This window comes from Mobula birostris, chromosome 20 (genome assembly GCF_030028105.1).
Source record: "Mobula birostris isolate sMobBir1 chromosome 20, sMobBir1.hap1, whole genome shotgun sequence".
In the NCBI taxonomy this organism is placed as follows: Eukaryota; Metazoa; Chordata; class Chondrichthyes; order Myliobatiformes; family Myliobatidae; genus Mobula; species Mobula birostris.
This window is the reverse complement of record NC_092389.1, coordinates 7436765-7580943: the sequence shown is the minus strand read 5'-3', so window position 1 is coordinate 7580943 and position 144179 is coordinate 7436765. Positions and strand designations below refer to the sequence as shown.

Below are 144179 nucleotides of genomic sequence, written 5' to 3'. Positions count from 1 at the left end.
CAGGAAAGATACAAGCATGGATAGAGGATTGGCTGACTGACAGGGGATAAAGAGTGGGAATAAAGGGAACCTTTTCTGGTTGGCTGCTGGTGACTATTGGTGTTCCACAGGGATCTGTATGGGACCGATTCGTTTTACATTATACGTTAATGATTTGGATAAAGGAATTGATGGCTTTGTGACCAAGTTTGCAGACGATATGAAAATAGAAGAATGGGCAGGTAGTTTTGAGGAAGTAGAGAGACTATAGGACTTAGACAGATTAGGAGAACAGTCAAAGAGGTGGCAGATGGAATATAGAGTTGGGAAGTGTATGGTCATGCACTTTGGTAGAAGGAATAAAGGTGTAGACTACGTTCTAAATGTTGAGAAAATTCAAAAATCAGAGATGCAAAGGGACTTTTGGAGAAGATCCAGAGGAGGCTTATGAAAATTATCTCAGCAATGAACGGGTTAACATATGAGGAGTGTTTGATGCCTCTGGGCCTGTACATGCTGGAATTTAGAAGAATGGGGAGGGGGAATCTCATTGAAAGCTATTGAATATTGAAAGGCCAAGATGGAGTGGATGTGGAGAGGAAATTTTCTGCAGTGGGAGGGGGGAGTCTAGGACCAGAAGGCACAGCCTCAGAATAGAGGGACATCCATTTAGAACAGAGATCAGGAACAAATTCTTTAGCCAGAGGGTGGTAAATCTGTGGAATTCATTGCTGCAGACAGCCGTGGAGGCCAAGTTATTGTGTATATTTAAGGCATAGGTTGATAGGTTCTTAATTAATCAGGGCATCAAAGGTTATGGGACAAAGACAAGAGAATGGGGTTGAGAGGGATAATAAAACAGCCATGATGAAATGGCGGAGCAGACTCCATGGGCTGAATGGCCTAATTCTGCTCCTATTTCTTATGGTCCAAGATTAGCATTACATTATGAGCTGAACAGCCTATTCAGTGATGTACTGTTCCATGTTCTAGTACTCTGGAAGACAAAAAAGCTAAAATGACTCAGAAAGCAAAGCACTCTTAATACTGGAATGTGAAATAAAAAAAGAGAATTCTAAAAATACCAGGAGAATACTTCCTGTTGATAATCTCCCATAGACCTGAAATATTAACTCCTGTCCTCTTTCCACAGATGCTGTCTGACCTGCTAAGTATTTCCAATATTTTCTATTTTGTCAGATGATATCCCTTATGTATATATCTAAAATATTTTCAAAACACATATGCAGGATATTTATGTCACCTCTAATATTGAGTTACTAATGCTTACAATCCAACATTATTTATTTTGAACCAGGGTCACTTGAAATGTGTGCACTTTGAATAGTTGCAACTTGTGGCTCACCTCTGCCCTCAGCTGGGCAATGACGAAACAGCAGTGTGATTTACATTTTATGTTCTTGAAATTAATTTTAAAAGCACTATTTTCCCGAAGAGCTACTCGGGAGTGGGGGGCAGTGGTGCAGGCAGGGGTTTGGTTTAAAAGCAAAACTCTGCAGAAGCTTGGCATCTAGCAAAAAAAGCAGGAGATGCTGGAATAAAGTCTGTCAATGGCTGTCAGGGTGGCAACGTAGCATAGCAGTTAGTGCAATGCTTTGCAGTGCCAACAATTGGATTCACTTCCAGCAGCTGTCTGTAAGAAGTTTGTATGTTTTCCCCGTGGCCACATGGGCTTCCTCCGGGTGCTCTGATTTCCTCAAACAGTTAGGGTTAGTAATCTTTCTAATGCTATGTTGGCACCAGGAGCATAGCAACACTTGCAAGCTGCCACCAGCACATTCTTGGACTGTGTTGGCCATCGAGGCAAACAACACATTTCACTGAATATTTCATGCATATATGACAAATAAAGCTGATCTTTGCAGTATCTAATCTTCATAGGGAGAAGCTATTAGTTAGTTATTTGGTTGCAAACCTGTCCAAACTTAGAGAGGAAAGGACAAAGAAATTAAATCAAGAAAATGATGAGGAAAAATTAGATAAGGCTTGGGATCTTTTACTGCAATGTTCTAAATGATTATATTATGATAGGTGGTGCAAATCAAATTACACACACCACTGTACAACCATGAAGTCCAGTAAGGGGAAATAGAATATTGTAGTGTCAATCAGAAGCCATTCAGTTCCTTAAGCTTGTTTTACTATTCAGTTAGATTGTGGCTGATCTAAATCTTAGTTCCATCTAGCTATCTTGTTGACAAAAATTCCAGCCAATAAAAAGTCTATCAATATAAGTTCTGAAATATTCAGTACACTTAAATCTACGGAGGAGATTGAGACGTGCAAGGATTTCCCCCTCCCCCCAACCATTCTAACAACTTTCTACAGGAACACCATGGAGAGTGTCTTGGCAGGCTGCATCATTGTGTGCTACGGAGGTTGCAATGCATTGGACTGCAAGACCCTGCAGAGGACAATAAAAACCGCCAGGAGGATTATCGGGGTCTCCGTCCCCCATTTGTGATATCTATTGGGAGCATTGTATACAAAGGACCCAAAGCATTGTTGAGGATTCCTACCTCCCACTCCCAACCCCCACTACTGTCAGGAAAGAAATACAGGAGCATTAGAACTAGGACTGCCAGACAGGGTGACGGCTTCTTCCCTCAGGCTGTGAGACTAACAAATACCCTGCCACCACAGAGGTCTCATCACTAGGCCAGCAAGCTGTTTACTGTAATGTTTACTGTTTACCCATGGTGCATACTACATCCACTTTGAACTATATTGTACTAACCAATTTGTGGGAATATTTTGCTTTATATGCTGTGATATACTGTATGTATTGTGGGTGCACCGTGATCCAGAGGAACATTGTTTCATTTGGTTGTATATATGTAAAGGCAAATGGCAGTAAACATGAACTTGAATAGCTTTTTGGAGAGAGAATGCCAAATATCAACTAACCTTTGGTCTAAAAGTCACACCTAAATGGCCTAGTGTTTATTTTATTATCCAAACCCTTTGTTCTGTTCACCTCAAAGAGGAAGCATCTACAAAGTTACAAATGATTAATCATACAAACTCACTGCTTTAACTTAGATAGTTCTCTCAATTTTCATTGTTACTCCATTGTGCGTGTACTTGGGGTGTCTTTAATCCAGGGTTTAAGGTGCCTAGGCTTCTGGTCACAGTTGAACAGAAGGAAAAGAGGATGCAGAAGACTACTACTAATTACTGTTGGGCTTGTGAATTGCTACGTTGGATAATAAAGTGGCCATTTCATTAGGTACACTCGGTGAACCTGGTGTGGTCTTCTCCTGCTGTAGTCCATCCACTTCAAGGTTCAATGTGTTGTGCATTCAGAGATGCTCTTCTACACACCACTGTTGTAATGGGTTATTTGAGTTACTGTCAGCTTGAACCAATCTGGCCAATCTCCTCTGATTTCTTTCATTAACAAAGCATTTTCACCCACAGAAGTGTCATTCACTAGCTGTTTCCCCCCCCCCCACACACACACACACACCATTCTCTGTAAACTCTAGAGACTGTTGTGTATGAAATTCCCAAGAGATCAACCGTTTCTGAGATACTTAAACTACCCTGCCTGGCACAAACAATCATTCCACAGTCAAAATCACTTAAGATCACATTTCTTCCCCATTCTGATGTTTGGTCTGAACAAGTGAACCTCCTGACCATGTCCACATATGCTTTTACATATTGAGTTGTTGCAACATGATTGGCTGATTAGATACTTGCATTAACAAGCAAGTGTTCAGTTATACGTAAAGTGGCCACTGAGTGTATGCATTAGTATATATACACACACACGTACTCTACATACAAAATTTGGACAAATACAAGGGTCACAGTTAATAGATTTGCTAGTGACATTAACATTGTCAGTGGGGAAGAACATTTTAGGTTTAGAATAGTGATGTGTTTTTTTGGGCACAAATACCAGCCGATCTTGAGAAGTGTGACAAAATATATTTGAGAATGAATAAGATAAATGGTAAGACACTAAGAAATGTAACAAAAAACAGAGGTCTTGGAATGCATGGAGATCATGTCTGCAAATCACTTAATGTGGAAAAAAAACTAGGCTAACTGGTTAAGGAGATAGTTTTATTGGCTAGGGCAGAGAACATTAGAGCAGGGGTAAAACACCATTTAGGTCCTATCAAGAGTAGCGCCAGTTCTGGTCACCACAATACGGGAAGTGTGATAGAATTAGTAAAGGTGCAGAGATTTACAAGGAGAGACTGACTGGAGTCATTTTCTTCAGAATAAATGAGATTGAGAGGAGATTTGAGGCCAGAGATTTATTTCCTTGATAGGATAGTAAATAAGGGAATGAATTTCAATCTGTAGTTTAGAGGATTAGAGGGACGTTGAGAAAATTCATCACCCTGCCACCCTATACTTATTATGACACAGTAAACACATCTTCTCTGAAACATCAGTGCTGGCTCATTGGTCTACGCCAGTAAAATCAATCCCACCAATCACACTTACTCCACGGTTGCTTTGTGATTTACTCTCACCACACATGCTCAAGTTCTCCTTTTCATTCTTAGGCCACTTACCTGCACTATGTGACAATTCACAGTAGCACGTTTTGTGGACTTTGAGGAAATCACTTCGTTGCTGGTAGATTCATTACTACCATCGAGGAGGTGGTACGGTATCCTGAAGACACACACTCACCATTTTAGAAACCGTTTCTTCCCCTCCACCGTCAGATTTTTGAACTGTCCATGAACCCTACCTCACTATTTTGCACCACTTATTTATTTTCTTCTGGTGGTTTCCTCCTTCCATTTCAGTCCTGAAGAAGGGTCTCAGTCCAAAATGTCAACTGTTTATTTATTTCCACAGATGCTGCCTGTTCTGTTGAGTTCCTCCAGCATTTTGTGAGAGTTGCTCCGGATTTCCAGTGTCTGCAGTCTTTCTGGTGTTAAGAATTTATTTTTTTTATATATATTTTATTACAACTCAATTTTTTTTAAATGTATTACACTGTACTGTCACTGCAAAACAACAGATTTCATGACATATATCAGTGATAATAAAGCTGATTATGTGCAAACTCCATGCAGACAGCACATGAGGTCAGATAGGAACCCATTCCCCTGGGGATGTGAAGCAACAGCACTAACTGCTGTAACACTGGTATCCAGTTTGAAAAGAGATACATTTCCATGTGAGGATGGGATGGTTTGTGGGGGAACATGAATGGTCATGTTTTAGTGCATCAACTGTCTTCTACAGAACTTACAAACTTGGGAAACATCTTCACAGCAGGTTCCTATTTGATGTATACACTACATCAGTGAAGGGAGTCAAATATTTAGAGTTGTGGATCCTGCATTAGCAATGGTGCCAATCAAACAAGTTACAGTAGCTTGGAGTTTGTAGGTTGAGTGTTGTTGAAGCTGCACTTCTCAGCATTCTACTATTCGCATTCCCTGGCAAGGCTGCAAGACACCCAACATTCTCTCGTAAACTGATTCCATGACCTATGACTCACTTCTATGGAATCTTTAAAACTCATGTTTCCATTTTTCTGCACATTGGTTTGTTTGTCAGTCTTTAAGTACATTTTTTGCAGATTATATTGTATTTCAATATTCTTGTAAATGCTTGCAAAAAAATTAATCTCAACATAGCATACAGTCACAGAGTCATGGAACACAACAAAGAAATAGGCCCTTTACCCCATCCAGTCTATACCACACTATTATTCCTCCTAGACCCATTGGCCAGCACCTCATTCATAATCTTACCTACCATTCCAATTCATGTACTTATCTCAACTTCACTTTAATGTTGAAACTAAACCCACATCCAACATTTCTGCTGGCAGCTCCTTCCGTACTCTCACCTCCCTCTGGAGCGAAGAAGTTTGCCCTCATGTCCTCCTTAAACATTTTACATATACATACTTTGATAATAAATTTACTTTGAACTCTAATCTCGCTATCAGCTTAGTTAAGATTCTGCTCTCTCTTGACTCACACTGTTAATGTCAGCTGATACAATATTCAATGCATTTATTAATGGCAACAGGGAGATGGCCATTTTGCTTCACTTTGCTTGTGATCAGAAGACCCTATTGGATATTTGTAACGTAGAATACTGCAAGTCCAGTTCACTGGTTCATTGGTGAAACTAACGGCAGGGTAGCCGCATGGCCTCGATTGTGTGGGGATCAGGCCCTCATGCCACAGGCTCGTATGTTGCAGCTGCCCAGGGAAGGAGACACTGGAGGCAGCGTGGTGTGGCAGGCATCTGTGCTGGGTTGGAGGTTGGCCGCTCTAATCAGTGCTGCCCTCCAGTGTTTGCTCAGGGGGTGGGGGGGGGGGGGAAAAAGAGAGAGACAAGCTGGATTATGCTGGTCTGCAGCTGCACTAGCAACTGATGAGGAACTGCTGCTCACTTGTTCTTGCAGAAACATGCCTTCAGGACAACATCAATCTTCACATCATGATAATCAGGGACTTGGGCTATTTTTTTTTGTGACTGTATGGTTTACTGCTATCATGTGTTTTGTGCTGTATGTGACTGCTGGTTCTGTTTTGCACCTTGACCGCAGAGGAACTGTTTCATTTAGCTGTATTCATGTGTATGGTTGAATAATAATTAAACTTGAACTATGCAAGCAGGCCTTGTCTCCTATGTTTACTGGTTGTACTAATTTCTAACAATTACAATAAGAGAATTGAGTGGTTAGGCTTAAAGTCAATCTACACATTATATTTAAAAAGATGAGATTTTTAAAAATTGGATAATTGGACAATGTTTCCTTCTGTTGCATTAACATGAGCAACAAGGAAAGGCATCACAATTTAATAAGGTTTCTGCAAAACACCAATAATAAGAATTTCAAATCATTATGGTATAGTCAAGTATGATTTAATTGTGTGAGACTGTTAAGTTGAGTAGAATTGGAGATTAAAGCAGATATTTCCTTCATATCAAGGCAAATGCAGCTTACCTAGGACCACATGTCACCATTTCCCACATGCTTTACTGTTTTCTTGCTAAATGAGAGTCACTTAAAGAACATTTAAGTGAAGAAAACCATTTTAATACTCCCCTAAAATTTTCAAACACAAGGTCAACAGGACTGTACACCTCAGATTCTACTGCATTTGAAAAGCTGGTAATGGAGATCATTCTGCATTGGATTTGAACCCAGATTTCACCATTAAAAGCAATGTAATAAAACACATTTACAATACCAAGATAGGTTGGGAAGTTAAGTTAAAAAATTCTAAGATTAATTACACTTCAACCTTAAAGTAGCAGAGCATTTTACTACATAATCCATCACAAGAACAGAACAATCAGACAAGATAAACTAAACATTAAACAAGACTAAGCAAGATGGTTTAAGCCCCAATAGTTAACAGTATTTCATTTCAGATGCAGTGTTATTTAATCACTGAAAATACACTGTACATTTCTATTTCTAAAACATTCAAAAATACATGGCGCAGAATTTTTGCCTAAATGCTTGTATAATCAGATTCATAATAATCCAGATCTTTCAACCATTCTATTCTCATTATGTAGTTCATAAAAGCAGACATCCAAGTATCACCTGTACCCTACTTGTGATGTGCAGTGATACTACAGCAACTGTTTCAATAGTACACCAAGGCCATGACACCGAAGATTTCCAAATATTCATAATTAAGGTACATTTAATATGTAGCCAGTGGCTTACTTTCCAAAGAACTACATCCAATCTGTAAAGAGGAATAGACGTGGGGTCTACACCACAATCTCACACAAAGCTACAAATTTATTCGGCTTGTTTCAAATTGGTCTCACTTGCAATAATGCAGGAAATAGGAGCAGATCATTAGGTATATCATGTGTCAGAATTGCTCTGGGTGAAGATAAGGAGCTCCACTGGGATTAAACACGAGCAACAAAGGAGAAAGGAAGCTGCTTATTCTCCTTTCTGGATTTTCCGCTCAGATGAATGAGCATTAGTGTAAAGCTTCTCCTTTTCCTTCAGGTTCCTCAGGTAGTCCTGTGGCCCTTTGCCTTCCAGGGCCGAGGGGTACTTATAGGAACCTCCAATTCGGTCCCACAATGTGAAATACTGGCCATAGTTATAGTCAAAGTACAGATGGTGATCTGTGTGATGAGCTGAGCCATTAATGACACCCTCAAGAACTCTGGGGACTCTGTAGTCCCCGTCGTGAATGGACACTGTCCAAATGTTGACAAAGATGTAGAGACCCAAGTAAACCACCTTGTGTAGCGGGAAGAGGAATGGGTAGATATGATATGGGATGCTCTGCAGGAAGCCGTCCACTGGATGAAAAGCATGACTTGCAAAAGGAGTCGGGATCTTCCAAGTATGATGAGGCTTATGCAAGTGCTGTAGACAACACCAGAAGTTACAATTCATACTAATATTAAGGTACATGGTCAAGACCGCACAATGTATCATTAATCAACTAACATTTAAAGCAGGGTCAGTTGAAAGGAAAAGACAATAGTGTTATATTTAAAAATTAATGTACAAGGGAAATAATGTCAACAACATCAATGCATTTCAAAACTTTAAGCATGCAAATAAGAATGTAGAGTCCATGAGGCAGCAGCACTAAGAGGAATAGAACTAATGAATAGCTCCTGCAAAGAGCTGAAACAATTAAAACAGGACAAATGTGCTGGAATATGCAATGAGATAGCAACTAGCCACATCTGAATATCTTTCTCCCACTTGTGCATTTCTGGAATGTGTATAATTGTTAAAATTAACTTGTCATTCTCAGATCTCTGCAAGCAAACAAACCCTGTAATCTAAACCCAAGCTTCTTACTTTGTAGAGGAGCCTGTGATGGAGAAACCGATGGATCCAGTAGATACACATGTCCGTGAAGAAGAGGAAGGAGATCATACTGAGCACTACTCCAAACCAACCTGAAAAGAAAGTCGGAAGCTCAGTATACAGATCCCTCAACTATTGAAGATTGTTTCATAACTTCACTCAGTATCATACCTACATTTCATAATTTGGTGCAACACACACAAAATGTTGGAGGAACTCAGGCAGCATCCATGGAAATGAAAAAAGTCAGATGTTTTGGGCATTTTGTGTGTTCTAGCTTTTCAGCATCTGCAGAATCTCGTGTTCATAATTTGGTGGTGGATGTGTGTAATGGACCACACACACTCACACACTCTACACGTATAAATAATACTACATATAGCTAAGTTATATTCCAATGCCTCACTGCCATTTTAATAATTTCCTTGGTCAGTTATGGTTACTGTGAATAGCAACACAAACATGCATTTGTAATAACACAGTTAGCATCTAAAACATTTAACGATGCTTCAGAAACAGAATTTGGCAGTGAAGCAAGTAGTAATAAGTTCTAACATCCAGGCAACAAATAAAGTTCTTTCAAAATCTCAAAAAAATGTGTGATTTAAAGTAAATCTAGATCTTAAGGCCAGCAGAATAAAATCTAGTTTAAAGTCAGACAAAAACAACAGCACATCAGGAGTAGATCGTCAGGTCTTTCAATATGATGATAGCTTACCTTTACATGGTCTCCATTCCTTTGCAGTTCATCTTTACCCTCAATTACTCAAGTTTTCAATAATTTCTTATTTGCTCGTTATGTGCTGAATCGTATGATGTGGGTGATCATGGTCTTTTCATGACCATGATTGTTCCTGGCAAATTTTACTACAGAAATGGTTTGCCATTGCCTTTTTCTGGGCAGTGTCTTTATCAGAAGGGTGACCCCAGCCATTACCAATACTCTTCAGAGATTGTCTGCCTGGCGTCAATGGTGACCTAACCAGGGCTTATGATCTGCACCGGCTGCTCATACGGCCATCCGCCACCTGCTCCCATAGCTTCATGTAACCCCGATCCTGAGGGGGAAGGGCACAAAGCAGGTGCTCCACCTTACCGAGGGGTGACCTGTAGGCTAGCGGAGGGAAGGAGTGCCTTACACCTCCCTTGATAGAGATGCATCTCTATCTTGCCACTCCAATAACTTATCTACATCCTCTGAAATTCTCTCCTCCAGCAGCTTGTGGAGGCTGGATTACTGGAAGAATTTAGAGATTTGCCATCCTCTATGGGGGTGGGGGCGGGAAACTCCTATACACCCAAGTTGTGAGTGATTGCTCCTGTGTCTTATAAATACATTCCCTCATTTGAAATTCTCCCACTGGTGGAAGCATAGCAACTAGCCCTTGTTATTCTCAACTGAACCTAACAAACAGGTTCAATATTGTGGCCGTCAATCTTTGGCTTGCCGTTTCAGGACTGATTTCTACAGATTAAATAAAAATGACAAATATCTTGCTCCCAGGTGGAAACACACCCAAAGGTTAGCCCATTTCCCACTTCTGTTGCACTTATTTTCGAACACTCACCATAAGGAGAATCCGCGATGTTATCATACAATTTGCTATAGCCTCGAATTTCTGCAAAGAACAGTCCGACGGTTGGAATACTTATCCATGGAAGTGACTGCATAGCATACTTTATTTCCCGCTGCACTTGATTCTACAGGAGGGAGATAATAAGCTCAGTACAGACAACACTTGTGTTACAGCTGCATGAGTAATGAACATTCACCTAAACAAAACTCAAATCACTATCTAAAACTTTAAGATATGGGATAAAACTTGCTCTTACAGAATTTAGGTGAAGAAAAAGAATAAAGAATTCCTTTTATGAATGTATCTTTCCAATGCATGCACAGATGCAGCAGAGTTACGGAAAAATTGCAATACCAAGAATGCAACTTCTCTGTAACTTATTGTTTCAATAATCCTGTAATGTTTACTTAAATTGACTTTGTTTCCAAAAATTCAGAAGAAATGAAGAACTCTTAAATATTTTCAAATGGTGGCGCAGGGGAAAATATTTAAAGCGGAGATTGATTGGTTCTTGATTATTCAGGGTGTCAAACATTACTGTGAGAAGGCAGGAGAATGGGGTTGAAAGGGATAATAAATCAGCTACAATGAAATGGTGAAGCAAACTCAATGGGCTGAATGGCTTAATTCTGCTCCTTTGTCTATGGGAAGGTACTTCAGCTCAGGATTTCTGTGCCATTTTCTCAGACTCCAGCTTGAGAAGTGAGATGTTTCATCCGGTTTCAATAAGGGAGAATTTCCACATTCTAACCTTTCTGTTAGAAAACCTTTCTAATCAAAATTAGTTCTTTCAGGTTTCCGTTATTCAGTGCCCATAGAAACCATTAAACACTTTACTCTGAAGGTGGATTCTGCAACATACTAATCTTCAAATAAAAATCATTACTTTTCAAGTCTCTATTTATGACACGTAGCACACTCACAATAAAGTCAGGCAAAAGATGAAGTAACACATTTAAAAAAAAGCAGAATTTACTATTTATAAAGGAGCTAAACAATTTTTTTTAAACCACATTGAATGATGACAGAGAGAAATAGCACTTAAAAAGTACAACTCAGTAAACACTTTAAACTGGACCAAGTAATTTAATTCCTTGTGAGTGCATGGGGGGGGGGGGGGGGGGTCTACATACCCAGTTGTGCCCAGTGGGTCTAAAATCAAATCAAAACAGGTAGAATCACAAAAATTCCATTGAGCACAACACTTACCGGCAAATATTGAGGGTGCTTCTTCAATGTATGGTCAAAAATAAGGTAATAGCTCAAAGTTCCAAAGCAGAAATATATGGCTGCAGCTCCCAGATTAGTTACAACTAGGAGGCTAATTAGCTGACGTAGAGTGCCATCCTCTGGCCAGGAGCTGGGGTAAACATATGGTGTGAAAAAGTAGTAGTCTGCATAATGTAGTACAATATCCATGGCATAACCTGGGAATCAAAAGAAAAGGGCTCAGTAAGTTATCCCTCTCTGAATCAATCCACAATGAAGAATCCAAGTCTACCACCTCTTTCAGAGCTCCATCCAGAATTTACCCACGTGGCCCAAACTGAAACAAACACTCAGCCTGTTAATCACTTGCAAGACTATATTCCTTATTTAAAAAGGTATTGAAATAATTTCACATGAAATAAGTTAATTGCAAGCAGTCTTAATTGTTCCAATACAAAAACAAATACAGTGGACTCTGGTTAATTGGGACCAGTACATTTAATTAGCTGAAGCTTCATGGAAATAGTTAAAAAGGCACAAAAAAGACAAACTACCATTTGACTGAGTAACAAAATTTGAATTTAAATGAAATGCTACCATACTACTACAAAACCATATTAGTTCCTAATAGAACTCAATGGTGAGATTCATCCTGTACACTCTGCCGTGTTTGACTGTAAAGGAACAAAATCAGTGCAGCCACCTAGTGCACATAGCAACTACCTTCATACAATGCTTTCAACAATTGCCTCCTCCAAATCTTCTTTTTCATTGCAACATTCAAGATGATTGTTCATACCTTCAAACTCATCGCAGTTCCTAATTTGAAGTAGCGGAATTATTTCATTTTCACTCCCAGCCATTTCTGGCATCTCCAAGCCGAACTGCATGAAACTACAGTGAGCAAAACAGCTCTGAATTGTCTTCCTGCTTATTTCTCATCAACTATCAGTGACAGAAATCACTGCTTTTTGAACACAAGCACAACTAATGCTATTTAAAAACTGCTTGCTCTAAGCATAGTGTAGTGTTTAACAGCCACAAAAGTGCACATGACTGATGCTAGTTAGGAACTGTTTGGCAGCACTCTTCTGTCCCAATTAAGCAGAATAGTGTCCCACATAAACAAAAGGAATCCAGGCTATTTCCTCAATTCGTCTTTGTTCTTTATGAGTTGTCCCAATTAAGCAGATGCCCTGATTAACTGGAATCCACTGTACATCATTTACATGTTACTGTAGGGAGGGTTTGTCCCTCTGGAAACTGTGCAATAAATCACTGCACAATGTAATGAAACAGGTTGGACACCTACACAATAGCTACCAATTGGTTTTCTCTGAAGGACTACACTTTAATAAGCTCACAATTTAAAAAGAATGGCAACTATGCATCAATTACAGCTGCCCTTGGCCTGTACAAGATTTTTCTCATAGTGAGCAAAGCTGACAATTCAGAACATTTAAACAAACAGACTTCTTTTTTTAAAAAATACAATAGGCTATATATATTGAACATTACACAACTTAACTGTTGTTTCTGTGAATGATAGATCTCAAACACTGACAAGATTGCAGCAGATTTATTAAATTGCCAGATTAGAAATCCAGAAATATTGATTCAAGTCCGTCAATTATCAATACAGTATTTAAATTCACTTTCATTAAAAAGTGAAAACTAATCTGAAGTTGACTATGCAACCATACCACCATTGTAGTACATTGTATTTAACTGATTTATAGAATCAAAATAAATTTCACTGTCTACCACAGAGTAGGATTACCTCTGACTGAGCTGGTCATTTCAGAGAACCAGACGGCCAGTGGCAAATGAGAGAATCCAACATGAGGATAAACCATCTTGACGACATCTTTACCAATACACCTACTGTAGGACACATCCATCCACAACGACATTGGCTGGAGCAAAAACCACAACCTTCACAGAGTCAAATTCTATCTGCAACTCAAGTCGACCTCCATCATACATTCTGCTAAACAGAACTGAACACATTGCACAGGTCAAACTAGAATCTTTTAGATCCCAAAAGTCATCATCATGATCTGTAATGCCTATCATTACAATCTAGCCAAAAACCTCTTCCTAGAGATGCTGCCTGGCCTGCTGCGTTCACCAGTAACTTTGATGTGTGTAGCCAAAAACCAAACCCGGTTCCACCAGGAGGAGAGAAATACGTTTGATGAAACACCTAGTAAAGCCGCAATCTAGGACTAATTAATGTCCTCTGGTATCAAGGCCTCTGTAGGTTTCTCATACATAGCCTCAAAGTTCTCGATAGTATCCTGAATGTTTCCCAACTTCAGCACCCCTAGGCCAGAGATTCCTCAAGCATCAGTGTTGATCTTCAGGTGGTTTTAAGTACATCTCTGATTTGTGTAACTATTCCCGTGTCCAACTGGTACCTCTTTACTTGTCAGAGCTTGGAATGGAGCCCTGCCTACTTGTCAAAGTTATGGATAGTGTTGTTGACCATGAACAGATAATCAGCTCACTGATCATCAGTCTAAATTTTCCCAAATCCAATCAGGGCCTTTTTAAAATATGGACAAAAGAGACGAGTTCCGGAGATGGGAGTGATCGCCACTGATGTCACAGAAGCATTTGACTAAGTGTGGAATTAAGAAGCCCTGATAAAACTGAAGTTAACAGACATCAAGGTGAAAGGCATTGCACAAAAGGGAAATGGTTGATGTTAATGAAGACCAATCATCCCAATCTCAGCACATGTCTACAAAAGATTATCGTGACTAAATCCCAGGACCAACCACCTTCAGCTGCTTCAAAAGTCCCTTCCCATCTGAATGAAGCGTTTGATTATACGATACTTGGTTCCATTCATGGCCCTCGGGAAATGAATAATTCACAAAGACCTAGAAAGCAATCTGGCGTATCCCAAGAAACATTCATGACACATAATGATCACTTTTAATGAAAGTACAACTATTTATCCTCAACATTCAATGATATTAGCACCTAATTGAGTGAAAATATAATCTATCACCTCAATGCTGTACTAAGGAAAAAAATTAACTAAGGCTTCATTTCCAGTTTCCTTATGACACAATGGGAGGCAATATCCGCCCATCAAGTCAATGCTGGCTTGTAGAGGAATCCCATTTTCCACACAATATTCCCTGAGAGCTATTCTTCCCACATTCCAGGTATCTAAACCCCAGATCCTACCACACAATACAGGCAATTTACAATGACCAAATAATCCACTGATCTGCACATCTTTGGGATGTGGGAGGAAACTCCTTAGAGCAGCTGGGGAAAACAGAAAATATGTATACTGTACACAGATGTCAGAATTGAAGCCAAATTGCTAGAGCAGCAAGGAAGCAGTTCTACCAGCAAGGGATCCCAAGCCATCGTTTTGAAGAGAATTGTAGCTACCCCTTTCACCCTCCTATCATTTGATTATTATCTTTGCTGCTTCTGGGAGACACTGTCCATAAACTGTGTATTTTCTATAAGTGACTGCTTCGAAAGCACTTCAATGGGCATCTCAAATTGTCTCACAATCAAACAACAACAAAAAAAATCATTAAAAGCAATGAAAGGAAACCTTTCATTTGTAAAAAATTTTGTCCACGTCAGTGTTTGTGGGATTCCATTTACTAAACTTGAGTGGGTAAGACACATACCCACCACACTAGAATTCAGAATCAGGTTTATTATCCTGAAAGTATGTCATGAAATGTGTTGTTTTGTGACAGTAGTACAGTGCAATACATTAAACAATTACTATAAGTTGCAATAAAAAATAAACAAATAATGTAAAAAGGAATAGTGAGGTAGTCTTCACAGATCATTCAGAAATCTGATAGCAGAGGGGAAGAAGTTGTTCCTAAAAGATTGAGTGTGCATATTCAGGCTCCTGTACCTCCTCCCTGATGGCAGTAACAAGAAGAGTGCATGTCCCAAGTGGTGAAGGTCTTTAATAATGTATGCTGCCTTCTGAAGCACGCCTTTTGAAGATGTCCTCGATGGTGGGGAGGCTTGTAAAGTGGCTTGGAACATCCAGATATATCATGAATAACATAGCTACAAGACACTTCTGTCCAGCTCCATTCTGAAGCAAATGCTCTCCATTTCATGCACATCCTTACCATCCAGATGTTATGGAAATCTATTTCACCCTTGAATCACATATCTGATCTGAAGCACACCAATTCCTACGTTTATAGCATCCCCTTGGTACTTCAAAGTCAGCACCTAAAAGACTAACAACCAAGTAATACCATTAAGGAGTCAGGTAAAATGGATATAGTCAGTCGTACACCACAGAAAAGGTCCCTTCAGCTGAACACATCAATGACAACTGTGACATCTAAGCCAATCCCATTTACTCACATTAGACTGGCATTTCTCTGCTCCTTTCCTTTCCAAGTACCTGGCCAAATAACTTCTAACAGTGGAATTGTACCTGCCCCTCTCATTTCCACTGGCAGCTCAGTTCATATGCTCACTATCCTGTATGGAAAACCTACCAATCAGATTTCCATCAATAAATCCCCTTACACCTTGCACTCAAGCCCTTTAGTTTCAGGCACCCTATCCATATTATAAACCTTTATCAGATCATCCCTAAGCCTTCCCGTGAGAATAAGCCCAAACTGATAAAACTCACATTAGAACTACATCCATCCATTCCAGACAATGTCCTGTTGAAACTCTCTTGCAGTCTCTGTTACTATCATGTCTTTCCTGCAACCAGGATTCCATACAATACTCCAAGTGCAGTCTAGCCAACATTTACTTAAAAAAAAGTTGCAGCATGACATCCCAACTCTTATACTTAATGCCTCATCCTATGAGGGAAAGCTCTATTCACTACCCTGTCCATTGGTAATGCCCTTTTCAGAGATCAATAAACGTGTAGTCCACCCAAGGTCCCTCTGTACGTCTGTATTCCTGAGGTCTCACCATTTATTGTGCAGTAACAAAAACTACAGATGTTTGAAATCTGAAACAAATATGAAAAAGTAAAATGCAGGGTGAACAGCAATGGTGCACAGCAAAACTGAGTTTACACTTCGGACTGAAGACCTTTCATCAGAATTGGAAAAGCAAGAAGCCAACTCGTTTCCTCTTTGCCTAGTTCTGATGATGGGTCTTCGACCTGAAATGTTAACTTAGTTTTGCTTTGCACAGGTGCTGCTGAGGGGCATCTGTACAGATTCTCTTTCCACAATTGCTATTGTGCAAAAGGACTTGGGAGTGCTCGCTCATGAATTGCAAAAGAATGGTTTGCAGATACAACAGGTTATCGGGGGACATTGGAATGTTGACCTTCATTGCCAGAGGGATTGAATTTAAGAGCAGAGAGATTATGCTGCAACCAGAGTACTGGTGAAGCCTGCATTTCCAGTATCCTTACTTGAGAAAAGAATATGCTGAGATAAGGGGGTTAGCCTAGCACTGTACTCATTGGAATTCAGAAGAATGAGAGGGAATTTATAAAAAACATAATATTATGAAAGGAATATTTTAGAGGCAAAAAAGTTGTTTCCACTGGTGAGACTAGAACTAGGGGACATAGCCCCAAGACCTGGGGGGAGGTGGTTTAGGACAGAAATGAGGAAGAACTCATTTTTCCTGAGAGTAGTGAATCTGTGGAATTCTTTGCCCAGGAAAGTAGTAGAGACAACCTCATTAAGACACAGATTAAGGGCTATGGTTATGGCTGACTAAGGCAGTTAAGTGGCACCGAGTCCATGGCCAGATTAGCCATGATATTAATAAATGGCAGAACAGGTTTGACAGAACAGATGGTCTATTCTTGCTCCTATTGCTTATTACTTGCTGAGGGGTTGCAGTATTTTTCTGATCTAACCCAGAAGTGTAGTCACTGTTGTGAAGCAGCCAACATATTCAGGCAGAGCAAGCTCCCAAAAGCAGCAATGATAGTAACCACTTTTATCAATTGTGGCATTCACCAACACATGAATATTAACCAGAACTTTGTACACTGTACTTAAATAAACAGGTCAATGAATCCATCATAGCCAAGACAAAGAAAACCAAAAAGGAACTAATCCCACACCATACCCAGTCTGTTTCAAAAACTGAAAAAGCTGGAAAAGATAAGGCAGCATCTCTGGAAGGAGAATAATGTTCGGATTAGCTACCGTTCCTCAGAATTAGGAAAGAGAGAAAAAGTGAGATCGTTTTGAGTAGGAGAGAAGAGTGTCTGTCATCACCATTAGAATTGAAGACACCGTCAGGTTGAAATAGAGTGGGGGATAATCTGAACTCTGAATTGGGACACAAAACCTTGCACATTTCCCTTCGATTCAAATTAGTTTATAATCGCATTCACCACAGTGCAATTAAATGCCTTGCTCACATGAATCTTATGAAGTAAACAGTATATACGGTAATTATAAATACAGCGACATACAAAATAGCAGATGGTGAAAAGTCTGTTAGTGCAAATCTGAAGCAATGCCAAAGGAAATGCTCAAGCGACAAAATAACGAAGTAACCGAGCGAGGTAGAATTAAGAATGCGACAGAGGAAGAGGGCATTCAGCCCATCTAGTCGATGTCTGACCCGTAATTGATTCCCTCCATTCCCTTCCACGCTCCACAACTACCCACCTTCCCCACAGATAATACCGGACCTTCTGGCTCGAAGAGGTAGGAAGTTCTCACTGAGCCGACACTGAGAGCTCAATCACCCGATCCCCAATACACGAAAACCCAAGGTCTCATCAGCAATTCCAATACTGAAACGAACGACACGCCCGCCCTCATCCGTGATTGACAGTAGAAACCAGCCAATCCGATCATGCGATTCTTAGCCCCTGGTTGATTGCTCAATTAAACCACCCCGCCTTCTCTGGAGGGGCCGAGGTAGCCAATAATGGGAGGTGGGCGGGGCAATCCCTCGGGATATTCAGCTTTGAGAGGGTAGTATTGGGTGCCACTCACATTACGTCCTGTCAGCTCCGGCTGCGATTGGCTGAGCAGTCGCCTGACTCTTTACATCACTCATAGAACCACCATCCGCCCTCTCTGCTAGGGCAGTGGTTACAGCTTTAAAGAGACCAGCGTGATGATAACCCTGAGGATTACAGTAACCTGGGAAATTACAGATCCATGTGAATGAAGAAACATTCGGCCCATCGACTGTACTCTTTCATAGATGCTGACTGACCTGCTGAGTTCCTCCAACATTATGTGTGTGTTCTCTCCATAATATTTAGTGTCAGAATTAGGCCATTCGGCCCACTGAGTTTGCTCTGTCAATTGATCATGATTTATTTGATTTGTTTCCCTTCTCAAACCCATCCTCCTGGCTTCTTCCTATAACCGTTAACGCCCTAATCTAGAACCCATCAACCTCTGTTTGAAGTATACCTGTAACTCTGAAAATTCTTTCCAAGTTCAAAGCAAATTTATTAACAAAGTACATATATGTCACCATATACAACCCTGAGATCTGTCTTTTTGTAGGCATAATCAGTAAATCTAAGAAACATAATAGAATCAATGAAAGATGACACCCAACAGGATGGACTAATAACCACTGTGCAAAAGCCAACAAACTATGCAAATACAAAAGAAAAAAAAGATCCTCCTTGCTGATGATCAACACTGGTGCACCTCAGGGGTGTGTGCTTAGCCCACTGCTCTACTCTCTGTATATAACATGACTGTGTGGCTAGGCATTGCTCAAATACCATCTACAAATTTGCTGACGATACAACCATTGTTGGTAGAATCTCAGGAAGGAGAATAATGGTAGAATTGTTGGTAGAACGAGAGGGCATACAGGAGTGAGATATACCAACTAGTAGAGCGGTGTCTCAGAAAGGCAGCGTCCATTATTAAGGACCTCCAGCACCCAGGGCATGCCTTTTTCTCACTGTTACCAACAGGTAGGAGGTACAGAAGCCTGAAGGCACACACTCAGCGATTCAGGAACAGCTTCTTCCCCTCTGCCATCCGATTCCTAAATGGACATTGAACCCATGAATACAGCCTCACGACTTTAAAATTTTTTATTATTTTGCACTACTTATTTTAACGTAACTATTTAAATATTTATGAAAATATCTGGTTCATTGGGACTTGGGGACAGCAGGCGGCGGGCCCAGCACGTTGGGAACACCTACTCTGGAGCCTTCTGAGTTTCTCTGCACTGGAATTGCAGTACCATGCCATGATACAACCAGTCAGAATACTTCCAACAATGCAGGAACAGCTTCTTCCCCTCTGCCATCCGATTCCTAAAAGGACTTTGAAGCTTTGGACACTACCTCACTTTTTAAAATGTACAGTATTTCTGTTTTTGCACATTCTTTTAAATCTATTTGATATTTATTATTATGTTTTATTTTGTTTATTATTATTTTTTCTGTCACTGCTAGATTATGTATTGCATTGAACTGCTGCTGCTAAGTTAACAAATTTCACGTCTCATGCCGGTGATAATAAACCTGATTCTGATTCTGATTCTGAATAAATAAGCAATAAATAACGGGAAGATGAGATGAAGAGTCCTTGAAAGTGAGTCCATACGTTGTGGGAACATTTCAATGATGGGGCAAGTGAAGTTGAGTGAAGTCATCCCCACTGATTCAATAGCCTGATGGTTGTGGGGTAATAACTATTCTTGAACCTGGAGGTGTGGGTTCTGGGGCTCCCATACCTTCTCCCTGATGGCAGCAGTGAGAAGAGAGCATGGCCTGGATGGTGGGGGTCCTTCAAATACTTATCCAACTCTCTCTTGAATCTAACAATTGAGTCTATCTCCACGGATACCCCTGCCTTCAGGCACCTGTCCTGAATCTGTATATATTTGGAAGATTATGCCAGGGCCTCAGCAATTTTTCTTTGTTATTTCTCCAGTGGCTTGGGATGCATTCTAACTGGAACAGATTTAATGTAGCTTTCTAGTAAATACTCTTTATCAAAAGGTCCATAATATTAAATAGATAATTAGAATGTCTATAGCCATGAGAGATAACAATGCTAAGAATTATAGTGGGGTAGCAATTATGGGTCAGTATGGTAGCATGGCAGTTAGTGCATCATGTTATAGCGCTGGCAATCACTGATTAGGTTTCAGAGCCCACTGCTGTCTGTAAGGAGTTGGTACGTTCTCCCCATGAGCACTCAGGTCTCCTCCCAAATCGCAAAGCTAGTTAAGGTTAGTGAGTGACAGGAATTCTGCAGATGCTGGAAATTCAAGCAACACACATAAAAGTTGCTTCGTCGAAGGGTCTCGGCCTGAAACGTCGACTGCACCTCTTCCTAGAGATGCTGCCTAGCCTGCTGCGTTCACCAGCAACTTTTATGTGTGTTGCTTAAGGTTAATGAATTGTAGGCATGCTAAGTTGGTGCCAGATGTGCACCGGAATTATACAGATATAATTGCAAGAAAAGCACGACAGTGCCTCTACTTCCTCAGGAACTTCCAGAGGTTTGGTGTGTCATTAAAAACTTTGACAAACTTCGACAGATGTGTGGTGAAAAGTGAAAAGTGCATTACAGCCTGGTGTGGGAACACCATTGCCTTTGAGGAGAAAATCCTAGTGGATTCGGCCCAGTACATCACGGGTAAAACCCTCCCAACCATTGAGCACATCGATATGAAATGCTGCCATGGAAAAGCAGCATCCATCATCAAAGATCCTCACCGCCCAGGTCATGCTCTTTTCTCACTGCTGCCATCAGGTAGAAGGTACAGGCGCTTCAGGACTTGCACCACCAGGTTCAAGAACGGTTACTACCCCTCAACCATCAGGCTCTTGAACAAAAGGGGGATAACTACACTCATACAACTTCTGGTGTTCCCACAATCAATGGTCTCACTTTAAGAACTCTTTATCGTGTTATTTCGTGTTCTTGTTATTTATTGCTATTTATTTATATTTGCATTTGCACAGTTTGTTGTCTTCTGTATTCTGGTTAATCTTTCATTGATCCTGTTATAGTCACTACTCTATAGATTTGCTGAGTGTGCCTACAAGAAGAAGAATCTCAGGTTTGTATATGGTGATATATATGTACTTTGATATCAAAATTGACTTTGAACTTTAAGCTACCCAGCACAGTCTTTGCTGATTTGATTTGATGCAAATGGCACATTTCACTGTATGTTTCAATGTTTTGATGTACATGTGACAAATAATGCTAATTTTTATAGTGTCTGTAACTCTGGGGGTTACTGTAACCCCAAAATAAGGTCTGTAATCTACAGAATTCCTGTAAACACAGGTATAACTGCTACTCCTGAAACCTGGTATGTAACCCCCAAAGTAATCAGAGTGATTATAACCCTGGGAATTACCATGACTCGTGTAATTAAAGGGTCTATTATTTTGAAATTCAGTGCAATTAGAGGGTCTGTTACTTCAGGTAATTACTGTACACTCAAGAATTAGGGTAATCCTGGAAAAGTTAATATTAATAATAGTTCTGAACCAAATGATAGAGAAAAGTGTAAACTACATGACATAAATGGTGCTCCAGGCAAAAAAAGGGGTTCAGGTAATTGAACCAGGAGAGAGAGGGGGCATTTTATATACCCTAATCTCATAAAGAATTATAAATTTGGACTAAAACATGTTGCTGGTATGCAGTGGCATTCTGTATACCAGCTCATGCAGCCAGATGCTTCTAGCTGTGTGTCAAACATGGATATAAGCAGCACTGAGTCCCCACAGGGGATTGTATTGCCTCCCTTCTTGTTTACCCTGTATACCTTGGACTTTAGGTACAGCACTTAGTCATGTCATCTGCAGAAATTCTCTGAAGACTCAGCAATACTTGGGTGTATAAAGGAAGGACGGGAGGATGAACACAGGGGGAGGACTTTGTCAAATGGTGCAAGCTGAATCATCTAAAGCTCAACATCAGTAAGACAAAGGAGATGGTGATGGACTTTAGGAAGACTAATCCTGCACTGCTCCCTGTTACTATTGATGGCATGGATGTGGATGTGATGAGGACCTACAAGTACCTGGGGGTGCAACTGGATGACAGACTTAAGTGGAGCACCAACACAGAGACTATGTACTAGAAGGGCGAGAGTCACCTGTACTTCTTGAGAAGACTGAAGTCTTCCAGAATATGCAGGCCTCTCCTTCACCTGTTTTATCAGTCTTTTGTTGCTAGTACAACCTTCTATGCAGTGGTGTGCTGGGGGAAAGGCATCAACACAGGTGGTGCCAATAGGCTTAATAAACTGATTTATAAAGGCTGGCTCTGTTAAGGGAGTCAAACTGGACACACTGGAGAGTGTGGTAGAACAAACACCCTACAGAAAATCCTGACAATTCTGGACAATGTCTCTCTTTCTTTATCAATCTTTTTATTAATTTTAAAAAAGTACATATATACATCCAAAAAACGAAGGATAGATCTATATGGAAAACCATGGTCACCAAAGTCCGCATCGGATATGGTACCTAGACAGACAGACAGACATATATACAAACGAGGAGGATTATCTCAGATATCTATATTGATAGTAATACATATACCTGTAAAAGGTAAAATAAACATTATCAAGATCATACATAGCATTAATCTAATAGTATAGAATAAAAAATAAAATACTCAATTCTCCTCTTATCGTTTTATAAAAAGAAAAAAAAGACAAAGAAACTTCTATAATTTTATATATGGAAAATAAAACCACTATTCTCTATAAACAAAAGCAAAAAATAACCTTAAAAAATGATTTTAAAAAAGGAAAAAAAAAGGGGGGACTGGGCAGCCCATATTGAGAGTAAAGCAAGAAAAAAGAAAAACTTTCTGGTCAAATCCAAAGTTTTGAAAAAGTAATGGACAATGTCTCTCACCCTCTGCATGCCACATGCTGCCTAGGCTGAACAAAGGAACACTTTTAGTGATTGACTAAGGCAACTGCACTGCTCAAAAGAGGGCTATATGAGGTCACTCTTACCCTCGGCCATTAGGCTTTATAATTTGTCAACCTATAGCTGGGGCAGTGATGACCCCCTACTGTTAGACTGTTTAAGGTAACTTATTTTTTATTAGTTCTTACTTCTCTTCTAATAATTGTATATCTGTGCACTTGTAATGCTACTGTGACACTGTAATTTCATTTGGGATCAATAAAGTATCTCTATCTATTTAGAACAGGTGCTGCATCACTGCTGCATTGACAATTGGGAAGATACTCCCACTATCCTAGCCACAGACCAGCTGCAGGAAAGGTTACCATGGAGGTAAGGGCAAGTATAGGAAGAAGGGAAGCTGCAATCTCTACTGTGTCTGGCCACTTTCCCCTCCCCATCCAATTCACTGAACAAGTCCTGTGCTGCAAAAGTGTTCCCACACAGTGACTGATTAATCTGGCATTCTTCACAGTATCTCACACTGAGATGTACTGTATATTATAAGAAGGCTGTAATGATTGAGCAAACATGTGAACTCAATGTTAAAAATGGATCTGACAGAGGCTGTGAATGACATTAGGGCCCTTTGGTTTTGGTTCTTTGCCATATTTGTGTGGGGTTTAGTCTTTATTTTCTTATAGGTTCCACTTCAATGTACCAATTTAGATTTTTAATTGTGAAAAGGTCCATTATGCATGTAATGACATTATTAGGAGGCAAAATGTCAGTCATTCTAAGGGGAACTGTGCATGAAAGTTCCCAATACAGTAAGCAGTGTGTAACCTGTGGAAAACCTCTTCCATGCACATTTTTATATGAAAAATATCTGCAATTGGGTTCAATTTCGAAGCAAACATGGATAAAGCATTGTAGGACAGATTAGAGAGGGTAATTCAAGTGAAAGTTGCTTACAGTAATCTTCAAGTTGAAGATATATAGTATTTTAACTTAGAGTGTGTGACATGTTTGTCATTGCTTAAGTATTCCTACACTATGCCAATGAGTGGCAATGAAATATACGAGGTTACAAGTTCTACCAATAAGGAAGAAGGTGAAAAGGAAGCTGAGAGCTGTGTAGTTAAGGATGAAATCACATAGATGATGAAAGGGGAATAAAACGAGAGATTAGCTTGATTTGTCACATGTACATCAAAATATACAGTGAAATATGTCATTTGCATCAAATCAAATCACTGAGGAATATGGGGGCAGCCTACAGGTGTCACCATACTTCCGGTGCCAACATAGGATACCCACAACATACTAACCCTAACCAAACATTGCTGGAATGTAGAAGGAAACAGGAGCATCCGCAAGAAACCCACACAGCCACAGGAAGAATGCACAAAGTCCATACAGATGGTGGTGATAATTGAACCCAAATTGGTGACTGCTGCCACTAACCACTACATTACCGTGCCACCCCAAAGACTTGGTTCCATAATAGGAGTTGAACCTGGGCCATCTGGGTGAAAACCAGAAATTCTAACCACTAGACCATATGGGGAAAAGATTTCAAAAGTAGGATAACAAAATAGACAGTGATTTTAGACTGTGGTAGAGACAATGTTGACATCATTTGGCAGAAGCTGAGAGTTAGCACATTGCATTAATGCATAATGAATTGTTTTAATGCAGATACAAAATGCAGAATAGTTTAAATGTGATATTTAACGCTTCTGTCTGAAATGTAGCAATTGCGATTCAAAAATATTTGGGGAATCAACATACTGAGAACATTAAAAAGTCAGGGATAGGCATAGAAGAAAATATAAAATGAATAATTTTTTTTTCATATCTAAATAAATGGTCTGCAAAGCAACATATGTTATAATTTTACAAGCCTTTGCTTAGATGGTGCATCAACAATGTTGCGAGGAGATTAGTACACTTAGATTGGATGAGCATTTGAGACAATGCAACACAAATTTGCTTAATTTGCACCTGGCATCTTAAGGAGAGGTTTATGCACACCAGAATTAGCAAATCTGGAATTTAGAAAGGTGGGGGAATTTAATTTAAATTTTCAAGTTATTGACAGAGACTGATAAAGATGATTTTATTGGTTGGAAAGTGCAGAACAATAGGAGCAGTTCTAAATTTTAGACCAGGCCTTTCAGGAGTGAAGATAGGAAACAATTCTACAGGCATGTGGTGGTAGACATTTAGAACACACTTCTGCAAACAATATTGATGCTAGATGAAACCTTGATTCTAAATCTGTGATTGGTAGATTTTGGTTAACAAAATATATAAGAGCCAAGGAGAAAATGTGGATATATTATGGAGTCATCAGGGGCACCAGGGACTGTTGTGCACTTTGCTTCACAGAAAATTGGCTATCCCCCACCATTTTGGCTTTACTGGCAGAAGAGATGGAGTATGTTTTATAATTAACTCATCATAGCGCTCAGATGTAGCGGTTCTGTCTCAGTCCTGCTCACCCAACCTGGAACATCTAGCAGTCAAATATCATTCTTTTTATATGTTGACGGAGTTTTTCACCATCATCCTGGCTGTGGTGTACATTCCACCTCAGACCAGTGTCAGACGGGCACTGGAGGAGCTATACTCTGTAATCAGTAGGCACGAAAAAGTGTAGCCTGATGCCTTCCTTATCATTGTGGGCGATTTCAACCAAGCTAACTTGAAGAAGTCTCTGAATAACTACACCAACATATCACCTGTGGAACCAGAGGAGTCAACACACCTGACCACTGTTATACCACCATCAAGAACACTTACCATGCCATCCCACGCCCACACTTCGGAAATTGTGATCATCTGACTGTACTTCTACTCCCAGCATATAGGCAGAGACTAAAGACAGCAGCACCTGTTGTGAAGACCAAGAAGGTATGGACAAATGAAGCAGAGGAGCACTTACAGGATTGCTTTGAGTTGGTGGACCGGGCAATATTCAGGGATTCATCTTCAAATCTGAATGAATATGCCACAGTTGTCATTGACTTCATCAAGACCTGTGCGGCTGAATATGTGCCTTCGAGAACATATTGGACATATCCAAACCTAAAACTGTGGATGAACCAGGAACCAGGAGCCAGGAGATTCATAGTCTGCTGAGGGCTAGATCTGTGGAATTCAAGACTAGTGATCCAGAACTATACAAGAAACCCAGGTATGACCTACGGAAGGCTATCTTAAGAGTGAAAAAACAATTCTGATTGAGGTTAGAGATGGAATCGGATGCACATCAGCTCTGTCAGGGTTTGCAGACCATTTATTCCTAAAAAGCAAAACCTATCATCATGAATGACAGTGATGTTTTACTCCCAGATGAGCTCAAAGCCTTTTGTGCATGCTTTGAATGGGAGAATAAAACTACATCTGTGTGAATCCCTACAGCATCCGCCTGTGATCTCTGTCTCAGAGGCCGGTGTCAGAACAACTTTCAAGGGTGCGAACCCTCATAAGGTGCCAGGCCCTGATGGTGTACCTGGTAGGGCTCTGAAAACCTGTACCAACCGATTTGCGGAAATGTTTACGGGCATATTCAATCTCACACTGCTGCAGTCAAAGGTTCCCACCTGCTTCAAAAGGTTAACTGAACAACCACTGAGGTAAGACTCACTCAGCTTACCAACCGCTCACTAAATTTACCAACAATGCCCAGTGGCATTCACATCTACTGGTGATGAAGTGCTTTGAGAGGTTGGTCATGGCCAGAATCAACTCCTGCCTAAGCAAGGACCTGGACCCGCTGCAACTTGCCTATCAGCACAATAGGTCTACAGTAGATGCAATTTCACTGGCTCTTCACATGGTCTTGGATCATCCAGACAATAGTAATACTTAAATCAGGCTGCTGCTTATTGATTACAGCTCAGTGTTCAGCACAATTGTCCCCTCAGTTCTAATCAACAAGCTCCAAAACTTGGGTCTCTGTACCTCCTTTTGCAATTAATTGTGGACTTCAGAAAGGGGAAGTTGAGGGAACACACACCAGTCCTCATTGAGGGATCAGCAGTGGAAAGGGTGAGCAGTTTTAAATTCCTGGATGTCAACATCTCTGAGGATCTATCCTGGGCCCAACATATTGTTGCAATTACAGAGAAGGCACATCAGCCACTATGTTTCATAAGGAGTTTGAGGGGAATTGGTACGTCACCGAAGACACTCGCAACTTTCTTCAGATGTACTGGTTGCATCACAGTCTGGTACGGAGGGGCCACTGCACAGGATTGGAAAAAGCTACAGAAAGTTGTAAACTCAGCCAACTCCATCATGGGCACTAGCCTCATCAACATCCAGGACACTTTCAATAGGCGATGCCTCAAAAAAGTGGCATCTATCATTAAGGACCCCTGTAACCCAGGGCATGCCCTCTTCTCATTGCTACCAACATAGAGGGGGTACAGGAGCCCGAAGACACACACTCAACATTTCAGGACTAGTTTCTTCCCCTCCAGCATCAGACTTCTGAATGGACAATGAATCCATGAACACTACTTCCGTATTTCCCTCTCTTTCTGCACAAGTTATTTATTATATATATTTCTTATTGTAACTTATTGTTTTTATCACCATGCATTACATTGTACTGCTGCTGCAAAGCAATAAATTTCGTGACATATGCAGGTGATATTAAATCCTGATTCTGATTCTAATTCACTGATCTAAAATAAGGTCATAAACATGGAAGTAGGTCAGTCAACCCATCTCATCCATGCAGACCTACGGGTACCCATCCATCTTGATTCCATCTTCCAGCACTTGGCCTGCAGCTTTGATCAACAGGCTATTTGAAGACTTTTGCTGATGTCTATTTGTGTTTCCTCTTCAATCCAGGTGTTAGTTAGCTAGTAATTAAATACAGTCTCCATCAGAAATATTGATTCTGTGTATTTCTGTCACGGTAGATTTATGTCTATGAAGTCGAGTCCAGTGTGGAAGTTCTCAACAATTCCTACAAAAGAACTTTCAAATAAAGAGTTCGGCAATGGAATGCAGAACACAGTGGTGGACTACGTTGTACATATTTGAGAGACTAAACAACACATCTGGATAAGAAGTAATGTATGTGTAACAAGCAATGTACTCAAATAGCAGTGAAAGGGAAATCTTTGTAAGTTGCATGTATGCAAAAAATTAAATAATAAGGCTTTATAATAATAATAATAATAATAGCACCTGGACAATCAGTACCGGTGCACCCCAGGGAAGTGTGCTCTCCTCACTGCTCTTCTCCCTTTACACTAATGGCTGCACCTCACAGGATCCATCTGTTAAACTCCTGAAGTTTGCAGATGATGCAACTGTCCTTGGCCTTATCCGAGACAGTGATGAGTCTGCATACAGACGGGTGGTGGAACGGCTGGCCCTCTGGTGTGGTCAGAACAATCTGGAGCTAAATACGCTGAAGACTGTGGAGATGACAGTGGACTTCAGGAGGAGCCCCCCAATACTCCCCCCACTCACTATACTCAACAGTATTGTGTCTGCTGTGGAGACCTTCAGGTTTCTGGGTGTCACAATCTCCCAGGACCTGAAGTGGACACCCAACGCGGACACTCTTATCAAAAAGGCTCAGCAGAGCTTGTATTTCCTACGTCAACTCAGGAAGTACAACCTGCCTCAGGAGCTGCTGATTCAGTTCTATTCAGGAATAATCCAGTCTGTTCTCTGTTCATCCATCACTGTCTGGTTTGGATCAGCTCCCAAACAAGACAAGAATAGACTCCAAAGAACCGTCAGGGCTGCGGAAACGATTATTGGTGTGAAGCTGCCCTCGATCCAGGACTTATATGCATCTAGAGTCAGGAAGCGAGCAAGCAGCATCATTGTAGACCCATCACACCCTGGACATCACCTGTTCCAACTCCTTCCTTCTGGTAGGCACTTTAGATCACTGTATGCCAGGACAAATAGGTACAAGAACAGTTTCTTTCCGTATGCCATCAGTCTTATGAACACTTGAATTTTAGTCTATTGTAAACCAAGTCCACCTGTACATACACAGGTATACCTCATTGTATATAGTTCATTATTATTTGCACTATTGTTTTGTTTGCTTTTTGACTCTGTACAGTGAGAGCTCAGAGAAACCGGCATCAAATTCCCTGTATGTGTCCACATACTTGGTGATAATAAAGGATTCTGATTCAGATTCTTTCTGGTTAGTGGAACCCAGAGAGGTATTTGATATCGTTTGGAGCAATTGATCAAAGAGTTAATCAGTAAGCTGGAGAGGACAGGATCAGAACGAACAATGAAAGTCAACAGTTGCAAAGGAAGAGAGCACCAACTTCAGGTTATGGCTACGAGGGCATGTGGAGTGCTTCCAAGCTCATGGTCTTCAGAGTTGTGAAAATAAAAAACATTGTTAAAGAGCACCATGGAGTTAGTTTCCTCAGAGCTCCTTGTTTCTACTTGTGCTCATACTTTCAACATGGGCAAAAGCTGTAAAAGAGTTCCACAAAAGTTAAATTTAGTGGGTAGGAGCAGACCCTAGCAGCTGATCATTCTGTAGTTAATAATATAAAAACATAAATGCTGGAAATAATCAGCAGGTCAGGCCACAAAGTGGGAAGAGAAATAGCCAATGTTTCAGCTTCGAACTCTGGTTCTGTTCCCACAGATGCTGCTTAACCTGCTGAAATTTCCTGCAGTTTCCGAGTTTTAAAATGTTTAAACTTTCAGCATTTGTAGTTATCTCGGATCAAGTTCTTGGTATTCTCAGGAGAGAGGGTGAGCAGCCAGACGTTGTGGTCCACGTGGGGACCAATGACATAGACAGGATAAGGATGAGGTCGTGAAGGAGGAATATAGGGAGTTAGGAAAGAAGTTAAAAAGTAGGACCTCAAGGGTGGTAATCTCAGGATTGCTGCCTGTGCCACGAGACAGAGAGGGTCGGAACAGGAAGTTATGGCAGATGAATGTGTGGCTGAAGAGTTGGTGCACGGGCAGGGGTTCAGATTTCTGGATCATTGGGATCTCTTCTGGGGAAGGTCTGACCTGTACGAAAAGGACGGGCTGCACCTGAACTGGAAAGGGACCAATATCCTGGCGGGCAGGTTTGCTAGAGCTGTTGGGGAGGGTTTAAACTAGTTTGGCAGGGGGGTGGGAATCAGAATGTGAGTACAGAGATGAGGGTAGAAGGACAAGGGTATGATGCTATGTGTTCTGAGTTGGCGAGGAAGGACAGGCAGGGGACAAAACATACATGTAGCCAGTTAGAGGGGTTGAAATGTGTCTATTTCAACACTAGGAGTATTAGGAATAAGAGGATGAACTTAGGAGTAAAGGGATGAACTTAGATCAGTACGTGGAACTACGATGTTGTGGCCGTTACTGAAACTTGGCTGGAGGAAGGGCAGGATTGGCTGATGCAGGTACTGGGGTTTAGGTGTTTTAAAAGGAATAAGATGGGAGGTAGAAAAGGGTGGGGGGGGAGTAGCATTACTGGTCAGGAATAGTATCACGGCTATAGAAAGGGAGGACACTGCAGAGGGAGTGTCCACTGAGTCGGTGTGGGCGGAGGTCAGAAATAGGAAGGGATCAATCACTGTGCTGCGAGTAGTCTATAGGTCCCCAAATAGCCCTCAGGACACTGAGGAGCAAATAAGCAGGGAGATTTTAGAATGGTGCAGGAAATACAGGGTTGTAGTTATGGGTGATTTCAACTTCCCTCATATTGACTGGCACCTCCTGACTGCAAGGGGAATAGATGGGGCTGAATTTGTCAGGTGTGTTCAAGAACGACTCCTGACACAGTATGTGGACCAGCCGACAAGAGGAGAGGCCATACTGGAACTAGTCCTGGGTAATGAACCTGGTCAGATGGCAGACCTCTTGGTGGGGGAACATTTTGGTGAGAGTGACCACAACTCCCTTAGCTTCAGCATAGCTATGGAAAAGGATAAAAACAGACAAAATGGGAAAGTGCTTAACTGGGGAAGGGCTAACTATGAAGGGATGAGGCAGGAACTAGCAAGAGTAAATTGGAAACAGATGTTCAAGGGTGAAAGCACAGAAGTAATGTGGAGGAAGTTTAGGGACCACTTGTACTGGGTTCAGGATAGGTTTGTCCCACTAAGACAAGGAAAAAATGGTAGGAAAAGGGAACCGTGGCTGAAGAAATACGTGAGGCAACTCGTCAAGAGGAAGAAGGAAGCATATGTTAGATGTGAGAAGCAGGAAGCAGGAGGGGCTCATGAGAAATATAGGGTAGCCAGGAAGGAGCTTAAGAAAGGACTTAGAAGAGCTCAAAGGGGGCATGAGAAGGCCTTGGCATGTAGGATTAAGGAGAACCCAAAGGCGTTCTATGCATATGTGAAGAACAGAAGGATGACAAGAATGAAGGTGGGATCGCTGAAGGATGAAGAAGGCAACATGTGCCTGGAGGTGGAGGAGGTTGGGGAGATCCTAAATGAATACTTTGCTTCAGTATTCACAAGTGAAAAGGACCTTGATCAGGGTGAGGTCAAAATAGAACAGGCCTGTGTCCTGGACAATGTGGAGATTAAGGAAGAAAAAGTGTTGGTTCTTCTTAAAAACATCAAGATTGATAAGTCCCCAGGGCCAGACGTGATATACCCCAGGTTGCTGTGGGAAGTAAGAGAAATCGCTGGAGCAGTAGCTATGATCCTTGAATCCTCTTTGGCTGCAGGGGAGGTGCCGGAGGATTGGAGAATGGCAAATGTAGTTCCCTTGTTTAAAAAAGGTAATAGGGAGAATCCTGGGAACTATAGACCAGTGAGTCTTACGTCGGTGGTCTGCAAGCTATTAGAAAGGATTCTTAAGGATAGGATCTACGAGCATTTGGAGAAGTACAGTCTACTCAAGGATAGTCAACATGGCTTTGTGAAGGGAAGGTCGTGCCTCACGAGCCTAATTGAGTTTTTTGAAGGGGTAACAAAAGAAATTGATGAGGGTAGGGCAGTAGATGTGGTCTACATGGATTTTAGCACGGCATTTGACAAGGTCTCCTATGAGAAACTCATCCAGAAAGTCATGAGGCATGGGATCAGTGGAACCTTGGCTGTTTGGATAAGAAATTGGCTTACAGGAAGAAAGCAGAGGGTAGTAGTGGAAGGAAAGTATTCTGCCTGGAGGTCGGTGACTAGTGGAGTGCCGCAAGGATCTGTCCTGGGACCCCTGCTCTTTGTTATTTTTATAAATGACCTGGATAAAGAGGCGGAAGGATAGGTGAGTAAGTTTGCGGATGACATGAAGATTGGAGGAGTTGTGGATGGAGCTGTAGGTTGTCGCAGGTTACAAGAGGGTATAGACAGGATGCAGAGTTGGGCAGAAAAGTAGCAGATGGAGTTCAATCCGGGTAAGTGTGAGGTGATGCATTTTGGAAGGACAAACCAGAAGGCTGAGTACAGGGTTAACGGTCGGTTACTTAAGAGTGTGGATGAACAGAGGAACTTTGGGGTTCCAATCCATACATCCTTCAGGTCGCTGCACAGGTTCATAGGATAGTTAAGAAGGCCTATGGGATGCTAGGCTTCATTGATAGAGGGATTGAGTTCAAGAGTAGAGAGGTCATGTTGCAACTCTACAAATCTCTGGTGAGACCACACTTAGAGTATTGTGTTCAGTTCTGGTCACCTCATTATAGGTAGGATGTGAAAGCTATGGAGAGGGTGCACAGGAGATTTACCAGGATGTTGCCTGGATTGGAAAACAAGTCTTATGAGGCAAGGTTAGCAGAGCTGGAACTTTTATCTTTGGAGCGTAGAAGGATGAGAGGGGACTTGATAGGGGTCTACAAGATTATGAGAGGCATAGGTAGGGTGGATCGCCAGTACCTGTTTCCCAGGGCACGAATAACAAACACCAGAGGGCACATGTACAAAGTTAAGGGAGGGAAGTTTAAGGGAGACATCAGGGGTAAGTTTTTTTACACAGAAGGTTGTGGGTGCCTGGAATGACTTGCCAGGGATGGTGGTGGATGCTAAAACATTAGGGATATTTGAGAGCCTTTTGGGCAGGCACATGGATGAATGAAAAATACAGGGTTACGGGGTATTGTGGGTTTAGTATATCTTTTAGGAATATATGCGTCGGCACAACATCGAGAGCCGAAGGGCCTGTACTGTGCTGTAGTATTCTAGTGTCTAGTTTTTAAAAATCATTATTATAATATCTAGCATTTCTTACGTTCAGGAAAGAGGTAGAGTTCAAACTAACTCATTGCCCCGAGCTTGAGATACATAATGCAAACGGGAAGGCAATTACTTTTTCCTGCCGCTACCTTAGCCCCGCCTGTATGCCGTGATGTCAGGACGCAGTGCAATGAAAGGCGGCGATCGAATAGTGTGTGGATTTGTTTAAAAAGCTCTTTGCTGTGGATAATTTCATTGAATTGCCACGTAGCTGGTTGTTGGCGCCGCCGTAATGATCTGCGTACTTCTAGTTGCTGGACATGGGACATTGCTGGAGAGCGAGATCAAGGTGAATTAACTCGCTTTATGAACATTGCACTGGTTTTTGAAATTCACTAAAAGACTCATCTCAAGGTTTCCGGAGTAACCGCTCTACTTGTGCTGATCACTTTAGCTCGTTTTTGAGGGCTGTGTTAGACATAACGGCACGCTGGACTGGAGCAGTTGCTCTTGTCGCTCGTCCTGGACTGCGCTTCCTCGGCCTTTGTGCGGCATATTTATTAACCTCCCATGTTTAAGGTTGAGACACCACTTGCCCCGTACAGACTTCACCGAGAACATCGCCATTTACGGATTCTGGAATACTTTTTTCTAAAAGAAAACCCCTGTAAAATAAATGCATAACGTTGCTGCGAACGCAGACAGGTATTACGTGGCTGCGCTAATTTCGTGTGTAGGATTTGCGGCCAAGTCCAAAGTAACAGGGATTGAGTTTCCGCACCTAAAGATTTCTCAACAGAATGGCTGCAAAGTAAACAAAACAGTAAATGGTGAAACGATCATTCCTCACTTCTCCCCTTTGCCCGCACAAAGATTCTGTGTTGGGTGAAGGTTCAATAGCATCCAGTTTACGGTACGGTTTAGCAGCGTGTGTCTTTGGAAAGGCACTCTGCTTTTGTCCAGCACCTTTCAGGAGCTCAGGGCGCCTGGAAATATTTTGTTGCCAAATGGTACGATTAAAGTGTAGACCGTGTGTGGATTAGTCTTTACCAGTGTCCGTATCTCGTCCATTATTGATATGCAAGACTGTTATAACTTCCGTCCTTATAAGTGATAAGTAGCTGCTTGCGTTAGCTAAGACCCAGCGAAGCACTAAATGTGACCGGTAAAAGCCCTATAGGACAAAAGAAAAAATCTAGGTAGACTGGAACTCATTGCAATTAAGGTTCAACTAAGGCTTTTGCGCTCTATTTGTCCACCTGCACTGCACTTTCACTTTCGTTGCATTCTCTTGTTTTCCCCCTAATATACAGAATAATCTGTTTGGATGGCCTGCAACAAAGAAAACTTTTCTCTGTATCTTGTGACAATAATAAATAAATAAACTACCAATTGCCAATTCAAAGGGAACTGAATAGTGGCCTTGGAGGAGGGTGGAATGATTTGAGGGCTAAAGGGAAAGAGTTGCAGATAGGGCAAACAGTGAGTGTACAAAGAGAGCATGGACAATCCCCCAAAAGAGTCATTGTCTATGCCCTTCTTGTGTCTTTAACTCAGATGCTGCCTTCAGCCCTGAGGCCTTACTATTTATGATTTCCTTCCTATTTCTCTGCATCTCGATAAGGTAAGATCCATGACTCAGTTTCTGGCACCATTTTCTCTTTTGGAACCATATATTTTTGTAAAATTGGTTCAAATGCTATAATGCTATAATTACCATATTATTAGAGACATAGAGATGCTGCAGGTGCTGGAAAACCAGAATAACACTCACAAAATGCTGGAGGATCTCAGCAGGTCAAGCAACTTCTATAGAGAAGAATAAACAGTTGATGTATTGAGCCAAGATCTTTGAGGACTGCCAGTCCTAATGAAAGATCTCAGCCCAAAATGTTGACTATTTATTTCCCTCCATAGATGCTGCCTGACCTGCTGAGTTGTCCAGCATTTTGTGTGTATGTGTGTACATATATAAAACTAAATTGCTATTCCCTAGATAACTGATGTTGAAATGGTTGTATAGGAAACCTATGTGAATAATCTTTGTTCTAATTACTAAAATACTCACTGGACAGATAACAAGTGTAACACCCTGAGAAAGGTTTCACTGCAAAATTTAATGGTCTTTCTGTAGAAGCAGTGTTTGGGTTGTGGTTAGAGATCACAGGTACTTTGGAATGTGAGCTGTCCAATCAGGGGAGTGGTTTCTTTGTGTTATGTCCCGGATGCCAGTATGGGCTGTTGTCCTTTGTTCAGTGGGGGATGAAGGGAGAAGTATTAAGTCTAAAGCATAGTAGTGTTAAATATGGAAATACTAGAAATACTTAGTTGCTTTTGCACAAGTGGTTCAAAAACTGAAAATTGTCCTAAGATTTTGAATCTGCCCATGTGATGTGATTCAATCTCTTAAGTATTCCTCATTATCATATAGCAGACTGTCAGGAATTGTTCACATTACTACACTGGTTAGAGAACTAAAGTGGCAAGTGAGAGTTTTGTTAAGCTCTAAGGATATTAACTATACCCACGTTAAGGCTTGTCCCTGAAGTAGTTATATTTAGAAACGTCAGATCCAATATACCATACCATTTTAGTCCTCAAAATCATTTTGTAATCTCTCAAATTTAGCAGCTGTTGTATTGCCTTCAGTTATTCTGTTAGTCTCTAATATTAAAAACCTGTACTTCATCTTTAATGCTTAGCAATTAAATGCATCATTCCTTTTGAAAGTACTTTAACTGTTTGCTGCCATGCTTCCAAAACTTGCTACAGATTTGTGAAATGATTGGGAAAACTTGTGTTTATAGGCTCAAACACTCCGTGCTCCTGTTGTGATTGCTGGCAAACTGCAGGTTTTCTAATTCTGATGTAACTGCAAGAGGGTAAGAGGTTTGGAAACACAGACACAGTTTATGGTTATGTTATTGTGAAAGTTGTAATGTTGCAGCTACTCTTGTAATGGTTTTCCCCTCCTTTGAGACCAGTAAGAATGGTAGCAGAGAGACCTGATCTGCCAGGACTCATCATGAAGAATAATGCCAACTGATTGAGTTTATAGAAATCAGAAAGAATTTGGTAAAGGAGTCTAAAATCAGAATCAAATTTATTACTATAGACTTGGCTGACATGAGTCCTGATGAAGGGTCTTGGCCTGAAATGTCGACTATTTATTTCTCTCCAAAAATGCTGCCTGACCTATTGAGATCCTTCAGCATTTTTTTTGTGTTACTTGGGATTTCCAGCATCTGCAGAGTCTTTTGTGTTTATGACATGAAATTTGTTGTTTTGTGGCAGCAGTATAGTACAAAGACAGAAAATTACTATAAATTACAAAAATAAATAATGGACAAAAATGGAATAACAGTCTTGGGTTCATAAACCGTTCAGAAATCTGCTGGCGGAGGGTAGCAAACTGTTTCAGAATTGTGGAATGTGGGTCTTCAAGGTCCTGCACTTCCTCCCAGATGGTAGTAATGAGAAGAGGGCATGCTCTGGATAGTAGTGAATATGGAGGTGAACAAGAAGGAACAATGATCTGCTGAACAAAAGTAGAATCTGCTGGAATAGAACAGGAAAGAACTTTGAATAAGACAAGTGGTGAGATTATTGACTAGGAAAAATCCCTTGAATTTATACAGATTGATTTATGAAGTTTCATTTGGTGGTTCAACTGCAGTAAAAAATATTAGTTTTGTACTACTAGGTAGGACTGCGAACAAATCAGAGACATGTTGGTGTGTCTGATGCTACATGCCTGTAATGCTCCTTCAAGGGTTTCTCATTGCACATGTGCCTACATGTTCTTGTGCATATAACAATAAACTTAACCTTGACTGTGAGCTACAAATGGTTTGGTCCCAAATGTAAGTGGGAAGTGCTGGACATCCTCTGGTGTGTGGAGAGAAAATAACTAGCATTTCCATTGTGCCTTTTATACCCTCAGGGCATTCCCAAGTACTTTATAGCCATGTACCATGCTCTATGGTCTCTAAAATAATATAGGAAATGTAACAATCAATTTGTATCCCGCGAACTTCCTCAAAGAACCATGAGCTGCTGACTGGATAATCTGATACCTTTAGTGTTGTTAATTGTAGGATAAATATTGACAAGATTAAATAGAATAATTATCATGTTCTTAAAACTACATCATTAAGCAGGTTATCTAATCATTGATCATGTTTGTTATTTGTAGTAGAGACATTTCAAACTGTACTTGGTTGGTTCTAAGGTGCTTCTGGATTGAAAAGTGCTATATAAACTCAAGATTTTTCATTAAATATGGAAGTCTCATTCCCTGAATTTATTTTATTTTTATTTAGTGTTAAATCACAGAACAGTCCTTTCTGGGGCCGATGAGCCGCTCCGCCCAGCAACCCACCTATCTAATCCTAACCCAATTACAGGACAATTTACAATGACCAATCAACCTACTAATCTTTGGACTGTAGATGGAAACTGGAGCACCTGGAGGAAACCCACACGGTTCAAGGGGAGAATGTTCAAACTCCATGCAGTTGGTGCCAGAATTGAACTCTGAACTCCGGAAAGGTCCGAGCTATGATAACGTTGCGCTAACTGCTACCTACCATGGTGCCCTTGTTCTTGGACAACCAGAGGATCTCAGGGTCAAGAGTGACTTATTGTCGTGGGACTGCCTTAGAAGAAGATGGTGCATAGGGAACGAGAACTGTCATGAAGCCAGAGCTTCACAGCTCCAGAGACCATTGTTCAGTCTTGACCTTGAATGCTATGTGTGTGGAGTTTGCAATTTCTTCTTGTGACTACATATTTTTTCCAGGTGTTCTGGTTTCCTCCCATGTCTCAAAGACATGCCAGTTGATCGGTTGAGTGAGTGAGTAAAGCCTCTGTCAGTCAGGGTCGACCGTGGATGTTGCATTCCAACTGTGTATGTGATCCGCAAGCCTGGGCAGTACGATATGGAGGGCAAGCTATTGCCCATGTAGCAGGCTTCCCCTCTCCGTGCATCTGATGAACCCAAAGGAACGGCAGACCCCGATACAGTCTGGCACCAGCAGTGTCGCAGGAGATGCCAGTCAACATTGAACTCAATGTAAGACTGCCTTAGGGGCTCCAGCTCTGGATTTTTCTATCAGGGTTTACTCCCAAAGCCTTCCCTTTGAGTGGGTATAGCTGCAAGACAGTGGGGGGGTTGAGATCAGAGTTTTCCTTCTAGACGAGCTGCCCACCATAACTGACGAGCCCCATCTGCTTGAAGCAACTGTTTTTAAGGTGTCAGCAACTCTCCTTTGCCCCTTCTCTTGTCAGTAGAAACAATTCTGCTGGGCTTAGTAGTTAAGCCACACGTGAAGGCCGGGAGCTGGACGTGGTTGTCAGAGGCTATTTGAGATGCATGTCATTGGGAGCATTTAATAGGTAGTGGGAGCTTATCCTCACTACCACCCTCAGCTATAACAACCTCAAGGAACCATAGATTAACTGGTCAATGTAAAGTGCACCTACTGTGTAGATGAGCAGTTGAATCTGGCAGGAGATGATGAGAACGTGCAGAAGAAATACAAAAAAAGATTAATGTAGGATGAGTGTGTGGGTAGTTCATGGTTGGTGTGGACTCGGTGGCCTGAAGGTGCTTTTTCTATGCTGTAGCCTTCTATAACTATGATATATAAACTCATTCACAGATAGAACAGACAGTGACTGATAGGAAGATCAGATAGGAGGTTTGTGAGGTAGTCAGCTCCTTCCATTTATCCATGACCTGTATGTGTTCCTGATGTATGGACTGGAGGCTGTCAAAATCAGCTGTTCTCCACTTTGAACAGTCGTGGATCAGAGATTCCCTTTCAGAGGAAATACTCAAAGCCTTTCCTTGGTCAACCCAGTAATCTTTCCCACGACAGAGTTTAGAATAGTATGTCTATGTCAGGAGTCCAGTATCAATATAAGCGATGTAGCTTGTCTAATGTGTAATTCTGGCTGCAGCGCTGGAGGCTTGGGAGCTGACATCGGCCAGCTTGTTCTTCCAGTGACTTCAGAGGACTTTTCAGAGATGGTATTAGTGACATTTTTCCAGTGCCATGAGATGCCTGCTGTAGTTAGTCTAGGAGCGTACAGGAGGACAGGAATTACTGCTGCCTGGGAGACATTTCATTTTGCACAAGCTTTCAAGTCTTGTCTTTTAAATACTTTTTAAACTCATTTGATCAAAAGCGGTACTGGCTTGTTGAGGGCTATGATGTTTCATCACTGATGTCTGCACTGAAACGTGGCTCCCAAAATATCGTAAATGGGCTATGTTTTTCAGTGTCTCACCATACTCTTTATTTTCTGAGGTTACTGTAAGTTCAGGTTCTGCATTGTAAAGAGTTAATCTTTGTCCGGGTTGAATGTCTTCACCACCGTGGTCTTTGGCATGCATGACAGGGGCCTGCGCACGTGTAGAGTATTTTAATGCTTGTTCTGTTCCGTCCTAATAAACAAAGTTTTGAAAGAGATGAGGGGAATTTGCGTCTTTCTGCCTAACTGGCTGGATCCACTACCCTTTTGGCCTAACAGGCCTGATAGTCATATCCCCTGAGTTGGTGTGTGCTGAAGTCCTGATGTCTGCAAGTCCACTGAAGATTCTGAGGCATCTTGTCCTGTGGCTGGAGGCCTGTCTGTGTGTGAATGGATGGGTAGGAGGAAAAGGAGCTGTTTTGCTGCTGTTCTGCTGAACATTGTGGGCATGCTGTGCTGGCAGCAGAATGTGCGGCCTCACTTGCAGGCTGCCCCCAGCACATCTTGTGTAGTTTGTTAATGCAAATGACATATTTCACTATATGTTTTCAAGCACGTGCGGTAAATAAATCTGAATCCACAGCAAGGTGAGTTGGTGGAGGTCCCTTGTTTTGTGGATATTGGATTGATGGCCCGTCTTCTCATTTACTTAAATGAAAGTGTTGACAATATCTAGGCCCTCCCTTTCTGATGAACGCAAATTTAAGTGTCACCTGTATACCGCAGCTTGACCACATAAATTTGGGTAATCTGGGTTCTGAAAGTGTCATCGCTGTAAGACTAATTACTGATAGTTTGTTAGAGGGAAGAAACAACATTGCAGCAAGAAAGATTGTCCTGCCAATTTTCTTAACGATGCAACCTTGTTTTTATGCCGGTCTTCACCGAGAGTGGTTCTATTGTGGACTCGCTGGTTAATATCTCTGCTTTCATACATACCAGGAACAGAGATCACATGCTATTTAGGCTGCTGTGACGTTATTTGTATTTTCTTTCCAGAATGAAGCAACCGGCCTATATTCCCATTTGGAGGGAGTCCCAAAGGCTTTGTTACCTGGAGTCGGTGGGAAGAAGATCTTGGATTTCTGGTGGGAAGTTGTTAATATGTGAGTGGATTTTTGTTATTGTTCCTCTGCTTGGAAGAGCTACAGTTGTATTAACTTCAAATACGTTTCTGGTCAGAATAAGTTATTTGTGTAAGGATAATCAAATCTAGGAGATGGTTTGAAAGCAGTGGATGGTGAGGAGGTGAGGCATGACCACTGGATGTGCACTGAGGAGATGAGGTAAGCTCTTCTCATTAAATCATTCAATTACTGATTGAAATGAGTCCTGAGGAAAGGTCTCATCCCAAAACGTGAATTCCTTACTCTCTTCCATAGTTGCTGCCTGGCCTGCTGAGTTGCTCCAGCATTTTGTGTGAATTGCTGATTGAATATGCTTGTGTAGGAACTGAGTTCTGTAGAGTGTTTGACATCAGGGAAATTTGTAAGATTTTATTGAAGATGATGTGATGCGAGCCAGGGTTCATAGATTTAAAATTTTAGGTGAAAATTACAATGGAGGGAGGAAAGTACTGAGTGAAAATACTTAGTTATCCATTGCCTGTTGAGGTGGTGAAAACTGAATCCATCAGTTTCTTAAAAAGGGAAGGCACTTGACAAAAGAATAATTTCCTGAACTCTGAAATTAACTGAAGTCCACTACTGGAAGCCACTGGTCAGGAGGGGCTCCCTTTGTGCCACAGTAATGCTAGGATTCAGGTTGCAAGAGTGTTTAACTGGCTGCCTTTCATCTTTGTTCAGGCTGAATGGCCACCTCTTGCCTCTGACTTGAGTGTGGATTTTGACAGCCTGCCAGAGATTTGAGTGGAAAATTTGGGCAGGAACTCCAGTGCAGGACAAGAGAAATGCTGTGTTCTCTTTTTAAATCTTTTTATTGAATAAGTACACAAAGGGTAAACCATATAGGCACTAATACACTGTTAGAATATAATATATTACAGGAAGTATTAATACAGAAAAAAAATTAATACAAACAGTGCAATTTAAACCTAAGATAACAAGGTAATATAATAGTATACTAATTTTTATATATATCAATAGAGAAAAAAAAACCCAAAAAACCCCCCCCAAAAAAACCCACCGTGCAACTAAACTAAAAAGCAAAGCAAAGCAATGGGCTAACTAGGTAACAAGTAGAGTTAAAGAACTTAAAATCACGTCCTCAAACCCGACCTCCATTAAAAACAGTTAAAGAAAAACAAGGGTATATAAATATGGACCGAGAGAAAAAAAAATTACATTAAATGAAAATGTTGAATAAAAGGTCTCCAGGTCTGTTCGAATTTAACTGAAGAATCATAAAGATTACTTCTAATTTTCTCCAAATTTAAGCATAATATCATCTGTGAAAACCAAAAAAACGTAGTTGGAGCATTAATCTCTTTCCAATGTTGTAAAATACATCTTTTTGCCATTAAAGTAAGAAATGCAATCATTCTACGGGCTGAAGAAGAAAGATTACTGGAAATTTTAGGTAATCCAAAGATAGCAGTAATAGGATGGGGAGAAATATCTATATTCAATACCTTTGAGATAATATTAAAAATGTCTCTCCAAAAAGTTTCCAGAGTAGGACAGGACCAAAACGTAAGAGTTAAAGAGGCTATCTCCCCCTGACATCTGTCACAAAAAGGATTAATATGAGAATAGAAATGAGCTAATTTATCTTTGGACATATGTGCTCTATGGACAACTTTAAATTGAATTAGGGAATGTTTAGCACAGATAGAGGAAGTATTGACTAGTTGTAAAATCTGCACCCAGTCATCCGCCAAAATAATAAAACCCAATACCTGTTCCCAATCTGACCTAATCTTATCAAATGGAGCTTTCCTAAGTTTCATAATGATATTATAAATAATAGCCGTTGCACCTTTCTGACATGGATTTAGGTTAATTATAATATCTAAAATATATGTAGGAGAGAGCATTGGAAAGGAAGAAAGTATAGTACTTAGGAAATTTCGAACTTGGAGATATCTAAAAAAATGTATTCTTGGTAAGCTATATTTATTAGATAATTGTTCAAAAGACATAAGGGAATCATCTAAAAATAAATCCAAAAACCGTGAAATACCTTTAGTCTTCCAAATTTGAAAAGCACGATCCGTGGAAGAGGGAGGAAAAAATATGTTACCTAAAATGGGGATCGCTAGCCCAAATTGGTTAAGATCGAAAAATTTTCTGAATTGAAACCAAATACGTAAGGTATATTTAACTATCGGGTTACAGACCTGTTTGTGGCGTTTCAAATCAAAGGGAAGAGAAGAACCTAAAATGGAGCCAAGTGCATAACCTTGAGCAGATTGTAATTCCAATACTACCCATTTAGGAATGGATAGTGTATCTTGGTCAAGTAACCAGAATTTCATGTGTCGAATATTAATTGCCCAATAATAGAATCTAAAGTTAGGTAATGCTAAACCTCCATCTCTCTTAGCTTTCTGTAAATGTATTTTACCCAGTCTTGGGTTTTTATTTTGCCAAATAAATAAAGAAATTTTAGAGTCAACTTTATCAAAAAAAGATTTTGGAACAAAAATCGGTAATGCCTGAAATATATATAAAAATTTTGGCAGAATAAACATCTTAACTGCATTAATATGACCAATCAAAGTTAAATATAATGGAGACCATTTAAATGAAAGTTGAGTAATATGATCAATTAAGGGTAAAAAATTAGTCTTAAATAGATCTTTATGTTTACAAGTAATTTTAATCCCAAGATATGAAAAATAATTATTAATCAATTTGAACGGAAGGTTATGATACAAGGGAATTTGCTTATTAATCGGGAAAAGTTCACTCTTACTGAGATTTAACTTGTAACCGGAAAAGAGACTAAATTGTGCTAATAAATCTAAAGCAGCAGGGATAGATTTTTGAGGATTGGAAATATATAAAAGTAAGTCATCAGCATAGAGTGATATTTTATGGGACTTTAAGCCCCGAGTTATCCCAATAATATTTGGAGATTCTCGAATAGCAATTGCAAGAGGTTCTAATGCAATATCAAATAATAAAGGACTAAGAGGACAACCTTGTCTAGTACCTCGAGAAAGAGGGATAAAAGGGTGAACTTAGGGAGTTAGTACGAACTGAGGCCATAGGAGAATGATATAACAATTTAATCCAGGATATAAATTTCGAGCTAAAATTAAACATTTCAAGCACCTTAAATAAGTAAGGCCATTCTACTCTGTCAAAGGCTTTTTCAGCATCTAAAGAAATAACGCACTCAGGAACATTTTGTGAAGGAGTGTAAACAATATTTAACAGTGTGCGAATGTTATAGAAAGAGTAACGACCTTTAATAAAACCCATTTGGTCTTCCGAAATAATATAAGGAAGTGCTTTTTCTAATCTGTTTGCTAATAATTTAGAAAAAATTTTAGAATCAACATTTAATAAAGATATTGGTCTATAAGATGCACATTGAGCAGGATCTTTATCCTTCTTTAATATTAAAGAGATTGACGCTCTATAGAAGGATTCGGGAAGCTTACCAAGTTTTAATGAAGCCTCCAGAACCCTAAATAACCAAGGGATTAATGAAGGTGCAAAAAATTTATAAAATTCCGCAGTAAACCCATCAGGGCCAGGAGCTTTCCCCGGATTCATAGAAAAAATAACATTCTTAATCTCATCAGTGGTAATGGAAGTATCTAGCATAGAAGATATATCCTGTAAAATCTTAGGGAAATCTAGGTTATCTAAAAAGTTATTCATATATTCAGAGTCTCGTAAAGACTCTGATTGATATAAGGAAGGATAAAAATCAAAAAAGGCTTGATTAATCTCAGCATGATCAAGTATCAGTTGATCATTTTGATTATAAATCTGATTAATTTGAAATTTAGTATAATTAGTCTTCAGCTGATTAGCCAACAGTTTACCAACTTTGTCACTATGTACATAAAATTCACTTCTTGTTTTCCTTAACTGATTTACAATCGAGGACGAAAGTAATAAACTGTGTTCCATTTGAAGTTCAATTCTTTGTTTATACAACTCCTCAGAGGGAGCTGTAACATGTTTCTTATCAATTTCCTTAATCTTGTCCACAATTACCAGCTCCTCCTGCTTCAGCTTCTTCCTCAAAGCAGCAGAATACGAGATAATCTGACCACGAATATAAGCTTTAAAAGTATCCCAAAGGATGTTCATAGAAATATCTTCTGTATAGTTAATTGTAAAAAAAAGATCAATCTGTTCATTCATAAAGTTAACAAAATCCGAGTCCTGAAGCAACAGCGAATTAAAATGCCATTGTCTATTATTTTGTGTATCGGCCAAAATTTTAATAGAAAGCTTAAGTGGAGCATGATCCGAAATGGTTATAGAGTCATAATCACATTTAACCACTGAAGAAATAAGACGAGAGTCAATAAAAAAAATAATCAATTCTTGAATAGGAATAGTGAACATGTGGAAAAAAAAGAAAAATCTTTTTCCTGAGGATGCAAAAAATGCCAAATGTCCATCGACTCAGAATCAGAGAGGAATGAGTTAATCAAAGTTGCAGATTTATTGGGTAAGGTCCATAAAGGAGCCGAATGGTCCAAAACTGGAGATAAACAAGTATTAAGGTCTCCGCCCCAGATTAGTGAAAACCCATTCAAATTCGGGAACAGATTAAAGAGTGATTTATAAAATTCTGGACAGTCCATGTTGGGAGCATAAATGTTAACCAAAACCACCATTTTATTAAAGAGTAGTCCACTAACCAATAGAAATCTACCATTCGGATCAGAAATAATATCATGTTGTACAAAAGTAACTGAGGGGTCTATAAAAATAGAGACACCTCGAATCTTAGCGTTAGAGTTCGAATGGACCTATTGGTCCTTCCAAAATTTAAAAAAACGTAGTCTGTCCCCCCTCCGCACATGGGTCTCTTGTAAAAATAAAACATGTGCTTTACGTCTCCGGAATACTTTAAAAACTTTTTTCCTTTTAATTGGATGATTAAGACCGTTAGTATTCCAAGAGACAAAATTAATATTAGACTCCATAAACCCTAAGGTCAACCCGCAAAAAAAAGGATTGACAATAGGTCCGACCCACGAACCCGGAAAGGGAACAGAACAAACAAGAGATAACAGGAAGGAGAACGCAACCAATGCTTCGGTAATGTAAATAGCCCAAGAAGAAAAAAACTAAAAAGTGAAGCCCCTCCCACCACCCCCCACCCCATGACCTCAAAGCTAAATCTAAAACAGACCAGCCAGAAAGAAGCAAGCACTAAGACTACCCCCATGACTTCTGATAGATGCTCACTAAAAAAAAGTGTAAATATAAAAAAATCAGCTAAAATTATAAAACAGTAAAGGAATAAAAAAAAGACCAATTAAGACAAACACGATATAATACAAAGAAAAAGCCAGTAAATATAAAGAAAACCATAACGAACAACAGACCCTATGATTAAACAAAAAAAAAAGAAACGAGATAATTAACATAGCCTAGTTAGGAAAAACTACAAAAAGTATATTTGAAAACTACAAACTTTAAGGTCTCAAAGGAAATACGTGAAATGATGCTGAGGGAATAACCACCCAGAATCCCCAGGGAAAAAGGAAGGAATGACGCAGTTGAAAAAAAAGTTTGGCAACCATGTTAATTAAACCAAAAATAAACTTTTCTGCCCATATAAAGCAAAAAAAAATTAAACCCAACAGATTAACAGCCTCTGATCAAACAGAGATAATTAAAAATTACGATTAAGATGTTGAAGATGAAAATTGATCCAGGTAACTCTGGGCATCTGATGGAGAATCAAAAAAACGGGGAGCCCCATCAGGCGTGCAAATCCTTAAACGCGCTGGGTAAAGCAGCACTGGTTTTAAATCCATCTGGTAGAGTTCCGACATCCCAGATCTGTAACGAACCCGTTGATCCCGAATCTGTTTGCTGAAGTCTTCCACGAATCGAAAATAAAGATCCAAAAAATCAATGTAACCCTTAGGTCGAGCGAATCGAAGCAATTTCTCCTTGTCTTGAAAGTAATGAAATCGTAAAATAACATGCCGAGGTTTATCTGACTTAGACGAATATGATGGAACTCTGTGAGCCCGATCCAATAACGGTGGTTGGTCAGAAAATACGGTGGGAAATGCATCTTTTAGAAGTTGAGAAAAAAACTTTATAGGGTTGTCAGATTCAGCAGCTTCCCGAATACCAATAATTCGAATATTCTGCCGTCGCATTCTGGATTCTAAGTCAGAGTTTTTAAAAAGTCAGAAAGTCAAGTTTTTTCTTCATTGCAGTAATTGTTTCTTCGATTTTCCCCAGCTTGAGTTCATTTTGTTGCGTGGATTTTTGAAGATTAAATATAGCAGACTGATGTTCCGTGATAGGTGTTTGCATTTTATCGATTGCATCAGCAATTTTCTGGAGATTAATTGAAATTTCCGCATTAATCAGCTCTGTTATAGAGGTTGAAATTTCCATTTGAATTAGATCCGATATAGCTTTCAAAGTTAACGGTGGTTCAGTTGGAGGAAGATCGGTACCTTTCGGTCTAACCGGAGGTTTGCCGTCTTTCCCATTTTTCCCGTTCTTAGACATAGCAGACCGTAAAAGCATCCGAATATCAAAAAACACAATTTGTTTCAAAGTATTATAAAAGTCGATGCCTTAATGGTTAGCTTAAATTTAGCTGATCATAGGAAAAAAACTCAGAGGTAATGGAGCGAGTCAAGAACACGACTTCACTCCATGAGCTCTACCGGAAGTCTCCAGAAATGCTGTGTTCTTGAAGGCAATTTTCAGATGAGATGAGAGCAAAGAGAAACCCTATGACACTATTTTGGACAAGAATGCTCCCTGATGTCATGACCCATGCATATGCTTCAAATTACATCATTAAATCATGTACCCTGTTGTTTTAATTGGATCTTGATCTGTAGAAGCTAGCAGCCATGTTTTCCACACTACAGCACTTTTCAAAAAAGTATAATAAGCACTTCTGATGTTTGAGGCTGTGAAGGTTTCTAAGACCGTTCTTTTTTCTATATACCTTCATCATGGTTTTACTTTGCATATATACGTATTTCCTCTGTTCTGTCTGCAGGCGTAACCTCATCAGTGAAGTCTACCTCGTCACAAATGCAGACAAGTGAGTGTGTTTGTTCCGTTGCTCAGATCACGGGTGAAGTAAAGTCCAAGTCAAATGCTGTCTGCTGTAAATGCAAAAGAAAGAAGCTTTGGAAAGTATCAGAGCCAGGTAGCACCTACAGAGAGGAAAATAGGCTTGGCCATTAACAGGAAGATAAATAGTTTCAGCTAAATTTCAGCCGGGAAAGAGTGAGGGTGGGGCTCAAAAATGAATAAAATGTAAGTATCTGAGGCAGGACAAGTAAATTTGGCTGGGATCCATTTTGCATTTTTCAGACTATGTACTAGTTGAGCAAAAAAAAAAGTGAATTGCGTGCTGGAATCTAGTCAGAGGGAAGCTGTAGGTTGTCAGACATGGGAGTGAGTTACCAGCTAGAAGTCTAACTGAGGGTATTGTATAGTATTTCATGGAATGTTGCAGAATCACCCTTTCCAGTCCATTTCTACTTGCCATTAAGAGAGTGTTGATTTGCCTGCTGGAAGCTCTGCAGTCCCAGTGGTGAAGGGATTTTAAAAAAGCACTGTGAGGAGGGGAATTTCTGATTTTTAACCCGGGGAGAGTGAGGGAGTGTCAGTGAGAGAGGGTTGCGTTCTCATGCCACTTTTCCGTCTTCAAGTCATGGATTTGTAATGTGTGACTGACAAAAGTCAGCCCTGTTACCACAGTGCATTGTGCAGATGTGTAATCATAGTTACTTACCACGGTTACTTAACTTGTTCAGATCAGTGTCAAATTTCTTAACTGAATTCTTGAAGCTTCATCCACACAAGTGGGGCGATTGCATCACTTTTATGATTTGTAGATGGTGCCGGGGCAAGGGACAGAGACAGAGTTACTCACCATGAGACAGCCAGCCTGATTTATTGTGTAGGCAAAATAGACGTCAAATAAAAGACACAGAAATGTCTTACAAGCTGGAATCCAGTTAAGGCAGTGAGTAGATTTAACACAATAACTCAGAGTGGGTGAGTTTTTGGCAGATTAAATTAATGGGAAGGTTTGATATGATACATTGTAATGCAGAACTCTGCCATGTGCGGCCCCAAGCCCGGCTGTGAAAGGAGTAGGGGTGGCCATGGGGCTAGCAACCCCATCCTGTTAAAAATCCAGAGCTACAGAAACGGCAACAGACGCTCCAAAGACCTCACTCCTGGGAGAGGAAGGATCTGGCGAGCTGCTGTTGGCATCTAGTAGGGGTGATGGGCTGAAGTAAGTTTAAGTATTGAATGAAGCTGAAATATATCCACTCTGCAACTTTGGATTTAACTTGCACTTTTCACTTTCAGATACAAGTACTATGAGCGATGGGCAACTGCCAATGACTTCCCAACAGAAAACATTATTAATGATGGCTCAACTACCAATGAAACCCAGTTGGGTGCTGTGGCTGACTTTGAGTTGGTGGTCAGTAGCAAGAAGTTCAGTGATGATGTCATGGTGGTACGTATTCCTTAGATGATGACACTTTGAGGCTGTGCATGCATGCTTGAAATATTCTAATATCACAAGCTTTGTATTTCCAGATTGCTGGGGATATGCTGTGTGAAGATCTGAACTTTGATATCGCCGAGGTCCTCAAATTCTTCAAGTTTAAGGTCAGGTGGGAACTTCAGTTCCTTGTTTTCACATCATGTTTAATTGGTCCAAAAAGCCCTGTTTACATAAGGAATCTTAGGGAAAAGTGCTAGAAGTTTAGTCTTGCAAACCGTGAATTACGTACAACTCATATGTACAAGCAAGTGTTTGGGATAGATTTGCCACATGCTGCAGTGCTGTGGGCATCATGTACCGTATGAGAACTTAGCTTGCAGTCGCACTTCTGACTTGTGAATTGTTTGAGTTACAAAAGAGCTCACAAGAACGAAACCCATACACTGGGGAGAACCTGTAGTTGCCTGAAAGGACTTAGAAAAAAAACATATTTGGGACCTGTCAGTATGTATTGCTCATCGCTAATTGTCAGAATCAGGTTTAATCTCACCAGCATATGTCGTGAAGTGTGTTAAGTGTAGAGAACTGAGTTAAAATAAGTAGTGCAGAATAGCAAAAAATAAAAGTAGTGAGGTAGTGTTCATGAGTTCAGTGTCCATTTAGAAATCGGATGGCAGAGGGGAAGAAGCTGTTCCTGAATTGTTGAATATGTGCCTTCAGGCTTCTGTACCTCCTTCCTGACGGTAACAGTGAGAAAAGGGCATGTCCTGGGTGATGGGGATCCTTAATAATGGATGCTGGCTTTCTGAAGGCACCGCTCCTTGAAGATGTCTTGGATACTACAGGAGCTGGTACCCATGATAGAGTAGACTAATCTTACAAGTTTCTGCTACTTGAGAACTTGAACTTGTCCTTGAGAAGGTAGTGGAGAGCTGCCTTCAACCACTGCAGTCCTCCTGGCAAAGGTACTCCCACAGCGCTGTAGAGGAGAGAGTTCCCAGATTTGGAGCCAGCAACAATGAAGGACTCTGGCTGGATGTATTCACCAAGCAAATTGGAGGGAAATCAGAGGTGGTGGTGTTTCTGTTTGTGCTTCCTTTGGGGGTTGAGGTTTCAAGTTTTGGTGTAACTCTGGTGAGTAACTGCATTGTATTCTGTAAGTGATCTCCAGATTTAGATTCAGATTTGTTTATCACATGTACATCAAAACACAGTGAAATCCATCGATTGCATTAACAGCCAGCACACCCAAGGATGAGCCTGGAGATAGCGTGCAAGTGTCGCAACACATTCCAGCGCCAACATAGTGTGCAGGCAATGTTCAGCGGAGCAGCGCAAGCAACAACAAGAACAGCAAAATAAGCCCCTTTCCTGTCCTTCCCACCCTCTCAGGTATCCAGACAGGCCTCCAACCACAGGATAGGCCTGTTTACGGGTCTTCAGTCCTTCTCCCCAGATGCTCAGATTTGCAGGTATTGGGCCTCCAGTTTCAGGCTTCACCCCAGGACTCCGATCATAGGTTTGACCTTCGGGGTTTAGAATGGTGAGCAGGGTATTAAACCAGTGAGCTGCTTTCTCACAGACAGCAAGGCCTTCAGCCTCTGAGTCAGTCATTAAGCAGCCAATTTTGTATTATTGCTACCCCAATCCATTTTATTCTCCCCCTATTCCCATCAATTTCCCCCCCTCCATATCCTACTATTTATCTACACTCTAGGGACAATTTATGGAGGGAGAACAGGAACACTTGGAGGAAGCCCATTTGGTCCATGTGGTTGCGGGGAGGATGCACCCAACAGTGCAGGAGTTCAGACTTGAACCTGTGTTTCTTGACTGCTGAGGGAGCTGCTCCAGGAGACGCTGCCTCACCGCTCAAGTGACACCAGCTCAATTCTACTGCACTGCCCCTTAGTTCTGTATGGTGCTGAGCAGTTTGAGAATCGTTAGATAAAGATGAGAGATAAAGGTTGTCATTATTTGGCACTTGTTCATTGAAGCAAGCAGTAAAATGTGTCATTTGCACAGTCCAAATATGTGCTGGGGGCAGCACAAGTGTTTCCACACTTCTGGCGCCAACATTACAGGCCCCCAACTTACTAACCCTAACCCCCATGTCGATGAAATGTGGGAAGAGAGCAGAGCATCTGGAGAAAACCCACACGGTCACGGGAAGAACGTACAAGCTCCTTACAGACAGCAACAGGAACTGAATCACAATGGCTGTAATAGTGTTACGCTAGCCACTATACTAGCGTGCCACTCGCAGCTGCACTTTTCAAGGAAAATGGAAGCTATGGCATCGTACTGCTGATGTGCTTTGTAGATGATGGAAGGGGCTCTAGGGGTAGAATGAATTTGCAAGCAGTGTATCTAATCAGTTTGACTTGCCAATGGTGACTGCTATGCTTCTGTGTTGGCTGACAGAAAGGTGAGCTGGCCATTTACTACGAGATGGAAGAAGGCGAGAAGACTGAATCCAGGGGGATAGTTGAGGTGTGCCCCCATACACACAGGTACTGTAGGTCACTGATTGGAAAGGGCGAGTTATTTATTGTGAATCAAGTAATCATGAAAATGTGTAGAATCAAAGTATCCAATCTGCCCATCATGCGTTGTGTTTCGAAAGGCAGTAATGACGGCTTCCATCTGCCAGACCTGTTTTTCTCCTTCAAATCAATTTTGCACCTGCTGCCTCGGCCTTTGCAGGTAATGTTGCAGATCACAGCAATTCCTTGCATAATAGAAATGCCCCTCTCTGTCTTTGTGCTACACATGCCCTTACACTTCCTCCCTCACCACCATTCAGGGCCCCAGACAGTCCTTCCAGGTGAGGCGACACTTCACCTGTGAGTCGGCTGGGGTGATATACTGCATCCGGTGCTCCCGATGTGGCCTTCTATATATTGGCAAGACCAGACTCAGACTGGGAGACCGCTTTGCTGAACACCTACGCTCTGTCCGCCAGAGAAAGCAGGATCTCCCAATGGCCACATATTTTAATTCCACATCCCATTCCTATTCTCATATGTCTATCCACGGCCTCCTCTACTGTCAAGATGAAGCCACACTCAGGTTGGAGGAACAACACTTTGTATTCTGTCTGGGTGGCCTCCAACCTGATGGCATGAACATTGACTTCTCTAACTTCCGTTAATGCCCCTCCTCCCATTATTTATTTATATTTTTTATTTTTTTTTCCTTTGTCTCTTTTTTTTCCCCTCTCTGTCCCTCTCACAATTACTCCTTGCCTGCTCTCCATCTTCCTCTGGTGCTCCCCTCCCCCTTCTTTCTCCCCGGACCTCCTGTCCCATGATCCTCTCATATCCCTTTTGCCAATCACCTGTCCAGCTCTTGGCTCCATCCCTCCCCCTCCTGTCTTCTCCTGTCATTTTGGATCTCCCCCTCCCCCTCCCACTTTCAAATCCCTCACTCACTCTTCCTTCAGTTAGTCCTGATGAAGGGTCTTGGCCTGAAACGTCAACTGCACCTCTTCCTATAGATGCTGCCTGGCCTGCTATGTTCACCAGCAACTTTGATGTGTGTTGCTTGAAATTCCAGCATCTGCAGAATTCCTCGTGTTTACGAAAAGAAAGCAATTCTAGCTTTTCCAGTTTTTGTAGTAACAACACAATTCTTTTTATTCTGAAATATTGTACATTTATAAGAAAAATCATCAATGAGCCTTGAAAGGAGATAAGAGTTTGGATAATTGAATGCTTAGTGGAAGAGGTAGATTTGGAGAATAAAAGCAGAGAACTTGAGGGGTGAAATCTTGGGGAGAAAATGCCAGAGCCCAGGTTGAATGCTTGGTTATCAGTAACGGAGTGAATAGATTTGTTAGAAGAAAAGGAAGATTGCAAAATCTCAGAGGAGCTAAGATTATGGCGAATAGGAGAGGCAAGGGCAAATGGGATTATAAAGTAAGACTCTTTAAATGGATGATTACTGGCCCGAGGGCTAATGTAGCTCAGCAAACATGGGGATGTCAGTGAAAACAAGTGATTGAAGAATCACAGGGGACTTGGGTGTGTTTCAAGCACTAGATGTTCATTATCCATGTACTGTAGATATAACATCCAGTGGAAAGAGTCACAAAAAATTTTGCATAATATCTCCACAGGACAAAGAGAAGATTTCAGAATTGTGCACAGGCACAAGAGATACTGCAGATGCTGGAAATCTTGAGCAATACACACAAAGTGCTGAAGGAGCTCAGCACGTCAGGCAACATTGATGGAGGGGAATAAACAGTCAATGTTTCGAACCAAGACTCTTCATCACCTGATGAAGAGTCTTAGCCTGAAACGTCGACTGTTTATTCTCTCTCCCACCACCTCCCCCCTCCCCCCCCCCACCACCCCCAGCTGTAGTTGCTGTCTGACTTGGTGAGCTTCTCCAGCATTTTGTGTATTTTGCTCATGTTTTCAGTTCTTCTGCAAACCAATAATATTAACAATTGATTACATGCCTGATAAGGTACAAGGGGAATAGTTTAGCCATCTTATGAATGGATGATAGACAGCTCCGGATCATGATGTGATGCTAACCAGGCTCGCTGTTCACTGCCTCTGAGCCAGAACAATGGCTTTTGTATTCTGTGACCTTCTGAGTATCCAGCTCAAAGTGCCTCATTACTGATAAGCAGCCATACAATTTGCAAGGTTTCTCTATGAGACCACAGAAATGGAATGTTGTTAAGTCTCATTATCTAATTCTTCATTTTGTAACATTGTCTGTGACCATTCCATTTGTAGATTATCTTTATGCATGCTTGCTTTTGTGAAGCTGCCACTTCAAGTGGTATGAAAAGTATACTGCAAGTTGGAATGATTTCAGGTCATTTGGTTGAAGTCTCGCACATTGATATAATTCCTGTATATCTCTATCTTTAACATACTTTTTAATGTCTAGTGGGCAGGGCAGGATACAATCTGAAGAAGTACATGGAATTAATAATTGTCCATTTCAGTGTAGAGCCTGCAAGGTATAAATAGAGGAATTGGCTCCTTACGGACTGAGATTTCTTGAGAACGTTTCAATGCTTTGGTAAAGCAGATGTCCAACCATGATTGCTTCTGGATTTGGGCTTTCCAGAAATTTATGGGTCTAAATTCAAAGTATGTCCTAAAAAGACTTCGCAGCTTTTTTATCATTGGTTGAAATCCACTCTGAACTTATTGATACAAATGCAATTGATAATAAGTTCAAGTACAAGTGTAAGAAGGACAGGTGAGAGAAAATGGTGAACAATGGTCCAAGTTATCAGCAGTAGTGAAAATGCTTGAATTAATTAACAAGGAAACAGCTGAAGGATACTGGGAAAATAATAAAAGGCTTGGATAGAGACAGCATCGATTTATTAAAAAGAAAGTGTGTTTGACAAATTGAAGGTTCCAGTTATATAAGAGGGTATCAGTGGATATGGAGTATTTTACTTTCAGGTGGTGTTTGAAAAGGCACATATGAGGCTATTAACCAAGAACATGTGTTTGAGTATGATTTGATGGAGGAGGAATAAAAGGAATACATTTTAGTTGGGAGACTATGACTAGTGGGTGCCATAAGGATCAATACACAAAACCAGATGCCAGTGCTGGTTGTGAGGAGAATACAGAAATGCTTTAGGGATGTTGATAGACTTAAGTTAAATGAGTTAGGATATGGTGGATGGAAAATACTGAGGAGAAATGGAGGTTATCTAATTTAGTATGAGTACAATCAAAAGGTGAAGTATTTTGTAAATGGTGAGAGACTGAATGGCGTTGATGTGTATTGGGTAACTTCATATGTAAATTGTTAAAGTTGACTTGCAGGCCCATCAAGTAATTAAGGCAGCAATATACAGAAGGATTTGAATGCAAGAATGAACACTTGAAAGGTTACTGTCTGGATTGGGGGAGTGCAATGACATACTATATTGTGCACTCATCTCCATGGTAGTGGTTTGATTCAGTTGGGAGGAAATTCAGCAAATTGGGCCAATATCAATGGGATTTAAAATCAGTGAAAGATCAAAGAAATTCTCATGAATCTTGGCAGGCGAAAGGCAGGGATAATGTTTCTGACTAGGTTGTCTGGAAATGGGTGTTACAAACTCAAAGTTGAAAGTTAGCCATTCAGTTTTTGGAATTCTCTAGTGCTGTTGGAGCCTATTCACTGTACATATCCAAGACAGAAGTTGATAGATATTTTTGTAGTAAGAGAATCAAGACATATGGGATAAGTGCAGGAAAGTAGGCCTGATGTAAAATGTTTTACCTTGTGACATTATTGAGTGGTGGAATGGGCATCAGAGTCTGTAGCAATCTTCCCTCTAATTTGTAATGACCAGTGTGCACAAAAATCTTGTGCTGAGCATTTTTTTTTTTGCCCAATGACAACAACATGTGCACACTGAATTTTATATATAGAGGTATTCATTTTATCAGCTAGCAAAACACTGCCAATGAGAACTTTGATCTCCTCTAGGTTTGATCATTTTCGCTCTCATTCATCTGTACTCATAAAACGCAAGTAGCAGGTCTGTAGTGGGTAATGAGGATTTTCTCGTCAGAGCTTTTGCACACCGTCCATATGTGATTTACTTGCTAAATGATGCTTTAAAAAGTCAAGTTTCCAAAGATCACTTCACTTCTTCCCACTTGCAAATTCTCCAGCAACTTTTGCGTCATGACAATGCACGCAGGTCACACCAGCTTCTGTATTGACATAAATATTTCTCATAGCTGTACGTTCCAGACCTCATGAACTTTCAGAGTAGCAGTTTCTACTGTTTCATTAAGCCATTCCGCTTTGAATGAACTCACAGTTCTTTTGCGCTTCACGCCCTTTGCTTCTTTGGAATTTGACATAGTGAATCAATAATTTCTTCAATTTAAGAAGTTTCAATAAGCCAGTTGTAAAATCTGCAGACAAATCATCCTCTACCTTGTCAGCACTGTCCATATCAGAAACTAGAAAATGAAATATGATTGTGAAATATACTTAATATGCCAACGAGGTAAAGGGTGACAACCTTTTGTGCATAGTTTAAATTCCTTTGTGCACTAGTAGCAAAAGATGTGTGAGTATATATACACAGACACACACACACACACACACACACCACCCCCACCCCTTTAGAGGAAACACTGGTCAGTAGCTTATTCCTGCCTCTGTTTCATATGCAGGTTTCCCCCGCTATCCGAAGGTAGAGCGTTCCTATGAAACTGTTCGTAAGCCGACATGACATAAAGCGAAGAAGCAATTACCATGAACTTATATGGGAAAAATTTTTGGGTGTTCCCAGACCCAAAAAATAACCTACAAAATCATACCAAATAGCACATAAAACCTAAAATAACACTAACGTATAGTAAAAGCAGGAATGATATGAAAAATACACAGCCTGTATAAAGTAGAAATAATGTATGTACAGTGTATCAGAATCGGAAAGATTGAGCCAAAACCGATTTGTAGAAAAAAAATCGACACGTACACGCATGCACACACACCTGCCCGCGCAAGGCTTCACGGTCATGGTAGTCTTTCTCGGGGTAACCACAAGTTTAAAGCAGGCGTCTTTTTTTGTAAAAGCGAAAATCCTCTTTCGGTTAGTGAAAACAGGTACAAATGTAGGTCTTTTGTAAAAGTGAAGTGGCGTAAAGTGAACGTTCGTAAAGCAGGGGACACCTGTATGTACAGATTTAATGGCAAGTACATCTGTACTAAAACGCTTGGGGTTCTCTGCTTTCAGAATCACCAAGTTTTATGAGAAACCGTCCGCAGATACCACGACATCAAGGCTCGCCAGTGTGGTCTTTTATTGTTTCCAGAAACAGACACTGCCCAGTCTTGGAGAATATTTGATGCACTATCCACAGGTGAAGGATCGAGGTCTTGGGAAGTACATGGTGAGAAAACCTTTCTATTTTTAGACTCCAAAGTCTGTCAGTACAGCAAGAATTGTACATGCAATAAAGGAGTTGTTCTACTAACACTCAATGTTAAATTTTGAAAGTGTATTAAGCAGGACAATGAGACAAAACTCCCTGTAAGGAGGGTCAGAACATTTTTGAGTGCCGCTTGTATGAAGGTGAAAATACTGAACTTCAGGCTACGTCCACACTACGCCGGATGACTTTGAAAACGCCGGTTTTGAGTAAAAACAACAGGCGTACACACTAAGCGTTTTTCAAAATATCTCTGTCCACACTAACACGGATATTTGGGCGAATCTCCTCTGCTGGGCACGTGCAGGACACACAGAAAACAAATGAAGAGGAAACGGTATACTTAATGCGCGTTTGTCCAGTTACAGAATAGAAAAACTTAAAAGGAATTGCTGTTGGTTCTCGCGCAGGAGGACTTAAAACTTTTAAAAAAAACCACAAATACTGGGGCGTATGGAGGCAACCGACAGGGAGTTCATGGACAGTATGACCCGGTTGACAACGAACATTGAAAAACTGACTAACTCTGTTGCATTAATAAAGCACCTTGTTAAATGTATAAAACATGTCTACATCAGTGTTATCTTGTATTTCCATACAATGTTACATTAGGCTGTTACACATCTATTGTCAGAGAAGTACTTGCGTAAATAGGTAAACCACCTTCATACAAGCAAGGACAGAAAACGGCAAAGTGAGTATACATATTTATTCAGTAAGCTATGGGTCAAAGTATTTGGTGAGTACATTTCAAACTCTTCTGGCTTCAGTCTCATTGCTGTCTGTTCTGAAATTGTTAGGTTCTGCGAAGCGCAGAATCAAATATCGCTGTGATGATTGTACGCTGTAGTATCAATTGTTTGGTGACAATAAAGTAATAATAAGAAGAAAGAAATGAAATGCCGCGCTGCCACCATCTGTTCCGGCACGTCATGACAGCGTTTTATAAAGCTCTGGTTACCCCGTACACACTGCAACGGATATTAGGCGTTTTCAGATTTATTCACTCTGGAGACCGTTTCTGAAAATCTCCATTTTCAGGGGATGAAAACACTGTTTTAGTGTGGACAGAGGGTCAAAGCGAAGAGAAAAGGCTTTGGTTTTAAAATTATCCGGCGTAGTGTGGACGTAGCCTCAGTCATGACTGGTGTTGGAGTCCTGTGATGAGTTGCTAATTTCTTGCAGTTTCCTGACAATTGTGCTGGGAAATGTGTCCACTGAGGCTACGTCCACACTAGACCAGATAAATCCATAACTGAAGCTTTTTCTCTTCGTTTTGACCCTCCATCCACACTGAAACAGCGTTTTCCTCCCCTGAAAACGGAGCTTTTCTAAAACACTTTCCAAAGTGTTTAAATCTGAAAACGCCGCTTGAGTGGTGTAGTGTGTATGGGGTACACAGAGGTTTTTAGAACCGCTGTCATGACGTGCCGGAACAAATGGTGGTGGCAGTGCGGCATTTCATTGTTTTCTTGAACGCAACCTCCAACACCACAACAGCAATATCTGACAATAGATGTGTGACATCCTAATGTAACATTGTATGGAAATACAAGATAACACTGACGCAGACATGTTTTATACATTTAACAAGGTGCTTTATTAATGTATTATTTTAATAATTTATTGGTGTGTCCAACCCTCACCTGGGTTGATAATTCCACCACAGAAGAATGGTCCCCTTTTGTTGTGGTCACATTCGGTGACATTAAAGGAAGAGAAGAGAGGAGAGAAGGTTTGAAACAGAAGAAACCTAGTGACAAAGAGGTCACTGTTTGGACTCTCTTCTAAGTAGCCCGTAAGGGTGAGTTTGATTCCATTCAAATACGAAAGTGTGGTTGTCACATAGTTCATCCACAGGAGTGGGTTCTCTGGTGAGGGGAGTACCTTGTGAATACCACTTGTGTGTTACCCTTGTCTGGGTGTGGTAGTTCACTGAAGAAAGGCACCCCTGTGGCAAATCACTGTTGGAGTTATTTTGTATGTCGTGGAACTGGATAAGTGGCTATCACAGTTGTGTGTTTGGAGTACCCTTGTGTGGAAGCTACCTGTGTGTGATAATCCTTGCCTGGGTTGGTAGTTTTACCACTTGAAGAGGGTCCCCTGAGTGATAAGCTACTGTTGGTGATAATCCATGTGTGGATTCTGTTGGAGTATCCTGTGGCCACCACTTTGGGATGACCTGTAGCTAAATTCTGGTGTGGTACCACTTGTGTTGAAGGGATATTCATTGAAGATCGCTGTCGGTGATATTTCATGTGTGGAGTGGAACAACATCGGAGATAAAACCTACCACTATCGTTATTCTGTATTGCTGTCGTGGAATCTGTGGAATATCGACGTAATTGCCTTCTCACAACATTCGCCTATGGAGTACAAACATCTCGCATTAATTAACCTGAAGAACTAAATCTGTCTCTCTGTCTCTCTTTCTCTCCCCATCACTACTCAACTCAATACCATGAACTGAACTGAACTTTACTCGTCATCCTAAGACTATTTACCCCTAGACTTGAGGAAGCTTGGTTTTCATATATTTCCACACTTATATATAATCACTGCTAACCTGTTTGATTTATCTGCATTTATATTACTGTATTGCATAGTTATTAATAAATACCATTAGTTAATAGGAATACTGGACTCCAAAGTTTTTTCCATTTCTGCTGGTCCTTTAACCTGTCACGGGGTACGTGAAAATTGTAAATTGTCCCGTCATTCGGCTAGAGTTAAATCAGGCAGCATGACTCGAAGAGCCAGAAGGGCCTGTTCTGTGCTGTATCTTAGAAAATAAATAAAAATTTAAAAAGAGACACTGCCAAATACTTGAGGCATTTCAGCAAATGGGGGCAGGACAATGGAGCAGCAAATATTCAATAGATGTCTTCAGCCTTCGTGATCCAGCTCCAGTCCAGTGCTGTCTACATGGAGTTTGCACCTTGTTCCTGTAACTTCACGGATTTGGTATTGGTCTCTACTAGGTAGCCCTTGTGTGTAGGATCTTGAGGGAGGGCGGTTGATGGGAATGTAGGAAGAGCAAAATGAGTTGGGACAAGTTTGATGTAAAATAAATGGATACTTGATGGTCCACCGATTTAGCGGCTCAAAGGACCAGTTATTCTATATCTCTATGATACTCTACCAGACATCCCACCCTGCAAAAACTCATTTCAGGGAGGTAGCACCATCAATTTGCGGGGGCTCCTGGAATTTCCGGGAGAGGTGGGATGTCTGCAATAGAGTAGCTCTTTAGCAGCTAGCCAGCTAGCTTAAATAACGTTAGCTATGCTAATGAATGAATGACACCTGTTAAACTCACCTCAACATGTCTTTTACAGTCTTAACCCACCATGGACAATAGAAAAGTCACTGTTGCAAACAGTGCAGTGAGCAACACTGTCATTATTTTTGACCCCTATTAGGCAGGGGTACACTTTAGTGTAGTCTGGGGTGACGTACGTTTTATATTTTCTTTTTTCGGAACACTCTGCCATGGTGTGCTCTCTCTCTTGCTCTCTCTCTCTCGTGGTCGCTCTTGCGCTCGCTCCCTCTCAAAAAATTTGATTTCCGGGACATTGTATATAATTTGCGGGCATCAGGGAGCCACTATTAATATGCGGGAGACTCCCGGAACTTCTGGGAGAGGTGGATGTCTGCTCTGCTATTGACTAGGCGCAGACTTGAATTGTCAGACAACTAAGCCAAATTGGAAGAAAGGTGGGGTAGTGGGTATAGAGAGAAGCTTAAACTTTATTGCTTTTTGAAAAGCTGACAGGTGAGGCAGATAAAATTGTAAATAGTAGGGAAAGAGCATGCCCCAATGTAATCTCATACTGCTGTCTTCAGTCTCTGCACTCATGAAACTCGGACATAATAAACAAAAGCAATTGGGCTTTGTCAGTATTTACTGGATCAGTCAGATGGTTTTCCTGAAATTTGACCTTGACTAGTCGTTCAGGTGGTTAGGAACAGGCTGGTTTACTTTAAATCATGCCAGGCCCAGTCAGAGAATGTGCTTTGATAATATCTTGCATTCTGCATTTTCTGTTAACTCTTTTAAGAGGAGTGAAAGAAAGATCTATATTCGCCCAAATATTTTGGGTGTTTTGTGTAGATGTATTGGACAACTTATCCAAAGTCCCAAAAACAGCAGTACGTTATTCTCACTGACTTTTATCATAAAATTTGTTTTATGGTAACAGTACAGTGTAATATATAAAAAAATTACTATAAATTAAATTAAGAATATATATTTTAAAAAGTGCAAAAGCAAATGAATGTTAATTGGTTATATCAGCCCAGAGGAAAGAACCACTGTAACAGAACCTAATGCGTTGAATTGGGAGGGAACATGTCCCATCCAAATGTCTCTTACAGAAAGATGACTACTCCAGTGATACAGTTTTCCTGTATGTGTCTCCCTAAATTTTGTGAGATATGGCTTGAAATCTTGATGCTTTTTTATTCAGATCTGAGTGTATTTCCCTCTGAGGTGCTTGTTTTGCTGCTGTGTACAATGAAGTTCCTGTGTGGCCCTTAGATCATAAGAGGAGACAATGAGAATGATAAAAGGAAAAAAACTGATAAGTGAGCCATTTTATTACAGGATTTTGAGTTCTTTTGTGTATTTACAAAGAACAAAACTATTTCCTTAGGGATACGGGGAGAATGCTGGAAATTGGGACTTGCTGGGTGGACAACGTAGACTGCATGGATTCAGTGGGCCAAAGGCCCTGTGTATACATATTGTATTGCTTTATGACTCTTTGTGATGATTGAAACCTTACTATTTTCACTTCAGGAGTGGCTCATCAACAAGGCAAATGTCCCAGTATTTGGAATGAAGTTACCAACAGGATTCCAGCTCATCGGTCAAGTGGTAAGACTCGACAATAAACTCTGCTTTTGGGTGTGGATTGCTGTCACTTATAGCAATGTAGTCTGTCCCACAGTTTCCCTTTCTCTGTTACTAACTTTAGCCATGAGATCAAACATGCAAGTGGAATGTTCAGGGAACACAGGATTAGACTTGGGGAGATTAATGGCTAGCAATTCATTCTTGTCAATAGCATCCAGTATGTTGTTTTCAGAGACAGAGTATAATGTGCTGATGCTATTGTTTAATGGAAATGACCAGTGATAGTTTTGCAGGCACAACTGAATGATGCAAAAAAAGAGAATTTTGGACTAAATAACCTTATATATTAGTAATCTTTATTTTAAAAAAATCTTTTATAACCCAAACCATTTTGATCTCTGCAATCACCTTGAACTCAACATCCCAATGACTGATCTGCGTCTCCAAATTCCATTGGCTTTATCATCCCAAGTCCTAAATTCTGGTGCTCCCTCCTGGAGCAGTTTGCCTCTTTAACATTTTTTCTGAAAGCTAGGTCCTTGAATCAGTTTTGAGCCACCTAACCAAACACCTACATGGTTAGATGTTAGATTTTTGTCTGACGAGAGCCCTGTAAACATCAGGATGTTTTGCTAAGTTGTTGCTGCCCTAAGTTTCTGGCAACTCTTAGCATGCAAGTCTGAGGCAGAACTTTGAAAATAATTACCTTGTCCTGACAAGTCCTGACAAGTCCTGTCAGTGCAGCAACGCAATGTTCTGTAGTCAAAGACATATTTACCAGATGGTATGTTGAAAACCTTGGACACATTTATTACAAAGTAAGGTTCCAAATATGGGAGTAAGAAATATTTTCTGGATAGCAGGATTACTTAAATTTGCAAAATTTGGGAGGGCAATTATTTTTTGCTGAATGTGGAAGAGTGAAACTGGTGCACAGGCATACTTCAGCACTGATGTCTTAAGCTGAGGTAAAGTACAATCCAGGGTTATCATTCATTGTTCTAGAAACACGGGCTTGAATATTTTAAAGTGTGTTTTTTTTGGGGGGACCTAGACTTCACAGTTAAGGCTAGCATTTATTACCCATCTCTAATTGCTCTCGAGACAATGATGGTGAATCACTTCCTTGAACGATTGTAGTCTTTCTAGTGAAGGTACCCCCCCCCCCCCATTATTGGCTTTGGGGAGGATGTTCCATGATTTGGACACAGCAATGATGATTGACTGTTATTGGGCAATGATAGGTTTCCAAGACAAGATGGCGTGAGTCTCAGAGGAGAACATTCCGTTTTTGTTGAAGCTATTGTCTGTCATTGTTGCTGGTTTGGAAAGTGATGTCAGAGTGGCCTAGGCAAATAAATGTAGGGTAGTCTGTAGATGGGGAAGACTGTAGGCCGTGAGCATCGGTGGTGGAAAGAAGGGAGGAACGTTTAAGGCAGTGGCTGGGATACCAATCGAGTGAGCCAATTTGTCTTAATAACAGATTTGTGAGTGCTGTCTTGGCTGGATGCAACCAGGCAAATGAAGCTATTCCCTCACACATCTTGTTTGTGCTTTGTTGAAAGGCTTCAAGGTGTCAAGCAGTGAGTCTCCAGTGTCTGTCCAGCTTTGGTAGCCAACTTATTAACGTAGCTGGTCCAAATGAATTTCTGGTGAGTGGTGATGCCCAAGATGCTGATAATGGAATACTCAGTGATGATGCATCTTGCAAATAACAAGTGTAGCGCAGAATCAGGTTTATTATCACTGGCATGTGTCGTGAAATTTGTTAGCTTAGCTGCAGCGGTTCTATGCAATACATAATATAGAAAGAAAAATAAATAAGTAAATAAATTGCAGTATATGTATGGCGAATAGATTAAAAATCATGCGAAAGCAGAAATAATATATATTTAAAAAGTGAGGTAGTGTCCAAGGGTTCAATGTCCATTTAGGAATCGGATTGCAGAGGGGAAGAAGCTGTTCCTGAATCACTGAGTGTGTGCCTTCAGGCTTCTGTACCTCCTACCTGATGGTAACAGTGAGAAAAGGGCATGCCCTGGGTGCTGTGGGGCCCTTTAATAATGGATGCTGCTTTTCTGAGGCACCGCTCCCTGAAGATGTACTGGGTACTTTGTAGGCTAGTACCCAAGATGGAGCCGAGTAAATTTATGACCATCTGCAGCTTCTTTCAATCCTGTCCAGTAGCCCACTCCCATACCAGACAGTGATGCAGCCTGTCAGAATGCTCTCCACAGTACATCTATAAAAGTTTTTGAGTGTTTTTGTTGACATACCAAATCTCTCCAAACTCCTAATGAAGTATATTTGCTGTCTTGCCTTCTTTATAACTGCATCGATATGTTCGGACTAGGTTAGATCCTCAGAGAACTTGACATGCAGGAACTTGAAGCTGCTCACTCTCTCCACTTCTGATCCCTCTATGAGGATTGGTATGTGTTCCTTCGTCTTACCCTTCCTGAAGTCCACAATCAGTTCTTTCATCTTACTGACATTGAGTACAAGGTTGTTGCTCTGACACTACTCCACTCGTTGGCATATGTCGCTCCTGTACACCCTCTCGTCTTCATCTGAGATTCTACCAACAATGGTTGTATCATCAGCAAATTTATAGATGGTATTTGAGCTATGCCTAGCCATACAGTCCTGGGTATAAAGAGAGTAGAGCAGTGGGCTAAGCACACATCCCTGAGGTGAACCAGTGTTGATCGTCAGTGAGGAGGAGGTATTATTACCAATCTGCACAGACTGTGGTCTACTGGTTAGGAAGTCAAGGATCCAATTGCAGAGGGAGGTACGGAGGCCCAGGTTCTGTAACTTCTCAATCAGGATTGTGGGAATGATGGTATTAAATGCTGAGCTATAGTTGATGAACAGCATCCTGACATAGGTATTTGTGTTGTCCAGGTAGTCTAAAGCTGTGTGAAGAGCCATTGAGATTGCACCTGCCGTTGACCTATTGTGGAGGTGGGCAAATTACAATGAGTCCAGGTCTTTGCTGAGGCAGGAGTTCAGTCTAGTCATGACCAACCCCTCAAAGCATTTCATCACTGTCGATGTGGGTGCTACCGGGCATTAGAAATTTAAGGTGTTGTACCTGATAATTAATTATATTAGACACAACTGGTGAAAGGTAATCTTGACTTTATTCAAACATTTATTTCCAAAGACAAAGTCCAAGCACTCACAACTTTCACTGTTTACCACCTGCAAGTTGGCAGTCTCTGACTTCTGGTTTCCTTGTTCGCTGGGGTTCAGGGCTCCTTCTGAGTGTTGGTCCAAGGTTTGTGCACACACTGTGTTTCAGGAGTTGGTAAGGAGTTAAATCCTGTTTCCAAGATTAAGTCCCTCCTATCCTTTCTGTGAGTCAATGAGTCAGTTACTGCCTGTTACGCTGTTGCCATTTAGGGCAGCAATGAAAGTCCTCTATCTCTACTCCTCAACGACATGAAATCTTATTGATAAACCAGAATTGGCACAACCTTCATTGTCCATCTTTGTCCTGGACCTGATTGCTATTACCATCTTCCACTTCACCAATCTTGGAACACATCTTGATTCGGCAGATGCTAGAAAGTCCAGAGCAGTACTCACAAAATGCTGGAGGAACTCAGCAGGTCAGGCATCAATCTTGATGCACCTTAGTTACTTGTAACAAGTGAATCAGGAGCACTGAAGCAGAAGATTGATTTCTCCACACAGCTCTGACAAGAACTTATTACGAGGATTACCCCTCAGTAATAATTATCAGTTAAGCACAGAGAACCAAGTATCTTTATTGTCTCAACTGAAAAGCACATGGATTTACAAACTAGCTGTGTGCACCTCCACTAAGTTTCCCTGACTCTCCATGAACAGTCAAAGAACAGAAAAGGTAATGCCCAGTAAAAGCACCTACACTCACCAGGCATTACTTGTGATCCCAATGTGATTTCTATGTATCTGATTTGAGGTCCTTCACATTGCGATGGTTAGTCTCTGAAGAGATATCACTGCTTGTGCTCCAAAATCCTCATTCTTGTATCTTCTCTTCTCAGATTAATCTCTAATGTTTTAGTTTCATTGGCTGAAGATCATCTGAGTGACCTGTGTCAGTTTTCATTGGATGTAGTCCAAGGCTAAAGCAGTATCAATTTATGACCTTTGCCTTCAACTTTGTGCCTTGGGCAACTTCTTTTGTTCTATTCGACTCTGACTTTTCAAACCAGGTCAACCAGACACTGGGTCCAGATGACGAGAACTTGCCATTTGAGAACTGATGAGAACTCTGCAAACCTGCCATTTTGCACAATAAACAGCTTCTTATTTGAGAATAGTCTTGGGTTTAGCAGGTCATTAGCAAAAACTCCTTGTGTCCATGTCCAATTGCTTTGATTAAGTTATCCCAGAGAAGAATCAGTTCATCATAAACAGTTCGCAAAATGGCCACCTCCATTTCTGTTCACTGATTATAGTTCTTTCTGGCCAACAGACTTCATATCCCAAACTAGGTTAGCTCTTGATGTGCCAACCTTATTACAGTAAAAGGGCTAGCACCATTGATTACATCTTATTTGACCCTTGATTGTACCTTGCCTCATGCAAAACTGATTTATCCTTCACTGGTTCTCTCCATATTACAAAACCCAATTTGTGGAACACAGAACACTATAGCACAGTGCCCTTTGGCCCACGATGTTGTGCCAGTCTTCTAAGATCAATCTAATCCTTCCTTCTTACATAACCCTCCACTTGTCTCTCATCCATTATGTACAGGCTGTGCGTGCAAATGAGCATTTTGGAGACAGATGGGATAGATTTGCCAGCTGCTGTAGTGCTGTAGGCATCTTCTGTCTGGGGAATCGGTTTGCAGCAAATTCTGAAAGGTAGAGTTAAATGCTCTGGTTCAACTACATGCTGCCCTTGAGTGGCCTATCTAAATATTATTTAAGTATATTGCCAGGTAGCCATATTTCAGTCTTATAAACTGCTTGGATTAGGGACAATTCTCAGGAGCAGAATTCTGTTGCAACCTTGGAAGGACTTGAGTAATTTTCAGTTCCTTGCAACAAATTTCTTGGCATTCTCAGGGAACTTCATGGACCATTGTCCATCCCTGGCTGTGACAGCCTCAAAATGTTTATTCAGACTAAAATCTGTCTATTCTTCTGTTCTGCAATGATTTTTGTTCATTATTGGCCTACCACACTGGTTGACTCTCCTCCTGGAGATGGTCATTGCCTGGCACCAGAGGTGAAAGTAAGCAAGTACAATCACTAAGAAAGTGGACATCACATTCAGTGCAGGTGGACTACAGGAGTGGTGTCAGTGATATCTTACTGGAAATGTTATACATTACTTTACAGTACAAAGGAGACAGATTTTTCTTCAGCGGTTTGATCGAGGGACGACTGCGCAAGCGCGTGGACGTCAGCGAGTTAGATGAGCGGGAAGATTTATAAAGAAGACAGCTTTACAGAGCGGGTGCCAGAGTAGAGGGAGACAGAGTAGGGGGGCTTTGGTAATAACTGGTCGAGGACATGTAGGTTATCTGTGAAGAATAGAAACAGGAAGAATGTCTATGAGACCACTGTTCTGTACTGGGTGTCAGATGTGGGAAGTCTGGGAGATTCCCAGCCTCCCAGACGGCCACATCTGCGCCAGGTGCATCAAGTTGTAGCTCCTCAGGGGCCGGGTTAGGGAACTGGAGATGCAGCTTGATGACCTTGGTCTGGTCAGGGAGAGTGAGGAGGTGATAGAGAGGAGCTATAGGCAAGTAGTCACGTCAGGGCCTTGGGAGACAAGTGGGTCACAGTCAGGAGAGGGAAGGGCAAGATTTTTTTTTAATTTTATTTTTATTTGGATAAGGAATTCACAAATATCATGTACTTTTTTCACACATATAACCTTTTCCATTTTTTTATATGTATAAAACTATAATTATTTATACATTAAGTACACATTGAGATGATATAAAAGGAAATTAGACACTTAAATAGATAATTATGTACTGTGGCAATTCTAATCTATTAGGCTAAGTAATGGTATTAGTTGTTAAGAAAAATGGTAATAATAGTTTCCATATAACTCTTCTGGACCATTTCCACTGGTCCAAAATGTTGTATGTAAGCCTATGTAACAACCATTGTAGGTGTTTATATCCTAATTTGTTCATGCTTGCTCCTGCCCGCAGACATAATTATCCAATCCCTATGTACTTATTTACTTAATTTTTACATTTTTTATCCCTTTCCCAAATCTTTCCCTTTACTTGTGTTAATTCTCTATTTTCCAAAAGAAAACAAAAAAAAAGACATTTAGACTAGGGGTGCTTACGTTAGCAATATTACTGTGTTGATGAGAAGAGCAGTATAAATCATTAGGAGAGTCATCTAAAGTCTGCTCGCATTGGGGTTATATATTCAATCCATTTATTCCAGATTTGATAAAACTTTTCTTTTTGAATTCTAAGGGAGTAAGTCAACTTTTCCATTTTAAATATTTCCACGATAATTTCGTGCCAATCTTCTAATGTAGGTGGTATTGGATTTAGCCACTTTCTAGTGATTGATTTCTTACTTGCCGCTAAGAGGGCCTGCAGCAACTTTATATCTTTCTTCTGTTCAAGAAACAATACATGCCCCAAATAGAGCGTCTCAAAGTTCAGAGGTATCTGGGACCTAAGTACCTTAACTAATGTTCTATGAATACCTTCCCAATATAGACTTAATTTAGGGCAATCCCAGAAAATATAAAAATGATTTGCCTCCTTGGAGCCGCACCTTCTCCAACACGTCATGTTTGTATCTTTATATTTTTCCTAATATGGGGTCTTGAAGTATCTTATAATGTTTTTCCAACAATGTTCTCTCCAAGTCAAAGAATTAGTCGAGGACCATTGAAAGCTGCAGATTTTTCCCCAAGCCTCCTCTGAAAGTACCAACCCTGCTTCTTTCTCCCACTTCTCTTTAATATACAGTGTATTTACATATTTAGCATGGGAGAGTGCATTATATAATCAAGAAACTGATTTACTAGGTATTGAACTGCAAGCTGAATTCAGAATCTTGAAAAATTCTAATTCTACTGTTGATAGGTCTGTATATCTACAACTCTGGTTAACATAGCTCCGTACTTGAAGGTACCTAAAAAAGTCATTATGTTCTAGGCCATGTTTGTCCTGCAGGATTTGGAAACTTTGTAATACTCTTTTATCTATAAATGAAAGGTAGTTTATCTCCTCTGTTGGGAAGGAATTCGGTATCATATGCACACCATCTAAGGAGTTTTAACATGTTATTAATTCCACATGAATTAACCACCTTCTGCCATACTTTTAATGTAAGATTTATCCAAGCATTTTTAAATTTTTCCAACTGGGCCATCAATCCTTTGTCAGCTATTGAGGCCTGAAGAGGAAAACTGTCAACTAATCCAAATTCTATTTCCTTCCATCTAGCCTTATATTCCCTATTACACCAATATAACAGAGGAGTTACCTGTGAGGCATAAAAATAATTTCTCAGGCAAGGAAGAACCATACCTCCTCCTTCCTTCCCTAACTGTAAGGTGTTATATCGAATTCTAGGTTTCTTTCCTTGCCAAATGAAGCAGGAAATCCATTTGTTCCATTCCCTGAATTGATTATCATCCACCTCCACCGGTAAAGTACGGAAAAGATACAATAACCGAGGAAGAATATTCATTTTTATAGTATTTATCCTTGAATTTAAACTTAAGAGGGGGATAAGATTCCATTTATGCATATCTGCTTTTATCTCTGAGATTAATGGCCCATAATTTACCTGTGACAGTGTTGAAAGATCCTTCGGCAGGGTTATTCCTAAATATTTTAATGATTTAGCTTCCCACTTAAGATCGTATGTATCCTGCAATTTTTTGGATGGTGTATAATTTAGGGACATAACCTGCGTTTTCTTTACATTTATTTTATAACCTGATATTTTCCCAAAGTCATCCAACAGTGTAAACAATCCTATAAATGATTTTTCTGGTTCACTCAGATAGACCAAAACATCATCTGTGAATAACGCCACTTTCTGTTCAATCCCTGCCACCTTGATACCTTTTACGATTTCGCTCTGTCTTATTAGTTGGGCAAGCGGTTCAATATATAGCGCAAAAAGGAGAGGAGAAATTGGGCATCCCTGTCTAGTGCCTCTCTCTAAGATGGAGTCAGAGAGGTCCCCATTTATCTTAATTCGGGCTGTAGGGTTGTATATAGAGTCTGAATTACTTTAATAAACTTTTCTTGAAAGCCGAATCTTCCTAACACTCTGTATAGGAATGCCCAACTAACCGAATCAAAAGCTTTCTCAGCATCCAATCCTACTACCATTGTCTCTGTCTCGTTCTTATTAACCTGTTCTAATATGTGCAGAGTTCTCCTTATGTTGTCATGTGTTTGTCTTTGTTGAATAAATCCAGTCTGGTCTAAGTGGATTAGGCCAGGTAAAAGCTTTTCCAATCTGCGCGCTAATATAGATGTAAGTAGTTTGTAATCTAAATTAAGAACACTAATTGGCTGATAATTGCCACATTCTAGTTTATCTTTATCCTCTTTAGGAATAACTGAAATAATCGCTTCTCTCCAGGAAGGTGGAGTTTCTCCTCTCTGCAAGATCCAATTAAAGGTGTTAAGTAGTAATGGGGCTAAATGTGTCTTCAGGGACTTGTACCACTCTGAGGTAAACCCATCAGAACCCGGGGACTTTCCAGCCTTTAACCTAGAGATGGCCACCTTCAGTCCTTTGACAGTTACTGGTTCTAATAAACTTTCATTTTGTAAATCTGTAAGTTTAGGTAGATCTAAAAAATTCAATACACTGTCTATATAGGGCTCATTGGGGGCCCGGGGTTGGGAGTACTGCTCTCGATAATATGTTTCAAGACTCTCTTGAATTTTCCCTATTGTACTCTCCACAAGCTTTGTCTTTGGATTCTTTATTTTATGAATTGTATTGTTTGCTTGTTGTTTTCGTAATTTATATGCTAATAATCAGCTGATTTACCTCCTACTTCATAATTCTTTTGTCTCAGGTAAAGAAAATTTCTTTGAGTTTCCAACGTATAAATATCGTCAATTTCACTTTGCAATTTCCTAATTTCCTGTTTTCAATTTGAATTACTTTTGTTGCTATCTACAACTTGAAGTTGTTTTAATTTTCCTTGAAGGTCTGCTAATTTTTGTGCATTGATTTTTTTCATGAGTGGTAATGGAAATAATTTTCCCCCTCAGTACAGCTTTCAATGTATCCCATAAGATCACTGGTGATGTTTCTCCCGTGTCATTAAGGTCTAGATATTCTTTGATTTCTCCCCTTAATCTTTCCATTACTTTCGGGTTATTGAGTATATGTGAGTTTAGCCTCCATAGTGTTTTCCTCATTTTCCTTTCCAGGATTAGAGACATAGAGACTGGGCTATGCTCCGACAGATCAATTGTTGCAATATTACAGTTTTTTATCCTGAGTCTATCTGTATTAAAGATAAAGAAATAGTCTATCCTTGAATAGGCTGAATGAGGGAAAGAGTAATGTGTATAATCTTTAATCTTTACTAGTAGGGTGTAATTCCCTCCAGACATCTATAATTCCCAACTCCTCCATCAATGAATTCATTTTCCGAGTCAGAGGTTTATTCTGAGTAACAATTCTTGAAGAATCTAATACAGGATTTAATCTAATATTAAAATCCCCTCCACAAATTACTACCCCTTGAGAACTGACCATTAGGTCAAAAATGTGTCTATAAAATGACTATTCACAACCTGGAGGAGCATAAACATTCAGCAATGTTATTTCTGTACCTTCTATTCTTCCTGTGATTTTTACAAACCGTCCTTCTTTGTCTTTAGTCTCTGAAATATGTTCATAATTAAGAGTACTTGATGTTAAAGTAGCTACCCCTCTTTTGTGACTCAATTTATATGATGAATAAAATACATGCTTAAAGCCCATTCTTTTTAATTTTCCATGTTTAGATTGGCTCATATATGTTTCCTGGAGGAAAGCTATTTGTGCCCTCTCTTTTTTCAATTTAGACATAATCTTATTTCTTTTAATTGGATTCAAAACCCCATTAACATTATAGGAAATTATTTTTACCAATTCAGTTTGCATTTTTCTCTAGTAGAAAAAAAACTCTCCTTTTCTAACCAAACAGTAAGCAATCCCTTCTCAACAGTGAACCAACACATATAACCACACCCTAGACATTTTTGAACGTGTAACATTTGAAAATTTTTCCTGACTTCCCACAGTGAGGCCTGAGCACCGACCCGCCTCAGTTCAGAGGGATAACCTCTATCTTCACCCTGTGTTAGAGGGCCCTCAGCAGTTTGAATAATCATAGAGAATTTTCTCCTATTTATGTCTCGACCATATTGCTATCATTCAAGTTATTCCGCCTAGTTTATTTTCAGTTACCAGTTTTCATTTTACCTTTAAGTCCGATTTACTCTTTTCAGTCATTTCTCTTAATTAATCTGTGTTCTCTGTACATTCGCGTCTGAATATTTGCAGCTTTTCCTTGTAGTTTGACACTCTGGTTCGTGTGGAGCGTCCTCGCCCCACTAACTGCCACGACTCCCGCCGAATCCTCTCCAGTAGCGACTCCGGGTGGGTGATAACTTTAATAGGTAGTCCCCGGTCCGCCAGGTCCGACGTTGCCTCCTCCACTGTAGCGTAAGTTTTTGTCCCTTCGTCGTAAAAGACTCTCAGCCGAGCTGGATACAGGGTCTGGAATTTGATGTTGTTTTCCTTCAGGACTCTCTGTGTTTCCGTATATTCCTTCCGTCTGGCAAGAATCCCCAGTGCGTAGTCGTGGTCTAAACTGATTTTACAGTTGTTCCACATGAAACCTTTCTTTTGCCATGCACGTTTAAGCACCCCTTCCTTCGTTCTGTAACTGAGAAATCTGACCAGAATCGATCTGGGCTGGACGCCTGCCGGAGGCTGTGGTGCCAACGCGCGGTGAGCCCTTTCTATCTGTAGGTCTTTTGCGGCCGGTATATCAAGGTTCTCTCTAAGCAGCTTCTCCACGAAGGGAATCATCAACCTGGGTTTACCTTCAGTTCCTTCGGGAACTCCATAAATCCTCACATTTTCCCTTCTTGAGCGGCCTTCTTGATCTATTAGTTTCCACTGGAGCTGGTCTTGCAGCTTCAGCATTTCTGCTATCACCTCCTCTGCGTTTTGTAGCTTCTCTTCAATTCCAACAATCCTCGCTTCGGCTTCATCTATCCGCGAGTTAGTCTTTACTATTTCTCCTTTAATATCTTCCAGCTGTTTGCTGTTATCTTGTTGGAACTCGCGAATCTCTCCGAGAATCAAAGACAGAGTCACCGATTCCCCCTCATTATCTCCGTCCTGGCTTGCCGTGGGGGAGCTAGGCCCGTCGCCTTGCTGCGTCTCTTTATGTTTATCAGTCTTCGGAGCGGACTTTTTAATCTTGTTCTTAGACATCATCCTTGCCCCTTTTATTAATATAGTTATGCAATATTAAGTATTTGTCTAAATTCGATTTTGGGGCAGTTTACCTTCTTTTTTGTCGAGAGACCTTTTCCTTACGCCGCCATTCCCTTGATGACCGGGAAGGGCAAGATTCAGATACCAGAGTAGCCCTGTGGCTGTCCCCCTTAACAATAAGTACTCCTGTTTGAGTACTGTTGGGAGGGACGGCCTACCTGGGGGAGGCAACAGTGGTCGTGCCTCTGGCACAGAGTCTGGTGCTGTGGCTCAGAAGGGTAGGGAAAGGAAGAAGGCTGCGGTAATAGGGGACTCTATAGTTAGGGGGTCAGACAGGCAATTCTGTGGACACAAGAAAGAAATGCGGATGGTAGTTTGCCTCTCAGGTGCCAGTGTCCGGGATGTTTCTGATCGCGTCCACGATATCCTGAAGTGGGAAGGTGAACAGCCAGAGGTCGTGGTACATATTGGTACCAACGACAGAGGTAGGAAAAGGGAGGAGGTCCTGAATACAGACTACAGGGAGTTGGGAAGGAAGTTGAGAAGCAGGACCTCAAAGGTAGTAATCTCGGGATTACTGCCTGTGCCAGGTGACAGTGAGTATAGGAATAGAGTGAGGTGCAGGATAAATGCGTGGCTGAAGGATTGAAGTGGGGGCAGGGATTCAGATTTCTGGATCATTAGGACCTCTTTTAGGGCAGGCGTGACCTGTACAAAAGGAAGGGTTGCATATGAATCCCAGGGGGACCAGTATCCTGGCAGGGAGGTTTGCTAAGGCTATTGGGGAAAGTTTAAACTAGAATTGCTGGGGAGGGGGGCGCGGGGTGTGGGAACCAAACTGAAGAGATGGAGGAAGGGGCTGTTGGCTCACATAGAGAAAGCTTGGAGACGGTGCAAGAGGGAGGACAGGTTGGTGATAGAGAAAGGATGTGCTCAGACTGATAGCTTGAGACATGTCTATTTTAATGCTAGAAACATCATGAACAAAGCGGATGAGCTTAGAGCGTGGATCAGTACTTGGAGCTACGATGTTGTGGCCATTACAGAGACTTGGATGGTTCAGGGGCAAGAATGGATACTTCAAGTGCCAGGCTTTAGATGTTTCAGAAATAGGGAGGCAAAAGAGGTGGGCGTGGCACTGTTGATCAGAGATAGTGTCACGGCTGCAGAAAAGGAGGAAGTCATGGAGGGGTTGTCTACGGAGTCTCTGTGGGTGGAAGTTAGAAACAGGAAGGGGTTAATAATTCTACTGGGTGTTTTTTATAGACCACCCAATAGTAACAGGGACATCGAGGAGCCAGATAGGGAGACAGATTCTGGAAAGGTGTAATAATAATAGGGTTGTCATGGTGGGAGATTTTAATTTCCCAAATATTGACTGGCATTTCCCTAGAGCAAGGGGTTTAGATGGGGTGGAGTTTGTTAGGTGTCTTCAGGAAGGTTTCTTGATACAAGATGCAGGTAAGCCTACAAGAGGAGAGGCTTTACTTGATCTGGTATTGGGAAATGAACCTGGTCAGGTGTCAGGTCTCTCAGTGGGAGAGCATTTTGGAGATAGTGATCACAGTTCTATCTCATTTACCGTAGCATTGGAGAAGGGTAGAAACAGAGAGTTAGGAAAGCGTTTAACTGGAGAAAGGGGAAATATGAAGCTATCAGGCAGGAACTGGGAAGCATAAATTGGGAACAGATGTTCTCAGGGAAATGTAGGGCAGAAATGTGGCAAATGTTCAGGGGATATTTGCGTGGGGTTCTGCATAGGTATGTTCCAATGAGACAGGGAAAGGATGGTAGGGTACAGGAACCATAGTGTGCAAAGGCTGTTGAAAATCTAGACAAGAAGAAAAGAAAAGCTTACAAAAGGTTCAGAAACCTAGGTAATGATAGAGATCTAGAAGATTATAAGGCTAGCAGGAAGGAATTTAAGAATGAAATTAGAAGAGCCAAAAGGGGCCATGAGAGGGCCTTGGTGAGCTAGATTAAGGAAACCCCCAAGGCATTCTACAAGTATGTGAAAAACAAGAGGATAAGACGTTAGAGAATAATAGGACCAATCAAGTGTTTCAGTGGAGAAGTGTGTATGGAATCGGAGGAGATAGTGGAGGTACTTAATGAATACTTTGCTTCAGTATTCACTATGGAAAAGGATCTTGGCGATTGTAGGGATGACTTACAGTGGACTGAAAAGCTCGAGCATGTAGATATTAAGAAAGAGAATGTGCTGAAGCTTTTAGAAAGCATCAAGTTGGATCAGTCACCGGGACCAGACGGGATGTACCCCAGGCTACTGTGGGAGGCAAGGGAGGAGATTGCTGAGCCTCTGGCGATGATCTTTACATCAATGGGGATGGGAGAGGTTCCGGAGGATTGGAGGGTTGCAGATGTTGTTCCCTTATTCAAGAAAGGTAGTAGAGGTAGCCTAGGAAATTATAGACCAGTGAGTCTTACTTCAGTGGTTGGTAAGTTGATGGAAAAGAACCTGAGGGGCAGGATTTATGAACATTTGGAGAGGCATAATATGATTAGGAATAGACAGCATGTCAAAGGCAAGTCATGCCTTACGAGCCTGATTAAATTTTTTGAGGATACATTGATGAAGGTAGAGCAGTCAATGTAGTGTTTATGGATTTCATCAAGGCATTTGATAAGGTATCCCATGCAAAGCTTATTGAGAAAGTAAGGAGGCATGGGATCCAAGGGGACATTGCTTTGTGGATCCAGAATTGGCTTGCTTGCAGAAGGCAAAGAGTGGTTGTAGATGGACCATATTCTGCATGGAGGATGGTGACCAGTGGTGTGCCTCAGGATTCTGTTCTGGGACCTCTTCTCTTCATGATTTTTATAAATGACCTGGAATGAGGAAGTGGAGGGATGGGTTAGTAAACTTGCTGATGACACTGTAGCGGTGTGCTACACACAGCGCTAAAATAACCACACGTAGTCGGTGAGTTAGAGTTGCGATGAAAAGAGATTTATTCAAACTTCGCGGCCTGCTTTAAAGCCTTCCCGTTCCCGCCCTCCCTGGGGCGGGACTGCTGTGGGGAATGCATATTCCCAGACCCTTTCTGCGCGCAGGATTTTCCCCCTGCTGGTGAAGATGGCCTGGTGCCCTTTTTGGGGCCGGCCCTCTGCCTGCCCGCGCTGTTTCGTGAGCCGGTTCGTGTGTGCTAGAAAGTGGGTCGCCACATAAACCCTCCCCCCAGAACCGTCGATACCTTCCCCAATGTCCACAGTCTGGATTGGCCTCTGTTTGGGAGGTCTGCCCCTGCTCCGCGGTGCCTGAGCCTGGACCGGCTGCGCCAAGTCCACATGGGCCGGTTTGAGTCGGTCCACCATGAAGACCTCCTCTCTCCCCCCAATGTCCAGCACGAACATGGACCCGTTGTTCCTGATTACCTTAAACGGTCCCTCGTAGGGCCGCTGTAGCGGTGCCCGGTGTCCGCCCCGTCGTACAAAAAGAAACTTACAGTTCTGCAGGTCTTTGGGTACGCAGGTCGGGCTCTGTCCGTGCTGTGAAGTGGGGATGGGGGCCAGGTTACCGAGCCTGTCCCGTAGTCTGTCCAGGACTGCTGTGAGTTCTTCCTCTTGCCCCCTTGGGGCTGGTATGAACTCTCCTGGGACGACCAGGGGCGCGCCGTACACCAACTCGGCCGACGAGGTGTGCAGCTCCTCCTTGGGTGCCGTGCGGATTCCGAGCAGGACCCAGGGAAGTTCGTCCACCCAGTTAGGCCCCTCCAGGCGGGCCATGAGAGCCGATTTCAGGTGACGGTGGAAGCGCTCCACTAGTCCGTTCGACTGTGGGTGGTAGGCAGTTGTGTGGTGTAGCTGTGTTCCTAAAAGGCTGGCCATAGCCGACCACAGGCTGGAGGTGAACTGGGCGCCCCTGTCGGAGGTAATGTGGGCCGGTACCCCAAAGCGGGCTACCCAAATTGCGATCAGTGCTCGGGTGCAGGATTCGGAGGTGGTGTCGGTGAGCGGGACTGCCTCTGGCCATCTGGTGAACCGGTCTATCATAGTTAGGAGGTACCACGCTCCTTACGACACTGACAGGGGCCCCACGATATCCACATGGATGTGGTCGAACCTCCGGCGGGTGGGTTCGAACCGCTGCGGCGGAGCCTTGGTGTGTCGCTGAACCTTGGCCGTTTGGCACTGCATGCACGTTTTGGCCCATTCACTGACCTGCTTATGAAGTCCATGCCACACGAACCTGTTGGCGACCATCCGGACGGTTGTCCTGATGGAGGGGTGCGCTAAGTTGTGAATGGACTCGAAAACCCACCGGCGCCAGGCTGCTGGGATGACGGGGCGGGGTTGGCTGGTAGCTACGTCACATAGTAGGGTCCTCTCACCTGGGCCTATGGGGAGGTCTTGAAGCTGCAAACCGGAGACTGCAGTCCTGTAACTGGGGATCTCAGCGTCTGCCTGCTGTGCCTCTGCCAGCGCTGCATAGTCCACCCCCTGGGACAGGGCCTGTATGGTAGGTCTGGATAGTGCGTCCGCCACGACGTTGTCCTTTCCAGAGACATGCCAGATGTCCGTCGTGTACTCGGAGATGTAGGACAGATGTCGCTGCTGGCGGGACGACCAGGGGTCGGACACCTTCATGAACGCAAAGGTAAGCGGTTTGTGGTCTGTGAACGCGGTGAAGGGCCTACCTTCTAAGAAGTACCTGAAATGCCGGATTGTCAGGTATAGTGCCAATAGCTCCCGGTCGAAAGCACTGTATTTGAGTTCGGGTGGTCGTAGGTGTTTGCTGAAGAATGCCAGGGGTTGCCAGCGACCCTCGATGAGTTGCCCCAGCACCCCACCGACCGCTGTGTTGGATGCATCCACCGTGAGGGCAGTAGGAACGTCCGTTCTGGGGTGCACTAGCATCGCGGCGTTTGCTAAGGCTTCTTTGGTTTTAACGAAAGCGGTTGCGGCCTCTTCGTCCCAGGTAATGTCCTTGCCCTTACCCGACATTAGAGTGAACAGGGGGCGCATGGTTCGGGCTGCTGAGGGGAGGAAACGGTGGTAAAAATTCACCATACCCACGAATTCCTGCAAGCCTTTGATTGTGTTGGGTCGGGGTAAGTGGTGGACCGCGTCTACTTTGGCGGGCAGTGGGGTTGCCCCGTCTTTAGTAATCCTGTGGCCCAGGAGGTCGATGGTATCGAGTCCGAACTGGCATTTGGCTGGGTTGATTGTAAGACCGAATTCGCTCAGGCGGGAGTAGGGCTGGCGGAGGTGGGACAGATGCTCCTGCCGACTACTCCTGGCTATGAGGATGTCGTCCAAATAGATGAATGCAAAGTCCAGATCACGTCCCACTGCGTCCATTAGCCACTGGAACATCTGCGCGGCATTCTTTAGACAGAACGGCATTTGAAGGAATTCGAAAAGTCCGAACAGGGTGATGAGTGCTGTTTTGGGGATGTCGTCCGGATGTACCGGGATTTGATGGTATCCCCGGACGAGGTCTACCTTGGAAAAGATCCTTGCGCTGTGTAGGTTTGTTGTGAAGTCTTGAATGTGTGGCACAAGGTAGTGGTCTGGCGTTGTAGCCTCGTTCATTCTGCGGTAGTCACCGCATGGTCTGCAGCCCCCCCCCCCCGTTGCCTTGGGCACCATGTGCAGAGGGTAGGCCCATGAGCTGTCGGACCGTCATATGATCCCCAATTCCTCCATCTTCTTGAACTCCTCCTTCGCCAGTCGGAGCTTGTCCAGGGGAAGCCTTCAAGCATGGGCGTGCAGGGGTGGTCCCTGGGTCGGGATGTGGTGCTGTACTCCGTGTCTGGGCATGGCTGCCGTGAACTGCGGTGTCAGTACTGATGGGAAATCCACCAGGACCCTGGTGAATTCGTCGTCGGACAGCGTGATGGAGTCCAGGTGTGGGGCTGGCAACTTTGCTTCACCCAGGGAGAACATTTGAAAAGTCTTGGCGTGGACTAATCGCTTCCCTTGCATGTCGACCAGCAGGCTGTGGACTCGTAGAAAATCCGCCCCCAGGAGTGGTTGGGCCACAGCGGCCAGTGTGAAGTCCCACGTGAACCGGCTGGAGCTGAACTGTAGCCGCACCGTAGGTTCGTATTGTGCTGCCATTAGCAGCCCTCAGGGTGGGTCCCGGTTCTCTGTTGCGGGTGTCGTAACTCGTTGGAGGTAAGACGCTGATCTCCGCTCCAGTGTCGACCAAAAAGCGGCATCCCGACTGCTTGTCCCAAACGTACAGGAGGCTGTCCTGATGGCCAGCTGCCGTAGCCATCAGCGGCGGCTGGCCCTGGCGTTTCCCGGGAATTTGCAGGGTGGTCTGCAGCGGCGGGCCTCTGTGCCCCACCGCTGGTGGTAGAAGCACCATTGTTCGTTGGGCATGCGGCTTGGTGATCTGTGCGACGGATGCCCCTCTCTCTTTCCTGGCATTCCACAGCACATCTGCCCGGGCCGCCACCTCCCGGGCGTTGCTGAAATCTGCGTCGGACAGCAGCAGGCATATGTCCTCGGGCAGTTGCTCTAGGAACGCCTGCTCAAACATGAGGCAGGGTTTGTGTTCTTCAGCCGGGGCCAGCATCTCGTTCATTAATGCTGACGGCGGCCTGTCTCCCAAACCATCCAGGTGCATTAAGCGGCGTGCTCGTTCGCGCCGTGAGAATCCGAAAGTCCTTATGAGCAGGGCTTTGAATGCTGTGTATTTGCCGTCCTCCGGGGGCGACTGTATAAACTACTCAACTTGTGCAGCTGTCTCCTGGTCGAGTGAGCTCAGCACGTAGCAGTAGCGACTGGACTCCGAGGTTATCTGCCGCATGTGGAATTGAGCTTCTGCTTGTTCGAACCATAAATGGGGTCGCAGCGTCCAGAAGCTGGGCAGTTTTAACGAAACTGCGTGAACAGATGCTGCGTCGGTCATCTCTGGTCCAAATATCGTTTGGGCCGTCGGGGTCACCAATTGTAGCGGTGTGCTACACACAGCGCTAGAATAACCACACGGAGTCGGTGAGTTGGAGTTGCGATGAAAGAGATTTATTCAAACTTTGCGGCCTGCTTTAAAGCCTTCCTGTTCCCGCCCTACCTGGGGCGGGACTGCTGTGGGGATTGCATATTCCCAGACCCTTTCTGCGCGCAGGATTTTCCCCCTGCTGGTGAAGATGGCCTGGCGCCGTTTTTGGGGCCGGCCCTCTGCCTGCGCACGCTGTTGTGAGCCGGTTCGTGTGTGCTAGAAAGTGGGTCGCCACAACACAAAGGTTGGGGGTGTTGTGGATAGTGTGGAGGGCTGCCAGAGGTTACAGCGGGACATTGATAGAATGCAAAATTGGGCTGAGAGTTGGCAGATGGAATTCAACCCAGATAAGTGTGAGATGGTTCATTTTGGTAGGTCAAATATGATGGCGGAATATAGTATTAATGGCAGCGTGGAGGATCAGAGGGATCTTGGGGTCTGAGTCCATAGGACACTCAAAGCTGCTGCGCAGGTTGACTCTGGTTAAGAAGGCATACGGTGCATTGGCCTTCAACCGTGGAATTGAGTTAAAGAGCCGAGAGGTAATGTTGCAGCTATATAGGACCCTGGTCAGACCCCACTTGGTGTACTGTTCTCAGTTCTGATCGCCTCACTACAGGAAGGATGTGGAAGCCATAGGAAGGGTGCAGAAGAGATTTACAAGGACATTTCCTGGATTGGGGAGCATGCCTTATGAGAGTAGGTTGAGTGAACTCGGCCTTTTCTCCTTGGAGCAGCAGAGGATGAGAGGTGACCTGATAGAGTATAAGATGATGAGAGGCATTGATTGTGTGGATAGTCAGAGGCCTTTTCCCAGGGCTGAAATGGCTAACATGAGAGGGCACAGTTTTAATGTGCTTGGAAGAAGGTACAGAGGAGATGTCAGGGGTAAGTCTTTTTTACACAGAGTGGTGAGTGCGTGGAATGGGCTGCTGGTGACAGTGGTGGACGCGGATACGATAGGATCTTTTAAGAGACCCCTGGATAGCTAGATGGAGCTTTGAAAAATAGAGGGCTATGGGTAACCTTAGGTAACTTCTAAGCATTGTAGGCGGAAGAGCCTGTATTATGCTGTAGGTTTTCTGTGTTTCTCCCTTTCATGTCTGCCTGGCATTGTTGTGGCAATTCTGATGTCTGGTATTTGCCACATCAGCTCATAGCTGAATGTAGTCCAAGCCTTGCTATGTGCAGGCACAGACTGCTTCAATTTCTAAGGGGCTGGTAATGGAGTTGAAAGTTGTGCAATTGTCTGCAAATGTCTCCACTTCATCCAAAATAGTGGCATGGCTTCCCCAACATCTGGTAACTGCTCCTCCTCTGCCATTTTTCTCTTTTCTCTTTTCTCTCTTCCTCTGATCCACCTGGCCCCCATCAGCATATCTCTTTCCCCACCCTACCTTGCTCAATTACCCTCACATACTCACCCCACAAGTTCTGCATCCCACCTCCCTCCTTTAATTCCCACCTTCCTCTCCCACAACATTCCACCAGTTTTACTCCTTTGTCACTTCCACCTATCACTTCCCTGCTTCTGTCTCCATTCTCTTGTTGCCTCTGCTCTCCCTCATTTGCCTTATCATCACCACCCCCCTTCTTAATCTGGATCCATTTATCACCTGCCAGCTCTTGCACTACCCCTTCCCTCCACCTGGCTATCTTTCCTTTATCTATTAGTCCAGATGAGATGTGTCAACACCTGAAATCTTGATTGTCCATTTCCTTCTGTAGATGCTGCCTGACCCAAGTTCCTCCAGCCTTCTATGCGTTGCTCCAGGTTGAAGCACCTGTGTGCTTGTGTCTCTGCTTCTGCTCTTGTGATGCAGGGAGGGTGAATAATGAAGCAGCTGAAGGTGGTTGGGCTGAGGGCATTGCCCTGCTGTAGAGTGCTGGGACTGGGATGATTGACCTCTAACGACTATATCTACTTTCTTTTGTTTGAGGGACAATGCCCATCATTGGATTACTTCCCCCTCCTTGAAGCCCATTGCCTTACCAGGAGTCCACTCAGTGAAACGTTATCTCGTGTCAAAGGCAGTCACCTCCATCTCACCATTGGAATTCAGCTGTTTTGTCCTCTTTCTGATAAGCTCTGGGGCTGAGTTGTTCTGGCATCAATGAGCAGGTTATTGGAGAGAAACTGCTGCTGGATGGAGCTTTTGACACAGTCACACTTTCCATATTGTTAAGTCAAAGTCAGGATTGTGATTGTCCTAGAATACCTTGGATAAAAAGCTGGTTAATTCTGGAGCACAGGTCTTTATCAGTAAAGACCAAAAATGTCCCAGAGACCAAAAAAAGTGCATGGGCCATAATGAGGCTGATTGAGAGCTCAAGAGTGTACAAGAGGTCCATTCAAAGGTCTGATACCACTGAGGTATAAACTAGTCTCTGAATTGGATGGTGCAGCAGGTATTGCTGTAGCCTCTCAGCTCCAGGTTCAGTCCTGTTGTGGAGCAGACTTAACGAGTTGAATGGCCTAATTCTTCTTCTATGTCTTATGGTCTCAATCCTATCTGTGTGGAGTTTGCATGTCTTCCTGCTTCTCTAAGATTTACTAGTTGGTAGGTTAATTGGTTATAGTAAATTTCCCCTCGTGTTCATGGGTGGTAGGAAAATGAAGCCAGAGTTAATGGGCATATGAGAGTGAATGGTTTACAGGGAGATAATTACTCTTGGAGGCAACATGGTCTCGGTGTTGCAGGAAAAGATTAGAAGTAACTAAATGTTGTACACTCTCATCTCTGTCAGCTGCATCAGATGCAGGAAGTTTGAAATAAAGCAAATGCTTTGCAAGTGCCTCACAGGTGAGACAAGCCAACAAAGAGAGAAGTAGAATTTACTTTCATCAGAATAATCTTTGAACCACAGCATTCACTCCTTTGCTCTGTGGTGCTTGTCCAGTTACATGTGTCCAACAGTTTTTGGTTTCCCTTTTCCTCCACTGCTTACCTAACTTCTCCTTAAACACATTGTAATTAACAATGCCATGGAAGTGAAAATGGGGGATTTGTTGATCACACACTGTACATGGTGGTTTGACTCCTTTAGCTTGTGCTTTTCTTCTGCTAACACTCTTTGTTGACAGGGTCTTTCTGAATATAAGAAGTGGTTGGCACACTACTCCTCGAAGCAACATGGTTCAACAGTCAAACAAGTTACCTGCCGTTCCTATGCAAGGTACCACTGGCTTTAGTGTTGCTCACACAACTCTATGTTGCCTTTCAGTTTTAATTCAGATGCTATGAATTCTAAAATGTTACAATTATTTTGTTAACCCCTTGTGAGAATTCTAGCTATTTCATTGCCTATTAATGCAGAGGAAGTGGCGTTGCTCTGTTGGTTTAAAAAAAAAAGAAATCAAATCATTAGAGATGACATAGGGTCGGAAGGTGTAGAATCATTGTTGTTAGAGCTAAGGAACTGCAAGGGTAAAGAGACCCTGATGGGAGTTGTATACAGACTCCCAAACAGTGGTAAAGATGTGGTCTACAAGTTACAACAGGAGATAGAAAATGCACCCCAAAAGGGCAATGTTACCATAGTCATGGGGGACTTCAATATGAAGGTAGATTGACAAAGTCAGGTTGGTGCAGGACTCCAGGAGGGGGAACTTCTCGAATGCCTATGGGATGGCTTTTTTAGAGCAGCTTGTGGGTGAGGCCACTGGAGGATCAGCTATTCTGGGTTGGGTGTTGTGCAGTGAACCAGAATTGTTCAGACAGCTTAAGGTAAAAGAATCCTGAGGGGCAAGTGATCATAATATGATCAAATTTATCTTGAAATTTGAGAAGGAGAAGCTAAAGTCAGATATATGAGTATAAGAGTGGAGTAAAGGGAATTACAGAGGCATGAGAGAGGAAGTGGCCAGAATTGATTGGAAAAGAACATTGGCAGGGATATCGGCAGAGCGGCAATGGCTGGAATTTCTGGAAACAATTCAGAAGGTACAGAATATATACATCCCAAAGAGGAAGAAATATTCTAAAGGAAAGATGACACAACTGTGGCTAACAAGAGATGTTAAAGTCATCTCTTATAAAGGGCATATAATAGAACAAAAATTAGTGGGAAGTTAGAGGATTGGGAAGCTTTTTAAAAACCAACAGAAGGTAATTTTTAAAAAACTCATTAAGAAGGTAACGATGGAATACAAAAGTAAGCTAACCAATAACACTAAAGAGGATACTAAAAGTTTCTTCAGATGCATAAAGTATAAAAGAGAGGCAAGAGTGGATATCAGACCACTGGAAAACGATGTTGGAGAGGCAGTAATGGGGGGGACAAGGAAATGGCAGATGAACTGAATAAGTATTTTGCATCACTCTTCACAGTGGAAGACATGAGCAGTATGGTGGAAGTTCCAGGTGTCAGGGGTCATGAAGTGTGTGAAGTTACCATAACTAGAGAGAAGGTTCTTGGGAAACTGAAAGGTCTGAAGGTAGATAAATCACCTGGACCAGATGGTATACACCCCATTGTTCTGAAAGAGGTAGCTGACAAGATTGTGGAGGCATTCGTAAGGATCTTTCAAGAATCACTAGATTCTGGAATGGTTCTGGAAGACTGCAAAATTGGAAATGTCACTCCACTGTTTTAGAAGGGGGGAGAGAGGCAGAAGAAAGGAAATGATAGGCCAGTTAGCCTGAGCTCAGTGGTTGGGAAGATGTTGGAGTTGATTATTAAGGATGAAATCTCGGGGTACTTGGAAGCACATGATAAAATAGGCTGTAGTTGCATGATTTCCGCAAGGAAAAATCTTGCCTGACAAATCTGTTGGAATTCTTTGAAGAAATAGCAAGCAGGATAGACAAAGGAGAATCGACTGATGTTGTGTACTTGGATTTTCAAAAGTCCTTTATCAAGGTGCTGCACATGAGGCTTCTGAACAAGCTATGAGCTCATGGTATTACAGGGAAGACTCTAACATGGATAAAGCAGTGGCTGATTGGCAGGAGGCAAAGAGTGGGAATAAAGTGAGCTTTTTCCGGTTGGCTGCTGGTCACTAGTGGTGTTCCAAAGTGGTCTGTGTTGGGACCGATTCTTTTTACGTTATATGTCAATGATTTGGATGATGGAATTGATGGCTTTTGTAGCCACGTTTGCAAACGATGCAAAGATAGGTGGAGGGGCAGGTAGTGTTGAGGAAGCAGAGAGGTTACAGAATGACTCAGACAAATTAGGAGAATGTCCAGAGAAATGGCAGATGGAATACAGTGTCAGGAAATGTATGGTCATGCACTTTGGTTGAAGAAATGAAAGGGTTGACTATTTTCTAAATGGAGAGAAAATACAAAAAACAGAGGCACAAGGGGACTTGGGAGTCCTTGTGCAGGATTCCCTACAGGTTAATTTCCAGGTTGAGTCTGGGGTGAAGAAGGCAAATGCAAAGTTAGCATTCATTTCAGAAGGACTAGAATAGAAAAATAAGGATGTAATGTTCATACTTTATAAAGCACTGGTGAGGCCTCAGTTGGAGTATTTTGAGCAGGTTTGGGGCCCTTTATCTTAGAATGCGCTGAAACTGGAGAGGGTTCAAAGGAGGTTCACGAAAATGATTCCAGGATTGAACGGCTTGTCATATGAAGAGCATTTGATGGCTCTGGGCCTGTATTCGTGGGAATTCAGAAGAATGAGGGGTGACTTCGTTGAAACCTATTGAATGGCGAAAGGCCTTGATAGAACGGATGTGGAGAAGATGTTTCCTATGGTGGGAGAGTCTAAGACTGGAGGACACAGCCTCTCCTCAGAACGGAGATGAGGAGGAATTTCTTTAGCCAGAGAGTGGTGAGCCTGTGGAGACCGACTCTTTATGTATATTTAAGACGGAGGTTGATAGATTCTTGATTGGTCAGGGCATGAAGGGATACGGGGAGAAGGCAGGAGATTGGGGCTGAGAGGGAAAATTGGATTAGCTATGATTAAGTGGCGGAGCACTCTCAATGGACCAAATGGCCTAATTCTGCTTTTGTACCTTATGGTCTTATCTATGAGATCTGAAAGGACTATTGTGCCAACAACATCCAAATACTTTTAACATGTGAGCCTTTCAATACAGATTTTCTTCCAACTCAAACCCACTTGAAATTGCCCGCTGGCTCAAAAGGCATGTTTTTTTTTAAATGGTGACAGTTTGTTTCTGGGTCATTTGCAGGATTTTTCTGTTCTGCTGATGCACAGAGCATCTGCACAAGTTGCACACCGAGAGTTTTCCATTGCTTGTGCCACAATGATGGAGCTGGTGAAGGTTTGCGAGGAGGTCATGGGATGGGGGAGCAGATTTTACAATTGAAGAAGGCACATGATGGAGTGAAAGGGTCAGCTTGGGTGTCTGGGGGTTTGGGAGGATGTGCACAATCAGCTAAGGAGTTTGGAAAGTGCATTTGTGATTGAGTTGGAGCTCGATAGCCAGAGTTTTGAAGGGCAGCGAAGGGTCGAGTGTGAATGATGGGAAAGTAGAAACCATAAAAGTAGAAATCCTAATGCTCTGGCCATCAACCTTATCAAGCTTGAAGGTGCAGCTTTATGTGTTAATGAAACCAAACAACCAATGAGATGCTGCATTGTCGCAGTGCAAAATTATCTCCTTGCCAGACACTAGAGGGTGCTCCACTACCATTCCAGTGATGTCAAATATCCCTCTCTATATCTTTTAAGAACTATCCACCCTCTGCCAGCAGCACCTGCAAAATAGATTAACTATCTAGAGTTCTTGTAAATGTACCATTCTTCCTGGAATGTTTTCTTTTAAATTGATTCTGGAAAGGAGGCAATTAAGTCTATCAGCTTCTGTCATGTAATGTTAAGGAATGATTACTGGAGTGAAGACTCAAATTACACTAAAATTCTGTTATTTGAATCTTAATTCTTTTGGTTTTCCATTAAAATTCTGTAATAATATTAAATAAAATTAATTTCTTTATTTCTTTGCATATACCTCTCCACTCCAATCCTACCTCTTATTTTGCATCTAAATTTTATACCAGAATTTTGCCACATTATGTCCACCAATAACACTGAAAATGTATTTTCTGGTGTGTGCTTCATGTTCCAGATGTTATAAGTCATTGCACTGACATTGCCTTCTGTTCAGGGTAGGAATTATGGGAAATCCATCAGATGGCTTCAATGGAAAGACAATTGCCATGACAATATCTAACTTCTGGGCTGATGTGATGATACACGAAAGCAAAAAAGTCGTAAGTGCAATTGTGCTTTATTGATCAGCGTACTTGGCATGGAATATGCACAAGAGCAAATGAACACTTTCTATTAACTGTTTGAAAGAAAATTACTCGTGTATTCTTGTTGGTCTTAGTAACGGCATTCTCAAACCCTGAACTGAAAGACAAAAGCAGAATGGTTTCTCTAAAGCAGCCAATGCAGAAAATTCAGGATTAGCCCCGACACAGTTTTATGGATTTTGTGTCATGAGGTTAGTTGCAGTATAATAAGAAATTTAACAGAATAGCCTTCTATCAGATTCTAAAATGTTTATGCTTTAAAATTGCTTCTGCCTTTTCATGTATGGTTAAAGGCCCATGAAATAGTACATATTGTTCCCCTTGTTTTGACTTCTATTCAAGGATGTAGAATTAGTATCTATGCCAATGCACTTTCTTTAAACAACATGCATATGTTTGCACATTGTTGGGATGAAAAGCTTTTGGGCTAAGTTAACTGATTTTTTTTTTAGTGGAAATTTACTGGCAGAGCACAGCAAAGGTGGAGAGAGACATATGCTTCTAAACTACTAAATATTTAAAAACGCAAAAACGAGAAAATCTGCAGATGCTGGAAATTCAAGCAACACATACAAAATGCTGGTGGAGCGCAGCAGGCCAGACAGCATCCTGGCCTGCTGCATTCCACCAGCATTTTGTGTGTGTTACTAAATATTTATCTGCTTTTTCTGCTTTTAGTTCTGGACTCTTATTTATGATTTTTATTGAGTAGATTCCAATGTTTTCTGAAGCTACCATAGTAACCATATTTGAGGATCACTGAACTGGCAACAAGGCATTTTGCATAAATGGGGTTCTGCACAATCTGATCAAGGGCCAACCTAAATTACAATGATATGGAAAACGTATGTTTTGTAACTGTTCCTAAACCTGGTGGTGCGAGTCCTAAGGTTCTGTTTAATCTGTATACTGCTGGAAATGAATGTGAACTATTGATAATTTTCAAATTTTATTAATTAATAAAAGTAAATATTATTTTTCTTCAATTTTGTCTATCTTGTTTGCAACTCAGCATCCATTTTGTGCAGTTCACCATGCACTGTTGGTTGGTATGTCTTCCCAGGAGTAGATTGTATATGTACAGTATATAAACATTGATTTAGGAGATTAAAAAAAAAAGTAGGCAAGGTTCTATCAACTGAAGTTTCACAGTCAAATCAACCATGTGAAAGGCTCTAGGTTTACGCAGGAAGAATTTCATTTTCTGGGGTCTGAAAGACTGTGCCCATGGAAAATAATCGTGACATGAGGCTACTGCATTGAACTGGAGAAGAGAGTTGAGCAAATGAATTTTGTGTGGTGTTTTTAAGAGGTCAGCAAATTAAGGATTTGACACAAGATATGCTCCTTCATTTGCATTTTTTAAAAAAAATTCTGTTTCTGAATTCACTAGGTGCTGATACCCCATCCTCTGAATGACCCAACAGAGTTTGGCAGCTTGCAAGATTTGTATGGGATCAGTCGAAAGGAAGGGTTTGTATCTCAAACATTTGTTTCAGTTCCAGCGACCATTTCTCCAGCAGAAATCGCCAGTCAGCAGACTAATGTTTCTATTTCAGTTTAAAAATGTATTATTTTTGAGTGGGTGGAAGAGTCATGAAGACAGATGTCCTTATTCACCAGACTGCTAGAAATCAGGACAGGAGAACTTGAAGTGGTTGAGAAATTAGACTCTAAAAGGGTAATGAATAAAGAGGGGAAATGCAGTATTGTTGCAGGAAAAAGCAATGGAAAAAGGCGAGTGTGATCAATCATATGACTTTGTTCTGTGTAATGTGGTTTATAAAACTAATGTCACTATACACAATAAATGTTAACATGAGTTTTGTGGCACCGTGTCAATTGGAGAGTCAGAAATGTGGTGGAACAGGCAACAACAAGCTGCTTCAGCAACTGAATCTCAACACTGCAGTCCGCAGAACCCCTGACTGAAAACACTAAACCAAAACAACATAATACAATTTATTTACTGAGAGTCCCAGTCACATTGTGATCTTCTGACATGGTTGATGGGAGAAATTACACAATCATTTTCTTTCTTGTTGGATGTAACATTATAATAGATATCCCAAAGAAAATACTGCATCCTTCAGTGGAAGTGTATCTGATTCTTCAGAGTGGTGCAGCTGGTAAAACCTCTGCCTTGCAGCACTGGAGACCAGGGTTCAACCCTGACCATGTGCCGTCCGTGTGGAGTTCGCACGTTTTCTTTCTGACTATGAGGTGTTCTGGTTTCCTTCCACAGCCCAAAGATGTGTGGGTTGGTAGGTTAAAGGTTCACAGTAAATGATGCCTGGTGTACAGTACTGTGCAAGAGCTTTAGAGTGCCTAACAGTGCTGTATTTGTCAATGTGAAGTGGAGAGTGAGTTTGTAAATCCGGCAGCAGCAAAGGATGTTGGGAATGGTGAGGGTGGAGTGCTGTGGGAGGGGTGTGGGACAAGTAGCAGAGAAGGAGTGCCAGGGGCAGGAGGTGTTGCAGGTGCAGACACACCCACCCCTGAAACACCAGGCAATGTGATTTTATTCCAAACAATGTTTACTGATCATTACAGAATGTCTCTCTAGTGCTTCCTGATCCCTTCCCTTTTTCCCAACCATGATTCCCCTTTCCCACTCTCAGTCCACAATAGACCCAAATCAGAATCAGGTTTAACATCACTCACACGTGTCATGAAATTTTTTTTGTGGTAGCAATACAGTGCAATGCATAAAATTACTACAGTACTGTGCAAAAGTCTTAGACACCCTAGCTATATGTTTCTATTGTATATATGCCCAAGACTTTTGCACAGTACTGTATAAGTGAGTGGTAGGATCTAGGGGAATTAATCAGAATATGGGGAGAATAAAAATAAAAAGGACCAAAAGATCTCTTGCAGGATGTTAGGGATAAATTTGTCTGAGTGAGAGTGAGAGAATGAATGGTAGGGTGAAGGAACCATGGGTGACAAGTGAGGTGGAAAATCTAGTCAGGTGGAAGAAGGCAGCATACATGAGGTTTAGGAAGCAAGGATCAGATGGGTCTATTGAGGAATATAGGGAGGCAAGAAAGGAGAAGGGGGCTGAGAAGAGCAAGAAGGGGGCATGAGAAGGCCTTGTCGAGTAGGGTAAAGGAAAACCCCAAGGCATTCTTCAATTATGTGAAGAAAAAAAGGATGACAGGAGTGAAGGTAGGACCGATTAGAGTTAAAGGTAGGAAGATGTGCCTGGAGGCTGTGGAAGTGAGCAAGATCCTCAATGAATACTTCTCTTTAGTATTCACTAATGAGAGGGAACTTGATGAAGGTGAGGACAACATGAGTGAGGTTGATGTTCTGGAGCATGTTGATATTAAGGGAGAGGAGGTGTTGGAGTTGTTAAAATACATTAGGACGGATAAGTCCCCGGGGCCTGATGGAATATGGTACAGAGGAGATTTACCAGGATGCTGCCTGGTTTAGAGAGTATGCATTATGATCAGAGATTAAGGGAGCTAGCACTTTACTCTTTGGAGAGAAGGAGGATGAGAGGAGATGTGATAGAGGTATACAAGATATTAAGAGGAATAGATAGAGTGGATAGCCAGCGCCTCTTCCTCAGGGCAACACTGCTCAACACAAGAGGACATGGCTTTAAGGTAAGGGGTGGGAAGTTCAAGGGGGATATTAGAGAAAGGTTTTTCACTCAGAGAGTGGTTGGTGTGTGGAATGCACTGCCTGAGTCAGTGGTGGAGGCAGATACACTAGTGAAGTTTAAGAGACTACTAGACAGGTATATGGAGGAATTTAAGGTGGGAGGTTATATGGGAGGCAGGATTTGAGGGTCGGCACAACATTGTGGGTCGAAGGGCCTGTACTGTGCTGTACTATTCTATGTTCATGAAATTATACCAAAAGGCTTTCCCCCTAGTGGAGAAATGAACTTTTGTGATACTTGTAATAACAAAGCAGCTTTGATGGTCACTTGGAGCCATTCCCACTTTCATTACCATGGAGCTGAATTTCTGTAGTTCAGTACGATTCCAAAACATCACAGCTGAATGGATAGTGACACATTGATCTGACAGGATACATGTGGACAAGTTCAGGGCACCATGGAAAGTGAAGAACCAGTTTTCAATTATTTTGTAACAATGCTGGTCTGATCACATAAATAGTGAAATAGTGTTGCAGTAGGTGTGATAGAGAACATGAAGAGGAATAAAATATCTGCCGTTTTTTTTGGTGGGGGGGGAAGAAAGGTGCTAAAGTTGTTTTTTTTTTCACAGCTACCTGGGTGGTTTGAGATTACTGCAAGCAACCTGTAAGAAGTTCTATCAGTACTGCTCAGAACAAGGGTAAGGAGAGCCATGGAATCTATTTAGCTTGTTGCACGCAGTAGATTGTTAATATAGATGTATGTGTTCATATTGAGATATTAAACAGAGACTTGTTAGTCCTGTCAGCTGGAGATTCGCCATGTTACCAAATACAAACTTCTACAATTCAGAATCAGGTTTATTATCAGCGGCATGTGACATGAAATTTGTTAACTTAGCAGCAGCAGTTCAATGCAATACATAATCTAGCAGAGAGAGAAAAAAATAAATAAAATAAAACATAATAAATAAGTAAATCAATTACATATATTGAATAGATTCTTTTTAAATGTGTAAAAACAGAAATACTGTATATTTTTTTTTTAAAGTGAGGTAGTGTCCAAAGCTTCAAAGTCCATTTAGGAATCGGATGGCAGAGGGGAAGAAGCTGTTCCTGCATTGTTGGAAGTATTCTGACTGGTTGTATCATGGCATGGTACTGCAATTCCAGTGCAGAGAAACTCAGAAGGCTCCAGAGTAGGTGTTCCCAACGTTTTTTTTTTATATGCCATGGACCCCTACCATTAACTGAGAGGTTGTGAACCCTTGCTCCAGAGAATAGTGCCTAGTCCATCACAGGTACAGCCCTCCTCTACATTGATAGCATTTACAGGAGGTGTTCCTCAAGAAGATGGCATCAAGGACCCTACTGTCCAGGTCATGCTTTCTTCTCACTGCTGTCAGGCAGGAGGTACACAAGTCTTCAGTTCCACACCACTAGATTCACAAACAGTTTTTTGCACATTTTTTTTCCTCATTCTCTTCACTGTCTTGTATTTTCTATAAAAAATTGCATTTTGTGTGTTGCCTGTGACTACATGCCTATTGGTGTCATCAGCAAGTTTTTTTTATTGTACCATGTGCCTTGAGCAAATGACAATAAACTCAGCTTTATACAGCTCTGGGCCTTATTTTGAAGTAGAATGGGGTAATTTACCCCACCTCCCCTGTACCCTCACCAATATTTACATGATCACTTACCACATTGCTATTTGTTGGAGCTAATACTTGGAATGCAAAATCCAGTATTATTTTTACATTACAATAACAACTATATGCTAAAAGTATGTAGCTGGGAGTGATATTCCAGGGCAGTGAAAGTTGTTATGTTTAAAGCACTTTTCAAGTTTAGTTATGCTTATGCTTTTGCTTCAGGGAAAATGGAAGTCTACTCGTTTTGGATGTGAAGTTTAGAAAATGTCTATCTTCAAGTTCAATTAACTATAGTGGTTTATATAGCTGATGTTCCTATATTTTTCAGAATTGCTTTGGCCAAACGGAACTTTACTTTGAAATATGACACTAACATACCACGCCAAGTGGTAAGTAAATTTGTGAGCAGATTTGGATGTGCTGATAGCTGGTGATCTTGTTTTGAAGTGAGTGACATTTCAAGTGATTACCAGGTATTTGGGTCCAAGCATGAGTTTAAACTGGTGCATAGGGCCAGAAGGACAGCATTTGTCAGTAACTGGGAATGTGCAATTGAACAGAAAGGTGTGCCGCAGGGCTAGGTGGGATGAATACTGTTTCTCTGCTGTAAAGTAAGTAACAAATTTGGAATTTTGACTTCATTGCTTATTGAAGTTGTATTCTTTATTGGTTCAGTGATTTTCTTCACTGAGTTTGCACAAGTAGGCCATAATTCTCTTTTTCTGTTGTGTCATGGTTTCCACCCTCTTCCTCACTCTGACTTACTTTCATTTTCTGGTTTGGACTCTTTACGTACAGAAGGAAGCAGACCCAACAGCGTAATGAGATGAAATATTCTTGAACCATCAGATCAAATGCAAAAATCGGGCTGTTGCTGTTTGATGCCTTAGGTGACCAAATGGTCACTTCATATGTGTCGGCTTTCCAACTTCCACCATTTTCCACGTGTCTGTCAATGGCTGCTTTCATTACCTGGTTTGTCCACGAGTAACTGAAGCCCTTGAACTTGTACCATCTATCACAAAGGTTTTATAGTCTGTCGTTGCTACCTTGACTTACCCGGTCTGTCCAGACCTTAGATTTTTAATATTCTATGTGTATTACTGTATTTAAATATCTTTTGTGGTCTTGCCCATCCCTCCTCTTGCCTCCTCACAGTCTACAAGCTTCAGTTCATGTTTTTTTTTAATCAACTTTTGCATCTCCCATGCTTTTATCCATGATTGGCATTGGTTTATTATTGTCACAGGTACTGAGATTAGCCAGCCGGTGCTGTAGTGGCTTCTGCACCAGACTTCAAGGCAAGTAGTCCCAGTTTTGAATCCGGCTGGCTCCTTGCGTACTTTCCACCCGTGCTGGGTTGAGCATCAAGCTAGTAACTTGGCCTCATATTTTAAAAAAAAATATATAGGCAAATGCTAAAGGAACTACAAGGTTGCTGCTCGATGTGCCACAAGGTGCGGAGAGGAACAACAATGTACTGAGAAGGAGTGAAGAGCTTTTGTTTGTTTTCCATCCAGAAAGATCATGCCATACAGTATATATGCATATTGAGGTCGTAAAATGGAAAATAAAATGTACCATGTAGTGTCATAGTTACAGAGAAAGTGCAGCACAGGCAGACAATTAAAGTGCAAGGGCCACAGTGAGGTGGACTGGGAGACCAAAAGTTCATTTTGAGTGAACGAAAGGTCTATTCAAGACTCCGAATGTGTGGCGACACTTGCTGGCTGCCCCAGCACGTCCTTTGGTTGTGTTGGATGTAAATGTGAACAAAACAATTCACTGTACGTGTCAATGTACATTTGATAAATAAGTTAATCCGATTCTGAGGACAGCGGAATGACAGCTGCTTTTGACTCTGGTAATTCATGCTCTCATAGTTTTTTATCTTCTGCCTTGAAGGAAGGGGGTGGGGATGGAAAGAGAATAACCAGGATGGGAAAGGTCTTAGATTATTTTGGCTGTTGGAAGTGTAGGCAAGATCAATGGAGGGAAAACTGGTTTGTGTGATCGATTGAGCTGCTTATACAATGGTCTACAATTATTTTTCCGTTTTGTTTTTGTTAGACTAACAGCCATACCTTGAGGCTAGCTCATTGGTTTGGAATTAACCATCAAAGTAACGTGTCTCTCAATTCCCACGCCCAGTTATGTGACCAAGTTTTCCATTATCCTTTCTAAGATCTGGTATTTTAGATTGTCGCTTGTTTATGTTTATCTAAACTGTTCTTAAGTATAATGCAATGTGCTTGTTATGTAGAAGTTATCTTGTTGTTTGTGAAGGAATTGGAGCCAAAAGAGAAATTATAGACCAGTAAATGAAGGCCAAGCTGGTTAATGTTATCTGTGTGCCTCATTTATTTACAACATAAAGTAGATCCAGAAATGTACTTTTAGTGCATGTAATCTCACTTATCTGACTTCTGTCTTTCTACAGGGGCTTGCTGGAAGCAGGTCAGTGTCAATAAAATACTTTGCTTCATATATTTATTATACTGAGCATTCCTGCAACCATTCCTTGGTTGAGAATTCTTTCCCTTAGCTTATCAGCACAGACAGTACTCACTACTGCAGGGGTTTGTTACTGGTGTTAGCACATGTCTGTGCCATAAAATTGTAATGGATTAAGGTTAGCACATCAAAGTTGCTGGTGAACGCAGCAGGCCAGGCAGCATCTGTAGTGCAGTCGACGTTTCAGGCCGAGACCCTTCCTGACGAAGGGTCTCGGCCTGAAACGTCGACTGCACCTCTTCCTACAGATGCTGCCTGGCCTGCTGCGTTCACCAGCAACTTTGATGTGTGTTGCTTGAATTTCCAGCATCTGCAGAATTCCTGTTGTTTAAGGTTAGCACAGCCTGCTTTACTTGTCTACACTCATCATTCTCTTTGCTATATTTAATATTTGTCACTCTGTAATGATAGTCCAAAAAATGTGGAATATACAGCGCTTAAGCAGATTTTTTAACATAAGGCCCTTCTTCCTTGCATCAGCTTCCACAGATGCACATTTCCTTTGTTAAGGAGCTGAACGAACCTTGTGTTGAAAACTATGGGCAAATGAAGACAGCAGTGGACTGCAGGAAAAAAATACTCCTTTGTGTTTAAAAATATGATTCAATCCTATTAGTTACAGTTAATTTGATTTGTCAAGTCAAGTGCTTATTCATTACTGTTTCCCATGAAATGATAAGCCACATGTTCCACATTCTGACTCGGGATTAACTAAGCTTCTCCTGAATTCTTTACTTTTTTTTTACTCTTGTATTTTGCTTGGTACAAGGTTTAAGGTTCAAGGTAGATTTATTATCAAGGTATGTATGTATGTATGTAGTATACAACCCTGAGATTTCCCAGAGATAGCCATGGAACAAAGAAAACCATGTAAACGAGTCAAAGAAAGACGTCAACCCCACCAATGCACAAAAAAATTCCGCAAATGGCAACAAGAACATTAATCAGTCCAATCCATAAATTGCAGACCCAGAACTTCGGTACCATCCTCTGATGGATGTGTGTGAGTGAGTGAGTGAGTGAGAGAGAGAGACAGACAGACAGACAGACAGACAGAGACAGACTGACTCTGACTGACTGACTGACTGACTGAAAGAAATGCAGGGGCCTTTCCTTCAGGAGCAACGAGCAAGAGGCTGGTAGTGCCAAACATGCACTTGCCTCGGTGTTTCAATCTTTGTAATTGTATTAAAGGGGAAACTTTTTATGTCTAATCTGTTGAACACCTTCATAATTTCAAAAACTTAAAGCTGTCATGGTCCGGTACGTGAGTCCGCATTCCGGTTCACGGTCCGGTCCCTGGACTAAGGACTCCGGGTCTTCCAGCTGTCCCTTGTTTGAGTTAATCATAGACACCTGATTCCCATCTTTGGGCTTGCAATATAAGTAGCCTTGGGGTTGAGTGTGGGGGCTGGTTTGTCTTGTCAGTCCCCCTTAGAGCAACCTGTTGTTGGAAGGCTAGTGAAACCATTTGTGATCTCTAGGCCTGGTTGGAGGACCACTGCTTCATGGAGCCTTGTTGCCACTTGTTGGAGTAGTCTTTGTGGTATGGATTTGGCTATTTCCTGGGCCAGCTGAGTGGCTGCCAGCCACTCCAAGCTAGGTAGGGATCTGGCTGTTTCCTTAGCCAGCTGAGGTTGCTGGCTGAACTGAGACTTGAAGCTACCCCGGAGCAGATATGGAACTGTCTGTTGTTCTTTGGTGTTTGTCTCTTCTTGTCCTTGCCTCTGTGGGGTAAGCCAGGCTGTTTTGCCGTTGCCCTGCGGGGGGGGGGCGGGGGGGTGACCTGTCTTGTCCTTGCCTCTGTGGGGTAAGCCAGGCTGTTTTGCCGTTGCCCTGCGGGGGGGGGGCGGGGGGGGTGACCTGTCTTGTCCTTGCCTCTGTTGGGTAAGTCTGGCTGTTTTGCCATTACCTGACGGAGAGACCTGTCCCACCTTAGTGTGGAGATGAAGTTGAGTCCCAGCTTGTCTTAGGATAGGTCCTGGCTCTATGTTTATGTTATGTTCTGTCCTGTCTCATGTTAGTGTTGTGTTAAAGATGAGTCCCAGCTTGTCGAAGGATAAGTCCTGGCTCTATGTTGATGTTCAGTTCCCAGTCTATCTCTGAGCTCCAAGAACCCAAGCCTTGAGGATCCCAAGCCAAGCTCAAGACCCTAGACCCCAAGCCTCGAAGATCCCAAGCCAAGCTCAAGACCCAAGACCCCAGCCTGCAGCCAGGCTCAAGTCCCAAGACCCCAAGCCTCGAGGATCCCAAGCCAAGCTCAAGACCCAAGCCTCAAGGATCCCAAGCCAAGCTCAAGACCCAAGCCCCCAAGCCTCGAGGATCCCAAGCCAAGCTCAGGACCCAAGCCCCCAAGCCTCGAGGATCCCAAGCCAAGCTCAAGACCCAAGACCCTAACCTCAAGCCATGTCATGTCCTTGCCTGGTTCTGGGGTCCGAGCCCGAGACAAGACCCAGGTTCTGGGTCCTTGTCCAGTCTCGGGCTTGGAGTCCGAGCCTCGTCTTGTCTCCAAGCTCAGGCCTCTAGACCCCAGCCACGTCCTGTCCTGAAGCCATGTCATGTCCTTGCCTGGTTCCAGGGTCCGAGCCCGAGGCAAGACCCTGGTTCTGGTCCTTGTCCAGTCTCGGGCTCGGAGTCCAAGCCTTGTCTCCTAGTCCATGGTTCCTAGTCCTGGTCCCGCTTTTCCTAGCCCAACTCTGCGTTCTTGTCCCTGCTCCTTGCCTGAATCCTGTCACGTCCCTACTCTAGTCAAGTCCTGTTCCTTGTACTTCAGTGTCTGTGTCTTGCATTTGGGTCCATTCCCAGCACCCCTTGTGACAAAAACATCTGCCCTAGAGAAGAATCCGAAATTCTTAAATATTTCCAGAGATACGATGAGGCATACAAAAGAAACTGGACAAGGTAAAATAATGGTGGGAATTGACAAATCTGGTCATTTTAAATAATAGAGAATGCTGAACAGGTCAGGCATCAAATGTGGAAAGGAAAAAAGGTTGAAGTGCCTTTATCAGTTTATTTCTTTTGTGGTGGGTTCCAAGGTTGTCAAGCCAAGGGGTGGTCATGGGGACAAGCTCCCACTACCTAAAAGTTCTCCTCACGGCACGCGCCTCAAATAGCCTCTGAAAACTAAGTCCAACTCCTGGCCTTCTCATGTGGCTTAGCCTCTAAGCCCGGTGGAACTGTTTCTACTGACAGGAAAAGGGGCGAAAGCGGGTCCTGGTGCCTTAAAACCAGTGCTTCGGATAGATGGAGCTCGTCAGCCTGGGAAGGCAGTCCATCTAAGAGAGGGAAACTCTGATTTCAAACCTCCGCTGCCTTGCGGCCATACCCACTGATGGGAAAGGCTTCGGGAGTAAACCCTGAGGACAAATCCGGAGCTGGAGTCCCTAAGGCAGTCCGACGTTGCCTTCAACCTCGTTCTGGCAACTCCTGCGACGACACTGGTGCCAAGCTGTATTGGCCCTTGCTCTTCCCTTGGACAACATCGGTGTCGTGGAGAGGGGAGACTTGCTGCATGGGCAACTGCTGGTCTTCCATACAACCTTGCCCAGGCCTGCGCCCTGATGAGGACACTCCAGCAAGACTTTCCAGGCACAGATCCATGGTCTCGTGAGACTTACGGATGCCACCAAGATGACACTATTTAGTAATTAGTCCATTTGTCAAAAAAAAAACAACAAGATTTGTTACCTCAATGAGTCCTAATTTCAAGACTTAGTACTTTGAAAATTTTGTCTGCTTTCCTCGTAATGGGAGATTTTGGAAGGATCTGACAGGTAACTTGGGAGAATTTCAGACAAATCAAATGAGTTGTAGTTGATTGTAGTGAAGTTTTTATACAAAAGCAGATTTTGTCTGTAGTTCTCTGGATTTATAAACATGGCCTGCTTTTGCTTTCATAATTATGTTTTGGGGATTTTTGTTTAGATTCTTCTATTGATAGCCGTTTCGTTTGGCTATACTTGTGTACAGTTGAACGGTAGTTAAGCTCGAGTATGGAGAAGTGATAAATAAATAAATCTCTTGTATCACTGTTAACATTCATCACTGTCAGGACAATTATAAGCTTGGAGCTCAGAAATTATTAGAAATTGGCTGCATTGGTGACTGCATGGAAACAATTATGCAGGACTACTTGTGCTTGTTTATACAGAAAAGCTATTTTTATTTGGAACTGCCTTCACGTCACTCTCAATGCACGAATCACTGGTGGCAGAATTTTATTTTTAGAAAAATTTTTTTTGCATATAATTTACATCTATTCTTAAAATCCATATTTTTTGCTGTTATTTACTTGAGGGATATGGCATCACTGGTATGGCCAACATTTATTGGCCCTCCCTAAGAAGGTCTCAGTGACAATCATTCTGTAGAAGATACACCCAGAATGTTCTTGGGGAAAGAATTACAAATTTTAGAAATCATTTTGGTAAAGGAATGGTATATCTGTGAGTCAGGATGGAACAGGACGTGAGGTTGGTGGGGTGGTACCATTCATATATGCCCACTGTTCTTGCCCTGAGCGCTAGAGAGTATAAGTATGTTTACTGGTGGACTGAGCTTCACGTTCTGTCTTCAAGATTTTTTTTTCTTTTAACAGTGCGATAGTTTCAGCTACACTTAAGTCCTTGATGAAGTTCTATGATTTAATTGATGATGTGAGTAAAACACTGACTTTTATTTATTCCAGCAATGTTCAAAGCAAATTTATTGTCAAAGTACAATAATGTTACCATATACGACCCTAAGATTCATTTTCTTGTGGGAAAACTCAGTAAATCCAAGAACCACAATAGAATCAATGAAAACCTCACCCAACAGAGTGGAACAATCAGTTCAAAAGAGAACAAACTGTGCAAATACAAAAAGGAAGAATAAATCATAATAAATAAACAATAAGTATCAAGAACATGAGATGAAGAGTTCTTGAAGCGAGTACATGGGTTATGGGAACAGTTCAGTGATGGGAGCAAGTGAAGTTTAGTAGAGTTATCCCCTCTGATTCAAGAGCCTGATGGTTGAGGGATGGTAACTGTTTCTGAACCTGATGGTGTGGGACCTGAGACTCCTCTACCTTCCTGATAGCAGCAGTGGGAAGAGAGCATGACCTGGGTGGAGGGGGTCCTTGATGATGGATGCTGCTTTCCTGCGACAGTGCTCTGTGTAGGCGTGTTCAGTGGTGAGGAGGGCTTTAACATGATGGACTGGGCCACATCCACTACTTTTGTAGGAATTTCCGTTCAAGGCCATGGTTGTTTCCATACCAGGCTGTGATACAACCAGCCAATATACTCTCCATCACACATCTATAGAAGTTTGTTAAAACTTTAGATGTCATACCGAATTTCCACAGACTCCCAGGAAAGTAGAGGTGCTGCTGTGCTTTTTTTGTAATTACACTGATGTGCTGGGCCCAGGACAGTTCCTCTGAAATGATAATACTGAGGAATTTTAAGTTGTTGACTCTCTTCACTTCTGATCCTCCTGATGAGAACTGGCTCATGGACCTCCGGTTTCCTCCCCCTTGGTCTTGCTGACAGCGAGGGAGAGAGATTGTTGTTGTGGGACAACTCAGCTAGATTTTTAATCTCTCTTCTATATGCTGATTCATCACTACCTTTGATTTGGCCAATGAGAGTTGCGTTGTCAGAAAATTTGAATATGGCATTGGAGCTGTGCTTAGCTTCAGTCATAAATGTAGAGCAGGGGGCTAAGCACACAGCCTTGTTGTGCATCTATGCTTATGGAGATTGTAGAGGAGATGTTGGTGTCAATCCAAACTGACTGGATCCAAAATCTGAAATAGAGGATCCAATTGCACAAGGAGGTATTGAGATCAAAGTCTTGAAGCTTATTGATAATTGGTTTTGAAGGGATGAGAGCATTTTTCACCCCTGGAGCTGATTCTGTCTTGGATTAGTTGATCATTTCAGAATTGAAAATGAGTGAAGTTTTTGTCGCCAAAGGTGATGCATATCAGTCCTGATCCAGTTAAATGTAGGTTCAGGCTTGAAGGACTTTAGCCATGACCATTGGGAGCATGCGCTGGGTAATGTTTGTAAGGAAACTTCTCTGCTGCATTTACTTATGTACACACAGTGGCTACTTTATTAGGTACAGGAGGTACCTAACAAAGTGGCCACTGAGTGTGTGTTCATGGTCTTCTGCAGCTGTAGCCCATCCACTTCAAGGTTTGACATGCTGTACGTACAGAGATGCTCTTCTGCACACCTCTGTTGGAATGCATGGTTATTTGAGTTCCTTCCTGTCATCTTGAACTGGTTTGGCTCCTCTGACCTCTCTCATCAACAAGGTATTTTCACCCATAGAGCTGCTGCTTACTGGGTGTTTTTTTGGGGGTTTTTTTGTTCTTCACACCATTCTTTATAAACTCCAGAGACTGTCGTGTGTGAAAATCCCAGGAGTTCAGCATTTTCTGAAATACTCAAACCACCCCATCTGGCACCAACAATAATTCCACTGTCAAAGTCACTTAGATCACATTTCTTCCACATCCTGATGTTTGGTCTGAACAACAACTGAGCCTCTTGATCATGTTTACATATTTTAATACATTGAGTTGCTGCCACATGAATGGCTGATTAGATATTTGCATTTGTAACGTTCAGTTATATTGGCTCGTGTATGTCTAGGGGAAATCCAGCCCAGCACCCGCCTCAACACTCCCCACAGGGTCGGTTGCCACCCGAATCAATCACAAACGTCAATCATCAGCCAGCACACCCAGTAAATTTTACCAAATACACTTTATAGGTATTACTAATTCTATGACATTAATATACATTTGATACAGAGAGGAAAGTAATGGGGAAAAAAAAGGCACCCACACTTATCAAAGTCCAAATTCTTTGCGCGCTACGTTGGAGCTCAATTCGACTTCAGACGACAACCCGAATTCCGTCGACTCACGGCTCGGGACCACCCTGAGTGACTGACCGGAGCCTCTCCACACGTCCGCGGTCTTCCTAGTCTCTCCTCCGACTCCCTGCCAAAACTCAGTCCACAGTCATATCATACAGCATGGTATCCGAAAACAAAACGATACATAACCACCCATTGGCTAATAGAACCCTGTTATCTCATTTTAAAATAAAACAAACTGTTAGCACAAACTCTCTTCAGCGTTAAAGCACAACAAAGCCGCATTCCCCAGATTAACATAGCAAAGTCGCCATTTTAAATGTAACAAAAGAAAGACCCCATACACATTAATGAGCAAGTGCACAGGTGTACCTAACAAAGTAGCCACTGAATGCATGTTCCTTGGTGTGTTGAGACATACACAGTAAAACTTTACTCTTAAATTACTTCATCGTCTCCAGTGTCTTAAGTGAACAACTAATATAAATACATGAATCTATACTGTAAAGCTACCAATTTTACCTTGTAATTTGGCTGTCTGAACTCATTTGGATTTTAATTCTGGGGTCTAACCTGCTGTGCCACACTGTCCCTTTATTAATTTACTGTTTTAAAATAAGTCACCCTGGGGCAGCACAGTAGTGTAATAGCATAATGCTTTACAGTGCTAGTCATCGGAAACTCGGTGTTCATTTCCCACCACTGCCTCACCGTGACTCCCATGTGTTTCCTCCAGGTGCTCTTGTTTCCTCCCACGTTCCAAAGATGTATGGGTTAGGGTTAGTAAGTTGTGGGTATACTGTGTTGGCGCCAGAAGCATGGCGACACTTGTGGCCGTCCCCAGCACATCCTTGGACTCTGGTCATTGATACAAAGCGAGCAATTTCACTGAAGGTTTTGTTGTACATCTGAGAAATAAAGTTAATCTTTCTTTCTATCTATTTATCTATTTTTTCCTTTAGTTTTTTTCCCTTAATGTAACTATATAAATTTCCTTGTATTATTCGAGACTGATTTTCAAGTTTCTTTTGACAGGATTTACCAAAGCCACTTAGAGCAAAATTTATTTTAAATGTGGAGTCTGAAGAACTATTTATTACAGCTGGACTTCAGGATCGAGTCGTCCAGGTACAGTTCACATTTCACATATGCAGTGGTTCGTATGAGTAATTTAAGATGGATAAATTTAAATTAGTTATTAGCACTCAACTTAAAAAGTTCAAGAATCATGAGAAAGTGTTGCAGCTCTAAAACATTCGGTTTCGACCACATTTGGAGTTTGTATTCAGTTCTGGTTGCCTTATTATAGGAAGGATGAGGAAACTTTAGACAAGGCACGGAGGAGATTTACCAGGATGCTATCTGGATTAGTGAGCATGTCTTATGAGGATAGGTTGAGCGTCCCCTCTCATCTTCCTTCACTCTAGAGATGTACAAGGTGATTATCGGCATAGATCAAATGGACAGCCAAAGACTTTTCTCCCCCCAGAGTGGAAATGGCTTATACAAGTGGACAAGGTGATTGGAGGAAAGTTTAGGGGGATGTCAGAGGTAGGTTTGTTGCAGAGAGTGATGGGTGCATGAAACACCCTGCTGGGGGTGGAGGTAGAGTCAGAAACATTAGGGACATTTAAGAGATTCTTTAGGTAAACACATGGATGATAGAAAAGTAGAGGCCTATGTGGGAGGGAAGGGTTAGATTGACCTTAGAGTAGGTTAAAAGGTTGGCACAACATCATTGGCTGAAGGGCCTGTACTGTGTTTTATGTAACCCAGAAGATTGCAAAGTGATAGAGTTGGACTGTAGCATCCATATAGATCCCAGGAAATGAAGTATTGTGAAGTTGAGTCAAATACGGTCAAAGGATCTTTCTCGTTACCATCAAAACTGCCTTTCTGGTACTCCCTCATCTTAAACAACACTTTCAAGAAGTACTGAAGGTAGCAGACGTATAGAATGTGGGGTATTTCAGTATTCATCATCGACAGCAAATCAAGACCTGAGGGACATAGCTGCTTAACTGGTTCTGCGGCTGGTGATAAGTGAACCAATACTTGAGATAAACTTGCTTGTCTTTACCCTTCTGCCCGTTGCAGATGTGACTGTCCATGACATCATCATTGATAGAAGTGACCACTCCACATCTCTGACCCATCTTAATACTCTGTTGTGTGGCAATATATTTGTGTTGAAGATGGCTTGATCAAAACAGATGCTGAAGCTTAAAGCAGGGCATTTATGAGGTGCAGTGAACTAGCAGCATCACCTAAAATATATATCACCATAATCTGTAACCTGTAGCTTGGTGCATTCTTTCCTCCATAAATACAGTACACTCAAGTTGTGTTTCAAGGTGCAGAAGAGCAAGATTGGGCACATCTAATGGTGGGGTGGGTATCTGGCGAAGATGTAGCATGGGAAAAAATGCATGTGAAATCTTGCCACTTCTGTTTGTGAATGGTGGTGTGGATAATTAGTGGGAAGGAAAGATTTCAAGATCATTCCTGTAGTCAAAGATGTTGGAAATGAAGCCAGAGCATTTATAGTCCATGTTCATTGAGAAGTGCTAAGTACATGTTCCATTAAAGTTTCCTTCTGAGACAGCAATCAAAAAGAAATCCTCAGACAATTTAGTTTACTCCATACTGGGTGTGTAATGGTTATGTGTGCAGTCAGCAAACAGGTTTCATACTGAAGACGTGCTCCTGAACCAGCTGAGGCAGCCAGCAATGTAGTCACTACGTGACTATTTATGTGGAAAACTGCCCATAAGTGATCTGTTCACAAAAAAAAAACAGGACAAATCATGTCCATCTAATTACTGCCTAGTCAGCCTACTTTAAAATAGCAGCAAAGAGATGCGAGATGTCATTGTCAGTACTTTTTTTTACTTAAAAGAGTGGTATCAGAACAGAATCAGTTAATTGCAAATAATGTAAATATGAGAATTTTCTCTGCCTCTTTCAATTGCTGAGTTTGCACTATGCAAAACAATTCATGTGTTTGCTAATATCATTATTGTTCAAAGTAATCTGTTTAAATTAATCTTGCATGTGATTGGGTTCATTGCATTGCTTAACATTTGTTTCTGACAAGTTGGTTCAAAATTCACTTTTTCTTAAACAGGTTTACGAAGGGCTTGTGTACATGGATTTCAGCAAAGAACTCATGGAGAAACAGGGCTATGGTAAGGGATTTGTTTGTGTGTCAGAGATTCAGCAGATGCTGGAGATCTTGAGCAACAGAAAATGTTGGAGGAACTTAGCAGGGCAGGAGGGAAATAAACAGTCAAATGCTCTGGGCCAAAACCCTTCATCAGTCTTGAAACATTGACTGATCATTTCTCTCCATGGGTATTGCCTGACCCACTGAGCTCCTCCAGCATTTTGTGTGTGTTATTTGTAAAGTGATGAAACCCGTATTTAAGATGCAATTACTATTATCTTTCTGTACTGGTCAGTAGAAGTGTTTTCCATTTTATAAAATATTTATAGCATAGAGTTGGCATGCTCCAGATGAACCATATCCTCTCATCCTATCAAGAAACCCTCTCAATGCTTTCATACAATTGCTCATCCAGCTTCTGTTTCATTTAATTTCAGCTCACTCTCCCTCCAGTAACAAATTCCATATTCCAGCCATTTACTGGATGAAGAAAATGTGTTCTCTATTTAAATTTATTATTGACTCTAACAATTATGACCGCTAAATTAGGTCATAAAAACAGCTTTGTCTATTTGTAACTCCAAAGATTCAAAGTACATTTATTATCAAAGAATGTATAAATTGTGCAACCTTGAGATTTGTTTCCTTCTAGGCAGCTGCAGACTAATGAACCTGAAAGAACCCATTTAAAAAAAAATAAAGACAAACCCTCAATGCACAGAGAAAGAAATAAAAAACACAAATCATGCAAACAATACAAGTGAGCAACAACAACATTCCAAACCAAATTGAGTCCTTGGATCCAAATCCCTGGAGTAGGCCCAAAGCTTGGGTATTCAGTTCATCATATTAGTGGGGTATATTGCTGCAAAGTTTGCAATCATGAAGCACGGCATCTGGGGGCAGTCTAACAGCTTTCGTGTCGGCAGCTGCTGCCAATTTGTAACCTTGCACTTTGGATCTTCTCTGCCAGGAATACATGCCAGTGAATACCTTTGATGTTTATAAACATCAAGTTGTAGTATACAAATTGCTACTAGTTCCATCTCTTTTATGTCTTGAAGCCTTGGAGGATATGTGCTTATTGTCTTGCAATAGATTTGTGGAAAAGATAACAAACTTTGGGGTTATTGTTGAGAATCTTTAGAAACTTCTGCCACATCATTCTCTTTCTGTACAACCTTATAAATCCTAAATGTTCACTGTAATTGTCTAATTTGGCAGTTGTCCAGGACGAATGAATGAAAGAAGAATTTGGTTTAAAGTTATAGGAATTCCCAGGATTTTTCAAACCCAGTTGCATAAGAAAACCAGGGACAGAAAGAGACCTGCTGCAACATGACCATTTATTCTAATATACAGTAGTCTTAATGCCTGTTCTTTACAGTGCATGTGTTCTCTACTCCACCCATACTCCTATCATTTCCTGGAAGAGGTACAAAGAGAACCAATAAATATTCAAGGCAATTATCAGGCTCAAAGGTGAGGGAAATCTGAAAGGTTAAACAGGAGATTCTGCAGATGCTGGAAACCTAGAGGATCAAACACAAAGGAATTCAGTAGGTCCGGCCGCATGGATGGAGAGAAATGAACAGTCAACATTTCATGTCAGTCCAGGATAATTGAAGTGAACTCCCGTGGTAGTTGGAATTGATTATATGCAAGGCTTTTGAAGGAAAGATTATATACTCAAGTGACCACTTTATTAGGTACAGGAGGTAACCAATAAAGTGGCCACTGAGTGTACATTAGAGGTCTTCTGCTGCTGTAGCCCATCCATTTCGAGGTTTGATGTGTTGTGCATTTAGAGATGCTGTTCTGCACACCACTGTTATAATGCATGGTTATTTGAGTTGCTGTCACCTTCCTGTTCAGTTTGAACCAGCCTGGCCGTTCTCCTCTGACCTCTCTCATTAACAAGGCACTTTCACCCACAGAGCTGCCACTCACTGAATGTTGTTTGTTTTTCACACCACTGTTGACTGTACATTATGTCATGCATGAAAATCCCAGGAAATCAGCAGTTTCTGACGCTCAGACCACTTTATCTGGCACCAACAATTATCCCATGGTCAAAGTCACTTGGATCACAGTTCTTCCCCATTCTGATGTTTGGTCTGAACAATAATTGAACCTCTTGACCACGTCTATATGCTTTTATGCATCAAGTTACTGCCATATGATTCGATGCTTAGATATTTGCATTAGCAAACAGGTGTACAGCTGAACCTAATGCCTAAAAGTGAGTGTATGGAAAACATTTGAAAGAATGCTTATATGTAAAGCATTTGTAGTGTGACGGAGAAGAATTCGGAGATGCTGCATTTGTGTGCATCCAGACATCTAGGTGGTGGTGAAGGAGATCACTAGTTGGGTGACATTTTGTGCCTATTGATATATTTCATGTTTTATCTATTTCCAGGAAACTATTTTAATATGGATGCAAGCTGTTTACCCTACTTCTGGCTTGCTTACATGGGAGAAGCAAGTGATTCTGGGAAGATTCATAGTAACGTGCGACAAAGATGGCTCAATGGTGAGTTCAGACCAATATTAAGAAAAGATTGAACTAGATTTAGAATTTTACTACTTACATCCATCTCCCAACATGAGGAGGTAAAAATCTTTGCATCTCTGTCACTATGTACAAGCCATAAGGAAGGGAAATGTGGTAATTGCACAAACACTAAGATTGTATACCTAATTGTTTTGTATACATGTATGTACAGTCAGACAATCAGATCAATGTGTATTGATAAATCAGTCTGATGGCCTGGTGAAAGAAGCTGTCCTGAAGCCTGGTGGTCCTGGCCTTAATGCTGTGGTACCGTTTGCCAGATGGAAGCAGCTGAAGCAGTTTATGGTTGGGGTGGCTGGAGTCCCTAATGATCTTTTGGGCCTTTTTTACTCACCTCCTGCTGTAAATGTCCTGAATAGAGGAAAGTTCACATCCACAGATACGCTGGGCTGTCCGAAACACACTCTGCAGTGCTCATCGATTGAGGGTAGTACAGCTCCCATACCAGGCGGTGACACAGCCAGTCAGGATACCCTTGATCAGCGGTCCCCAACCACCGGGCCGCAAATCATGTGGTACCGGGCAGCGAGGAAACGATATGAGTCAGCTGCACCTTTCCTCATTCCCTGTCATGCCCACTTGTTGAACTTGAACATAGGGTTGCCAACTGTCCAGTATTTGCCGGGAAATCCCATACATTAAGCTAAATTGGTTTGTCCCATATAGGACTGCCCTTGTCCCATATTTCCCCTGCTAAAATAGAGCGTTCCTATGAAACCTTTCGTGCGGAAATGGCGTAAAGCGAGGAAGCAATTACCATTAATTTATAAGGGAAAAATTTTGAACGTTCCCAGACCCAAAAAATAACCTACCAAATAACACATACAACCTAAAATAACACTAACATATAGTAAAAGCAGGAATTATATGATAAATACGCAGCCTATATAAAGTAGAAATAATGTATGTACAGTGTAGTCGGGAAAATTAAGCCAAAATGGATTTGTGGGGAAAAAAATCGGCACATACCTGCATGCGCACACAGGTGCCCGTGCAAGGCTTCATGGCCATGGTGGTCTTTCATGGGGTAAAGTGTCCCATATTTGACTGCTACTTTTGTCCCTTATTTGGGAGTGAGAAAGTTGGCAACCCTAACTGTAAAAGACATGTTGAGGTGAGTTTAACCTTACTTGAACACCCCCCCCCCCCCCGGTTGGCGGGTCCGCAAGAATATTGTCAATATTAAACCAGTCTGCAGTGCAAAAAAGGGTTGGGAACCCCTGCCCTTGATGGGTAGCCCTGTAGAAAGCCGAGGATTTAGGGAGTCATGCCAAACTTCTTCAGCCGTCTGAGGTGAAATAGGTGCCGTTGTGCTTTTCTTGCCACACAGCCGGTATGTATAGTACAGGTGAGATCCTTGGTGATGTGTATACCGAGGAACTTTAAACTACTCGCCCTCTCAACCACAGTCTCATTGATGTCAATTATTTTGTGTTGTCTTCACATATTTATTATTATTGCTGAATTGTCTTATTTTTAAGGTGATTCTGATGTTATGGCAGCAATGAAAATGTTTGCAGAACTCACTGATCTGGCTAAGTAAGTTACTTTTAAGGAGTTATATAATTTACTTCTATACATATAAAAAATAATGTGTTTCACAACAGTCATTTTGTCCTATAAATGCAAAGAGGAGAGAGAAGGTCACAAATATATCTGCTCCTTTCAACACTTGTCATCGTTTCATGTGCTGTGTTGTATGATGTGGGTGATCATGGTCTTTGACCATGATTATTCTTGGCAAATTATTCTACAGAAATGGTTTGCCATTGCTGCCTTCTGGGCAGTGTCTTTACAAGATGGCTGACCCCAGCCTTAATCAATACTCTTCAGAGGTTGTCTGCCTGCTGTCAGTGGTTGTATAATCAGGACTTGTGATATGCATCAGCTGCTCATATGACCACTTACCACCTGCTCCCATGGCTTCACGTGACCCTGATTGGGGGGCTAAGCAGGTGTTACACCTTGCCCAAGGGTGACCTGCAGGCTAGCGGAGGGAAGGAGCACCTTATACCTCCTTGGGTAGAGATGTATCTCCGCTCTTCTACCTGAATACTAGTATTGTAAAAATGAACACTAGAATTAGTATGCTGTGTTTTGTAGTGTGCATTGGATTTTGATTACTTCAGAGTGGATATTGTTATAACCTTTGTTATTATGTCCTGAAAAGAGGCTTGCTAAGCCATTTCAGACTGCAGTTGAGTCAACTGTGTTGCTGAGAGTCTAAATTCAAATTGAAACTAGACGAAGTGAGGTGGCAAGTTTATCTTCTCTGTGGGGTGCTGGAGGGGCAAACTCATGAAGGGTCTCGTCCTGAAATATCGACTGTTTATTCCCCTCCATACATGCTGCCTGACGTACTGAGTTCTTCCAGCATTTTTTGTGTGTGTGTGAGACTCTGGGTTTCTAACATCTTCAGAATCTTGTTTATATTATTTTAAGAATGTTTTAATTACATTTTGGTATTTTAATGTTTTAATTAAATTTATAATTCTATATCTGTAAGAGTAGTTGTAAATGTCTGAGATAATTGGAGACATAAGACTATCTTAATTTTGGTTATTACACTAACTGAGGTCTATTTACCATTTGGAGCTTACCAGCCATGCAGAATGCCTGTCAGATATGGAGGGTTGGCTTGTTCAGCCGAATGCATGTGGGAAATGAAAGTGTAGATGGGTGGTGACTATGGGCAGCTGGAGATGAATGATGTTGAGTCTAGGCAACAGGCTGGGTCCAGGATAATTTGATCCATGAGCAAGCCAGGTGGACTTTACATTATGATCTGTAATTCAATAGTTGACATTTATTGTTAACGCCAAAATGTATTTAAATAAGTTTAAGTTCCTTGGTTAGATTTCAGGTCAATTATCAGGCCAGGATTATGGATACTAGTTCTGTATTTTAATCACATTGCCACGTAATGTGTTGTTCAAAGTCTTAGTCACAGAAAAAGGCCCTTTGGCTCACTGTCTCCATGTTGACAATCAAGTCACCATCCATACTAATCTCATTTACCAGTACTTGGTCCATAGCCATGTCTTGGTAATTCAGGTACTTGTTTAGGGACTACTTGCAAAGATACCTTGGCTTAACATGCAAGTTGATATTAATGCAGTAAATATATATTTTACTCAAAATAAGCTGAAAATTATCTAACCTTTCAGTTTTACTTTTGAAGAGTTTTCTGCTTCCATGCCTGCAAGTTATACATATTGGAAAATTATTATATGTGTGCTGCAGAATAGGACTTTGTTTTATAAAAAGCTATGCTGATGTTACCTGTTTAGTCGACTGAAAATTTAAATGCCATATCTGTACAATAGTAAGGTATACTTCTCTGGCCCAAGTACTTTGACTAATGAACTTGAAACAAGAACTCATGAGAATAATTATCTGTTGTTTAATGGATGCATCTGTCATCTGATGGGGTTTGTAGAGGATTGCACAACAGTTGGTCAAAAGTCATTGTATGTTCTAGTATCAATTGTTTGGTGACAATAAAGTATAATCTAAGTATAATCTAAAGTATAATCTATTTCTACTTGAGCAGGACAGCCTTGGAGTCAAGGAATTGGCATGAGCTTTCTGAGCTGATGAACAAAAACTTTGAATTACGAAGGTAAGGTTTAATTTTGAACTGTGAGCTGTCATTCATGTATATAATTTTAAACAAGTATTATATAGCTAACACAAGCTTGCTTTCTAAAGGCAAGCAATTCTAGCATTGGGTTTAAACTGATCATTGTTTTCTATGGAAAATAATGAAGTTTGTTGTGGGAGGGTTATTGTAACCTGTCCATCAGGAGTCATTGACTGTGTAAGATCAATTGTGAGGATGTGGCAGGTGTGTATGCAGCCAATTGATCATGCGGTGAATCGATTGGGTCTCCTACGTGCAGAAGACCTTCTCCTTTTGCGTGGGCTGTCAAGTGCGCATGTTTTTAATCTTGGTAGACCCAGTTCATCACTCCTCCACCCTAAGTTACCCAGCATGCACTGTGGCTAACATGACTCAATAAAAACATTGAATCCTACTACTCTGTTGTTTTTGTTGGCGCATATGTAACAAATCATATACAGTACAGCCTTATTTATTGATCCCCATTAGAGCATTATTTGCAGGATACCCATTGGCTTTGTAGATTTCTCAGCACATGAGTTAGATTAAAGTTGGTCCTGATATTTCTCTTGCAAGTTGAGCTTTAATATTATATTGCTGTTTGATGTTGAATTACATGGTATATTTAAAGTGGGCAATTTTACTAGTCTGTACTAAATTCCTATTTTTATGTCTGCATAATGCCTTTCATTGTGCTATAATTCTTCAGAAGTGTCATGGAATGGCAAGATGTGACTATACCTTCACAATTCCTCCAAGTAGGTTTCTGATCTGCTGTCTGACAGAATGAACACTGGCGGACTTATTTAGATTTGGGAGTAAATCTGCTGGCACTTTCAATCCTGGATATCTACCACCCATTGTTTGACAATACGATACCACTGATGAGAGTTGTTAAGCACTATGTTTGGCTTGGAATATGCACATTGGAAAGGAAGAGAGACAAGATTTTGACCACGGAACATAGAATCATACAAATTAATGGCATGAGATAATTTATCTGTGCTGGTTAAAAAAGATAAAACCAGATGGTTCTGCCTTCCAGCTTCTGATCCATAGGCCATGATTCTTGAAATGCATGTCAAGGCACTTTTAGATGGGGTTGAGGGTTTCTTCCTCTATCTGATTTTTTTTGAGCGAATGACTCAGACCCTCCATCCCCTACCTCCACCCACCCTTTTACCTCCTCTCTTCTCAGATCCTTCTCCGATGAGTATTAGTTTTTGATCCATCAATTTAAGGATAGATCCTTCCCTGTTTTCTCTGTTTAGATTTCAATTTTAAATGTTTTCAAATTTTAATTTTGATTGGCAATTGGTCTCAAAGAAATTAAATTATTTAATTCTAACTGACTGTAAATTGTTTAATACAATTATGGTAGGACTATCTCAAATTGTTAATTAAAGGTCAGAAATTCATGGTATGTGCTTGTTCTGGTTTTTTGTTACATTGGAGAATTGTCAATGGAAAATAAATGCTTTTTGCTTATTTAAGGTCAATATATACTGATGCCTGTTTGGGTGAAGGAAATTTGAGGATGGCACAGCTTGGCAGAAAGGTATTCACTAAAAAAGTTGAAGTTTAATACTTCCAAAAATGCATATTTCATCTGTATTCCTATGTGGTTATAGTATCTGGACCCCACTGTGAAGAAGCAATAAAGTTCCAAATGTCAAACAGCCACAAGACTTGATTTATTGTTGTCATATTGGAGACAGTTTACTTATAATTAACACTGGTTTAACTTTTCAAATTAAGTAAACCAGGTGTGTATTATAAAATGTGATTTGTTAATTATTGGTAAATATTCTGACTGCATACTTATAAGTTACATTCTGGTATCTTAGGGAACAAAAGGAAGCTCTAATTTTGGGACGTTTTAAAGAAAATTAGCTAAAAATCATGCTTTTAAAATGATTCTAAGATTACATAATTATAATTAAGATCTTAAGATCTAACAAATCCCTAATTTGGGTATTAATATTTAAAGTTGCAAAATTTGCTGTATATTTTATTAGCAGTGATGGTCAGAGTGCCTTCTTAACTAATTTTGAATGTGATTCTAGAATGTGTTCATGTAATAATTCAGGAAAACTCAGTGGTTATCTGCATATCTGTTATTTTTACAGTTTGGCTCCGCAGTAAAGCTCCCTGGCAGTGGAGGGGCAGTAATTGGTCTGTGCTTGAATCCTGACAACCTGGTATGTTTCTTAATCTGGACTAGTTTCTAGTGTTACCAGACAAATGAAGAATTGAAGTAAAATCTTTCATTTTCAGGAGTATTCAAAAACCAACACGTATCGCCAGTTTAATGCAGCAGTTATATTTGAATTTAGTCATAGAGCAGCAGAAAAGTACAGCACAGTTTGGCCCATCTGGTCCATGCTGAAAGCATTTAAACTGTCTACTCCCTTCGACCTGCACTGGGAGCATAGCCCTCCAAACGCTTACCATCCATATACCTATCCAAACTTCACTTAAGTGTTGAAATCAAGCTCACATGCACCACTTGTGCTGGCAGTTCATTCCACACTCTCATGACCCTCTGAATGAAGATGTTTCCACCATAAACCCATGACCTCTGGCTGTAGTCCCACCTAAACTCAGAATGTTGGACAATGAGGAAATGAATTGTAGCAGCAGAGATGTAGTTTTTGAGGAGGATGCAAAGAATATCATGAACGAAACGAATATCTAACAAGGATGTCATGAATAGAGCAAACACGAAAAGAGAAATAATGTATGAGATCATGAAAAAGCAACATAACTTCATTGGACATGTGACTAGGAAAGAGGAGTTAGAATGCACGGTAATTATGGGAAAGATTGAAGGGAAGAAAGCAAGAGGAAGGCAAAGACAAATGATGATGGAGACAGCAGCCAGAGAACTGGAAATGAATACCAATGAATTGATCAACTTGACCTGAAACAGGAGTGTGTGGGCCATAACAGTCTAAGCTCAAACTGGGCACGGCACATGATGATGATGATGAGATGCAAGGTGTTTCTCCTACACAAACTTCTGTCACTTGCCGTGTTTCATTCCCTGATAGCAAATTTAGTATCTCACACTCTCTAGTTGGGACTTCTACATACTGATTAAGGAAACATTCCTGAACACACATGACATACTCTATCCCATCTAGTCCTTTTACAGTATGGGACTCCGAGTCAATATGTGGAAAGTTAAAATCATCTACTATCAAAACTTTGTTTCTTACAAAAGTCTGCAAGCTCTCTTCAAAGCTGTTCCCTAAGACTGTTGGGCGGTCTGTAATATAGCCCCATTAACGTGGTCATAACCTTACTTATTCCTCAATTCCACCCATAACGCCTAACTAGATGAGTTCTCCAGCCTGTCCTGACTGAGCACTGCCGTGACATTTTCCCTGACTAGTAACGCCACCCCTCCACCTTTAAACCCTCTTGCTCCATTGTGTCTAAAACAATGCAACCCTGGAATATTGAGCCACCACTCCTGCAACCAAATCTCACTAATGGCTACAATATCATAACTCCAGGTGTTGATCCATACCCTGAGGTCATCTGCCTTTCCTATGATACTTCTTGCATTGAAATATACGCAACTCAGGACACTAGTTGCACCATGCTCAACCTTATGATTCCTGACTTTGTTTGAGGTCCTAATGACATCTCTCTCCGCAACCTCTCCACTAACTGTTCTGGCACCCTGGTTCCCATCCCCTCCAACTCCAGTTTAAACCCCTCTGTGCAGCACTAAGAAACTGTCTCATTAGGATATTTGTCACTTAATAAACAAAATTTATAAGGAATGAGCAATCGATGAAAGCCTAGCCAGTGATGAGCATGCCTTGAGGATCAAATTTTTAAGAAAAATTCAGTACTTTGTTTCATGAAAATCTCTTCACCATGTTTGAGAGTGGGACAGTAGCAAAGTGGTTGGCATTACTCCATTACAATGAGACAGGTTCAATTCCTGCTGCTATTTGTAAGAAGTTTGCACGTTCTCCCTGTGACCGCATGGGTTTCCTCTGGGTGCTTCAGTTTCCTTCCACATTCCAAAGACGTATGAGTTAGTCGGTTAAGTGGTCACATGGGTACAACTGGGCAGCGTGGGCTCATTGGGATGGAACCTGTTGCCATGCTGTGTCTCTCAATTAAATAATGAATCCCTTGCAGTTATTGTTCTGTGTTTGTTTTTAACCCACTTTAAAGGAGGTCGCATTAAGTTGCTTTTGTGTGTTTTCATATTCTTTGTAGGTTGAACTAAAAAAGGCATTCCAAGGAGCTGGCTTTGTGATCTGCGATGTTGTCCCATATGCTCCTTGAGTTTTATTCAGTAAATTTCAGAAGACATTTTCTAATGGGGAAATAGTTCTTAAAAAGTCTGCAATAATCAGCTTAAATCACAGAACTGAATTACAATTTGTGAAGTTATTTTAAATATATTTAGTATTCAGTCTGTATTCCTTGTTGCAGTGCTTGTGTGGAGTATTGCTCAAATAACTAAAAGATAATATGCTGCAGCAAAAAGATCATTGAAACTGATTACTTAATATATAAAATTTCCAATTTCATAAGTTTTTTTTTCCAGTATAACTTTTGGGTAGCCTCCATCAATTACAAGTTTTAAACAGACTACATTTAATATACAGTCATAAAGCCAAATTTCAAAGTTGTAAACTAAATATTTTAGATTTTTAAATAATTTTATTTTTATAAGTTATAATTGAACCCAGAGACTGGATGGTATTCCTTAACGAAAGTTTTGTAGAAAATTTTCTTGTATTCTGACAACTAGTACCCACAATACAAGAAAGATGATAATATCTCCATCTCTTGATCTTCAATAAAGCTGCTATTTTAAAATGTCTTTGAAGTTGGCTGTTGCTAGTGTGTTCAGTAAGCCTTGGGTAATCTTGCTGCTACAGAGCTCCAGTTTTTGACTTGGAGTGCTGCCTGTGTGTTGTTTGTACATTTCCCCTATAACCATACATATTTCTCCCAGATGCTTTTGTTTCCTCAAGATATATTGGTTGATAGTTTAATTGCCCAGTGTAGATTACCACCCAGTGCAATTAGGTGATAAAAGAATCAAATGGAAATTAATAGTTATGTGAGAGAATTGGTTACAGAGAAATAAATAGGGTGGGGGTGGTGAGGATGGAGCTACCATTGGCAAGGCTCTGAGAGTTAGCATAGAAACATTCAAATCTAACTTAATGTATACGATTTTATAGTGGCACTCTTTTTTGTTATTAATAACAGGTGGTTATTTTTGTTTGGTATTCAGATGTCAAATATTAAGACAAGCTGCATTTAGTCATTGATTTTTTAGAAATATAACATTCTTATCTGTATTTAAATTGGATAGCTTTTAACAAACAATTCCACACTGATGTACTGTAGCAAGACCAGAACTGTGTATTATCAACCCGACTCGCTTAAAAGCAGTTAAAACCCACTCTCGTTGTACAAGATTTTTCCTTATTTCACCTGACATCTGTGACAATAGGAATTTGGATGTACCCTATTACCCATACATTTATCTTGCTAAGCATAATCTGACATGCAGTTTCTTATTTTATTAAGAACAGTTGAGGGAGATACAAGAGACTGCAGATGCTAGAATCTGGCAAATAAAACCATCACCCTCATCTTTTGTACTGGCCATCTTCTCTCTCCACTCTTGGTCTTGATGAAGAGTCCCAACCTGAGACATTGACAATTTCCCCCTCCACAAATATTGTTTGACCTGCTGTGTTCCTCTAGCATTTTGCGTTTTGCTCCTTGGCTTGGTAGAACCCAAAAATCTGATTCCATATGCATCAGAGCATGGAATGAAATAACACACAAAAGATAATGTGCTCCCATGTTCCTGTGATGGCTCTTTTGAATGAGCCAGTCAACTAATACTACTGTTCTTGTCCTGTAGCTCTGTAAATACTTATTAAACATTTTGCATGATCAGAATAATATCTATTAAAAGGAGGAGACCTAGGTAGTGGACTTGTATTCTACTGCATTCAATGGCATATTTGTTGTTTCTTTATGGATGTAACATCCATTAGTAACTGGTCAAGTGATAAATGTGTTTATGTGTTTTCATTTCATAATAGCTCCAAGTAAATTTATTATCAAAGTACATATATGTCACCATATACAACCCTGAGATTCATTGCCTTGTGGGCATACTCAATAAATCGACATGAGTGTTCAGCCAGTGTGCAAAAGACAAACTGTACAAATAAAGAAATTGTAATAATAAATAATAAATATCAAGAGCATGAGATGAAGAGTGATTGCAAGTGTGTCCATAGGTTGTAGTCCAATCACAGACAAGAGAAAATCTGCAGATGCTGGAAATCAAAGGAACACACACAAAATGCTGGAGGAACTCAGCAGGCCAGGCAGCATCTATGGAAAAGAGTAAGCAGTTGACATTTTGGGCCGAGACCTTTCATCAGCACTGGAGGGTCTCAGACCAAAACGTCGACTGTACTCTTTTCCACAGATGCTGCCTGGCCTGCTGAGTTCCTCCAGCATTTTGTGTGTGTTTCTTAGGTTGTAGGAACCTTTCAATGATGGGGGCGAGTGAAGTTATCCCCTTTAGTTCAAAAGCCTGATCGCTGAGGGGTAATAACTGTTGTTGAATCTGATGGTGCAGGTCCTGAGGCTCCTGCACCTTCTGCCTGGTAGTAGCAGTGTGATGAGAGTATAGCCTGGGTGGTCTCTGATGATGGATGCTGCTTTCCTGTGACAGTGTTTTGTGTAGATGTGCTCAATGGTTTGGGAGGGCTTTACCCGTGATGGACTGGGCCATATCCACTACTTTTTGTAGAATTTTCTGTTCAAGGACATTGGTGTTTCCATACCAGACTGATGCAGGCAGTCAATATACTCTCCACTACACATCTATAGACGTTTGTCGTGCTGAATCTTTGCAAACTCTCTGGAAGCAGAGGTGCGGCTGTGCCTTCTTCATAGGACAGGTCCTCCAAAGTAATAAGACCGAGAAATTTAAAGTTCCTCACCCTCTCCACCTCTGATGAGAACTGCTTATAGACCTCTGGTTTCCTCCTCCTCCTGAAGTCAATAATCAGTCCCATGGTCTTGCTGAGTGTTTGTTGTTATGGCACCACCCAGCCAGATTTTCAATCTACATCCTGTACGCTGATTCGGCACCACCTTTGATTTGGCCAGTGCTATTAGCAAACTGGAATATCAAGTTCAAGTTGAAGTTTTATTGTCATTCAACCGTACATGAATACACATGAATATGACCAAAATAAAACATTTGATTGTGGTTAAAAGAGAGTGATCATGTTTAAGGAATGCCCAAATGTGAATTAAAATCATCAATATGTTGATTTACAGTACTGTGCAAAAGTCTCAAGTATGTGTGTATATATATATAATATTTGTGTGTGTCTATTTATATATAAAAGCTAGGATGCGTAAGACTTTTGCACAGTACTGCATTTGTTAACGAAGTGTGGAGAGCGAGTTTGTAAACCTGGCGGGAACAAAAGATGCTGGGGATAGTGAGGGTGGAGCATCGGAGGAGGGGTGTGGGACAAGTGGCAGAGAAAGAGTGCCAGGGGCAGGTGCAGACACGTCTAACCCTGACACACAGAGCAAGGTCATTTGATTCCAAACAATTGGTTAATCGATCATTACGGAATGTCTGTCTGGTGTTCACGCTCCCTTCTGTCTTCCTTCCCCTTTTCCCAACCATGATTGTCCTCTCCCTGACCGCTTCCCACTCTCAGTCCACAATAGAGACCCATATCAGAATCAGGTTTATCATCACTCACATATGTCATGATTTTTTTTTCCTGCAGCAGCAATACAGTGCAATACATAAAGTTACTACAGTACTGTGCAAAAGTCTAAGACCTTTGCACAGTAGTGTAAGTTTTGAATTAAAATCATCAATATAATTTTAAAAATTGAAATGATGTGGGAGTAACAATTTCACTGTTGGACAATTATTTTTGGGTTAATCAGAATGCCTACATGTGAAATACATTGGAAATTAGATCATAAAGCCCTGTAGTTTAATCAATGCAACAAAGTTCAAAGTAAATTTATTATCGAAGTACATATACGTCACCACCTACTACCCTGAGGTTCATTTTCTTGTGGGCATACTCAATAAATCCATAATAGAAAAATAACCATAATGGAATCAATGTAAGACTGCACCAGCAAGGTCAATGAGTGTTATTGTTCACGATGGTCATTTTTATCTGGAAATGAAATGGTCCAAGAGAGGAGGGTCAGCTTCGAATGTCACGAACCCCGTGATGGGTTGAAAAGGACCAGCAGAAATCGAACACACCAGGAGTCTGGTTTACTATAAATTAAGACTATATTTATTACTACTACAAATTATATCATTAAACCGAATAATATAATATAGGTTATAAACTATTTTATTTATATATCCATATATATATATATATATCCATAAATGTGTGTGTGGATACAAAAATAATAGTCCAGGAGGTAGATAATAGTCTTATGGTGTCAGGTAAGTTTAAGTAGTTCAGTTCACTTTGTGTTGCGTCGAGTTGAGTTGATGGGGAGAGAGAGAGAGAGAGTTAATTGAGTTGATGTTCAAGTTGGCAGCTTTAGTTCTAGAAGGGGCTCTGTTTATCACAGACACAGATGGACAGAGCCCCTTCTAGGGAACAGTCTACTAACCCACGGCACGGGTTCACCAACAGCAGACCCCCACAGGCAAGCTCTTACCCGCACTGTAATCACTGGTCGAAATTAATTGGTCCATCGCCTCCACCCTCGTGGTGGTCTTAAACTCCACCAGTGGTTTCTCGGGTAGCTTCCGCAGTTCTCCCGTGTCGTATCTCCTCTGTCGTTATCAGACCGAAGGATCAACTTTTTATAATCCATCCAAAATTCCAGCGTCCATTAGCTCAACCACTCTGAGCTGTTACCATGGTGACTTCCCAGCTCCTGTCTCGGCTCACGCCGTATTCTCTCTCTCTTTTTGTCATGGTCAAGTCCATGAAGTCCGCATTCACGGTCCGGTCTGTGGACTCAGGACTCCGGATCTTCTAGCTGTCCTTCGTTTGGTTGAGTTAATCATAGGCACCTGATTCCCATCTTTGGGCTTGGAATATAAGTAGCCTTGGGGTTGCATGTAGGCTGCTGGTTTGTCTTGTCAGTCTCCCTTAGAGCAACCTGTTGATGGAAAGCTAGTGAAACCATTCGTGATCTCTAGGCCTGGTTGGAGGACCACGGCTTCATGGAGCCTTGTTGCCACTCGTTGGAGCAGTCATCGTTGTATGGATTTGGCCATTTTGGTAGCCAGCCAAGGTTGCTGGCTACCCTGAGAATCAGAGCCTCCCTGGATTGAGCTCCTTTCCTGTCCTCACCTCCGTTGGGTAAGCCAGGCTGATTGCCGTTACCCTGCGGTTGGTTCTGTCCCTTCCTGACCCTTGCCTCTGTCAGGTAAGCAGGCAGTTTGCCGTTACCCTGCGGTTGGGTCTGTCCCTCCCTGTCCTTGCCTCCTTGGGGTGGATTTCCACGTCCGGCCCAGGAGAAGCTCCAAAAACCCAAGCCTCGAGGATCCCAAGCCAAGCTCCAAGAACCCAAGGCTCGGGATCCCAAGCCAAGCTCCAAGAACCCAAGCCTCGAGTCCCCGGCTCCCAAGCTCCAAGACCCTAGCCTAGGGTCCCCAGCTCCCAAGCTCCAAGAATGGAAGGCTCGAGTCCCCGGCTCCCAAGCTCCAAGAACGTAATCCTGGAGCCCCCAGCTGCCATGCTCCAAGAACGGAAGCCTAGAGCCGAAGCTCCCAAGCTCCAAGAACGGCTGCTTGAAGCCTCCAGTTCCCAAGCTCCAGGAACGGAAGCGCAGAGCCCCCAGCTCCCAAGCTCCAAGAACAGAAACCTGGAACCCCCAGCTCCTAAGCTCCAAGAACGGAAGCGTGGAACCCACAGCTGCCAAGCTCCAAGAACGGATGTTTGCAGCCCCCAGTTTCCAAGCTCCAGGAAAGGAAGCCTGGAGCCCCCAGTTCCCAAGCTCCATGAACGGAAGCCCGGAGCCCCCAGCTCTCAAGCTCCAAGAACAGAAGCCCGGAGCCCCCAGCTCCCAATCTCCAAGGACGGAAGCCCGGAGCCCCAGGCTCCTATGCTCCAAGAACAGAAGCCCGTTGTCCCCAGCTCCCGAGCTCGAAGAACGGCAGCCAGGAGCCCCCGGCTCCCGAGTTCGAAGAACGGAAGCCCGAAGCTCCCGGCTCCCGAGCTCCAAGAACGGAAGCGTAGAGTCCCCAGCTCCCAAAACGGAAGAGTGGAGCCCCCAGCTCCCAAGCTCCAAGAATGGAAGGCTGGAGCCCCCAGCTGTCAAGCTCCAAGAAAGGAAGCCTGGAGCCCCCAGCTTCCAAGCTACAAGAACAGAAGGCCGGAGCCCCCAGCTCCCAATCTCCAAGGACGGAAGCCCGGAGCCCCCAGCTCCCATGCTCCAAGAACGGAAGCCAAGAGCCGCAACTCCCAAGCTCCAAGAACGGCTGCTTGAAGCCTCCAGTTCACAAGCTCAAGGAACGGAAGCGTAGAGCCCCCAGCTCCCAAGCTCCAAGAACAGAAGCCTGGAACCCCCAGCTCCCGAGCTCCAAGAACGGAAGCCCATAGCCCCAGCTCCCGAGCTCCAAGAACGGAAACCGGAGCCCCCAGCTCCCAAGCTGCAAGAATGGCAGCGTAGAGACCCCAGCTCCCAAGCTCCAAGAACGGAAGCCCTGACCCCCCAGCTCCTAAGCTGAAGAACGGAAGCGTGGAAGCCCCAGCTGCCAAGCTCCAAGAACGGCTGCTTGGAGCCCCCAGTTCCCAAGCGCCAGGAAAGAAAGCCTGGAGCCCCCAGCTCCCAAGCTCCATGAACGGAAGCGTAGAGCCCCCAGCTCCCAAAACGGAAGAGTGGAGCCCCCAGCTCCCAAGCTCCAAGAACGGCTGCTTGGAGCCCCCAGTTCCCAAACGCCAGGAAAGGAAGCCTGGAGTCCCGAGCTCCAAGAACGGAAACCGGAGCCCGCAGCTCCCGAGCTCTAAGAACGGAAGCCCGGAAACCCCAGCTCCCAAGCTCCAAGAACGGCTGCTTGAAGCCTCCAGTTCCCAAGCTCCAGGAACAGAAGCCTGGAACCCCCAGCTCCCAAGCTCCAAGAACGGAAGACAGCAGCCCCCAGCTCCCAAGCTGCAAGAATGGCAGCGTAGAGACCCCAGGTCCCAAGCTCCAAGAACGGAAGCCTGGAACCCCCAGCTCCCGAGCTCCAAGAACGGAAGCCCATAGCCCCAGCTCCCGAGCTCCAAGAACGGAAACCGGAGCCCCCAGCTCCCCAGCCCCACGAACGGAAGCCCGGAGCCCCCAGCTCCCAAGCTGCAAGAATGGCAGCGTAGAGACCCCAGCTCCCAAGCTCCAAGAACGGAAGCCCTGACCCCCCAGCTCCTAAGCTGAAGAACGGAAGCGTGGAAGCCCCAGCTGCCAAGCTCCAAGAACGGCTGCTTGGAGCCCCCAGTTCCCAAGCGCCAGGAAAGAAAGCCTGGAGCCCCCAGCTCCCAAGCTCCATGAACGGAAGCGTAGAGCCCCCAGCTCCCAAAACGGAAGAGTGGAGCCCCCAGCTCGCAATCTCCAAGGACGGAAGCCCGGAGCCCCCAGCTCCCGAGCTCCAAGAACGGAAACCGGAGCCCCCAGCTCCCGAGCTCCAAGAACGGAAGCCCGGAGCCCCCAGCTCCCGAGCTCCAAGAACGGAACCCAAAGCCCCCAGCTCACGATCTACAAGGATGGAAGCGTGGAGCCCCCAACTCCAAGAACGGAAGCCCATAGCCCCCAGCTCCCGAGTTCCAAGAACGGAAACAGGAGCCCCCAGCTCCCGAGCTCCAAGAATGGAAGCCCGGAGCCCCCTGCTCCCGAGCTCTAAGAACGGAAACCCGGAGCCCCCAGCTCCCGAGCTCCAAGAACGGAAGCCCGGAGCCCCCAGCTCCCGAGCTGCAAGAATGGCAGCGTAGAGCCCCCAGCTCCCAAGCTCCAAGAATGTAAGCCCGGAGACCCCAGCTCCCAAGCTCCAAGAACGGAAGCCCGGAGTCCCCAGCTCGTAAGCTGAAGAACGGAAGCGTGGAACCCCCAGCTGCCAAGCTACAAGAACGGAAGCGTAGAGCCCCGAGATCCCAAAACGGACGAGTGGAGCCCCCAACTCTCGAGCTCCAAGAACGGAAGCCCGGAGCCCACAGCTCCCGAGCTCCAAGAACGGAAACAGGAGCCCCCAGCTCCCGAGCTCCAAGAACGGAAGCCCGGAGCCCCCTGCTCCCGAGCTCCAAGAACGGAAGCCCGGAACCCCCATTCCCCAGCTCCACGAACCGAAGCCCGGAGCCCCCAGCTCACAAGCTCCAAGAACGGAACCCGGAGCCCCCAGCTCACGATCTACAAGGATGGAAGCGTAGAGCCCTAAACTCCAAGAACGGAAGCCCGGAGCCCCCAGCTCCCGAGCTCCAAGAACGGAAGCCCGGAGCCCCCAGCTCCCGAGCTGCAAGAACGGAAGCCCGGAGCCCCCAGCTCCCGAGCTGCAAGAACGGAAGCCCGGAGCCCCCAGCTCCCAAGCTGCAAGAATGGCAGCGTGGAGCCCCCAGCTCCCAAGCTCCAAGAATGTAAGCGCGGAGACCCCAGCTCCCAAGCTCCAAGAACGGAAGCCCGGAGCCCCCAGCTTCGTAAGCTGAAGAACTGAAGCGTGGAACCCCCATTCCCCAGCTCCACGAACCGAAGCCCGGAGCCCCCAGCTCACAAGCTCCACGAACGGAACCCGGAGCCCCCAGCTCACGATCTACATGGATGGAAGCGTGGAGCCCCCAACTCCCATGCTCCAAGAACGGAAGCCGAGAGCCGAAGCTCCCAAGCTCCAAAAACGGCTGCTTGAAGCGTCCAGTTCCCAAGCTCCAGGAACGGAAGCGTAGAAGCCCCAGCTCGCAAGCTCCAAGAACGGAAGCCCGGAGCCCGCAGCTCCCATGCTCCAAGAACGGAAACCCAGAGCCGCAGCTCCCAAGCTCCAAGAACGGCTGCTTGAAGCCTCCACTTCCAGAGCTCCAGGAACTGAAGCGTAGAGCCCCCAGCTCCCAAGCTCCAAGATCAGAAGCCTGGAACCCCCAGCTCCCAAGGTCCCTGAACGGAAGCCCGGAGCCCCCAGCTCCCAAGCTCCAAGAACGGAAGCGTAGAGCCCCCCGCTCCCAAGCTCCAAGAACAGAAGCCTGGAACCCCCAGCTCCCAAGCTCCAAGAACGGAAGCCAGCAGCCCCCAGCTCCCAAGCTGCAGGAACAGCAGCGTGGAGCCCCCAGCTCCCAAGCTCCCTGAACGGAAGGCTGGAGCCCCCAGCTCCCAAGCTCCAAGAATGAATGCTTGGAGACCCCAGTTCCCAAGCTCCAGGAAAGGAAGCCTGGAGCCCCCAGCTCCCTTGCTCCATGAACGGAAGCCCGGAGCCCCCAGCTCCCAAGCTCCAAGGACGGAAGCGTAGAGCCCCCAGCTCCCAAAACGGAAGAGTGGAGCCCCCAGCTCCCAAGCTCCAAGAACGGCTGCTTGGAGCCCCCAGTTCCCAAACGCCAGGAAAGGAAGCCTGGAGTCCCGAGCTCCAAGAACAAAAACCGGAGCCCACAGCTCCCGAGCTCCAAGAACGGAAGCCCGGATCCCCCAGCTCCCGAGCTGCAAGAACGGAAGCCCGGAGCCCCCAGCTCCCCAGCTCCACGAACGGAAGCCCGGAGCCCCCATTCCCCAGCTCCACGAACCGAAGCCCGGAGCCCCCAGCTCACAAGCTCCAAGAACGAAACCCAGAGCCCCCAGCTCACGATCTACAAGGATGGAAGCGTGGAGCCCCCAACTCCCATGCTCCAAGAACAGAAGCCTGGAGCCGCAGCTCCCAAGCTCCAAGAACGGAAGCCTGGGGCCCCCAGCTCCCAGGTTCCAAGAACGCAAGCCCTGAGCCCCAAGCTCCCAAGCTCCAAGAACGGAAGCCCGGAGCCCCCAGCTCCCAAGCTCCAAGGACGGAAGCTCGGAGACCCCAGCTCCCAAGTTCCAAGAACGGAAGCCCGGAGCCCACAGCTCGTAATCTGAAGAACGGAAGCGTGGAACCCCCAGCTGCCAAGCTCCAAGAACGGCTGCTTGGAGCCCCCAATTCCCAAGCGACAGGAAAGGAAGCCTGGAGCCCCCAGCTCCCAAATCGGAAAAGTGGAGCCCCCAGCTCCCAAGCTCCAAGAACGGAAGCCCGGAGCCCCCAGCTCCCGAGGTCCAAGAAAGGAAGCCCGGAGCCCCGAGCTCCCAAAACGGAGGAGTGGAGCCCCCAACTCCCGAGCTCCAAGAACGGGAGCCCGGAGCCCACAGCTCCCGAGCTCCAAGAACGGAAGCCGGAGCCCCCAGCTCCCGAGCTCCAAGAAAGGAAGCCCGGAGCCCCCAGCTCCCCAGCTCCACGAACGGAAGCCCGGAGCCCCCATTCCCCAGCTCCACGAACCGAAGCCCGGAGCCCCCAGCTCACAAGCTCCAAGAACGAAACCCAGAGCCCCCAGCTCACGATCTACAAGGATGGAAGCGTGGAACCCCCAACTCCCATGCTCCAAGAACGGAAGCCTAGAGCCGCAGTTCCCGAGCTCCAAGAACGGAAGCCAGGTGCCCCCAGCTCCCGAGCTCCAAGAACGGAAGCCCGGAGCCCACAGCTCCCGAGCTCCAAGAACGGAAGCCCAGAGCCGCAGCTCCCAAGCTCCAAGACCGGAAGCCCAGAGCTCCCGAGCTCCAAGAACGGAACCCGGAGCCCCCAGCTCATGATCTACAAGGATGGAAGCGTGGAGACCGCAACTCCAAGAACGGAAGCCCATAGCCCCCAGCTCCCGAGCTCCAAGAACGGAAACCGGAGCCCCCAGCTCCCGAGATCCAAGAACGGAAGCCCGGAGGTCCCAGCTCCCAAAAAGGGAAGAGTGGAGCCCCCAGCTCTCAAGCTCCAAGAACGGAAGCTTGGGGCCCCCAGCTCCCAGGTTCCAAGAACACAAGCCCGGAGCCCCAAGCTCCCAAGCTCCAAGAACGTAAGCCTGGAGCCCCCAGCTCCCATGCTCCAATAACGGAAGCCAAGAGCCGCAGCTCCCAAGCTCCAAGAACGGCTGCTTGAAGCCTCCAGTTCCCAAGCTCTAGGAACGGAAGCGTAGAGCCCCCCGCTCCCAAGCTCCAAGAACAGAAGCCTGGAACCCCCAGCTCCCAAGCTACAAGAACGGAAGCCAGCAGCCCCCAGCTCCCAAGCTGCAAGAACAGCAGCGTGGAGCCCCCAGCTCCCAAGCTCCCTGAACGGAAGACTGGAGCCCCCAGCTCCCAAGCTCCAAGAATGGCTGCTTGGAGCCCCCAGTTCCCAAGCTCCGGGAAAGGAAGCCTGGAGCCCCCAGCTCCCTTGCTCAATGAACGGAAGCCCGGAGCCCCCAGCTCCCAAGCTCCAGGAACGTAAGCCTGGAGCCCCCAGCTCCCAAGCTCCAAGACCGGAAGCCCAGAGCTCCCGAGCTCCAAGAACGGAACCCGAAGCCCCCAGCTCATGATCTACAAGGATGGAAGCGTGGAGCCCCCAACTCCCAAAACGGGAAGAGTAGAGCCCCCAGTTCTCAAGCTCCAAGAACGGAAGCCTGGGGCCCCCAGCTCCGAGGTTCCAAGAACGGAAGCCTGGGGCCCCCAGCTCCGAGGTTCCAAGAACACAAGCCCGGAGCTCCAAGCTCCCAAGCTACAAGAACGTAAGTCTGGAGCCCCCGGCTCCCATGCTCCAATAACGGAAGCCTAGAGCCGCAGCTCCCAAGCTCCAAGAACGGCTGCTTGAAGTCTCCAGTTCCCAAGCTCTAGGAACGGAAGCGTAGAGCCCCCCGCTCCCAAGCTCCAAGAACAGAAGCCTGGAACCCCCAGCTCCCAAGCTCTAAGAACGGAAGCCAGCAGCCCCCAGCTCCCAAGCTGCAAGAACAGCAGCGTGGAGCCCCCAGCTCCCAAGCTCCCTGAACGGAAGCCCGGAGCCCGCAGCTCCCGAGCGCCAAGAACGGAAGACCGGATCCCCCCGCTCCCGAGCTGTAAGAACGGAAGCCCGCAGCCCCCAGCTCCACAGCTCCACGAACGGAAGCCCGGAGCCCCCATTCCCCAGCTCCACGAACCGAAGCCCGGAGCCCCCAGCTCACAAGCTCCAAGAACAGAAGCCTGGAACCCCCAGCTCCCAAGCTCCAAGAACGGAAGCGTGGAGCCCGCAGCTCCCAAGCTCCCTGAACGAAAGACTGGAGCCCCCTGCTCCCAAGCTCCAAGACTGGCTGCTTGGAGCCCCCTCTTCCCAAGCTCCATGAACGGAAGCCCGGAGCCCCCAGCTCCCAAGTTCCAAGGACGGAAGCGTAGAGCCCCCAGCTCCCAAGCTCCAATAACGAAAGCCCAGAGCCCCCAGCTCCCAATCTCCAAGGACGGAAGCCCGGAGCCCCAGGCTCCTAAGCTCCAAGAACGGAAGCCCGGAGCCCCCAGCTCCTGAGCTCCAAGAACGGAAGCCCGGAGCCCCCAGCTCCCGAGCTCCAAGACCGGAAGACCAGAGCCCCCAGCTCCCGAGCTCCAAGAACGGAATCCCGGAGCCCCCAGCTCCCAAGCTCCAATAACGAAAGCCCAGAGCCCCCAGCTCCCAATCTCCAAGGACGGAAGCCCGGAGCCCCAGGCTCCTAAGCTCCAAGAACGGAACCCCATAGCCCCCAGCTCCATAGCTCCAAGAACGGAAACCGGAGCCCCCAGCTCCCGAGCTCCAAGAACGGAAGCCCGGAGCCCCCAGCTACTAAGCTGAAGAACGGAAGCGTGGAACCCCCAGCTGCCAAGGTTCAAGAACGGCTGTTTGGAGCCCCCAGCTCCCAAGCTCCATGAATGGAAGCCCGGATCCCCAGCTCCCAAGCTACAAGAACGAAGGCGTAGAACCCCGAGCTCCCAAAACGGACGAGTGGAGCCCCCAACTCCCGAGCTCCAAGAACGGAAGCCCGGAGACCACACGTCCCGAGCTCCAGGAACGGAAGCCCGGAGCCCCCAGCTCCCAAGCTCCAAGGACGGAAGCGTAGAGCCCCCAGCTCCCAATCTCCAAGGACGGAAGCCCGGAGGCCCCAGCTCCCAATCTCCAAGGACGGAAGCCCGGAGCCGCCGGCTCCCGAGCTCGAAGAACGGCAGCCCGGAGCCCCCGGCTCCCGAGTTCGAAGAACGGAAGCCCGGAGCCGCCGGCTCCCGAGCTCTAAGAACGGAAGCGTAGAGCCACCAGCTCCCAAAACCGAAGAGTGGAGCCTCCAGCTCCCAAGCTCCAAGAACGGAAGCCCGGAGCCCCCAGCTCCCAAGCTCCAAGGACGGAAGCTCGGAGACCCCAGCTCCCAAGTTCCAAGAACGGAAGCCCGGAGCCCCCAGCTCGTAAGCCGAAGAACGGAAGCGTGGAACCCCCAGTTGCCACGCTCCAAGAACGGCTGCTTGGAGCCCCCAATTCCCAAGCGACAGGAAAGGAAGCCTGGAGTCCCCAGCTCCCAAAACGGAAAAGTGGAGCTCCCAGCTCCCAAGCTCCAAGAACGGAAGCCCGGAGCCCCCAGCTCCCATGCTCCAAGAACGGAAACCCAGAGCCGCAGCTCCCAAGCTCCAAGAACGGCTGCTTGAAGCCTCCACTTCCAGAGCTCCAGGAACTGAAGCGTAGAGCCCCCAGCTCCCAAGCTCCAAGATCAGAAGCCTGGAACCCCCAGCTCCCAAGGTCCCTGAACGGAAGCCCGGAGCCCCCAGCTCCCAAGCTCCAAGAACGGAAGCGTAGAGCCCCCCGCTCCCAAGCTCCAAGAACAGAAGCCTGGAACCCCCAGCTCCCAAGCTCCAAGAACGGAAGCCAGCAGCCACCAGCTCCCAAGCTGCAGGAACAGCAGCGTGGAGCCCCCAGCTCCCAAGCTCCCTGAACGGAAGACTGGAGCCCCCAGCTCCCAAGCTCCAAGAATGAATGCTTGGAGACCCCAGTTCCCAAGCTCCAGGAAAGGAAGCCTGGAGCCCCCAGCTCCCTTGCTCCATGAACGGAAGCCCGGAGCCCCCAGCTCCCAAGCTCCAAGGACGGAAGCGTAGAGCCCCCAGCTCCCAAAACGGAAGAGTGGAGCCCCCAGCTCCCAAGCTCCAAGAACGGCTGCTTGGAGCCCCCAGTTCCCAAACGCCAGGAAAGGAAGCCTGGAGTCCCGAGCTCCAAGAACAAAAACCGGAGCCCACAGCTCCCGAGCTGCAAGAACGGAAGCCCGGAGCCCCCAGCTCCGCAGCTCCACGAACCGAAGCCCGGAGCCCCCAGCTCACAAGCTCCAAGAACGAAACCCAGAGCCCCCAGCTCACGATCTACAAGGATGGAAGCGTGGAGCCCCCAACTCCCATGCTCCAAGAACGGAAGCCTGGGGCCCCCAGCTCCCAGGTTCCAAGAACGCAAGCCCTGAGCCCCAAGCTCCCAAGCTCCAAGAACGTAAGCCTGAAGCCCCCAGCTCCCATGCTCCAATAACGGAAGCCGAGAGCCGCAGCTCCCAAGCTCCAAGACCGGATGCCCAGAGCTCCCGAGCTCCAAGAACGGAACCCGGAGCCCCCAGCTCCCGAGATCCAAGTACGGAAGCCCGGAGCCCCTGCACCCAAAACGGGAAGAGTGGAGCACCAAGCTCCCAAGCTCCAAGAACGGAAGCCTGAAACCCCCAGCTCCCAAGCTCCAAGAACAGAAGCCTGGAACCCCAGCTCCCAAGCTCCAAGAACGGAAGCCTGGAACCCCCAGCTCCCAAGCTGCAAGAACAGCAGCGTGGAGCCCCCAGCTCCCAAGCTCCCTGAACGAAAGACTGGAGCCCCCTGCTCCCAAGCTCCAAGACTGGCTGCTTGGAGCCCCCAGTTCCCAAGCTCCATGAACGGAAGCCCGGAGCCCCCAGCTCCCAAGTTCCAAGGACGGAAGCGTAGAGCCCCCAGCTCCCAAGCTCCAATAACGAAAGCCCAGAGCCCCCAGCTCCCAATCTCCAAGGACGGAAGCCCGGAGCCCCAGGCTCCTAAGCTCCAAGAACGGAACCCCATAGCCCCCAGCTCCATAGCTCCAAGAACGGAAGCCCGGAGCCCCCAGCTCCCGAGCTCCAAGAACGGAAGCCAGGTGCCCCCAGCTCCCGAGCTCCAAGAACGGAAGCCCGGAGCCTCCAGCTCCCAAGCTGAAGAACGGAAGCGTGGAACCCCCAGCTGCCAAGGTTAAAGAACGGCTGTTTGGAGCCCCCAGCTCCCAAGCTCCATGCATGGAAGCCCGGAGCCCCCAGCTCCCATGCTACAAGAACGAAGGCGTAGAGACCCGAGCTCCCAAAACGGACGAGTGGAGCCCCCAACTCCCGAGCTCCAAGAACGGAAGCCCGGAGACCACACGTCCCGAGCTCCAAGAAAGGAAGCCCGGAGCCTCCAGCTCCCAATCTCCAAGGACGGAAGCCCGGAGCCCCCGGCTCCCGAGCTCGAAGAACAGCAGCCCGGAGCCCCCGGCTCCCGAGTTCGAAGAACGGAAGCCCGGAGCCGCCGGCTCCCGAGCTCGAAGAACGGCAGCCCGGAGCCCCCGGCTCCCGAGTTCGAAGAACGGAAGCCCGGAGCCGCCGGCTCCCGAGCTCTAAGAACGGAAGCGTAGAGCCACCAGCTCCCAAAACGGAAGAGTGGAGCCTCCAGCTCCCAAGCTCCAAGAACGGAAGCCCGGAGCCCCCAGCTCCCAAGCTCCAAGGACGGAAGCTCGGAGCCCACAGCTCCCGAGCTCCAAGAACGGAAGCCCGGAGCCCACAGCTCCCGAGCTCCAAGAACGGAAGCCTAGAGCCGCAGTTCCCGAGCTCCAAGAACGGAAGCCAGGTGCCCCCAGCTCCCGAGCTCCAAGAACGGAAGCCCGGAGCCCACAGCTCCCGAGCTCCAAGAACGGAAGCCCGGAGCCCACAGCTCCCGAGCTCCAAGAACGGAAGCCTAGAGCCGCAGCTCCCAAGCTCCAAGACCGGAAGCCCAGAGCTCCCGAGCTCCAAGAACGGAACCCGGAGCCCCCAGCTCATGATCTACAAGGATGGAAGCGTGGAGACCGCAACTCCAAGAACGGAAGCCCATAGCCCCCAGCTCCCGAGCTCCAAGAACGGAAACCGGAGCCCCCAGCTCCCGAGATCCAAGAACGGAAGCCCGGAGGTCCCAGCTCCCAAAAAGGGAAGAGTGGAGCCCCCATCTCTCAAGCTCCAAGAACGGAAGCTTGGGGCCCCCAGCTCCCAGGTTCCAAGAACACAAGCCCGGAGCCCCAAGCTCCCAAGCTCCAAGAACGTAAGCCTGGAGCCCCCAGCTCCCATGCTCCAATAACGGAAGCCAAGAGCCGCAGCTCCCAAGCTCCAAGAACGGCTGCTTGAAGCCTCCAGTTCCCAAGCTCTAGGAACGGAAGCGTAGAGCCCCCCGCTCCCAAGCTCCAAGAACAGAAGCCTGGAACCCCCAGCTCCCAAGCTACAAGAACGGAAGCCAGCAGCCCCCAGCTCCCAAGCTGCAAGAACAGCAGCGTGGAGCCCCCAGCTCCCAAGCTCCCTGAACGGAAGACTGGAGCCCCCAGCTCCCAAGCTCCAAGAATGGCTGCTTGGAGCCCCCAGTTCCCAAGCTCCGGGAAAGGAAGCCTGGAGCCCCCAGCTCCCAAGCTCCAGGAACGTAAGCCTGGAGCCCCCAGCTCCCATGCTCCAATAACGGAAGCCTTGAGCCGCAGCTCCCAAGCTCCAAGACCGGAAGCCCAGAGCTCCCGAGCTCCAAGAACGGAACCCGAAGCCCCCAGCTCATGATCTACAAGGATGGAAGCGTGGAGCCCCCAACTCCCAAAACGGGAAGAGTAGAGCCCCCAGCTCTCAAGCTCCAAGAACGGAAGCCTGGGGCCCCCAGCTCCGAGGTTCCAAGAACACAAGCCCGGAGCTCCAAGCTCCCAAGCTATAAGAACGTAAGTCTGGAGCCCCCGGCTCCCATGCTCCAATAACGGAAGCCTAGAGCCGCAGCTCCCAAGCTCCAAGAACGGCTGCTTGAAGTCTCCAGTTCCCAAGCTCTAGGAACGGAAGCGTAGAGCCCCCCGCTCCCAAGCTCCAAGAACAGAAGCCTGGAACCCCCAGCTCCCAAGCTCTAAGAACGGAAGCCAGCAGCCCCCAGATCCCAAGCTGCAAGAACAGCAGCGTGGAGCCCCCAGCTCCCAAGCTCCCTGAACGGAAGACTGGAGCCCCCAGCTCCCAAGCTCCAAGAATGAATTCTTGGAGACCCCAGTTCCCAAGCTCCAAGAAAGGAAGCCTGGAGCCCCCAGCTCCCTTGCTCCACGAACGGAAGCCCGGAGCCCCCAGCTCCCAAGCTCCAAGGACGGAAGCGCAGAGCTCCCAGCTCCCAAGCTCCAATAACGAAAGCCCAGAGCCCCCAGCTCCCAATCTCCAAGGACGGCAGCCCGGAGCCCCAGGCTCCTAAGCTCCAAGAACGGAACCCCATAGCCCCCAGCTCCATAGCTCCAAGAACGGAAACCGGATCCCCCAGCTCCCGAGCTCCAAGAACGGAAGCCCGGAGCCCCAGCTCCCAAGCTCCAAGAACGGCTGCTTGAAGCCTCCAGTTCCCAAGCTCTAGGAACGGAAGCATAGAGCCCCCCACTCCCAAGCTCCAAGAACAGAAGCCTGGAACCCCTAGCTGCCAAGCTCCAAGAACGGAAGCCTGGAACCCCCAGCTCCCAAGCTCCAAGAATGACTGCTTGGAGCCTCCAGTTCCCAAGCTCCAGGAAAGGAAGGCTGGAGCCCCCAGCTCCCAAGCTCCAAGGACGGAAGCGTAGAGCCCCCAGCTCCCAAGCTCCAATAACGAAAGCCCAGAGCCCCCAGCTCCCAATCTCCAAGGACGGAAGCCCAGAGCCCACAGCTCCCGAGCTCCAAGAACGGAAGCCCGGAGCCCCCAGCTCCCGAGCTCCAAGAACGGAAGCCTAGAGCCCCCAGCTCCCAAGCTCCAATAACGAAAGCCCAGAGCCCCAGCTCCCGAGCTCCAAGAACGGAAGCCAGGTGCCCCCAGCTCCCGAGCTCCAAGAACGGAAGCCCGGAGCCCACAGCTCCCGAGCTCCAAGAACGGAAGCCCGGAGCCCCCAGCTCCCGAGCTCCAAGAACGGAAGCCCGGAGACCCCAGCTCCACAGCTCCACCAACGGAAGCCCGGAGCCCCCATTCCCCAGCTCCACGAACCGAAGCCCGGAGACCCCAGCTCACAAGCTCCAAGAACGAAACCCAGAGCCCCCAGCTCACGATCTACAAAGATGGAAGCGTGGAGCCCCCAACTCCCATGCTCCAAGAACGGAAGCCTAGAGCCGCACCTCCCAAGCTCCAAGAACGGAAGCCTGGGGCCCCCAGCTCCCAGGTTCCAAGAACGCAAGCCCTGAGCCCCAAGCTCCCAAGCTCCAGGAACGTAAGCCTGGAGCCCCCAGCTCCCATGCTCCAATAACGGAAGCCTAGAGCCGCAGCTCCCAAGCTCCAAGACCGGAAGCCCAGAGCTCCCGAGCTCCAAGAACGGAACCCGAAGCCCCCAGCTCATGATCTACAAGGATGGAAGCGTGGAGACCGCAACTCCAAGAACGGCAGCCCATTGCCCCCAGCTCCCGAGCTCCAAGAATGGAAGCCCGGAGCCCCCAGCTCCCAAAACGGGAAGAGTAGAGCCCCCAGCTCTCAAGCTCCAAGAACGGAAGCTTGGGGCCCCCAGCTCCCGAGCTCCAAGAACGGAAGCCCGGAGCCCCCAGCTCCTGAGCTCCAAGAACGGAAGCCCGGAGCCCCCAGCTCCTGAGCTCCAAGAACGGAAGCCAGGTGCCCCCAGCTCCCGAGCTCCAAGAACGGAAGCCCGGAGCCTCCAGCTCCCAAGCTGAAGAACGGAAGCGTGGAACCCCCAGCTGCCAAGGTTAAAGAACGGCTGTTTGGAGCCCCCAGCTCCCAAGCTCCAAGGACGGAAGCGCAGAGCTCCCAGCTCCCAAGCTCCAATAACGAAAGCCCAGAGCCCCCAGCTCCCAATCTCCAAGGACGGCAGCCCGGAGCCCCAGGCTCCTAAGCTCCAAGAACGGAACCCCATAGCCCCCAGCTCCATAGCTCCAAGAACGGAAACCGGATCCCCCAGCTCCCGAGCTCCAAGAACGGAAGCCCGGAGCCCCAGCTCCCAAGCTCCAAGAACGGCTGCTTGAAGCCTCCAGTTCCCAAGCTCTAGGAACGGAAGCATAGAGCCCCCCACTCCCAAGCTCCAAGAACAGAAGCCTGGAACCCCTAGCTGCCAAGCTCCAAGAACGGAAGCCTGGAACCCCCAGCTCCCAAGCTCCAAGAACAGAAGCCTGGAACCCCCAGCTCCCAAGCTGCAAGAACAGCAGCGTAGAGCCCCCAGCTCCCTTCTCCATGAACGGAAACCCGGAGCCCACAGCTCCCGAGCTCCAAGAACGGAAGCCCGGAGCCCACAGCTCCCGAGCTCAAAGAACGGAAGCCCGGAGCCCCCAGCTCCCAAGCTCCAAGAATGACTGCTTGGAGCCTCCAGTTCCCAAGCTCCAGGAAAGGAAGGCTGGAGCCCCCAGCTCCCAAGCTCCAAGGACGGAAGCGTAGAGCCCCCAGCTCCCAAGCTCCAATAACGAAAGCCCAGAGCCCCCAGCTCCCAATCTCCAAGGACGGAAGCCCGGAGCCCACAGCTCCCGAGCTCCAAGAACGGAAGCCCGGAGCCCCCAGCTCCCGAGCTCCAAGAACGGAAGCCTAGAGCCCCCAGCTCCCAAGCTCCAATAACGAAAGCCCAGAGCCCCAGCTCCCGAGCTCCAAGAACGGAAGCCAGGTGCCCCCAGCTCCCGAGCTCCAAGAACGGAAGCCCGGAGCCCACAGCTCCCGAGCTCCAAGAACGGAAGCCCGGAGCCCCCAGCTCCCGAGCTCCAAGAACGGAAGCCCGGAGACCCCAGCTCCACAGCTCCACCAACGGAAGCCCGGAGCCCCCATTCCCCAGCTCCACGAACCGAAGCCCGGAGACCCCAGCTCACAAGCTCCAAGAACGAAACCCAGAGCCCCCAGCTCACGATCTACAAAGATGGAAGCGTGGAGCCCCCAACTCCCATGCTCCAAGAACGGAAGCCTAGAGCCGCACCTCCCAAGCTCCAAGAACGGAAGCCTGGGGCCCCCAGCTCCCAGGTTCCAAGAACGCAAGCCCTGAGCCCCAAGCTCCCAAGCTCCAGGAACGTAAGCCTGGAGCCCCCAGCTCCCATGCTCCAATAACGGAAGCCTAGAGCCGCAGCTCCCAAGCTCCAAGACCGGAAGCCCAGAGCTCCCGAGCTCCAAGAACGGAACCCGAAGCCCCCAGCTCATGATCTACAAGGATGGAAGCGTGGAGACCGCAACTCCAAGAACGGAAGCCCATTGCCCCCAGCTCCCGAGCTCCAAGAATGGAAGCCCGGAGCCCCCAGCTCCCAAAACGGGAAGAGTAGAGCCCCCAGCTCTCAAGCTCCAAGAACGGAAGCTTGGGGCCCCCAGCTCCCGAGCTCCAAGAACGGAAGCCCGGAGCCCCCAGCTCCTGAGCTCCAAGAACGGAAGCCCGGAGCCCCCAGCTCCTGAGCTCCAAGAACGGAAGCCAGGTGCCCCCAGCTCCCGAGCTCCAAGAACGGAAGCCCGGAGCCTCCAGCTCCCAAGCTGAAGAACGGAAGCGTGGAACCCTCAGCTGCCAAGGTTAAAGAACGGCTGTTTGGAGCCCCCAGCTCCCAAGCTCCATGCATGGAAGCCCGGAGCCCCCAGCTCCCATGCTACAAGAACGAAGGCGTAGAGACCCGAGCTCCCAAAACGGACGAGTGGAGCCCCCAACTCCCGAGCTCCAAGAACGGAAGCGCAGAGCCTCCAGCTCCCGAGCTCTAAGAACGGAAGCGTAGAGCCCCCAGCTCCCAAGCTCCAAGGACGGAAGCTCGGAGACCCCAGCTCCCAAGTTCCAAGAACGGAAGCCCGGAGCCCCCAGCTCGTAATCTGAAGAACGGAAGCGTGGAACCCCCAGCTGCCAAGCTCCAAGAACGGCTGCTTGGAGCCCCCAATTCCCAAGCGACAGGAAAGGAAGCCTGGAGCCCCCAGCTCCCAAATCGGAAAAGTGGAGCCCCCAGCTCCCAAGCTCCAAGAACGGAAGCCCGGAGCCCCCAGCTCCCGAGGTCCAAGAAAGGAAGCCCGGAGCCCCGAGCTCCCAAAACGGAGGAGTGGAGCCCCCAACTCCCGAGCTCCAAGAACGGAAGCCCGGAGCCCACAGCTCCCGAGCTCCAAGAACGGAAGCCGGAGCCCCCAGCTCCCGAGCTCCAAGAAAGGAAGCCCGGAGCCCCCAGCTCCCCAGCTCCACGAACGGAAGCCCGGAGCCCCCATTCCCCAGCTCCACGAACCGAAGCCCGGAGCCCCCAGCTCACAAGCTCCAAGAACGAAACCCAGAGCCCCCAGCTCACGATCTACAAGGATGGAAGCGTGGAACCCCCAACTCCCATGCTCCAAGAACGGAAGCCTAGAGCCGCAGTTCCCAAGCTCCAAGAACGGAAGCCTGGGGCCCCCAGCTCCCAGGTTCCAAGAACGCAAGCCCTGAGCCCCAAGCTCCCAAGCTCCAGGAACGTAAGCCTGGAGCCTCCAGCTCCCATGCTCCAATAACGGAAGCCTAGAGCCGCATCTCCCAAGCTCCAAGACCGGAAGCCCAGAGCTCCCGAGCTCCAAGAACGGAGCCCGGAGCCCCCAGCTCATGATCTACAAGGATGGAAGCGTGGAGACCGCAACTCCAAGAACGGAAGCCCATAGCCCCCAGCTCCCGAGCTCCAAGAACGGAAACCGGAGCCCCCAGCTCCCGAGATCCAAGAACGGAAGCCCGGAGGTCCCAGCTCCCAGAAAGGGAAGAGTGGAGCCCCCAGCTCTCAAGCTCCAAGAACGGAAGCTTGGGGCCCCCAGCTCCCAGGTTCCAAGAACACAAGCCCGGAGCCCCAAGCTCCCAAGCTCCAAGAACGTAAGCCTGGAGCCCCCAGCTCCCATGCTCCAATAACGGAAGCCAAGAGCCGCAGCTCCCAAGCTCCAAGAACGGCTGCTTGAAGCCTCCAGTTCCCAAGCTCTAGGAACGGAAGCGTAGAGCCCCCCGCTCCCAAGCTCCAAGAACAGAAGCCTGGAACCCCCAGCTCCCAAGCTACAAGAACGGAAGCCAGCAGCCCCCAGCTCACAAGCTCCAAGAACAGAAGCCTGGAACCCCCAGCTCCCAAGCTCCAAGAACGGAAGCGTGGAGCCCGCAGCTCCCAAGCTCCCTGAACGAAAGACTGGAGCCCCCTGCTCCCAAGCTCCAAGACTGGCTGCTTGGAGCCCCCTGTTCCCAAGCTCCATGAACGGAAGCCCAGAGCCCCCAGCTCCCAAGTTCCAAGGACGGAAGCGTAGAGCCCCCAGCTCCCAAGCTCCAATAACGAAAGCCCAGAGCCCCCAGCTCCCGAGCTCCAAGACCGGAAGCGCAGAGCCTCCAGCTCCCGAGCTCCAAGAATGGAATCCCGGAGCCCCCAGCTCCCGAATTCCCAAAACCGAGGAGTGGAGCGCCCAGCTCCCGAGCTCCAAGAACGGAAGCCCGGAGACCACAGCTCCCAAGCTCCATGAACGGAAGCCCGGAGCCCCAGCTCCCAAGCTACAAGAACGGAAGCGTAGAGCCCCGAGCTCCGAAAACGGAGGAGTGGAGCCCCCAACTCCCGATCTCCAACAACGGAAGCCCGGAGCCCGCAGCTCCCGAGCGCCAAGAACGGAAGACCGGATCCCCCCGCTCCCGAGCTGTAAGAACGGAAGCCCGCAGCCCCCAGCTCCACAGCTCCACGAACGGAAGCCCGGAGCCCCCATTCCCCAGCTCCACGAACCGAAGCCCGGAGCCCCCAGCTCACAAGCTCCAAGAACAGAAGCCTGGAACCCCCAGCTCCCAAGCTCCAAGAACGGAAGCGTGGAGCCCGCAGCTCCCAAGCTCCCTGAACGAAAGACTGGAGCCCCCTGCTCCCAAGCTCCAAGACTGGCTGCTTGGAGCCCCCTGTTCCCAATCTCCAAGGACGGAAGCCCGGAGCCCCAGGCTCCTAAGCTCCAAGAACGGAATCCCGGAGCCCCCAGCTCCCAAGCTCCAATAACGAAAGCCCAGAGCCCCCAGCTCCCAATCTCCAAGGACGGAAGCCCGGAGCCCCAGGCTCCTAAGCTCCAAGAACGGAACCCCATAGCCCCCAGCTCCATAGCTCCAAGAACGGAAACCGGAGCCCCCAGCTCCCGAGCTCCAAGAACGGAAGCCCGGAGCCCCCAGCTCCTGAGCTGAAGAACGGAAGCGTGGAACCCCCAGCTGCCAAGGTTCAAGAACGGCTGTTTGGAGCCCCCAGCTCCCAAGCTCCATGAATGGAAGCCCGGATCCCCAGCTCCCAAGCTACAAGAACGAAGGCGTAGAACCCCGAGCTCCCAAAACGGACGAGTGGAGCCCCCAACTCCCGAGCTCCAAGAACGGAAGCCCGGAGACCACACGTCCCGAGCTCCAGGAACGGAAGCCCGGAGCCCCCAGCTCCCAAGCTCCAAGGACGGAAGCGTAGAGCCCCCAGCTCCCAAGCTCCAAGAAAGGAGGCCCGGAGGCCCCAGCTCCCAATCTCCAAGGACGGAAGCCCGGAGCCGCCGGCTCCCGAGCTCGAAGAACGGCAGCCCGGAGCCCCCGGCTCCCGAGTTCGAAGAACGGAAGCCCGGAGCCGCCGGCTCCCGAGCTCTAAGAACGGAAGCGTAGAGCCACCAGCTCCCAAAACGGAAGAGTGGAGCCTCCAGCTCCCAAGCTCCAAGAACGGAAGCCCGGAGCCCCCAGCTCCCAAGCTCCAAGGACGGAAGCTCGGAGACCCCAGCTCCCAAGTTCCAAGAACGGAAGCCCGGAGCCCCCAGCTCGTAAGCCGAAGAACGGAAGCGTGGAACCCCCAGTTGCCAAGCTCCAAGAACGGCTGCTTGGAGCCCCCAATTCCCAAGCGACAGGGAAGGAAGCCTGGAGTCCCCAGCTCCCAAAACGGAAAAGTGGAGCTCCCAGCTCCCAAGCTCCAAGAACGGAAGCCCGGAGCCCCCAGCTCCCATGCTCCAAGAACGGAAACCCAGAGCCGCAACTCCCAAGCTCCAAGAACGGCTGCTTGAAGCCTCCACTTCCAGAGCTCCAGGAACTGAAGCGTAGAGCCCCCAGCTCCCAAGCTCCAAGATCAGAAGCCTGGAACCCCCAGCTCCCAAGGTCCCTGAACGGAAGCCCGGAGCCCCCAGCTCCCAAGCTCCAAGAACAGAAGCCTGGAACCCCCAGCTCCCAAGCTCCAAGAACGGAAGCCAGCAGCCACCAGCTCCCAAGCTGCAGGAACAGCAGCGTGGAGCCCCCAGCTCCCAAGCTCCCTGAACGGAAGACTGGAGCCCCCAGCTCCCAAGCTCCAAGAATGAATGCTTGGAGACCCCAGTTCCCAAGCTCCAGGAAAGGAAGCCTGGAGCCCCCAGCTCCCTTGCTCCATGAACGGAAGCCCGGAGCCCCCAGCTCCCAAGCTCCAAGGACGGAAGCGTAGAGCCCCCAGCTCCCAAAACGGAAGAGTGGAGCCCCCAGCTCCCAAGCTCCAAGAACGGCTGCTTGGAGCCCCCAGTTCCCAAACGCCAGGAAAGGAAGCCTGGAGTCCCGAGCTCCAAGAACAAAAACCGGAGCCCACAGCTCCCGAGCTCCAAGAACGGAAGCCCGGATCCCCCAGCTCCCGAGCTGCAAGAACGGAAGCCCGGAGCCCCCAGCTCCCCAGCTCCACGAACCGAAGCCCGGAGCCCCCAGCTCACAAGCTCCAAGAACGAAACCCAGAGCCCCCAGCTCACGATCTACAAGGATGGAAGCGTGGAGCCCCCAACTCCCATGCTCCAAGAACGGAAGCCTGGGGCCCCCAGCTCCCAGGTTCCAAGAACGCAAGCCCTGAGCCCCAAGCTCCCAAGCTCCAAGAACGTAAGCCTGAAGCCCCCAGCTCCCATGCTCCAATAACGGAAGCCGAGAGCCGCAGCTCCCAAGCTCCAAGACCGGATGCCCAGAGCTCCCGAGCTCCAAGAACGGAACCCGGAGCCCCCAGCTCCCGAGATCCAAATACGGAAGCCCGGAGCCCCAGCACCCAAAACGGGAAGAGTGGAGCCCCAAGCTCCCAAGCTCCAAGAACGGAAGCCTGAAACCCCCAGCTCCCAAGCTCCAAGAACAGAAGCCTGGAACCCCCAGCTCCCAAGCTCCAAGAACGGAAGCCTGGAACCCCCAGCTCCCAAGCTGCAAGAACAGCAGCGTGGAGCCCCCAGCTCCCAAGCTCCCTGAACGAAAGACTGGAGCCCCCTGCTCCCAAGCTCCAAGACTGGCTGCTTGGAGCCCCCAGTTCCCAAGCTCCATGAACGGAAGCCCGGAGCCCCCAGCTCCCAAGTTCCAAGGACGGAAGCGTAGAGCCCCCAGCTCCCAAGCTCCCTGAACGAAAGACTGGAGCCCCCTGCTCCCAAGCTCCAAGACTGGCTGCTTGGAGCCCCCAGTTCCCAAGCTCCATGAACGGAAGCCCGGAGCCCCCAGCTCCCAAGTTCCAAGGACGGAAGCGTAGAGCCCCCAGCTCCCAAGCTCCAATAACGAAAGCCCAGAGCCCCCAGCTCCCAATCTCCAAGGACGGAAGCCCGGAGCCCCAGGCTCCTAAGCTCCAAGAACGGAACCCCATAGCCCCCAGCTCCATAGCTCCAAGAACGGAAGCCCGGAGCCCCCAGCTCCCGAGCTCCAAGAACGGAAGCCAGGTGCCCCCAGCTCCCGAGCTCCAAGAACGGAAGCCCGGAGCCTCCAGCTCCCAAGCTGAAGAACGGAAGCGTGGAACCCCCAGCTGCCAAGGTTAAAGAACGGCTGTTTGGAGCCCCCAGCTCCCAAGCTCCATGCATGGAAGCCCGGAGCCCCCAGCTCCCATGCTACAAGAACGAAGGCGTAGAGACCCGAGCTCCCAAAACGGACGAGTGGAGCCCCCAACTCCCGAGCTCCAAGAACGGAAGCCCGGAGACCACACGTCCCCAGCTCCAAGAAAGGAAGCCCGGAGCCTCCAGCTCCCAATCTCCAAGGACGGAAGCCCGGAGCCCCCGGCTCCCGAGCTCGAAGAACAGCAGGCGGAGCCCCCGGCTCCCGAGTTCGAAGAACGGAAGCCCGGAGCCGCCGGCTCCCGAGCTCGAAGAACGGCAGCCCGGAGCCCCCGGCTCCCGAGTTCGAAGAACGGAAGCCCGGAGCCGCCGGCTCCCGAGCTCTAAGAACGGAAGCGTAGAGCCACCAGCTCCCAAAACGGAAGAGTGGAGCCTCCAGCTCCCAAGCTCCAAGAACGGAAGCCCGGAGCCCCCAGCTCCCAAGCTCCAAGGACGGAAGCTCGGAGACCCCAGCTCCCAAGTTCCAAGAACGGAAGCCCGGAGCCCACAGCTCGTAATCTGAAGAACGGAAGCGTGGAACCCCCAGCTGCCAAGCTCCAAGAACGGCTGCTTGGAGCCCCCAATTCCCAAGCGACAGGAAAGGAAGCCTGGAGCCCCCAGCTCCCAAATCGGAAAAGTGGAGCCCCCAGCTCCCAAGCTCCAAGAACGGAAGCCCGGAGCCCCCAGCTCCCGAGGTCCAAGAAAGGAAGCCCGGAGCCCCGAGCTCCCAAAACGGAGGAGTGGAGCCCCCAACTCCCGAGCTCCAAGAACGGAAGCCCGGAGCCCACAGCTCCCGAGCTCCAAGAACGGAAGCCGGAGCCCCCAGCTCCCGAGCTCCAAGAAAGGAAGCCCGGAGCCCCCAGCTCCCCAGCTCCACGAACGGAAGCCCGGAGCCCCCATTCCCCAGCTCCACGAACCGAAGCCCGGAGCCCCCAGCTCACAAGCTCCAAGAACGAAACCCAGAGCCCCCAGCTCACGATCTACAAGGATGGAAGCGTGGAACCCCCAACTCCCATGCTCCAAGAACGGAAGCCTAGAGCCGCAGTTCCCGAGCTCCAAGAACGGAAGCCAGGTGCCCCCAGCTCCCGAGCTCCAAGAACGGAAGCCCGGAGCCCACAGCTCCCGAGCTCCAAGAACGGAAGCCCAGAGCCGCAGCTCCCAAGCTCCAAGACCGGAAGCCCAGAGCTCCCGAGCTCCAAGAACGGAACCCGGAGCCCCCAGCTCATGATCTACAAGGATGGAAGCGTGGAGACCGCAACTCCAAGAACGGAAGCCCATAGCCCCCAGCTCCCGAGCTCCAAGAACGGAAACCGGAGCCCCCAGCTCCCGAGATCCAAGAACGGAAGCCCGGAGGTCCCAGCTCCCAAAAAGGGAAGAGTGGAGCCCCCAGCTCTCAAGCTCCAAGAACGGAAGCTTGGGGCCCCCAGCTCCCAGGTTCCAAGAACACAAGCCCGGAGCCCCAAGCTCCCAAGCTCCAAGAACGTAAGCCTGGAGCCCCCAGCTCCCATGCTCCAATAACGGAAGCCAAGAGCCGCAGCTCCCAAGCTCCAAGAACGGCTGCTTGAAGCCTCCAGTTCCCAAGCTCTAGGAACGGAAGCGTAGAGCCCCCCGCTCCCAAGCTCCAAGAACAGAAGCCTGGAACCCCCAGCTCCCAAGCTACAAGAACGGAAGCCAGCAGCCCCCAGCTCCCAAGCTGCAAGAACAGCAGCGTGGAGCCCCCAGCTCCCAAGCTCCCTGAACGGAAGACTGGAGCCCCCAGCTCCCAAGCTCCAAGAATGGCTGCTTGGAGCCCCCAGTTCCCAAGCTCCGGGAAAGGAAGCCTGGAGCCCCCAGCTCCCTTGCTCAATGAACGGAAGCCCGGAGCCCCCAGCTCCCAAGCTCCAGGAACGTAAGCCTGGAGCCCCCAGCTCCCAAGCTCCAAGACCGGAAGCCCAGAGCTCCCGAGCTCCAAGAACGGAACCCGAAGCCCCCAGCTCATGATCTACAAGGATGGAAGCGTGGAGCCCCCAACTCCCAAAACGGGAAGAGTAGAGCCCCCAGTTCTCAAGCTCCAAGAACGGAAGCCTGGGGCCCCCAGCTCCGAGGTTCCAAGAACGGAAGCCTGGGGCCCCCAGCTCCGAGGTTCCAAGAACACAAGCCCGGAGCTCCAAGCTCCCAAGCTACAAGAACGTAAGTCTGGAGCCCCCGGCTCCCATGCTCCAATAACGGAAGCCTAGAGCCGCAGCTCCCAAGCTCCAAGAACGGCTGCTTGAAGTCTCCAGTTCCCAAGCTCTAGGAACGGAAGCGTAGAGCCCCCCGCTCCCAAGCTCCAAGAACAGAAGCCTGGAACCCCCAGCTCCCAAGCTCTAAGAACGGAAGC

At 45.0% G+C, this 144179-nt stretch overlaps 2 protein-coding genes across 5 annotated transcripts; one reads left to right on the top strand and one right to left on the bottom strand.

The window, feature by feature from the left end:
- Nucleotides 1–7017: 7017 nt before the first annotated feature.
- On the bottom strand, nucleotides 7018–18371 carry sc5d (sterol-C5-desaturase). 2 transcript variants are annotated; one of them, XM_072238777.1, is made up of 5 exons: nucleotides 18213–18371; nucleotides 11590–11807; nucleotides 10372–10504; nucleotides 8795–8895; nucleotides 7018–8347 (listed from the first exon to the last, which is right to left on the bottom strand). In XM_072238777.1, the coding sequence occupies exons 2-5, from the start codon at nucleotides 11797–11799 to the stop codon at nucleotides 7910–7912; spliced, it is 882 nt and encodes a 293-aa protein (XP_072094878.1). In that variant the 5' UTR covers nucleotides 11800–11807; nucleotides 18213–18371; the 3' UTR covers nucleotides 7018–7909. The 2 variants fall into 2 exon arrangements, with proteins under 2 accessions (XP_072094878.1, XP_072094879.1); XM_072238778.1 differs by having other exon boundaries at nucleotides 18236–18371.
- A 15390-nt stretch (nucleotides 18372–33761) lies between these two features.
- On the top strand, nucleotides 33762–118201 carry gkup (glucuronokinase with putative uridyl pyrophosphorylase). Of its 3 annotated transcripts, XM_072283929.1 has the most exons (24): nucleotides 33762–33910; nucleotides 40819–40925; nucleotides 47959–48003; nucleotides 49290–49443; nucleotides 49527–49598; nucleotides 51859–51947; nucleotides 57170–57326; nucleotides 62167–62244; nucleotides 63789–63875; nucleotides 83750–83841; nucleotides 87755–87860; nucleotides 89299–89378; nucleotides 92153–92221; nucleotides 93504–93564; nucleotides 95616–95632; nucleotides 100290–100347; nucleotides 103607–103699; nucleotides 105699–105759; nucleotides 108160–108273; nucleotides 109797–109854; nucleotides 111869–111937; nucleotides 113432–113495; nucleotides 114067–114138; nucleotides 116180–118201. In XM_072283929.1, exons 1-24 carry the CDS (start codon nucleotides 33854–33856, stop codon nucleotides 116246–116248), a joined length of 1929 nt encoding a protein of 642 aa, XP_072140030.1. In that variant the 5' UTR covers nucleotides 33762–33853; the 3' UTR covers nucleotides 116249–118201. The 3 variants fall into 3 exon arrangements, with proteins under 3 accessions (XP_072140030.1, XP_072140031.1, XP_072140032.1); XM_072283930.1 differs by lacking the exon at nucleotides 63789–63875; XM_072283931.1 differs by lacking the exons at nucleotides 113432–113495; nucleotides 114067–114138; nucleotides 116180–118201 and adding an exon at nucleotides 112700–113425.
- Nucleotides 118202–144179: the final 25978 nt, after the last annotated feature.

Bases quoted from the DNA above. Each gene is read 5' to 3' on its own strand.
- sc5d (XM_072238777.1), bottom strand. From the start codon at position 11,799: ATGGATATTGTACTACATTATGCAGACTACTACTTTTTCACACCATAT. The intron at 8,896-10,371 runs GTGAGTGTTCGA...CTTTCTTTTCAG, and splicing joins CATCGCGGATTCTCCTTATG to GTTGGTTTGGAGTAGTGCTC. The intron at 8,348-8,794 runs GTAAGAAGCTTG...TGTTGTCTACAG, and splicing joins ATCACAGGCTCCTCTACAAA to CACTTGCATAAGCCTCATCA.
- gkup (XM_072283929.1), top strand. From the start codon at position 33,854: ATGATCTGCGTACTTCTAGTTGCTGGACATGGGACATTGCTGGAGAGC. The intron at 49,599-51,858 runs GTCAGGTGGGAA...GTTGGCTGACAG, and splicing joins TCAAATTCTTCAAGTTTAAG to AAAGGTGAGCTGGCCATTTA. The intron at 83,842-87,754 runs GTACCACTGGCT...CCTTCTGTTCAG, and splicing joins ACCTGCCGTTCCTATGCAAG to GGTAGGAATTATGGGAAATC.